The sequence below is a fragment of the Clytia hemisphaerica genome, unplaced genomic scaffold (assembly GCF_902728285.1).
Source record: "Clytia hemisphaerica strain Z4C2 unplaced genomic scaffold, Clytia hemisphaerica genome assembly, whole genome shotgun sequence".
NCBI classification, from domain to species: domain Eukaryota; kingdom Metazoa; phylum Cnidaria; class Hydrozoa; order Leptothecata; family Clytiidae; genus Clytia; species Clytia hemisphaerica.
Genome location: NW_027103962.1, coordinates 1,753,447 through 1,897,625, shown reverse-complemented (window position 1 = coordinate 1,897,625; position 144,179 = coordinate 1,753,447). Strand labels below are relative to the sequence as shown.

General features: G+C 35.6%; 5 protein-coding genes across 10 annotated transcripts in view; 4 read left to right on the top strand and 1 right to left on the bottom strand.

Annotated features, from left to right (window-relative positions):
* Positions 1–131, bottom strand: part of LOC136810263 (small ribosomal subunit protein eS24-like) — a 3,200-nt gene extending 3,069 nt beyond the window's left edge. For both annotated transcript variants that reach the window (XM_067066836.1, XM_067066835.1), the window contains exon 1: positions 55–131. In XM_067066836.1, coding sequence (XP_066922937.1) covers positions 55–57 — 3 coding nt within the window. In that variant the 5' untranslated portion in view covers positions 58–131. The remainder of the gene's footprint in view (positions 1–54) is intronic.
* A 1,195-nt stretch (positions 132–1,326) lies between these two features.
* LOC136810262 (26S proteasome non-ATPase regulatory subunit 2-like) lies at positions 1,327–29,294 on the top strand. The gene is made up of 21 exons (XM_067066834.1): positions 1,327–1,490; positions 4,356–4,412; positions 4,608–4,772; positions 5,073–5,194; positions 5,519–5,734; positions 6,221–6,379; positions 6,506–6,662; positions 7,504–7,561; positions 8,356–8,505; positions 9,050–9,156; positions 9,536–9,751; positions 10,946–11,108; positions 11,606–11,707; positions 12,250–12,489; positions 14,011–14,093; positions 25,351–25,519; positions 26,154–26,248; positions 26,974–27,100; positions 27,642–27,760; positions 28,086–28,200; positions 28,621–29,294. Exons 1-21 carry the CDS (start codon positions 1,380–1,382, stop codon positions 28,698–28,700), a joined length of 2,811 nt encoding a protein of 936 aa, XP_066922935.1. The 5' UTR covers positions 1,327–1,379; the 3' UTR covers positions 28,701–29,294.
* An 11,698-nt stretch (positions 29,295–40,992) lies between these two features.
* Positions 40,993–87,072, top strand: LOC136810285 (epidermal growth factor receptor kinase substrate 8-like). Of its 5 annotated transcripts, XM_067066853.1 has the most exons (30): positions 40,993–41,167; positions 41,502–41,548; positions 45,745–45,810; positions 55,648–55,699; positions 55,980–56,023; positions 56,535–56,603; positions 57,248–57,487; positions 63,060–63,104; positions 66,029–66,133; positions 66,488–66,631; positions 67,237–67,360; positions 68,562–68,647; positions 69,060–69,151; positions 69,676–69,804; positions 70,237–70,366; positions 73,446–73,732; positions 74,500–74,641; positions 74,740–74,848; positions 75,032–75,099; positions 75,634–75,805; positions 76,488–76,648; positions 79,248–79,482; positions 79,826–79,990; positions 80,531–80,612; positions 81,256–81,391; positions 81,634–81,666; positions 82,282–82,335; positions 84,060–84,125; positions 85,230–85,412; positions 86,253–86,833. In XM_067066853.1, the coding sequence occupies exons 1-29, from the start codon at positions 41,041–41,043 to the stop codon at positions 85,365–85,367; spliced, it is 3,348 nt and encodes a 1,115-aa protein (XP_066922954.1). In that variant the 5' UTR covers positions 40,993–41,040; the 3' UTR covers positions 85,368–85,412; positions 86,253–86,833. The 5 variants fall into 5 exon arrangements, 3 of the variants coding, with proteins under 3 accessions (XP_066922954.1, XP_066922956.1, XP_066922955.1); XR_010847086.1 differs by lacking the exons at positions 84,060–84,125; positions 86,253–86,833 and adding an exon at positions 83,146–83,288 and having other exon boundaries at positions 85,230–85,318; XR_010847087.1 differs by lacking the exons at positions 85,230–85,412; positions 86,253–86,833 and adding an exon at positions 83,146–83,288.
* A 10,782-nt stretch (positions 87,073–97,854) lies between these two features.
* On the top strand, positions 97,855–101,570 carry LOC136810288 (actin-related protein 5-like). Its single transcript, XM_067066857.1, has 2 exons — positions 97,855–99,842; positions 101,488–101,570. The coding sequence occupies exon 1, from the start codon at positions 97,912–97,914 to the stop codon at positions 99,826–99,828; it is 1,917 nt and encodes a 638-aa protein (XP_066922958.1). The 5' UTR covers positions 97,855–97,911; the 3' UTR covers positions 99,829–99,842; positions 101,488–101,570.
* Positions 101,571–101,817: 247 nt separating this feature from the next.
* LOC136810287 (mitochondrial potassium channel ATP-binding subunit-like) lies at positions 101,818–138,729 on the top strand. The gene is made up of 18 exons (XM_067066856.1): positions 101,818–102,008; positions 103,006–103,393; positions 104,082–104,293; positions 105,698–105,857; positions 106,751–106,893; positions 107,685–107,809; positions 108,290–108,368; positions 108,837–109,029; positions 109,643–109,715; positions 112,315–112,448; positions 113,773–113,844; positions 121,429–121,485; positions 122,030–122,088; positions 122,322–122,384; positions 123,042–123,100; positions 137,372–137,422; positions 138,130–138,167; positions 138,575–138,729. Exons 1-18 carry the CDS (start codon positions 101,869–101,871, stop codon positions 138,647–138,649), a joined length of 2,121 nt encoding a protein of 706 aa, XP_066922957.1. The 5' UTR covers positions 101,818–101,868; the 3' UTR covers positions 138,650–138,729.
* The last annotated feature ends 5,450 nt before the right edge of the window (positions 138,730–144,179 follow it).

Here is a 144,179-nt window from a genome sequence, read left to right as displayed (position 1 = left end):
TATAGTTCGATGGAAAAGTAGCGAAGTTATCAAGAATTTCAAATGTTCACCCACCATCTTGGCTAGTTCGTCGAAAGGAAACAATTTGCCGGCTCCGTAAATTTTGTAAACAAAACTAGGTTTCAAAGTATGGAAGTTAGTTTGTATTAGGATAAAAGAAAACAAAGTAGATTCCTTGTACCGCCCATACGCCCCAACGTGAGAATCTAAAATCCTAACCCCCGCCCGACCGCCATATCATCGAGTCTTGAATATGCCCCCGGGTGGGGGGGGGGAGGTACTTAGGTATCTGTAGGGTACTGATAGGCGAGGGTAGATACCACCTCTTATCTTTGAGTCCACCGTCGTGTAAGAGGTCAATTTTTCAGATAAATTTATCAAGCTTCGTGCGTCTTCTCAATGATTCACACACGACTGTAAAACACAAATCACCATCGTAGTATATCACCGGCACCGTAAGAGTACAAAAGCTCGAATATAAATATTGACAATATTTTCTCTGGTGAAAACTTGGCCTCGTGTACCCAGAGTAACCGTAGTGTCAGTGTTTTCCCGTAGAGAGTAAGTTGTTGTGACCCGCCGGTTTTCCAATGAAGTAATTGGTATTTATGTTTACATTTTTCTGGCGCTGCTACCCAGAGAAAGCTTGAGAAATAAATGAAAAACTGATAATTTATAATGAACAAAACATTCGAAGGTTGGCGGTTCTGCGGGAGTGACTCTTGAGTGTTTTCAAGTTTTTAAGAGCTGTGCGATGCGCAGCGCGAAACAGCCCACACAAACTTCTCTGCTGAGAGTATCATCAGAGGTCAAGTTTTCAAGGAGAGCATCTGGAACATATTTATTCTAGCTGTATGTATATCAAAGATTTTAACTACCCAAAGCACCGAAAGTGCTAGAAACAGTTTGGCGTGATCGATCTGCGATGTGTACTTCCAACCTCGTCCCCGTCTATCCCAGGCTTTATTTACGTTACTGATTGACGCCAGAGAATACCCTGGTGTTGGCTGATGCGAGTTCCCCCTCTCAGAGAGGGGGAACTTTTCAAAACAATACGTCATAAAATATTCTGACGTTACAAAGTTACACTGCAATGCAACAACTTCAAAAAAGAAGAACGAATGAAATCTGACGTTTTGTTTTTGAATTACGTAATCTTTCGCGTTCGAAAACCAGCCAATGCCAGGGTATTATCTAGCGCTATCAGTAAGAATCAAAAAGCTGATAATACGCAGGGATCGAGGTTGGATGTACTTCTTACTTTTCGACGCCCCCCAAACTGTTTCTAGCACTTTCGGTGCTTTAAATGGTTAAAATCTTTGATATAGCTTTTTTTGTCAGCAATTTTTGCAAGGTCATCATTTGAAAGAACAATCAACATGGCGCCGGTTGCAGAGACAAAATTACCCACTAAAAATGAAGAAAACAAAGAAAAAAAAGATGTAGATTCAAAGAAAGATGACAAAAAAGCAAAGGAAGAAGCTGAAATGGTAATTTTCTTGTTTATTCTCATAATTCTTCAGGTAAAACTGGTGAAGGAAGTGTGTTCTCCCAGGCAAAGTTTAACAACAGGATCCCCCCCCAATAATTTTTTGTCCATCAGCAAAAAGTTCAACAAACAAGCTTGATATTCAAGGAACAAGATTGGCTTGATGAATTGAACATTTTTCAAACTTATCAATCTATTAGTTTTTCAGGAAAGATAGATTAAGTTGAATTGATATGGTAGCAATATGTTTCGTTTTATGGCATACATAATATAAAACCCTAAAACATATTTAAGATAGGGTGGTCAGAGGAAATTTCAAACTTACTTGCAGAATACCAAACCAAGTTTAATGGAAAGCCATAACCATCAGAAGAAAAATGAGGGGTCATTTACCTTCCAATTCTTTAAAGTTCCAAAGATATTCCATTTTGAAGTTCAATTTTTCAAGCATTTTCGTGCACGCATCGCCAGCCATTTTGTACCTTCATTACGGCACCAAAAGCGAAAGTGTTTTATGAAAAATTCCGCGCGGGAGGTTTGGTGCGAGTTTTATTTTCCGTAGATGTAGCTGAAACGGGGGTAATTATACCATAATCTTTCCCTTAGCGCTAGCCACCGGAAACAGCTTGATTCTTACTTTTTTCATATTTGGAAAGAAGAAACATTGTTCTTTCTAAAAAATTCACGTTCGATAAAAAAATTTGATTTTTTCAATGAAAAAAACGCATTTTAAGTACATAATTTGACTTCCTGAAAAATATACGTTGCTCCAACCAACAAACGTGGTACGTCTCAAAAGCTAAACTATTGCGGGGAACGATGCAAAAAATTCCAGGTCGATAGCTGTTTCGGGTGGCTAGCGCTTTGGATTTTAGAACCCCCGGATAAAAAATTTTGCCGTGCCGCGAACAAGAAGTTTGAAAAAACTCACCCGCAAGTACTCATTTTCAAATTTTGAAGGAAAATGAAGACATGATGTGCTGATTTTTTCTGCAAAAGAAAGCTGAATAAATTCTCTACACTTTGGAAAAAATACTTATGTTAAAAGAGGTTTCCTTCCTTGAGGTATGTAAGCTTGAATATTTTTTTTCGAAAATCTATGTTTTGTTACTGCCGCACGCGTAAGGCCCGACCTCCCTATTTAAGAAGTAAAGTCCAAAACGATGTGTATGTTAGAAAGCCTTTCCATTAAAATCAAACCCATACAGTTTCCTTTGTCTGAAATACATATGCAAAAAGATATCATTATAATAAAACTTACATGAATAATTGGTATTATTACTAATAATATTAGGGTGGACAGGCCTAAATTTTCCCCTCAATTTTTTTAAGAAACCAAACTAATTTTATTTGAAAGTCCTTACCTTTGTGAGAAAAATGAGGGGTCATTTATTAAAATTGGTTAAGTATTCCCAAAGTTATTCCATTTTCAAAACACCAAAAAACACCTTTTCAAAGAATCGCCTCCTTACACCACGCCAGCAAGAAATAATTTTCGGAAGCACCAAAATCGCACCGAAAATGGCGGATGAAATCTAATCTTCCATGTGGCGGGGTGTGGAATCGCCTCCTTACACCATGCCAGCAAGAAATAATTTTCGGAAGCACCAAAATCGCGCTAAAAATGGCGGATGAAATCTAATCTTCCATGTGGCGGGGTGTGGGGAGTTTTGCCGGTGCGGTCTGAAAATCGGCCCAAAGACTGCTAAACTTTAGCTTATCGCTAATGAGCTGGAAAGAATAGCTAAAAACAAATTTCACAACTAGAAAGCTGAAATCCTCAGCTTTCAGATGGTGTATGGTGCTTAAATGAAAAAATCTGCAATCTTGTTAAAAAATCGCAATTTCTTCTTATTTTTCTAAATTCCAGACGACCTGTAGATTTTCAAATAAAGCACTTTGTGATAGATTGTAGCCCAATCTTACCCTGGGTTTACTAAAAAAACCGTGATTGAAAAGATGAACCAGCTCAATAGCGACAGCCATTTGTTTCAATGTGGGTCGAGAATTTTCTGGTGCCGTGGTCAGCGCTAAATTGCGTTTTCACCTTGACGTTGAAAAACATGAATATCTTTGGAAAGAAAATAGATACCTGGATGCAGTTTTTTTTACTTGTTTCCCTGATAATTCCTGATTGATTTAAAAAAAAGAATGAACAGATTTGGATGATTTAAAGGTGAGTACTAATGCATTGAAGTTCATTTTTGTAAATTCTTCCTCGTTCCGCGCAAAAAATCCCGGGGAGTGCGCACCCTAGTATTATATTAAAGTGTAATCTTGTAGAAGAAAGATTAAATTTGTCTCTTGAAAACTACCGAGTGTCCCAGAAAACAGTCCCAATCAGTCCCACTCTTTGAATCGAATTTTCTCGAGTTCTGTCATCTGTTAAATAATTGATCCTTTTGCATTGGAAAGAGGAAGGATAAACTTAAATTTTGAGGGGTTATTTGTCAAATTTGGTTAATTAGATCAAAAGTTATGGCCTAAATGCTAAAACATTACTTTTCAAAAAAGAAACAAAGGAAAAAGGCGAAAAATGAGGGTACCAAATCATCATTAAATAAGTACTTTTATCAATTTGTTGATGATCAAAGTTTTTCCATGTTGTTTTTCTAGTGTTTCATTTTTGTAGGTTTTGGTGCTATTTATGGCCCAATTACTGTTAGGTAGAATTTAGACAGTTGCAGATTAAAAGCTGTCATAAAAGATGTGGCATAAAGATGAGGCACATTGTGCACCTACTGTAAAATCTCTATAATAATAAAAAAAATAATAAAAAGGGTTGATAAGGTAGGTTTACTTTTAGAGATCTTAAGAAACAGAAATGAGGTAACTATATGGTAACTTTTTATAATTTTTTTTTTAGAGTGAAGAAGACAAGCAATTGTTAGATGAACTCAACATGCTTGTTCAAAGGCTCAAGGTAAAATTGATATTTTTGGTTCTAGGAATTTTTTATTTTCAAGATTTGATTTAAGATTTTGGCAGTGATGCTTTCGAGTATAATGTGACAAGTTACTATAGCCTTACTTTATCCAATTATATAGAAAGTATTTAGAAACCTTCCGCTATTGTATCATGACAATTGAAATTGTCGGTCTTTTCAATTTGTTTATAGGAATCGAATGTGTCTCTCCATAAACCAGCACTGGAAAGTCTTCGAACACAAATTAGATCCAGCACAAGCTCAATGACATCAGTACCAAAACCTTTGAAATTTTTACGTGAACATTTTGAAGGCTTAAAAGAATTACATAAAACATGGCAAGAAAGCGAAAATAAGGTAAACTATTCTGCAGTAGTCGTGTGAATTTGGCTGTCATCATTCTTGCAGTGCTAAACTTAAAATTCTTTGTTACCTATTTCAAAATATTCACAGGGATGATATCAAGTTCTTCTCTTTAAAAACTCTTTGTTCATGATTTTTAATGTCTAGTGTAAGTGTTTCTTTGTCTATTGCAGGTATGATAAGTTTTGTAATTTAGAAAACTGGTGGGCTTTTCTTTTTTTGTCATACAGATGGTGAGATGAAGTGGAAGAGGTCAGTAACCTGTATCTGATAATCAAAGTTTATTTCTTTCAGCATTTCTTGGCGGATATAGTGTCTGTACTTGGAATGACAAAACCAGAAGTCAGAGATTGTTTAAAATACAGATTCTTGGGTTCACATGAACCCTTGGAGTCATGGGGTCACGAATATGTCAGGTATGTTGTTCTATAGGTTTATGATTTTAAATGGTAAATATATCATGATAGAACCAGATAGAACTGGATAGAATATTACAAATCACAATGATAAAGTATTAAGATCAAAACAATTTTTTCAATTGACATTACATCATTAAAACATGCATTATCAGCAGTAGGTTCCTGCTATATTCTAACAGGCCATTTCATGCTGGAAATGAATTATGGGTAATCAGGATGTATTCTGCTTCAAAAAAAGCTCCAATAACGGCAAAAACTTCTTGTTCAAAATAAACTTGTAATTAGAGTGTGGCCAACGTCTAAACGGTACTTTTTTACTAGACATTTGGCTGAGGAAATCAGATGTGAGTATGCTGAACGTGAAGAAGGAAAAACTGAGGATCTGATCAAACTCTCCAGTGAAATCATCCCATATGACATGAAACACAATGCAGAAATTGATGCTTGCGATCTTGCCATGGAAATTGAACGATTAGATCTTCTGGAAAAATACGTTGATAAGTCTACCTTTCAAAGAGTTTGTTTATATCTTAGTAGGTAAGAAGGTCACAGTGTTTTTCATAGCTGTTCATAGTGCTTTTTCTCAGATCACATCAGAAACCAAGCCTACAAGTTTTTAAATGATTGTATCAAGGTGATATCATCCTGATAACCTCCAGTAATACTTCTTTATGAAATTCTGTTCAGAATAAATTACCATCACATTATTTAAATAAAAACACACTAGGCAAGCAGGTCTTTATGTCGTTACTTATTAAACGGCTTACTTTAAAAAAACCTTTTTCTGTGCGTACTAATTTTGATACATCTTTGTGCAGAGGCTGCAAAAAAGACCTAAATTCTGAGCTGAATTTAGTGCAATGTTGAGGTATGTTGAGGTGTGCGAAAAATTGATACTAAGTTTTTGAAAAATCCTCCTTGGAGAATCATGAAATGACACAAAGTCTTGAAAAGTTGAGTGTGAATTTAATGAAAACTAATACAAAAAACTAAAATCTAAAATTTATATCTGTTTACTTTAAGCTGTGTAAAATATGTTCCGGAACCAGAAGATGCAAAATTATTGAAATGTGCTTTACAAATCTTCTTGAAATACGAATGCTACCCTGAAGCTCTTAACCTTGCCATCCAACTCAATGATTTGGATATTATTAAAGATATTTTCAAAGCTTCAGCAGGAAAGTAAGTGCACTGTTTTCTTCAGTTTTGATTATTATAATATATTTTAACCTAATTGCATTCTTTTTGTGAATTAAATATACATTTTTGAAATTTACTTACCTTGTCAATTCTAAATTATATTTTTAGAGATGACCAAAAACTTGTACAAAAGCAGTTGGGGTATATCCTTGGAAGGCTACAAATCTTCTTGGAACTTGACGAAGAAGCAGAAGAGGTGGAGGACTTGGCTGAAATCGTCTCCAACTCTCATCTCAATAACAGTTTCCTTGCTCTAGCTAGAGAGGTAAAATTCATAAAAAATTCTAAAATTTTCCTTGCTCACTAATGAGTTGATCATATGGAGACAGACTAGCTCGATTAGGCAAGTTAAATTCTTTAATTTTATGTGATCAATTTTAATCATATTACTCGATTAGGCCAGGCAAATTGAATTCTTTAATTTCATGTCATCAATTTTATTCATATTAAATTCTTCAAAAACTTGCAATGCCTTGCAATGCAACAGCTTGGTTCATTGTTCCTTGCTAAGCTAAACCCATCTCCAAGCATCACCAAAATACAAAAAGAGAATGAGGATTTTGAAGCACAGCTTTGAATCAGTGCCAAAAATGTGCACAAACTTGTTTTTGGGAAAGGAGTTTTGACCACCACCCTTTTGTACCTTGGAAAAGAGTTGGAATATGCCTTTGATGTAGATAGACCACCCCAAAAGGACCTGGAAATACCCAGTAACATCCTGAAATTTTGACGGGAAAGCAAAGTTCCACCCAAAAAGTACATATTTTACATAGAATCCTTCTGAAAAAGGGTCAACGAGAGCGCAGTACCAAAAGTCTCATAGATTTTTACTTCCTTTGAAAAAAATTTCTAAGACAGAGTTAAATACTGAGGTATTACGAGCGACCTTTTTTCGCCTGACCCAAAAATTATTGGTCATGACTGCATTTTTAGGCCAAATTTGCACAAGGTACTAAATTGAAAATCAGCTTTTAAGTGAATTTACAGCTTATACCACCCCACTTAGTACGTGGTACTAAGTTGTTTTTGACTTGCCAATTTTGTACAGACTTAGTACAGACTCCCCTGTTTAAAACAGTTTTTAAAAATACTTCATTCTTTTACAGCTTGATATTATGGAACCAAAAGTACCCGAGGATATTTACAAATCACACTTAGATAATAGTAAGTTATATCTCCATTATAAAATCATGCTTTTTCATCCACCTCAGCTATTCTACTTGCTTTACAACTTACAGCTGATAACTTATTAGTGTCAATAAATTCGAACCAACCAGAAATAAATGTCATGTAACAAGCACATAAAAATTTCGAGTAAAAACAGGATTTGTCTTCAGATTTGAATTTTGTAACCTGTGCCAGGCTGCATCATCTGAAAATTTCAGGCGTGTGGTCAATCACACCCCTAAAATCTTAATTTTAGTAATTTAGGCGTGTGATAAGGAGTGCTATGCACAACTTTCAGTTGTGAAACTTACTTTATGGGGTGTGATTGATCGCACTCCTCAGACATTTTAGGTGTGGAGGTGTGCGCGTGCTATCGGACGCCTCAACTGATGCAGCCTGCAGTATGCATGGAAAGAACCAAAATCTTCCTTAAAAAGGCTAGGGGCTGGATTTTTTTTAATTTCAGGGGGTACCTATGATCTCTGGGGGTACCTAACTTTTATACAGTAAGGTCTGGGGGCTGGGGAACTATATTTTATATCTTGCTTTTATCTAACTATCATTATTCTTTTTAATTATAAAAATGTACAATTTTTTCATTTCTTGACATATACAGAAAAACAATTGTTCATTCATGAAGTTAGGGGGTACCAATCACAGGGGGTACCTACTAACGTTTGTTGTTTGGGGGTACCTAAAATTCAGGGGGTACCTATTTTCTTAGGGGGTACCTAAACCCCTGGTCCATGCCATGACTGCGTATTCCTCTATCAACCGTATTTTCCTTTCAGAACCATTTTCATCGCAATCAGTAAGCATGGATAGTGCCAGACAGAATCTTGCTTCTTCATTTGTTAATGGATTTGTCAACACAGCATTTGGCAAAGACAAACTCTTAACTGAAGATGGTAACAAGTGGCTTTACAAAAACAAAGAGCATGGTATGGTAGTCAGTTACAACTTTCTCATTTTGTATATAGGAATCAGTCCAATTAATGTTCACATCATCAGGATTTCTGTCCAAAATTGATATAATTATAGTTGTTCGCATTCTCCAGATTCCCTATATAATGGGCTCTTCCAGAAAAAAAATTTGAATATATTTGACTCCCTGGACAACAGATCTCACCCATCGGACAAGTTTGCCCCCAAAACAAGGCAAATTTTACAGATTTTTCACTACCCCCAGACAAAATATCCAATATATCCTCCACCCCCATGTACAACAATTTTCTGGAAGAGCCCAATGAACAACACTCTGGTTTTACTCTGCTTGTCCTCTTTTGATGTCTTTTTTGTTTAAACTGGAGCTTAAATAAAGCCAAGCAGTGTCAAGCGTCAAGCAAATGAAAGAAATCCCAAAAAGGATAAACGCTTATTCAAGATTTAGTGCATTATAGAGAGAAAATTTTTTTCTTTTGAAAACTCCTTTTGAAAGATTTGATGTATCAGATGGATGATTTTCACACCTTTTTTTTCTTTCAGGTATGTTAAGCACAGCTGCATCATTGGGAATGTTATTATTGTGGGATGTCGATGGTGGACTGACTCAAATTGACAAATATCTTTACTCCAACGAAGACTACATCAAGGTACGAGTGATTATGAAACTTTGTTTTTACAGTTATTACACCTGTGATTGATTTTTCCTTAATTTTATGAGTGATCATGATAAGCTTATTTCGGAGATTCTTCTGGGGATCTAATTACTTAGATCACTAAAAAAGTCTCCTTAATCCTTCGAGCATCTTGTTTGATTTTAACCAAATTCACATTCTGGTCTTTATAATTCATATTTACCACTGGCCAAAATTTCAAAGGCATAGCACTTGTCAATCTTGAGATTTTAAGGGGGCCTAAGTTTCCCCTAAATAAATAGGAAGATGCTCGAAGGGTTTAGAATACTTTAACAAACTAAACAGAAGATACATCACAAATATGTTTACTCTTTAATTTTGTTTAAACATTCAGGCTGGTGCTCTATTAGCTTGTGGTATCGTCAACTCTGGTGTGCGAAACGAATGTGACCCTGCTCTAGCTTTACTGAGCGATTACATTGAACACAGTAACAGTATCATGCAAGTCGGATCTATCCTTGGCTTAGGTTTGGCCTATGCTGGCTCAAACCGTGAGGATGTGTTGAGCTTAATCTTGCCTGTCATGTCAGATTCCAAATCAACGATGGAGGTAAGGCATAGTTCGGACCCCCTCTTTCTTAAGGGGGATGACACCTTCCAAAAAAGTGAAGAAGGGAGGATCAGAAATTTTCACTAAAAAGGGGGGGGGGGGGTAGCAAGGAGGGGGGGGTCGTTTAAGAAGGGGGGGGGCTTACATATATTGTAGATTATTTTCCAGCACTGTTATGAAATTTGGTCTGCATGAAAGGAAGTTCTTTATTTTCACTAAAAAGTGGTATTATTTTTGCCAGACTTAATTTTTCTTTACTGTTTCCCTTCCCTTTTTACCATAAAAAATTTAGCTCGAAACCTTTGGGGGATAGGCATTTTTAAAGGTTGGGGATGCCAAGAAGGGAGGGGATCATTTAAGAAGGGGGGGATCAGACCCCTTTCCGCACTATGTAAGGATTAGTTAAATTATAGTCTTGTCTAGTATTTTACACGGCGAAATCAGATTAGTAGAAATAAGCAAAGATCATGGAAGAGACAAATTTTTGTTTATACAAACTGGTATTATCCCGTAACAATCACCGTGAAAATCATTCAGCCACCATATTACTGTATGACACGGGTTAAAATAATGGAGAGACTAATTGTAGTCTTGTTTATACAAACTGATATTATCCCGTAACAATCACCGTGAAAATCATTCAGCCACCATATTACTGTATGACACGGATTAAAATAATGGAGAGACAAATTGTAGTCTTGTTCATACAAACTGGTATTATCCCGTAACAATCACCATGAAAATCATTCAGCCACCATATTACTGTATGACACGGATTATAAACGACTCCAGTCTAGTTTTAAAAATTGTTGTGATGGCAGTAATACGCTGTCACAAGATTCGATCTTGTTTAACGGAAACAGAATGCAACAAATTTCTTGACATTGCACAAATAAAGTCTATGTAGATCAATTACTTTCCGATGATCTACTTCAGAGGGGCTCTATCTTACAATTCCTGCATTACTAAAAATAGGCAAAAATAAAGTCATATTTCATAAAAAACGACAAAAAAGAACGACATATTTTGTCCACAACCCCGACCGAAAGTGACTGTACCACCCCTAGGAATTACAGGAATTGCAAGATGCAACCCACTGTCAGATGATTTACTAGAAGCCAAATTTCCAATTAGACACTACTATCTTTTTTTCTTAAATTCGAATTTTTAAACATTGTTTCATTGTCGTTTTAGGTTGTTGGTGTGAGCGCTTTAGCATGTGGTATGATTGCTATTGCGTCATCCAATGGAGAAGTGACGTCAGTTATCTTGCAAACTATCATGGAAAGAAGTGCTCTTGAACTGAAAGACCATTTCGCTAAATATCTCTCGCTTGGTCTGGGATTGACCTATCTAGGTACGTATTAATAAGATACTACAGCTTAGTACGTCATTATATAGAGAAAAAAAAGGTTTTTACATAACTTCAAGCTCGAAGAATGTGGAAAAGCGTCCTCAAAGGCAAATATTTTGTTGCGCCTGTTTCGTCCACGTGTATTTTTTCCGGGCCGCACAACAGTATCTTACTCACTGCTTTACATAATATGAGTACCACTAAACACTTCTTATACTTCACTTGTAAAAAACCCCGGACCATAGGAATAAGCAATAAGATGTAGCTGATTGGTTGATTGATTGATTGATTGATTGATTGATTGATTGATTGATTGATTGATTGATTGATTGATTGATTGATTGATTGATTGATTGATTGATTGATTGATTGATTGATTGATTGATTGATTGATTGATTGATTGATTGATTGATTGATTGATTGATTGATTGATTGATTGATTGATTGATTGATTGATTGATTGATTGATTGATTGATTGATTTTACCTATCCTTTACAGGCAAACAAGAAGAAGTGGACGCGACAATCGAGACATTGAAAGTTGTTCAAGGTCCTTTCTCACAATGGGCGCGTGTCATGGTCGACGTTTGTGCTTATGCCGGTGAGAAAAGACAATTCATTGTGGGGTGTTGGAAGCGTATTTGGGTGACCATAGTGCGGAAGGGATTCTAATTTCCCCATCCTAAATGACCGCCGTCTTTCTTGCCATCCCCCATTCTTCAGAAATGTTTAACCCCGAAGGTTTTTGGGCTGAATTTTAATGTTTAATGTATAGCGTGATCTGATGAGGGGGGATTCATGTGTTAAATTATCCAACTGCTTATATGGTTTAATTACAATATTTTCTATAAAACATTCGTTAAAAGAGCGTGAACTAACTGAATCAAAATTAATTTGAGAAAGTTTGGAGGAGAAATGATATCGTAGTTTCGAAAGACCTGACAAATCAATCAATGTCATCAGTGAGGTTATGTATTTTCACGCTTGAGAACGGTGGAGTGACTGAAGCGATTTGGAATAACCCGCAGTTTTGACCCACATAATCGAGGACGGTAAAAGTGCTTGTTCACCAGTGTTCACCGTCGTTCTCAGTCAGTTTCATAGAAAAACTACAGAAAATTATAAACTTTTTTTACTCGCCAGGTACTGGTAACGTATTAAAAGTTCAAAATCTCCTCCACATCTGTTCTGAACACTATGACAACGAGAAGGATGGAGACAAGAAAGAAGATGATAAAAAAGACGCGAAGAAGGAGAACAAAGATACCAAAAAAGATGATGGGAAGAAGACAGAAGGGGACTCCACCGCAAAGGATTCGAAGAAAGAGGAAGATAAGAAAGAAGAAAAAACAGAGGATGAAGACAGAGATGGATCACATCAAGGTTGGTGACCGAATTTTTTATTTCATTTGCTAACTCTTAGGTGCCAAATAAACAGGGGGGGTTGAAAATTTTCGAGATTTTAATAAACGGGGCCCTAATTGCCGGGGGGTTGGGAATTGTACTTCTGAAAACTCAAAAAAGGGTAAATATAGGCTAAAATCAGGCTATTTAGAGCAAAATAAGGGGCCTCCTCTTTGACAGCTGAAAATATTCTTAAAAATTAATAAACGGGGGGGTCCTAATTAGGTCCGAGGGATTGGAAAATTTTCGAAAAATTAACAAGCGGGGGCGGGGCGTTTATTTGGCACCTAAAAGTACATAGTTCATATTGTTGGTCTTGAAGTGGTCTGTTGTTCAGTGCTAAAAGTTCTTCCGTCAGTATATTGAAGAGTATAAAGAGGGCTTTACTGTCTCAAGCTCTGCATAATTCACCAACATTTCAAGAATGTGTACTAATTTGCTATGAAGAATCCATTAACCGTCTCAGACCAAAAACCTTGCTTTGATCACTGTATCCTGAGAAACTGCCATGTCCAGGGATTAATTTTAATGTCCAGGGGGGTCGATTTGATGCTTGTCCAGAGGTAAAACGCGTGTCCAGACTGGTCCAGAGGGTGAAAAATGGCCAGGGGTACGTAGATCATTGAAAAAATAATATCCTCCGACCTCCATCAACAATTTTTTTCTGGAAGAGTCCATTGTTAACTTTTTGAGTACAGTGTACAAGAAAAAACAAAAATTTAATAATAGTACTTCAAGTTTCATCTTTATCGAATCGTCAGCTATCAAATGAAAAATGACAAATGCTATGATTTTATGTTGAAAAGTTTGGATTGATCGTAAAAAAATGTATAATTGGAATGAATCCCTAGGGTCATAAATACAAATGATAATTCTCTATAGACGTTCTATATAACTTTTTGAGTAACCAATCTGTAACTTCGAACTGTCGAGGAAAGAAACAGACAACAAACCTTTTATGGAATGTTGGTACTCAACATCGACGGTCTATTCATGATATACTAGTATGCACCATTGTTATGTCTTCCATTCCATCCAATAGCTAATTGGTTGAAAGTGACGTATTGACTGATTTTACGTCACTTACAAACAATGAGCTATTGGTTCCGTGATGTATTGTCAGAAGACATTGCAGTGGTGCATATAATGTATAGCAACAATGTAATAAAACTTGGTTGGATAGAAAGGTTATGATTTTTAGTCTTACGTAGACTTCAATTCATGATATGCACCACTGCAATGACTTGACGAAATTATGTAACTTTTCTGTTGTTTTTTTCACCCAATACGTCACTTTTTCTATTGTTTAAGTGACGTATTGGGTGGAAAGTTTAAAAAGTTCTCAGAAGACTCTCCAGTGGTGCATATCATGAATTAGTGTTTTTAAGGTAAGGCCTAAATCGCTACGGTTTTTTTAAGTTTCTTTAATGTTGAGAATTGAAATGATTCTCGGCCATCAATGTTTGATATGCCTTTGAAAGGGTTTAATTCTATATTTAGGTGTTGCCGTACTTGGTATTGCAGCCATAGCAATGGGTGAGGATATTGGAAGTGAAATGGTTCTCAGGACATACAACCATTTGGTAAGTGAATCTTTTTTGAGAAATTAAATTGAGCGGCACCAATCTGATCAATATTCAAGATATGCACCACTGGACAGTCTTCCAAGAATTTTCAAAAATTTCCACCCAATACGTCACTTAAAGGGATAATCAGATGGTTGCTAAGATTGAGATATTTCACTACTGAACCTACAGGGAAAAACAGACTGCATTTTTCCTTACCCAAAACTTTAATAGTGTTTCTTAATCTCCAACTCAAATTCTTGGTTTTTAAAGATTTCAAAAAGCAGTTGCCATGTTTTTTTATGGATCTTGCATCGCGCTTTCCAGTTTGTTATTGTAAACCGAGTTGGCTTACTAACTCGCAAAATTCCGAGAGACATTTGCTTTCACTCTTGTTTATTTGTTTATGCGGACCGTTGAGGAGCAAATTTTTAGTATTATCGCCGTTTTAACGGTTCCGAAGAAAACTTTTCTGCCAGGGTGTTTGGAGTGTAAAGTCCTGCAAAGCATTTGTAAATTATTTCTTTTAATGGCAACACTTTTATACTTTATTTTACTCCCCTTTTATCATGTGAGCATAAAACCATAAAGATTCCTATTTTGAGTCAAGAATATCCAATATACATCGTTGATTATCTCTGGGAAAATTCTACAAGACCCCCTGAAATATAACTCACCTTCGACAAGTCAGACGGACTCCTCGGGAACTTAAAAAAACAGTGGGACCTCTCCGCGGACCTCTCACGTTGGAAAGAGCTCAGAATTCGAAATTTTAAATTTGAATATCCTGACACGGACTTGTCAGTTGACAAAACTACTTGGGGAATCACGTTTTCTCACGTATAAGAACAGTAGACGTCACCCGCGTTTTTTCCACGCAATTAACAAAGAAACGGGATGAAAAATCCCGGTTTTTAGTGAAGTGCTCGCTACGTATTTGGTTGAAAATTTAAAAAATTCTTAAGCTGGGAGCAAACCGTCAAACATTGTTCTTCAAACAATAATAAGTCAATAGCAAGACATAGTCGAACGAACTTGACAGGAGTAATGTTAATTTTTATTTTCAAACATGTTTCGATATATTAATATCATCATCAGTAATTATTTTATGTTCTAAAAATAAATAAAAATTAGGTTATTAAAAGTGCAAGTAAAATAATAAAATGAGACGAAGTATAAGGACAAAATCAAAATAATCAAACTATCAAATTAACTTTTCAACGTTTTCTGGATATTCAAGACACCTCTTAAACGTTCATTCCATAAGTACTCCCTTTCAGACAAAGAGTACTTTCCTCTAGAGTACACATTTTCAAGGTACTGAACTGAGAAATCAGTTTTCTCTTTACCAACACTACAAGTTTTCGAGTGTTCCAAAACTGCCGAGGTTCGTGATTTTTGGAAATGTTACTTAAACCTTTGACCAAATTTTGTGGTAGTTTTACCAACATAGAGTGATAAGCACGAGCACGAAATACAATAGATACCACAGTTTGAACATGATAAAGAACTGTCAACAGGATAACTACGACCATTGGTTGGTGATTCAATATGACTATTTTCGTTACGAATATCGTTGGAGCAAACAACACAACGCCGAGAACAAGCTTGTGGAAAGTTACTTTTGATATGGTTTTGAAACAAGAGACTACCGATTGAAGAACCGTTACATTTTACAATATCAAGTTTGATTTGATGATGACTGAGGGTTTTGTTGATACAACTAGCAAAGCGTTCAACTGTTTTTTCATACGATGTACCTGAGAGAATGACCCATCTAACAGCATTAACTTCGGTTTCTGAACGTCCAGTAGGGGTAAGGTTTCTCTGCAGGGTATGAGCTTGTTGTAAGATGTTATCCACCATTTGCGGACAATATCCAGAATTAATACATCTATCTCTCAATTTTTCAACGGCTTGAAGGAAATCACAGTCTCTAGAGCATAGGCGGCGGAGTCTGAGTAGCTGACTTTTTACGATACCTTTAAAGCAGTGGCTAGGGTGCGCTGATCCGAACTTAACAAAGGAGTTGGATGCTGTTTGTTTGCGAAATTCACGGGTATGGAACTGGCCTTTTACGATGAAAATTTCAATGTCGAGTAGGTGGATAGATTCTGAAGATATTTCATGGGTAAGAAAAAGATCAAATTTGTTGAATTGTCTATTCAAGAGTTCAAAGAATTCACGAAAATCTTCTTTCCCAAGAAAAACTCCTCCACAGTCATCAATGAATCTTTTCCACAATTTCAAATTTTGGTCAAACGTTGCTTTAAAGTCTGGGTTGGAATTCAGTAAGTCTCTAGTGATATAGCTCAGAAAGATATTTGCCAGTGGGACACAATGCTTACCACCGGTAGGGATACCTTTATTCAAAATGTAAAATTTATTGTCCCAAATGATTTGTTGATTTTCAAGGGTGTAAATGATCAAATCTAATAAGCTTGATTTAATTTCAAAAGACCAAGTCGTACATTTATCAAAACAGTCCATTAAGGCGATTCTCAGATATTCAAATTTTACTGAGGGGTACAATGCTTGGACGTCAATTCCAAACAAAATCAAATCTGTAAAATCCCATGACTCATTTCTAGCAACGTTGTTCAATTCATCAAAGTCAATCAAGATAGTGGTCGAGTCTTTTGTATATTCAAATTTACCATACACTTTCGATAGAGGTGTGAGAAATGCCTCTAGCCAGGATTGGGCACGAGACATCTGACATGATGACATACCTACGACAAGACGGGCAGGAATTCTGAGACTGACTTCATTCGGTTTGATGTTCCGCAATTCTTCGATATCTAACTTATGAGCTTTAAGTAGGGGGTAGATATATGGTGTAGGCTGTTGAACAAAACATTCATTGGAATCAATTGCACGAGTATCTTTTCTAGTCCCATCCTTGTTTTTCAAATTGCCCTTGGCACCCCCAGGAAGGATACCGGTTACTGCTGTTAATTCATTTCTCGTAATAAAATCAACTTTATAAAGTTCTGTCATTTTTTGGTCAACAAATCTTCTATTGTTCTTCAAACATCGTGACGTTTCATGTTTGAAATCGATGTTTGACCGTTTGCGGGGTCAAAAATCGTATCTTTTCAACAAAAAAATCCAAATACATGTTTGAAACAGTATATTTAAAGTTTGTAAACAGTATTTAAAGCCACTTTATACTTGCAACGACTACATCATCAACATCACCCAAGACTTTCCTGAAATGATACAGAATCAGCTACCTACCACCGTCGATGATGAATACGTTTCCTATGATGTCGGATCTTTATTTACTAATGTTCCTATCTATGACACGATAGACTACATCCTAGATGAAATATATGTAAACAAGAAGCTACCCACAATTTGCACCCGTCTTATCATGAAACGTTTTTTACTTAAATTATCAACCGAGAATACCTTTATTTTCCAATCCAATTACTACAAACACTGACTGACGGCTGTACCATGGGTGGACCTCTTTCAGTCACACTTACGAATATCTTCCTAACTAAAATGGAAACCGGTATCGTCAAAGTTGTTCAACCAACATTCTACAAGAGATATGTCGATGACGTCATTGTTCGGAGAAAAATCAATGAAACAGACCACTTCTTCTTTGCTTTAAACAACTATCACACTAACATTCATTTCACAATGGAGTTACAGCCTTCAAAATTTCTGGACACCAATATTGATGTAAACCTAAACAAGAAGCCCAAGGGCATGAAGGCCCAGCATTAAAAGTTTTGTTTCTAAATAAGAGTGATAAAGTTTGCTTAAAATCATCAATTTTAATTTACAAGCTTTTTTATATTGAATTGGCACGAATGTGGAGCAAGATTGGTCAGAAAGAGGAAGAGAAAAACATTTTTTTGCTTATATTAGCACAATATAACAAACTGATATGAAACATGAGTCTAACATGAAACAGGAACACTTATTTATGTAAAAATAAAACTTTTGAAAAATCTTTAACAAACATGATTGTGTTAAAGCTCTAACTAAAGGGAGCAAAAACAAATGATAAAAAGTAAAATTAAAAAGAAACTAGCCTCGAAAAATTTTTCCTGCAACCACAGCGGCTGCAACCTCAACAGCAGCACTCAAAAAATGCAAAATTTGTTTATAAAAATGTCCATAAAGACTGAACAATTTGGAGTTATTGGCTGAAATTTTGTAAAGTGACTCACTTTCAGATGCAGATCATAATTCAGTAAGTGTTTTTTCCAAAATGAGGCTATTTCAAGATGGTGTCTGACAGGGTGGCGCCGATAAGCCCTTTTGACCGTTTTGGACTGAAATGGCTCAATTTTCTTAGATAAATGTATCTAAAATGTCCTTATTGTTTATTTTTTTAATCATTATGATATGCTGAAATTGTGTACAAAATTTGAGCTTTTTAGTTCAACTTTCCAGGAAAAACAGGCATAAGAAACTTGCAAAATCAGACAAAACCGCAATACAAGCTGCAACATGGAGAATGCTCAAAATGCCTTGCGACAACTTTTTCAAAACAGTAGATTTGAGCCCGGCTTGAACCACCAAAGTTATTTGTCAGTGATTCTGAGCCCGGCATGTGCTACCAAGCCGCTGCAAAAATTTGAAATTACAAACTCCTACCCCTACCGTGAGATCGGGTAACTTGCATCAGTGAAGGCTAACATGCATAGCCCTCAAATGACTGACCAATCAAAGCAGCAAAATTTCAAAACAAATGAACTACGCAGCTTCGCTAGCAGCTCTACTCTACCATTTTTGTTTTGATTTCACTTTGCTATGCATGTTAGCCTCCGCTGATGCAAGTTACCCGACGGTATATATATTGTACAAAAAATTTACTGTGGGAAATTTGAATTTATCGCTGTCCTCACTTACTAAAATAAAAACCATATTTCTGAACTTGCGTTTTATCTTAAAGAGTGTGACCGTTGAAAGAATTTGTTTGGTTTTCATTTTTGTTGAACGGAATTTTTGTCGAATTTGTCAAACATTTCTTGTTCATGTCAAACTTTGTTGAACAGAGTTTTGGTCGAATTTGTCAAACATTTCCTGTTGTCGAATACTCACAATTTTAGTGCAGCAACCTTTGAAAATTTTGATTATTTGTCGTCTGGTATGTACTGATGTAAACTAAAAAAACTGAGCATGATCGAGACTCCTTTAAAAAAGCTCAACAAATATAAAATTTCACCGTAATTTTATGCAGAAAAAGTATCAAAATATTCAACAATAGAAATAGAGGCTATTCTAGTCAACCTGTTGCTGTTTGAATAATTTTTTTTGTCGAATATAAAAGTCTGAACCTGAACACACATTTCGCACACGTTAAGTTAATAATTATTCTAATAAAATGCCTGATTCCTCTTGATCATCAAGGAGATAGCAAGAGAGTAGTAAGCATTACATAAGAGAACATACCTGTAATAATCTGGTTGGTGTTTGAACCTTCATTTTGAACAATAATGAGAAAACATCGATGAAAACCCTCAAGCAAAAATCCGTGTAAAAAATGCAACTTTCAAAATAGTCTTTAAAAGCTTTTAGGTCAATAAGTATGAGCATCCACTTCTGTGGGTGCAAGTCAGAGCTACACTTAACTAATTGAAAAACATTTGAAACAGTAAACTTTCCTTTATAAGTCTCAAGGTCCATAAAGAAATCAAAACATTGACCGACAACCAAAATGTGATTCTCAGGCGCCATCTTGGATTCCGTTCGGAGCAAATAAACCCACGGCCGCAGTAGAATCGATATTGTTTACAGCACGCTCCCTAAGACGACCCGAGCAAATCAATTAAATTTTATGCGAATGTCCCCGATTGAATCGCACCAAAAAAGCAACCATGGCACGGACAGGAGTGAGAGGGGACAGAAAAACAGAACACGGCACGGACTGCGGACAGACAGGACAGGACAGGACAGACACACGGAAAGTTCCTCTTGAAAGGCCCCTTCGCTAGCGCTGGGCCAATGAGAAAGTCCGCACCTCAATTCACAGAAAACCGAATAAAATGGCAACTCACTGGTCTTCCCAAATTCCCAAACGCTATATAAACGAAATGCCATCAATGCTGATCTCAACAGATCGTATCGGATAGATATGAATTTTGAATTTGAGAAACAAGTAATTCGTACAAAGTTTGAAAATGCTGGCTTTCCCACACGCTTTACAGAGAGTTCTTGTTTGAAGAGCCAAAAAAAGTTTATTCTGATTGAAATTCCGTTCTGTGAGGAAAATGAATCTTTATCAAAACGCTTTTTAGAGAAGTTAAAGTCCTTCACCAAGAATAATATCGATTTTGCCGTTAAATGGTCCACAAAGAAAGTCAGGCAATTGCTTAACTTTAAAAATAAGAACCCACATCTGGCATGCAAAATATATGAAGGAATTTGTACTTGTGGAAATAATTATGTTGGAGAAACCGAAAGAAATGCAGAAACCAGATGGGGGAACATGAAAACATTGACAAAAACTCTGAACCAGCCAAACACCTGCGAAAATTCCCTAATCATCAATTCGATTGGAAGGTTATCTTTAATGCCCCTGAGAAAACTGGCTTACGAAATAATTTAGAGGCATCTATCATAGCCCTCAAGAGACCGTCTTTAAATGACCAACTTGATTCAAATCGATTAATTCTTTTTCGAAATGGAGTAACTTAGTCAATTATTTTAATTACCTTCTTACCTTAACATGCATCTTGCCTTTTGTATTTTTATGATGTTGCTTTTATCCAGTTTTTTACTACATTTTTTAATTGCTTTTAAACACATAAATTGTAACCTTTTTGATTTCCAATTTTTAACATCGCTTGTAGCACTGAAGATGATTTTTTAATGGAAAAGCTTTTGCTCAATTTTAAAATAAAACTTTGTTGTTTTTCTTTAAATTTATGCTTGAAACAATGTTTGAACAAGTTCATAATTTTTTCAAACATTCAACTCGGGGTTTCCCTAGAGGGAAGACATTGCATTGCTAATCGAACATTGAATGTGACTTCGAACGCGTGATTTAAAAAGTAAACAAAAGAAAGAATTGTAATGCAACAAAATAAATGTTTGAAACAATGTTGGAAAATGCCGCGCAAACCATTCAACAAGAAAGTTCAAAATGTTTGATGGTTTGCTCCCAGCTCTAAAAGACTCTCCAATGGTGTATATCATGAATATCAGCTATAAAATTGGAAAAATCTGTATATAAATATAATTCTTCGTATTTTCGATTTCGATGATTCTGAGCGACTGCCGATTTACTATAGAATCTTTGCACTAGATATTTGTGACAGAGCTTTCAACTTTCAAATTTCCTCATAGATGTAGTAAGAGTTCAAAATATAAATGATTTTACTATTGGCGACTTTATTTTAAAATGTGATGAAAATTTGATTTGCATGGAAAAGCTCTGAAAATTCACTTGTGTGATGGAAGAATCATCGCTCTAATCTATCGCCCAAAAAGTGCGTTGAATGAGAAAAATCTCACTGGTCTATGATTTTTAAATATAAATGATTTTCGCTAATGGCAACTTTTGTTTTACTGTAATGCGATAAAGCCTATTCACGTATTGAATCAGTTTTTCTTTCTCAAAGTCGAAGAATCTTTTCTGCGTTTTGATTTATTATATTTTTTAAATGTTTGCTATATTCAATTGTACAGCTGCTGAACTTATTATGTTTTCATATTTAGCGAAGCCTCGCTCGGAAAGGTTTTCACAAAAACTGTTTTTATTGTTAGCTCGAAAATCACTTTGAAGTTTGAACATGATTTGAAATTTTCTGGTGGAAAAGTCGACTTTAAAATGAGGATTTTTTGCCGTGTATACTGTCGGGAGATGAGTGTATACAGTCGGGGGGGGGGGGGCTGCAAACTTTTTTTCCGTTAGCGGACGTAGACCTGATTTAGCGGCCGAAGACCTGATTTAGCAAGTCACCGGCTAGTTTGAACCACTCGGCAAGGCATCAGTTGCCATGGTCCAGTGGTTAGTGCAGTTGTATCGAAGAGGAAAGATGGGTAATTCGAGACGAGTTATTGGCATTAATTTTCATTATTTTAAGTTGATTTGTTTTCAATACAATTTCCCATTGAAACATATAAAAATCTTGATTGAATTTATAAAAAAGATTTATAACAAATTTCCACAATTCATTTTCTCCAGGTCTTCGGCCGTTAAAAAAGGTATTCCACCGCTGCATCAAGTCTTCGATTTTTAATTCAGGTCTTTGGCCGCTAAATCAGGTCTGCGACCGCTAATTCAGGTCTGCGTCCGCTGACGGAAAAAAAATCTGCGGCGGGGCTATTTTTTAATCTCAAAATCACAATCAATTTTCATTTTTTTCAGAATCAGATTTCACTGTTACAAAGATCAACCTTTTGTCTTTCTTAATCTTTCTTTTCTTGTTACACTTTCATCTGGATAAGGTCTAAATTTGGAGATCAAAAGGCAAAAAAAACAAAAACAGAAGATGTTTAAATCTGATACGTGGAGGACAATCTTTATGGTTAATTTGGTCATCGCGTTTATTAGTTTGATCATGTTATTCGAATTCAGTATTAATTCGCCCACGGAAAATAAAATTCGAGATTTAAGCAAAAATAAAGAGAACAATAATCGAAAGATCCAACATGAAACCAAGCATATCAATTTGTTTTTGAAGCACTTATCACGTGCTGGACGTTACGAACGGGATCAAACTTTATGTGACGTCATTGGAAAAATGAGCACTCGCTTGAGCCGCCTAAATGGTGGTCACCCAAAACAGCGTGATTTTCGGAAGGAAGTGACTGTAATTTTTAACGCTGTCAATGAAGTCACTGATCTCAAAGTATTATTGGAAGACTTAAAGATGACACCGAATTGGACAAAATCTACCAAAATAGATCTCGGTTTAACTAAGTCTGCCGTGGGTAAGTATTCGAGGTTAATAAAAGAGATCCAGGCAAAGCTACCCAACCTCAAGACTGTTATTTTACCTCGTCAATCTCTAGTCAAGACATTAACAGTACTGGTCCAGAAAAGTTCGACCAAATATGTCCTTCTAACAAAAAAAATTCTCAAAATCGACCAAACCTTTGATATCGATTCGTTTTTGGGACCCTTAGCGGGAAATGACAGTGACATTGTTACCGGCTCGATTCACTATCCGGACGGACTCTGGTCTACCGGGTGTTACCAATCGAAGTTGATCTGGAGTCAATATATAACACAATATGGATTCGATGTTCATAATAATCAGAAAAGACTTCTCTGTGATTATATCGATGGACCTTTTGCTACCAGTCGGAAGGTTTTACTTGAGTATTTAACTGCTAGAGAGAGAACTAAATGTTCAGATGAATTGATCTACCCCGAACTGCTGTTGAGTAACCAAAACAAACTCATAGAATCTCAACCTACAAGTGTTTTTCATATGACAGCTTGGAGAGATTTTAAGAATTTAACTCGAAAACACTGGCTAGAGCTTGCTATACGGAACGAACTTTCTGAAGTTTATACACGACCTTCAATAAATGATAATAAAGAAAATCACTTAGAATTCAACTTTCGTGAAACCAAAGCAAAATGTCAACATACTACAACTATGCTTCGACCAAGAGCATGTATGAGAGATCTACATATTATGTTGGTTAAAACTTATAAATTATTTGATAAGCTTGGGTACCAGTATACGAGTGAAGATGGTTCAGGTCTAGCGGCCGTTAAACTTCACGACACCATCCCGTGGGATGTTGACCAAGACTTTGCATTCAGAGCTAATAACCTAACCCATATAACCAAACAAGAAGGAGAATGGAAGAAACTAAGAATGTATTTTGCACGAGACATTAATAAGCCATGCGTTCGAGACATAAAACATACGAGCGGCAAGGTTTTATCGTGTGGCTTTATTGCCATCAAAGATGAGAACTGGTTTATGGAATTATGGGGACAATACATTCTTTTAGGTGACTTTTATCAACCCTGGAAACTTCCAAAACAAAAGCTTGATAAGATTCACGAACCATTATTATCCAGTCAAATCACAGGTCACGATACTAAAGTTAGACTGGATGATCATTGGTCTCAAAATCGGCCGAATCCAGGCTATTATGTCCGTGCTAGATATGGTGTGGATATGTTAAGACATGCTAAACATTGGCGGCACGGTGGTGCGCCCTCGAGTATGGGTCTTTATAAGACTGGACCGAGGTTTAGAGAGTGTTCCAAAGAAGGATATCATGCATGCATGGACCAATATCTAGCTGACGGCAATATTCAGTTTCAACGACCCTGGGCATAGATCCTCAACCTGTTTTAAAATAACTTATCGGGGAAAAAATGTCGGGGTTTTAATAAGTCGGGAAAAAATTTCGTCACCTAGATGCATTTTCGTCACTTTTCCCCGACCAAATTTACAACTTAGTCAAATTCCACCCGACTAAATTGTCCAAATGAAATGGTTTTCTTCACTAGCTTGAAAATAGATCTTGTAATTCGAAATTTAAAGCACTAATTTCGGTTAATAAAGGCGTAAAAAGATTGGATTTGAATTTTGGTTAGGGGGGGGGTCGAGTAAAAGTTTTGGTCGGGGATAATAAAATCGGGTAAAAGTTTTGGTCGGGTGATAAAATGTCGGGAATAAATTTCGTCACCCCCTCAAAATTTTCGTCACTTTCCCCCGACATTTTTTCCCCGATAAGGTAGATGTTTTTATGCAATCTCTTTATAAGAACAACTACATTTTTGTAAAGGCTCGATTATTTAAATATTTTTTTAATACTTTGAGCCTCAATTTGTCGTCGTACTGTTGTTAATTAGGGGTAAAATTGAGGTATTTAAGTACTCGTATACTATTTCTACGTTTTCCTGAAAAGATTGTTCTAATATAAAAAAGTGTCTGAATTGTTCGACCCGTTAATGAAACAAATTAATCTGTCGTCGCTTTATTTTCTGCATTTGTTTCTAAGATTCCATATTCAAAACATAGCTTTCTTCTCTCAAAAAATAAACACCATTAAGGTACTAGTTTTCTAGAAAATACGATCAAAGATTTTGTTAAGTTTGATTCGCAGACCACTATATATCGATCTGACCAGCCAGGGTGCAGTACGCTGTGCTGATGAGTCCCAATAAGGACGAAATGCATATTCTGCTCTGCCACCCGAATCTCCTGAGTCAATATAGTTGGACAGAAATTCTTATTTTTCACATATATAATGCTTCACATCTTTTGGAAGATGAGCAAAAGCTTATTGGTGAAAGGTTGCTTTTATGATTTCGTCTTATTTTCTTTTTATCCAGTTACAATACGGAGAGCCAGCCATCAGACGAGCTGTTCCATTGGGATTAGCCTTGCTGTCTGCTTCCAACCCCAAACTTCAAGTGATCGATATCCTCAGCAAGTTTTCTCATGATCATGACAGCGAAGTTGCACATAATGCTATCTTTGCTATGGGTATCGTCGGTGCAGGTAAGGTGTTGCAATAATTTCTTAAAAAAACAAATTCACGATATTTCAAAGAGAAACACTCGAAGAAAACCGGGATTTGATCATTGTCTGTTACTCATTGTCTGTTACTCAAAATAGAAACGCGGCGGTCAAAATCTGGCTTTTTCCAGGTGCTCCCGTCAGAAAATAATGAAGAATTTACGATGCATGCCCCCTCTAAACCATTTCAAACTACGTATATCATTAATTCACGGTGAAAAGCTGAAATTCTTCAATGGATTATAGGCCTTTAAGCCACAGAAACTTAAGTCAATTCACCCTGACTTTTTGGCTTAAATTAAGTTGAAAAACTATATCACATTTCAATCGATTCACGTTGGAAAATTTTGCAGCTTTTCATGGTAACTCCAGTCGAAATGTCACAGTGCATTTCTGTTATTTAAGCAAACCCTTATTCTAAGACTGAAGAGGTCTTTAAAGCCCTTTCAAGTTATGCAAATGTTACGTTACATCATTTCAACCATGATGGTAGAGGGAATTTGTGTGGGGATTCGCCTCTTCAAAATCGAAAGTTTTTAAAAGAAGCATAACTTTGCCGAATTGAATTGTTTAACCATTTCTTAATAATCCCATTTCTGTGATTTCCAATTTCCAGGATCAAACAATGCACGTTTAGCAGGAATGCTTCGCCAATTAGCTTTATATTACCACAAAGATGCTAATAACCTCTTCATGGTCCGAATTGCTCAGGTAAAAATTAAACATACTTCCGTTTGGGATGTCTGTTATTATATCTTATGATATAGAAAGGATGCACGCCACTTATGCTGACAAAGCAGAAGAATTTCTCTAAATTTGTGCTCGTGCGGAAGGGGGGGGGTCGGAGAAGTTTGTTCCCTCTTTTGTTTAAAAATGCTGCGTAAGGAAATTGCAGGAGAGACGTTAAGAATGTCTAAACACTATACAGTTTAGCGTTTTTTACCTTCGTCCCTTCTTTTGTATTATCTTCTTAGGGTAAAGATAGTGTTAGCTTGGAAAGTCTAAATTAGTTTAGTTACTCACCTTATTCATTAATGAATTCTTCTCTCCTGCAAGGCCGGCCCAAACGCAATTTAATCACTTTTCGTAATTTTTGAAGTCAGTTTTGGATAGCTTTGGGTGTGGATAAAATACAGTTAACGCTCTCTAGTTCAACTTTCAAGGGGAATTAGATTTTCATCGAAATAAGGGAATAAGAGAGCGAATGGAATAGTAGAACGTCGTTCTTGAGAGTTCCTTGCTTTTGTGACTTCCAATATTCAAGTATTAGAACATCAAGTAAGAGCAGTCTACACAATTGACAGAGCAAGGCTTTTAGGCCTTAATCTCGAGTAGGAGTCTTACGCTCGAAACGAAGGAAGATATGACGTAACCTAGTAAGAGAGCGTCAACTGAATTTCAATTGTTTTATTGTAATTGCTATTACTTTTTTTTAGGGATTAATACATTTAGGTAAAGGAACATTGACGGTCAGTCCATACCAATACGATCGAACTTACATGTCACCCGTAGCTGTTGGTGGTCTATTGGCCACACTCACTGCGTTCTTTGATGTCAAACAAAGTGAGCTAACCTTTCTCCAAAGTTTTCTTTTGGTTGAGAATACAACCAGTGCTCTATAATTAAAGATTAATTCATAGAATGTGTTTTCAAGTTAATTGTCCTTAATTGTCTATCTTGAACTTTTGAGCTAGGAAAGGAAAGTAAAGTAGTTAATATGTCAAATGTCTGGAGGCTTGCATTGGTTTTCTCATACACACGGAGCTAGTAGGAATGCAAAGTAGTAATAGTTTATCAACCCATAAAGTGAGACTGGCTTGGCTGGGGAGTTAACAAAGCAAAGATTGGCATCAAATGCCTGAAGGCTTTGCAATGATTTTCTCATACAAACGGAGTTTTGACTTCAATCCTCTCTGAAAAACTCTAACCAAAATCTAACTAAAATCTCCTTGTGCTTTTAATGGTGGATATCTGTTTTCTGATAATGTCACTATCACTACCACGAGAGTCCCTTAGAAATTTACTTAAATGAAATCCCTTACTTCAAATCTGTGATAGCAATGACTTCTATGAATTTTCACATTTTATTCTTGTTCTTTATTAGCAATTCTTGGCAAATCACACTACTTGTTATACTCGCTGGTATCTGCAATGCAACCAAGGATGTTGGTTACGTTAGATACTGAGTTGAAACCGTTGCCTGTACATGTTCGCGTTGGACAGGTACACCTATCTTTCTTTACTAGTACCTTGAATCAGCAATTTCCATGGTTTTACATCTATGGTTTAAGCGTTCTTAACCTGTTCATTTCGACCTAACATTTTTTCTCTGCCGAAGAAATAAGAGCTGTAATTTTCTCTTAGTTTGAATGCTGGCTAAATCAACCTGGCCACCCAGGGTGCAGTGCTGAGGAGTCCGAATAAGGACGAAATACATACACCTACTCTGCCACCTAAATCTCCTGACTGAATCAGAGTGAATACAGTTTGATGCAAATTCTCATTTCTTCACATACTATATTTCCATGTATATTTTCTCCATTCATAGGCTGTTGACGTTGTTGGACAAGCTGGTAAACCGAAATCCATCACTGGTTTCCAAACACATACAACACCAGTGTTATTAGCTCATGGTGAACGAGCTGAACTCGCTACAGAAGAATGTATCCTTTTCAAACAAATATTTTGGTTTTCTGTTCTTTTTTTCACGCAGTAACTTCTTAATACATTTTACTAACTCTTCTATTTCCTGTGCAGTCAACTCGTCTCGAACTCCAAGACTAGATGAGTTAGAGTTGAGCTGTGGTGGAGTTTACAATTTGTATGAGCATTAAAAAAACCACACCATACAGATTTTTTACAAGTCTTTTGGATCATTTAATGTTAGATACAGCTTATTGAACTCTTATTATTCGAATTTTTCTACAATCTGAACTTGTTTCCAGTCCCCGTCAAGGGGGCTTTCTATAATTCGAACAAATAAGATTCGCCGTTTGATTTCGAATTTGCGAAAAGCAACTGTATACAGTTTCTATATACTTTCCTTCTATTTTTCCTTGACTTGATTTCAATTTTCAAAACAGTCATCGCAATGACACCAGTATTGGAAGGATTTGTGGTTTGCAAGAAAAATCCTGAATATGATCCAGACGAAATGCATTGATTCTGAATTATCATATATGGACCCTAAGGCGTGTATTTTCATTGCAATGTTGGGTGAACGAAAATTATCCCTCTCTATTATTAAAGATGTTCTCATGTTAAAAAGTGTAACGAAAGGAATATAAGATAACAGTCGGATCTACTTTTTGTACTTATTAATTGAGGCACAATTACTTCTTTGGTGAAATTTATACTGAGTTTTTTTTTGGCGTAAAGTAAAAAAATGAGCTATCTATGCTCTCATGTGTAAATACATAATTATAGTTCTCGTTCTTCAACGATATGAAAACGTTTACTCGTAACATGTGTGTTCCGTTTCAAAATGAAAATGAAGCGATTCTTTTGGCTTACTTTTAAGACTAAGTCATAGCTAACTAATTTAATGACTGTTGTTTTTCTTATCCTCGCTATCTAAATATGAGACATCTAAATAGAGAGTTACATTAACAATAAATTGTTCTATGCCGACATTACAAGAAATTTTTAACACCTATTTAAATGGAATGAACCTTCGATTTCTCTTTTGTCAGTCTTGTTTAGAATGTTACAATTTTTTTAGAAATACATGTTTAAATGGATTTTCCAAGACGATGAATTTTGACTCGAGTTTTTTATCTTTACCTCCCTATGCGGCCTTTGAAACTCACATCCTCTTGAAATACAGCGTGAATTAGCGAAAAATGTTCCCCTCTCAGCCCTTTTGATTATATTATGTTATATTACTTTTAAACATGGGAACATACTGATGTGTCGAGTACTAAAATGCATACATGTTTTTTTTTTATAAGCATAACGCTTATAAGCATATGAAGGCTCAGATTTGCAGAATTTCTAAGCATAACATGAGCATATATGTCAGCCTAAAATATTTTTTAAGTGGTCATTTTTATCTGTTTTTGTTTCATTTTTATCTGGTTTGGTAGAGGTCAAGTAAAAAATAAGACATTCCACGGCTAGCTACATTCCACTGCTCCCAAAATCTGAACAAATTTTTTACAAAAATTTCTGAAATTTCATTAAAAAACTTGGCTCGGGGTGAATCATAAGCATAATTCTTAAGCATGTAATAAGCATAAACTATGCCTGGATGCTTTGAGAACTTAAGCATACACGAGCCTGACCAAGGGGCATACACTTGCTTATAAAAAAAAAAACATGTACCACAAAAACAAACTTGCGCAGTAGCGTTCTCAGGGGTGTCGGAAAATTTGTGTAGGAGAGTGCAATTTTGTTACAAAGTTATTATCTTTTAATGTTATGAATAGATAGTTACTTTGTCATAAAAATCTGCTCTCCTACACAAATTTTCCGACACCCCTGAGAACGCTACTGCTTGCGTGTCAAAATAAAGCATTTTTATAAGGAAATAAACGACCCTCCCTGTTTCACCTTCACACTATCACTGAATAAGAAGTAGCCGGAGGGGGTACTAGGTTTGTGAGTGTAACGGGTATGTCTGAGCCAAAAATCAAAAAAGCTTTACTAAGACAAAAATTATTCTCGATTTCATTGATTTTGGGACCAATTTAAAAGACTAACCTATATGAATTTACACTCCTTTGAGGGACGTTTTATGAAAATGGCTAGAAGCAAAATTTATGACTGAATCATAGACCTCTACAAACTGGAGGACGAATCCGTTAAGTGGGTGCCATCCATTGAGTTTCAAGCCCGAAGGGCTAGAGGCAAAACTTTAACCCTTCTCGGGCAAGAGAAATTGAAGCTACTTATTTCCCATCCAAAACGCGCCGTAATCATGACGACGGATTGTATCTAGCGGTTCCTTTGTTTTGGAAGACTATATTTTTTGAAATCTAGTGATAGATTTTATTTTCAATCCGGCGTTTGTGTAAAACCTACGCGCGCGGGCGTTCTGGATGGGAAATAAGTGGTTTCATTTCCCATCCAGGAGTCCCGTCTCTAGCCTTTCGGGCTTGAAACTCAATGGTGCCAGCAGCCTATTTCCAGGGTCTTTCCGCTATTACCGCGGGCCCTACCCGCAACCGGATGATGGATAGCTGTTCGTTACTTTGTCTACCATTTTTTTTGTTTACATGTGAAATTCCATGTGGGTACAGTCGGGTCTTGCCTAAAAGGGTATAAACCCTATTGTCGACATTCATTCGCTACAGCGGAAGCCGACTAGGCGAAAGAGAAATCAGAAAAATATTAAAAGCGAACAACTGAAAAAAAATCTTTACCTTTCATTACCTCGTCATCAAACAATTTGACTCTTGATGTGGAATTCTTTGTGTTCTTCTCAAGACAATTCTAAACAAAACTTTCGATCAGGTAAATTAGTTTTTTTATTGATGGAAAGGCAGGACTTGTTACTTTTATGACATGGCAAGTTGTGGTGGGGGCGGGGGGGGGGGGAGTTTTCAGAAGAGTCTGACCGCAAAAAAATCTGACAATACATTTGACGGTTGCGCCAGTTTTCTAAAACAAAGCTTGTCCAATAACAAGTGGTAGAAAAAATAAGTGTTTCAGCAAAAAAAACATCCTTTACAGAGGCTTATTAAAACGGCTTTTAATTTTATCTGAAATAAATTTGTTCTTTAGTGTCGCAATTAGAAAACACATTTGCTTTGGGCGGGAGGGAGAGATTTCACTGATTAGTGACAAATTAGAGGAATGAGTGATATTTAAAAAGACAATAATTTGGGCAATATAAGACGTCTTAATTTTACTTTAGGGTCAATAGACAGATAGAAGAGGCTCGTAAATGTTAAAAGATTGTGCAACTATTTTCGGACAAAAAACAGTGTCGAAGCAGTAAAAATACTGGGTTGACTCAATTTCGTCTGGATTCAGATTGTTTCCTTGTCGTAATAGAATGCAGTCAGGACCTCTTTGGTCTTTTTTAACATTAGTTCGGATAGAATAAAAACATACCTGATCAACACAACCAAACCTTCTGTCTTGCGTTTACTCTTTCCTTCCCAACAACTTTCGTTTTTGCTTATGTAGGTTTTAAAATCCACAAGTAATGAACCTCTTATAGCTTTATCTGAATAAATCTATTTGAAAACCTTTTGTCAGGTTTCATTCCGTACGTTTTTTATCCACGTGGTGAACCGGTTTCCCCGATTTCCCGATAATTAAAAATTGGAACTTTCCCGTGGGCGGGATTGGGCGTACCGCCATCGCGAAATATTTTTCGTGAAAATTTACCGTATTCTAACGCTAATATAATCTAGATAGGAAACAAATATCAAATTTGATCTTTTTTTTCTCGTATTTCTAAATTTCAAGATAAAAAGAACTATCTACGAATTATTATTTTTAATGGGCGTTGAATCGACATTGACATATTTAATGATGTCATAATCAATGCCGTGAATATTTTGGATAAATGCCACTAAAATATACAAGATAAGTAAACATAAATTTATCGCCCGCGAGCACGGCTTAGCTAAGCGCACCTCTCTTATTCATTATCTAAGAATTGAAGCGGGCAAAGATTACCGTGCGGCTGATAGCAGACGAAGGTTTTTTTGAAAATATTTTCAGTTATAATCCAAGGTAGAACAAACTAAACATAGAAAGGGGGTATTTTTTAGTGCTCTATACGATGATCGGTATTTTTTTTGAATTCTATGTTTAGATTTTTCTACCCAGCCCCGTTGCTATGTACGCGCGCCCGGTTGCTAAGACCTTTGCTTGAAATCGAAAGCGAAACCAAGATTATTTAGCGCACACTGCCGTTTGCGTAATATCGATAAAGTGAAATGAGGTCCTGACTGATAGAATGTGTCAGACTAGTGAGATTTATCCGTTGTGATGATTAAATAGAGCATATCAAAAATGTTTCTTTTTGAGTCGGAAAAATCTATGACCAGTTCGGAACAAAATCCATAATAACAGCACTCATACCGTGAAAAAGGGTAACTTGCATCAGTGGAGGCTAACATGCATATACACAGACCAACTATAGAGCAGTATTACTTTCTTCAAAGTGTTGACATGGAAACATTAGGCCGATGAAATTTACATATGAGTTTACCGTCGTGAACTTACCCAAAAATAGATGCGGCATGATTTCATTATTCATTATTCATTATTTTCCCAACAGCACCTTATCCACCATTTCTGCCAATCATGCTCTCTCAAAATAAAAAATTTTGCTTCGCTGCAACCCTTCGCATCTTTTGCGAACGAAAAATAAAGATCGATTGCTACAGTGGCGCTAGATTTTGCAAAAAACTAAAATGGCGGTCAGGGCGGTTTGGCAGATATATGGGCGGGACGCCCACTGCAGTTGTAGGATTGAGGGCGGCAGCATTTTCTGTAATAAATCTTCTTTGTTTACCCGTGTAAACATGCGTAGAGACGATTTTAACAAAGATAGAGGTTGTAGTTGTAAAGAAATATGGAAATAATGAAAAATTTATGAATTTTGAAAAGAATGAAATTTTCATGCGGGTGCTTTTTAGAGATGCGGGCGGCCGACGGTAAACTCATATATAAATTTCATCGGCCTTATGACATTATGACAAAATTACTTGACAATAGAAAAACGTACCTTTGATCAGAATCACATGTCACAAGTTTCGAAGAGCGTGATTGTAAATGTCTTTGTCAAGTAATTTTGTCATAATGTTTCCATGTCAACACTTTGAAGAGAAGTAATACTGCTCTAGTTGGTCTGTGAATTGGGGTATATGCATGTTAGCCTCCACTGATTCAAGTTACCCAATCTCACGGTAGTAAGTAGTTTAAGCAGACTGTGCCTTTAATTTGCATTAAAATATTTTGCAATAGTAGAACTTTCTCTAACTTTCAACAATGATAGAACAAACCTATTTAAACAAAATTAACCAGCACATTTTTTATCTTTCTACTTCTTCCTCTTCAATGAAGCGCTCGAAGTCTACTGAAGATAAGAATATAATAGCCAAGGCAAGGTTCTAAGCTAATATTATAATTTTGACTTTAAAAAATATGTTTACTATTAGCTTAGTTGCAAACAAACCCTGTAAAAACATGCTTGCCTTTGCCGAAGACTTTTCGTATTCCCAAGGCAATAAAAATATTTTGTCATCAAAGGCGAAAATAACAACATCTACATTATTCCCAAGAGCAATTGAAATGTCTCTTTGCCAAACTCAAAATGAAGTTGGTGGGTTTCATGAGCTTTCCTATAGTACCGTGAAATCGGGTAACTTGCATCAGTGGAGGGAAACTTGCATAGCCATCAAATGCCTGACCAAAGCAGCAAAATTTCAAAACAAATGTAATGTTGCAAGAACTATGTAGCTCTACTCTACCATTTTAGAATCTCATATTTGTGTGCAAGTGTTTTTGGCGAGTGTTTGTTATTGTACTTGCTGACAGAATCGTGGGTAAATAAAACAGTATGATTGGATAATAAAAAATCATGCTGGATCATAAATTTTAAGATGGTGGGAAATGTTTCTCAATGGCTGCTGGATGTGTACTGTAATCTCAAATTTAATTCTCAAACATAATTATGCATGACATCACTTATGATTAAGAGATATACATTTTACAACCTGCAAATTTTGTAAATCAAAATGTAACTTTGTAGTTTAATGGCCCGCCATGTCATTCAATTGAGGGTAATGCGTGTTAGCCATGCAGTTTATCTGATCTCATGGTATATAATATGAAGACAAACTAGAAAATTCACCCCTTTAGATTGTTTTATTTCATTCAAGCGCAAGATATTGTGAAAGCGCCAAATATTTTGTTATCCAATCACCACAATATCAATTATTTTGTTTTGTCCAATCAAAAAATTGTCATGTGATTGTTTGAAAAGAAGTATCCAATCAAATGAAGGTAAAGCGCTTTCATCCAATCAGAAAGCTTTCTTTGAAAAAATAATACTCACATCAAATTCCTGCTTTCGTTTGAGGATTAATGAAAAGAAAAAAATCAACTCTTAGAATCAAGGATTCATTGTGACGCTGCAAATTTCTTTTTCTTCATTTTTGAGGAAGGCAAGTTGGGGGAAAGTTGAAAATGATACCAAGATTTAGCTTGTGAAAGCTGCTATTCATATTTATAATCTCTGAAAGCCCCATACCTTGTTATCAATTACAATTGAAGGTAAAGGTAAATTTCTTTGATCTTTGACCTGCTTTGACTATTTTCTTTCATTCCATACAACATATATCAAAAACAAAAGACACAGTTTTTGCCAAGCTGTTCACTGAAACACTGTTTGTTGTGCACTGCGGTGGAGTGCACAATGTAATTTGGGCGGCAACTAACTCGCTTTCTGTTGAATAATCATTTTTGGCGTTTTGACGCTACCAACCTCAAAGTAAAGTGCGCCTTTGTCTTTCCGCAACTCTTCCACCATTTTAGATGGCCTTAACAATAGATCCAAAGTTAATCATCATCAGGGAAGATATTTGTTTTGGTCTCCGGCTTTGGGAAGTACCGGGTGACCCACGAAAAAGTTCGGACCTTTCTCGGCGTCTTGAGGCCGAACAAATGTCCCAAAGTGCTCGGAGTTTTGGTATTTAAAAAGTAGATATCCTAACTTAAAATTTGAGTTATCACTTTTTAAATTTGACCAACTAGTTCTCTACTTATGAGCTTTTAAACTCAAAATTCACTTTTCGGAAAGTGTAAAAAACACGTAAAAAAGAGGTATTGAATTAATGCAATCAATTAGAAAATCTCTTATAAATTGACTTATTTAACGAGTTTTATGACATTAATAATTATTAAAAACACCTTTGAAAGTAGTTTTTGTTTAAAACAAGACTAGTTTTTATCAAAATTGGCACTTTCAAGGAATTTACTCAAAAACTGTATATCAAAAACGTCTAAAAATACCTAATTTGATACCCCTTTTTTACCTGTTTTTTACACTTTCCGAAAAGTGAATTTTGAGTTTAAAAGCTCATAACTAGGGAACTTGTGCGTCAAATTTAAAAATTAATGGCTCGGATTTTAAGTTAGGATATCTACTTTCTAAATAATAAAACTCCAAGCACTTTGGGACATTTGTTCGGCCTCAAGACGCCGAGAAACGTCCGAACTTTTTCGTGGGTCACCCGGTAGTAATGTAACAAATTTAAACGATTGTTTGCTGCAACTTCATTTTTTGTGTGGAGGTCCCTAAGATATTGCAGTTTAATCAGTACATACTCATTTTTCTTCTTTTTATTTCAACTTTTCAATAAAGGTCTGTCTTTACATTTTTTTCAGAAAATCTCTTTTGACGTAAAGTTTTTTCAACCACCCTTACAAAAATGTTTATTTTTAAAGTTTCACAGGTCGCTTTGATACAATATTTCACGGATGATAGAATAAAGGTTAAAGCAAAAGGATTTTTCTTTAAATTTTGTATTTTTATTTTTCTCCTTTCTCCGCCAACTAACCCCATTCGCCAACTGGTCCACCTACTCCAAACAAAATGTCCAATTGACATTTTTTGTGGCAATTTTAAGATTGGATGGCTTCCCTAATCCAAATCATGCATTATGAAGAACCTTCCTTCACCAAATTCAGAGTACAGGAAAATTTAAAAAAATCAAAGTGAGCCTATATTCTGAAAACTAAAGAAATCATTTCTCAATCAGCTATTGCAGCTGAATAAGTAAAAGAAATGATTTAAAAGAAAAAGTAAACAAATCTTGCATCTTTCATGGACCTAATTGAATTAAAGTATTTAACTTAAGTGACAGTTACATTTCAGAATAAAAACATTATTAAACCAAACGAAAGTTATTGTCTGCCAGCTAGATATTTCCCTGTGGGTTCACCTTCAAACTAGATTCTAAATCTAGTGCATGAACTTAAAGGTTTTATTTTTACATAAGTGTTTTCGTTTCGTATCAGACATATGTTTCATATCAGGACAGTATTTATCTATTATTATATTGTGCTGATATAAGCACAAAAACATTTTTCTTTTCCTCTTTCTGACCAATCTTGCTCCACTCCATATATGCGTCAATTCAATGTGAAAAAGGTTGTAAAGTAAGATTGATGAGTAAGCAAACGATATCACTTTTATTTAAAAACAAAACCTGAAATTGCCGTCTGGAAAAGGGTTTTTCACTTTAGAATTTTTCTTTTATGTAAATTTCCAAATTTAATCTTTTGCAAAACCAATTAAGCACAAAACGAAGAATCTTTGTTTTTGCTGACTTCATCAAAATTTCGAGAAAATTCAACTTTGGCTAAAGTTTAAGGGAGATTGGATGAACCATTTTTCAGAAATTCAGAAATTTGCGGTTTTTGCGAAAATCACCAGAGATCAAAGTAGCATGTTTTGCTTGAGATATCCCTGGACTTTAACGGGTCTAATCCATTGCAAGAGGTCAAAGTATCATGTTTTGCTTGAGATATCGCTGGACTTCAATGGGTCTAATCCAATGCAAAGGAGTGTCCCACGAGATTTAGGACCATTGGGAACCAGCTCAGCCTGCTTAAGATATCCTATCTTATTTACACTGGGTATGGAAAACAACCTGCTGTAAAAGCACACCCCAATGCAACTGCAAGGGTCACCTTTTCTTAGTCCATTACTGTAACCTTTAGTTTAGTTTAGCATTTATAGTATATGTTGATTAATCAATCGATCAATTTTCAATTTATGTGAGTAAAAATTTTTTTTTACTATCACACATTAGATGGCTTCTTCTAGCACACTCAGTCGATTTTACATAGGTTTTTTTGCCTAGCTACAATTTTTTAGCTTTATCTTACTACTATACTTTCAATACATAGTACTTTTTCATCATAATATACGTATTGCCATAGAACCTTCAATTAGATATAGTCTAAGTAAGATTTGAGGTTTTTTAGCTCGGATATTTCTTAAATTATGGGAGTTTAAAGAAAAAGTATGGTTTTCATAAATAAACAACCCTTTCTTTTCTGACGTCAAAAGATATCTGAATTGCTTCTTTGATCATAGGGTACGTTTTGAAAGCATTTCCTAAGCTACCTTAGTTTATAAAATTTGGCTTATGGTGTTTTAGTAAGATATTTGACGATGTCATCAAACGGAATAAAACATGCTCTTCAAGCAGTATCAAAAGATTTCTTCCATGAATTAGGGGGTGCTTGGATCCTAAAGCTTAGTAATTTTTGAGATATGTCAGCTTAAAAGTGATAATTTCAAAAGCCGTTTTGCGATGCAAGTGCCCCTTAATTTATAGAAGAAATCATTTTGACACTGCCTGAAGAGTAAATAAGTTTTTCATGTTTAAATTAATTTCTTCAAAAAAATTGTCATCAAAATATGTTTGACCTTTTCATAGTAGTGATAAACTTTGGTTTCAAATTACTTGTTTATTGTCCTTCCATTGGATCGAATTTCTGCGTTGTCTTGCTAATCTTTTCTATAATTATATTTTCTAACAAATTTTGATTAATCATTTATTTACATTTTTTACTTTCTTTTTTGATCGATTGTTATGAAACTTTCAAATTATTTGATTCACTGTGTTGATACTATGTTGTGTCTATACTATATACTTTGGTGTTTTGTATCTAAAAATCTTTAAATTTCAATTATTGAATTTCAGAGTTTTCAAACATTAGGGTTTCATGTCCATCCTATATGGTCTAAATGTTTCTTAAACTTTATTAAAGTTTATTGAAAATTGACCACTATTACTTGAAAGAAGGCAATAATAGTGAAGTTGCTAAAGAAGCATAAAACATTAAAATAGAAACTTTTTTGTTTCCAAACAGATAATACCATAAAAAAGGCCTTAAAGCAACAATAAACATCAATAAACGAAAAACGACTAAACAATTCATTGATTAAACGAAGCACTGAAAATATTGATTTTTTTGTACAAAAAGGACTTGTTTGCATTTTCGAACAATTTTCTTTTGTATTTTTTATCGTTTCCTATACTATTTGAATAAAGCTTTTTTGTTGACTTTTGACAAAACTGGTCAAATAAAGGGTTTTTAGTAAAAAAATCTACCTTTTTTTGTTCAACATTTTCTTACTCTAAATGCTAGTATGAAAGATTGATATTTTGACGAATTCATTTGACATTTTATGACCTAATTATTTGGTTAAAAGCTGACTAAAATATCTTGCTGGAAAACGATTATTTGTTGATGAGAGAAGAATTTGCAACTTATAATGATATTTATTTCAAACTCAGCAAAGTAAATGATAAGGAAGATTCTATTTTTCTAACTGTTCCATTTTATTCTGGGCACACTGTCATAAAATCTTAGACCACGTTCACACGCTACGTTCCGTTTCGCTCCAAAATAAAATGAAGCCATTATTTAAGCTTTGCGTCACTTCTAACCAATAGAATGGCTTCATTTAGTATCGGAGCGAAACGGAACCGTTACGTGCGAACGTGGTCTTAGATCTAGATGATGATCTCCCTTATTTCGAGTTGTTGAAAAACCGCTTGATTCGATATCTTTCTAATGTAAAAAGTGTTTTATCACTTTTTTGACAATTTTGATTTTCATTCAAAGACTTTTGGCGACTTTGTGTTTAGTTAACTTGATTTATCAACAAGTTTGATAAAAAATGAAATTGAAAATATATATTATTTTTCATTATCCTCGATATTTTTTATGGCAAAAACTTTTTTTAAGAAGAATGGCTTTGCATATATGATTACTAAACGTTAAATTATAACGGAAGAATTGTTATTGATTAATGCAAATACTGCCATGTTTGAAAAGATACCTGTGAATGTATTAAACTATTGTCCTTTTTAGATGAAACTATTCATGTTTATCTTAGAATCTTTGTAAATTTTGTATAGCCATGTTCTTATAATATTCAAAAGTCTTCGTATATTGAGGGTATCTAAATATTCTCTAACCGTGATGAGAATATAGAGATGATAAAGGTTTATGATGAAAATGATCACTAATCCTACAATCTTAACTTTTTTCATGTTATCCCTTTTACATTAACAAGATTTTTATCTTGTTGCGTTTCATTTGTAAAAGGGACCTGGTCGTTTTGACCAGGCCAATAAGTAAAAAATATGTCTTGTTATAAAATGTTATATTATTACACAAAAGTGAACCGAAGAATTCTCTTTGGTTTACTCCTGTGTAATAATATAATATTTCATCTTTACTGGACTACAATCAAAGTCCATTCGCTATAAAAAGGCCACCATAAGTTGTAGATTTTTGAAAATGAAGATGAAAAATAGAAAAGAAAAACTAAACTTTTTTTATCCTTTGGAGCTAGAAACTTCATTTTGGTACAAAGGTAATTTGAAGCCTTCAGCTATTGTTATTTTTCTCTTCAAGTTCTTGCATCGAAGGTTATTGCCTCTAGGAGGTAGTTCGTCGAAGTACCCCCCCCCCCTCGAAGTAGAAAAACCCCGTTTTTAAATTTCTATGCAATAATTGTATGTGAACTTGCATATCTGAAATCAAGAGGCTTCAAAGTGTTTTGAACAATTTTTCACCTTATTTTGCTTCATCCTTTTTGTCTTAACAGAAAAGTGATGAAAAACAGTATTCCTTATCCGGCTATATCATTTAATCTTTTCTTTATACTTTGAAATGATTTATTTGGTTTAGCAAACTTACTACGTGATTTTTTATGCTTCTAGATTTCACAATAATATGCAAGAAAATTCGACGAGACTAAAAAATAATAAATTGACTCCGTTTTATCCTAGATTCTCTACAACGTCATAATAAAGGGTTCGAATTTCAATTTTGTTATGTTTCTCCTTTCATTTTATTACTGTTCGTATTTTTCTTAATTTTACTTTAGGGGAAATAAACTTTCGCGGAAAGAAATTTTTACGAGTTACATAATTCCAAGAACAATTCGTTAACAAAAAGTTAATACACGAAAGTTCATTCCTATCAAAAAAGGATGATTATGAAATTGTTGCTTTGATAATCATCTAAACAATTTTAAAGTAAGAAAGAAGTAGACTTTAAGCTCACTTTTTAACCCAAAATTAAATCTTGGAAAAATGCGAAGAAAATTTCGTGATTTGTAGAAGTTTCTTCCACTGATGTAATTTTATCTGCCATTTTGATGCGTTTTTTTGCTATTTTTTTCAAATTTCAATGATGTCAATGGTCTTTTGGAGAGTATGTGTCTTTTGAAACTTTCAAAAATTGTTTTCTGTCATATCAGGGGATTTGTTAAGTGACGAACTCTTGATTCTTATCCGACGAATTTTTAGCAAATCACTATGTATTTGTCCGTGGACTAGCAAATAAAAAACATACTAAAAATTCTATTTTACCGTTAGCATGAGCAAAAAAGAAAAGTAGCTGCGTACATTAAGGATTCAAAAATCCTTTCAAATATTTAACTCTCTTTCTACAGGGAAAATTAAAGGAAAATATAAATTGAACAGAAAGAGATAATTTTGTTAGAAATGGCACATCAACAAGTTGGTGTCCGATCATCTGGCTCGTTATCGTCGGACGGTCGAAGTAGCCGTACTTCTGGTGCCAGTAGCAATTATTCAGAATCAAACTATATGAACGTGACGACTGATGGTTGTAAGTTTTTAATTTCAATTTCTTCTTCTTTGGGAAAGTTCGGATAGCAGATAATGTGTAAAACTAAAAACTCTGACTTATATTTTTTTGAAAATATTTCATTCTTCGAAAGGGGGGATAGAAAAATCGTAATGCCCGTCTATCAGCGGTTCGGGCGTACAGACTCAATGTCTTGGCTAGTATTCATTCTTGAATCATTTTCCGGAATAAAAGAGTATTATTAAATGATCATACTTACAAGGACCCTTGTATGGATCGAGGAATCGCAAAATGACAAGGGCTCAGATTGGATCTCTATTTTAACTGTTTTCATTTTTTTTCATTTTTTTTACAGTATTCGCAGAGAATTTTCAAGATCACAATATGAACCACATCGTTGAGGTATGTCTTGTTTTTGGCCTCAAATTTTAAACCTGTCTTTTAACCATGACAAACGAAATTTGGGCACTGTCTTTTATGTATTTTTTTTTGCCAAAACCCGCCTTGCAAGCAAAATGAGTCAACCCTGTCAGATATAATTTTTGGGATTCATTTTGATTTTCGACCCTGAAAAAGGGACCATGACCAGCATCTCACCTACGTATCCCGTTTTACCTTAGGGCTAGACTGAAAGTTTAACCTTATAGGTTCTCCTCCTAGTAAAACCTTATTTTGGCCATGGTGGATTTAACAAAAGAATGTACGAAGCTGTAACTATGTCTTAATTATCAGTCTATAGTATTTTGTTTACCACTGCTTTTGAACTTATACTTATCAAGATATGACATATCAGTCAGCAATCCTATTCATTCCACATTTCTTTTTAAATGCTAGCAGAGGAGAACTCTCACTAAACGCTTTTTCTTTAGCATTTCATTAGCGTTTGCAATCAAATTAATGTTTTAAGCAAAGTCTGAAATGCGAAAACTTTTTACAAAGTTTGGTTGAATCAAGGTTATGAGATGCAAGGAGCTTTACTTTCTTAAAGATTGGCCTCGTCGAAAAATAAAAAGAATCATTCTATCCTAGCAGAAAGAGTGTATCATCCAGAATGTAATCCAGCCTTAATAGTTAAATGTTCAACACTCTGTTTCCACTATAAGATATCAAATCAGCTAAGACATATTTCTAACGAAATCCGGAGCTTTTCTTAAGCCGTATAGAGACATTATAAATACCGTATTATAAACGATAATAAGCATACTTAATTATCTTAGCTTTCTTATTACACTACGGGGGAAAAGTATTTTTAAAAGCGTGGTTTCTTTCTATAGACAAATTACTCTGATTACTAAGCTTAAATATTTCTGAGATTACATCGAATCATGATGATTTCAATTTGAATTCGAAGTAGACAGCCGAGGAAAAAAGTTTCGTTTTTGCTGAATTTCTTTTTGATTATTTTGATATAATCTTGTTAAAAACTAGAGACAGATATTTGCACTGAACAGTTTTCTTTATATTTTGGAAATGAAGCGCTACTATCCCACCGAAATTACAATTTATTTAAGCAAGGTAAGAACATGGGAAGTAGAGCAGTTTAAAAAAAATAGTATATATTATTATATCCATGATAGGAATTATGATATTTTTTGTTCCATATTTGACAAGTTAGATTTATGAAGATATTTATGAGCTAGAAAACATATAAGAAAAAGAGATTTGAACCGGACACCCTGGTTAGTGACTCCACTGGCCATACTTTTGGCCATCCCAAAATTTGTTCATCTGGGATTAAATAAAATAGTCCAACCTTCCTTCTTTTGAAGGCGTGTTATGTTTATCTTTTTCTAAATAAAAACTAAATAAAATTTAAGGAAAATATGATTAGTCATTTAACAACTTGACCGTTGGAAATAAAAATAATTGCTTGTTTGAGATTTGCTCTACGAGCATGTTCAAACGTTACGGTTTCCCAATGCTCCGGATTGGTGTTCGTTACGTAAGTTGATGCTCATATCGGTTTCGGAACTTTTTGTGTATTAATACGGAACACGCTACGGTTCTCTTACGCTCCGAAGTGAAATGAAGCCCTACTTTTGGTTAGATTTAATTTTTACGTCACTTCTGACCAATAAAATGGCTTCATTTCGTTTCGGAGCGAAACGGAACCGTTACGTGCGAACATGGTCTTAATACGAGACACGAAAAGAGTGGATCGAAACCGTTTCGATCGGTTTTACTACTTTAAAGGAAGAAATTTTGGCGGGAATTTAATTTGGCGGATGGCCAAAAAAGTTTTTTAGAGGGAATTTAATTTGGCAGATGGACGAAAAAACTAAATTTCGCGGGAATTTAATTTGGTGTTAGCTGAAAAGTTTATCTTTAAAATGGCGTAAAAACAGCAAAAAAAAAAATGTAAAACCACCTTAAACGAGATCATATTTTCAAAAAGTTTAATTTGGCGGGAATTTAATTTTGCGGATTCTGGCCAAATCCGCCAAATCCGCCAAATTTTCTTTCTGTCAAAATTTCTTCCTTTAAGGTAGTTCTTCTTTTTGGTCGTTTTATTATACGCGATGTTTTAGCCTTATAGGCGAACCGTTTAATAAATCAAGAAATTGCTTGGTAGAAAGATACTGGCTGTTTCGGAACCGTTTCGTTTCTGAGAAATGTAGAACCGTAGCGTCTGAACACGATCTGAGTCAAAGGATAGCCTGAGTCTTTTATTTACGTGGCAACTTTTCACTCATAAAGTTTTCAGCCAGTATAGTAAGCAATGTAAGGATTACAAAATTAACCAAAATTATCAATATATTTTAACGGAGGTCGCAAAAATATTATTCATCCACTAATAAAAAACATAACCGGCGAGGAAGTTCGTATATTTAGATGAATTCAAGATTCTTATTCAGTTATGAAAATCTAAGCCCAGGAAGGGTAGCTTTGAACGGCTTCTTTGATCCAACCAGGTAGCCAGGAAATGTATTCGAATTTATTGAAAAGGAAGAAAGAGTTTTCCAAAAAAGTTCAATACCACATAATTCAAGAGTCCTGTAGATATGTTGAACGGTGAAAGAAATGCGGGTTATTATTATTTGATTTTTCATGTCCTGTAAATAAATATAGAATGTTAAGGCCGGTCTCCACTTGCGCGCGCTGCGATCGCACCTTTTGGCTTCAGTCCTTTTTGCTTGGAAAAAAGATTACGTCATAAAAATGTAGCGCGCGAGAAAAAAAAGTTGCACACATTTCAACTTTTTTCAACTGTTACGTCAGATCGCGCCAATGAAATTGCTTCATTTTTCTTTTGACCAATAGCGTGGAAGCTTTACTCGAGAAAGTGCGATCGTAGCGCGCGCAAGTGGAGACCGGCCTTTAATGAGGTCATACCATACCCTTTCTATTTAATGGGAAAAATGGTCCTTGACGATAGAAAAGGCTGACTGGCGTCTTAGAATATCTTCACACATTCTTTTAATAATCATATCATAGGAGTGTTTTGCCATAAGTATAGAGAGATGGGTAGATTTTTGACTTTGCCTTTTTCACTCCAGTTTTCCGTTTGTCAATATAATTTTCGTCATTTGTCACTCGCTACCCCCTGAGTTTTTAATATCTATTTTCTTTTCAAACAATTTTCCAAAAAAGATTCAGTGGGTTCTCTATAATGTTTTTTCTTATCCAAGCCCTTCCTTTTAGTTAATTATTTATAATCCAAATTATTTGCGTGACAATAATTCTTCTAAAGATTTTTAACTTTCTTTTATTGGCATATTTTTCAATTAATTTTGAATTTATCAATATCCTAATCATTCGATTCTTTGCTTATCAAGAGCTTAGATGCATCTTGCGATCAGTGAAAATTTCCTGGCTAGATTTGATTGGTGAATTATACAAGAAAAAGACTTCATTATGAAAGTCAAGAAGTTGACGCGTTCGCTCAGTATCACTAACGCGTTCGCTCATGCACGCATAGCTTTGAAGTCAGTCAAAGAGACTACGGTAGATACTTTTTGTTTAACCAGACCACCGTTATGGATAAAATTTATACTATAATCAATAGCTTATCAATAACACAATTCCTTTTGATCGCTTGATTACCTCTTGGTGAATACTGGTTGATAATTGAACATTAATCGAAGCTGCTCGATTGTAAATCGGCATTCGATATTAATCGATATTAACACTATTTTGGATGTTGATCATTTATCGGGTGTGATATCATCTATCAATTTATAATCGTTTAGCTATCGATTTATTAATGTTTATCGATTGTAGTCGATTTAATCGCTTTTGTCGATGAAAATCTGATGAAAAGGTCGAAAGCCTTTTCAGTGGTAGATACCTTTATATCTAGTCGATTTAGGTTTTGAATATTTCCCCATCGGAGCGACTCGTTGAAATGATTTTCTTAGAAATTTCTCACAGTTAATATTATTAGCAAAGATATCGAGTAAACTTGAGTATAAAGCAATTGTGATCTTCGACAGATGATTGATTCAGGTTTGAAAATAAGTAAACTTGGATATTTTTCAACCAAAAGAAGCACTCAGAATCATTTTCCCTTTGAAAATACGCAAACTAGTATATTTTATGTATTTGTAGTAATTTATCTAATACTTTTTACGGATACTGTCGTTTGTTTCTTCTTGTAGAGTACAGATGATATTGATGTTGGCAAACAATCAAAACAACAATTCTCAAGTCTTCTCTATGCAGGGGTAAGTGTGTGTATTTAACATCGATTTTTTTGCTTGAATTTTTCCTGCACTTGCTTGTGTAAGTGTGTTTAAAAATCAAAATTTGGCTGAAAGCTTCCTTCTCTTTTTCACATTTAGGTTCATTATCATTAACTTTTTTATAAAGCTCTAGAATAAGTTATCTACCATATTTGATGCTGGTCATTTAATCCAGACTTTTGATATTAAAGCTTGTCTTCAGAGTAAAACAATGGGTTTTGTTATCATTGGAAAGCTATTTTCATACTCTTTCTCTCAAGGCTTTCGGTTTATTCGCTGTGTCAGCAGCTATGGCCAATAGTCAATATTCACCATTGAGTTTAAAGCCCAAAGGGCTAGAGAGGAATCTTCAACCTTTCTCAAGCAAGAAAAAGTGAAGCCTAGGTAAAGATTTACACCGCTTTTAGAGGAACAAGTTAAATCTAGTGCTGTCTTTCTTTTTAATGCGGTATATCTTCCGTCTGTCTGCCTGGTTATGGATTTCACTTTCCATTTGGCGTTTTTCTGAAAAAGTTATGCGTTTTAGATTGGGAATAGGTAGCTTTATTTCTCATCTAAAGATTTATTTTCTAGCCCCTTCGGGACTTTAGACTCAATGATTTGAATTAATATATGCGTCTTTCGGAGTTAAAAGGATAAAACTTCTCTTTGTAAGAGGTCAACCTCGCTGGAATTTTCTATAGTGTAGGCTACTAGGTCAGAACACAAGTTTTCTACTAGTCTTCATCAAAACAGAGAAATACTTTGTATAGATCCTCTTCAATTGGCATTGATATGTGAAAATAATTTGTCTTGTTTTCTGTCAAATACCATTATCGTTAAGGTTTTTCGTGCAAAAGATTGTGTTAGGGTGCTAAATCAAAATCTAAAGAGACTTCCTAAAATCCAAATACTTATCATTGTTTATTTATTTTGCTCTACCGCCGAACTCAGAAACTTAGCAGCTAGACTGTTTTTTTTTGCATGTTTTGGTCACTAGCCCCATGTTAGACTATGCTATAGTCTAAGACGAGTTTTAATCTAAGAGTAACAAACGTGAAGACAGGATTTTTACAGACTCTATCCGCCGCGCAACATATTACGTTTTATAATATACAAACTATGTTATATCATAACAATATATTATACGGACGATAGCATCGTCTAGCCCCATGCGTGCCTTGTTTTATCAATAGTTATACTTTCAACATTCGACATTTCACTAATAAAGATTTGGCTTCCGCAAGGCCAGTATCCTGGATAGCGCCTTTTATCTACCAGTCTTCTGGTATTGGAAATGATAACGATTATTCTACTATTCGAGATGGCCGCTGATTTCGAAATTTGGCATTTTGAAAATTACTGGTTCCTGGTATCCAGTTATATTTTTACCGGTAAAGACGGTAATTCTCGGTCTTTATTGGTGCCGGTACTCCGGTATTCCGGTATCTTTCACGCTCAAAAACCCTCAATAGCGAGTTTATGTATTTTTGCTTTTGAGGACGGTAAAGTGACTGAAGTGATTTGGAAAAACCCGCACTTCTGACCCGCAAAATCGAGGACGGTAAAAGTGCTGATTTACCGTCGTCCTCAGTTGGTCATGATCTAATCAAATTAGACCCTTACCGTCTCCGTCGCTGAAAAAACACACATACATAAACTCAGTGATATAGCAAAGCTGACTGTAATTCATAATATGCACCATTGCAATGTCTTTCACGGACCCAACAGCTGATTGGTTGAAAGTGACGTATTGACTGATTTTACGTCACTTGCAATCAATCAGCTATCGGGTCCGTGATGGAATGTTAGAAGACATTGTAATGGTGCATACATTGAGTTTCAAGCCCGAAGGGCTAGAGGCGAAACTTTAACCCTTCTCAAGCAAGAGAAATTGCAGCCACTTATTTCCCATCCAAAACGCGCATAGAACGTGCCGTAATCATGACGACGGATTGAGTATAGCGGTTCTTTTGTTTTGGAGGACTACATTTTTTTAAATCTAGCGATAGATTATTGTTTCAATCCGGCATCTGTGTAAAAACTACGCGTGGGCGTTCTGGATGGGAAATAAGTGGTTTCATCTCGCATCCAGGAGTCTCGCCTCCAGCCCTTCGGACTTGAAACTCAATGGGTGCATACCATGAATAAGCGAGGTAAGCTAAGTATGCAAGCTGCAAAAAGTGAACTTTTTATTTGTTTAAAGCTGAACATGCATTGGAGTTTTGAAGCGTTATCTAGAAAATAATACATTCCTCAGATTCACCTTGATAAAAACACTCATTAGTACCTGAGGAGGAGTGCTCAATCTCCCTTTTACGGAAGCAGATAGAGTGAACATAACTGCTCCATCTTAGATGATATATGCGTACAAAACTTTTAATTTTAGACGTTTTTCTTTCTTTTAAGATAACGGTGAATAGTAAAACCACTCGTTAATTTGAAATTTGATTGCTTGCCCCTCTAAAATTTATGTTTTCTATGAGAATATCTATAATTTTCTTATTTACCCAGGTAGTTTTTTCATCTCAAACCTTTCAACGTTGTTTTTTAGTGTGAGTGTTGAAAAAACAGAATCCAGAAAATGTACACGAGTTCGGGGGGGGGGGGGGTTCACCGAGATCGTAAATATCCCCTAATTATGCTAGATTCGCGGTAGTTTAGATTTACATTTCCCTTCTAAACTTTATACTATTGTTAGTAATATGAAGTATATATATATAGTAACAAATATACATAAGCTTGGTATGAAATATTTATCTGGCATTGCGTTGAGTAGCTAGAGGTAAGTTTTGGGCGTATTTTCATTTATCGATTTATTGGTGGAATAACCCGCCAGAAACTAACTGCTGAGGAGAATTTTGACCGGAATTGTTGCATGTTACACTTCTTGAAACAGTGCCTAAAAAGGGGCTGAAAATTTAAGATTTTGAGTGAAAAAAAATCCAAAAAAGAGTAAAACGAAAGGTTTTACTTTCAAGTTGTGCGCTGATTTTTTTTCGGGCTTTCTTTATATGAACAATTTTATAAGAAAACGAGGCTGAAAATTGGCCAAAGCCTTAGGTTGGCTGGCATCCACGAACGGATTCGTGCTCCTTATACTACCTGGGGTTTTGTAGACGTCTGCGATTCAGACTACCAAAACCTAAGAACAAATTGAGAACAATCTTAAACCTCAGATTTCAGATTCTTACTCAGAAAGTACTGATTTTAACAAATTTAAACCCATTTTAAGTTTTTAAGTGAAGAAACTGAGCGTATTAAGAAATCATAAGAACTTTTAAGCTTGAAAATTTCAAAGATTAAGAACAGGCCAGCCCGAGCCGAAATTCTACAGGTTCTCTATAAAAAATATCGTGTATTCTTTTCTAATGTTATGCGGTGCATGAAATTACAGATTTTCTTCCTGTTTGTCTTTTATTTGTGTTATCTTTAGTAAACAACGACACAGTTTGTTTGTTTGTCAGATTACTTGCATCATCCCAATGTGCCTGTCTGTTCTTGGTATAAACAAGAGTCATATTGTCAATCGCAATCATCTTTTTATGGATCTACAGCAGATTTTTTACTTTTAAGTTTTGTTGTTCAGCTATTTATGGGAGAAGATTGCAGTGAGTATGTATTTATGACTTTACAACTCCTTTGCCCATTTATTTTTATCAGAATCGCTGAAACATAGCAAAAAGTTTTTATTTACTTGGAAAACAAGGAAATTTGCCTTCTTCTTTTTGAAATATAAATTTGATGGCTTTTCTATTGGAATTCAAAGTTTCCCAACAACTCAATAGGAAAGAAATGATGTTTGTTTTTTAATTTCTTTATATTTAACTGCATGGCTTGGTGTTTGGGTCAAATTCCTCTGATAACGGGCTTTTCCCACAGTTAACCATTAAGATCACATTTCATTTCATTATGAACCTAACAAGTTTCTTTCAATGACTTTTCTTTAAGCGCTTTCTAGATAATGTCTTTTATGCCAAGGCTTCGTTAGTTCAATGCTTTTGCAACCTTTCTCTTCCGTTCTAGTATTTTCATCATTAGTACGGAAACTAGGCCTAGCGCTTCTCTATGGTATTGAATTTTCTGTAGATATTACTTTGTACACAGTACAGAAATTGTAATTGATGTCTGGTTTACCTCGGTTGCCCCTGCGTGGTGTTAAAGAGAATGATCAAGGGTAAGTTGAGCAATCCAGGAAAGATAGTGCTGCCCTCCCCTACCTCCGGGTAGTAATAATAATAACGAATGTTTTAAGTGGCTGGCTCCGAAAGATTCTAGAGCTTTTAGACAGCTCAAAAATTGTTTCCACGAAGGGCCACTACGAACAGAACAAGAACAGTAACAAAAAGGAACAGGAAAATTGGATTTTAAATAATTGGAGAATTAGGTGAAGAAATGTTTTCTTGCTCTACTCTTGAAAAACACAATCGATTCAGCATCACGGCATTCCCTGGGTAGGTTATTCCAGATATGAATTGTAGAGCTTGCGAAGGTTTTTGCTTCAAATCTGTTTCTGTTTTGCCGTACTGCTAAATTATTCTGAGCAGCTAATCTAGTGTAGTGGTCGTGAATGTTTCTAGCGAGATTTACACGCTCACAAATATATTCGGGAGCAAGATTGTTAATAGCTTTAAAAAGTCATCATGCAGAAGAATAGTCACAAAGCTGACGAAAATCTTTATTCATTGTGTGGACTTGATTTATCTGCCGAGAAAGAGAATCAAACTTTCGTAATACTGCAGCAGACACCTTGCTCCATGAATTAAGGCAGTAGTTGAGATGCGGATGGCGAAATACAAGAGCGTTTATTAGTAGATTTTTAGTACTGTCATCAACCAGATGTGATATTCTTCTAACCTTGTTTAGACTAAGATAAACTTTGCTACGAACATTGCTAGCTTGTTTTTCCCAGGACATATTCTCATCGAATATGACACCAAGGTACTTCACGTCACTTTTACATTCAATTTCAGCGTCTTGAAAAACAACTGGTGGAAGAGTCTTGCATTCGTTAACCTTTTTGTTTCTTCCGAAAAAGATTACTTCAGTTTTATCAGTATTGACTGAAAGCTTGTTGTTATAAAACCAGGCACTGAGATCCTGAAGCTGTTGTTCCAGTCCTGTTTTTAAAGAAATAGGGCTACGAGCACTTTGAACAATGATTGTGTCATCAGCATATAAGTGGCAAAACGTTTTGGGTTGGTCAATACAGTCAAAGATATCGTTGATGTATAAAAGGAAGAGTAAGGGCCCCAGGACAGAACCCTGTGGTACCCCATAAGCTTCTTCATTTGCCATTGAGGATTGAGTTCCATCTATTACAGAGCATTGTTTTCTGTTAGTCAAATATGACTGGAACCAATCGAAAGGTGTATCTCTGATACCATAACAGAATACCTTTTTCAAGAGAATTTGGTGGTCGACAGTATCGAATGCCTTTTTAAGGTCGACAAGAACAGCCCCTACATACTTTCCATTTGCTAACTCATCAAGAATGAAATCGGAAACGCAGATAACTGCAGTGTCCGTTGAGTGTCCGTATCGAAATCCTGATTGTGATGGATTCAGGATCTTATTGTTGTCAAGGAAAGTCGAAACTTGTTCATGAACTACTTTCTCAAAAACCTTCATTGTGATTGGGAGGATGGAGATTGGTCTGTAGTTATTGACACTGTCCACTTCACCTTTTTTGAACACAGGGGTTACCCTTTTTTGTTTCCAAGTTTCTGGGACAGCCCCTGTTCTAAGAGACAGATTGAAGATGTGAGAAAGGTAGAACGAGAGGATAGGAGAACCAAGCTTCAGTGATTTGACACAAATACCATCTAGTCCTGTAGATTTATCATTATCTAGCTCCTTAATCAATTTTTGTACAGTCGCCAGAGAGACATTACTGAAGATGAAGGAGTTAGGGCAGACAGACGGACAGATGTGATCAGTACGAGAGAAGTTAAATGCAGCTGCTAACTTTGAGCCAACTGAGACAAAGAAGGAATTGAATTTTTCAGCAATTTCTTTACTGTCAGAAAATTCGACCCCTTTATCATCTGTGATGAATTGGAGTAGAGAGTAGCCTCATGGTCGCCTCCGGTCGCAGACTTAATTACTTACAGACAAAGTTTAGATTGAAAACTCAAAGACCCTTTTTAACAAAAAACAGGCATTTTACTTATGTAGGTATCAATTTTCCTTAGTAACCTGTATCCAAGTCATTCTGGGTGTTTCATTGAAAAATAAACAGTGTTCTTAAAATTGTTTATTATTCCTTTCCTTCGTTTAAAACTTTCCATCCAACTTTTTTGACAGTTTGAAGTTATTGCTTTGACTTGAGTGGACTATATTTTCTTTTAAGAACATTACCTTATTACGTTATTTTTTATGACATGAGGCTAAAGGTATGAAAAATCCCGGCTTTTTGTAAGGTGCTCGTTATTGGCCCGGTAGCCGGTATCCCCCTTTTTGCCGGAAAAGAACCGGCTGGAAAATCATACTTGGTGAAAGAATGCCTTTTTCACTGGCAAGAAACGTACTGAGATTTTCTACTAGAATAGCCGTTCTCGACTGCATAATGACAAAATACAGTACTGCCCGTGGTTGTCAATGTTCTTATAGCTAACACAATGTAACTAAAGAAACTTTTGTTTCTTTTTCTTTGTATAAAACTTGTGGTCTTGTTGACCCTTATGCTATGTCACCATGATAGTATTTTCAAGTAGTATGCATTTCATTTCAGTGTTTTGGTCTTTACGTTTGTATGCCTTGTATGTGTTTGATTAGAGATGTTGGTATATTGAAGTAATAAAATAGGGTTATTTTTATTCGGTTAGTGAAAACATTACCTTAATTCCTTTATAAAGTAATCAACGCGCGACAATTTATTAACTCCGAAGGAAAGGCAAAGTTATGCTTGGCAGGCCCGGCGGAAGCGGGGAGACTTCAGCATCCCCACTTTTAAGCAAATTAATTTTGTTTCTCAAATTCCTAGCAATTTTATTTCATTTTGAGCCTTCAGTCTCCCTACTTTTACGGTTGCTCCGCCGAGCCTGATTGAATGATAAGGTCGAGTTTTTTTTATCTTCTGTAAGTCTCTCTAAAGGTTTCTTTGGTGAAAGTCCGGTTAAGATATATCCGACGTTCTCCAAACCTTCCCGTGTCAACATTCATATTCTTGACAAGTGCTCTATGCAGTAGAGTCTCTTTATCTCGCATGTCTACAACTCGAATGTCTCCTTAACTCGAACAATTTGTCTTGTCCCTTCAGTTACCAATGCCTTATGAGTTCGAGTTATGGAGACCCCAATGTATCACTGTCATTTTACGGAAATTCATTAAAGTTCTTTGCTTAATTGTTTTAAATTTTTGATAGGAACCGACCTTGACCGGTAATACTTATTTTTGATACTGCCCAGATGTTAAATTTCTTTACTCACGATAAAGTGTGGTGGTTTTTTGCAAATCCAGTTCAATGTCTAATCGTTCTACCAAATAGAGGAGGATTTTGATATAAATCAGTATTACCAGCGGCGATGTAAATATATTTTCAAATTCAGTTTAAGTTTTTAAAGCTTTTAAACCTCTTAAAGATCTTGCATAATTTGGTATCAAGAAGTCTATCAGTTTGTCTGACCTCGTTCGAAAAATCATAAATTTTTGATAGAAGTATTTTCAATCCAACATGTATGCGAGATATTTATACACACGTGCTTTTTTTTATTTTTGCTGACTACTACGAAAAAAGTGCATTTGGAAAAAGTATATGTGGATAGGTTAACGGACTTGAGGAATAAAAGATGGCCAGGGTTAGTATAATTTCATTTGAAAGTGATATGTGATTGAGTGGTCATTATCTGAAGGGACGAGAAAACTTGATCGAGTTAAAGAGACTTTCGAGTTATAGAGGTTCGAGTTATGAAGACTCAACTGTACTGTGGTTTTTGAAAAGTTTTCATCCAATGGAAAAGAAGCTGGTACGGGAAATATTTTATAAAACATGCAAAATTTTTGAAGCCTTCGGATGTTCTTAACTTTTCGAGTTTCAAGCCTAAAAATGTCCTTAACATGTTCTTATTTTCCCCATTTTTTATGTATTTTTGTCAATTTTCCTAAGAAATTGGCTGTTTTCGAGTCTGCGAAGCCTTAAAATTTTCTTAACTTTTTGGCCATCAAAGCTTTATGTTCTTATATGGCTTGTTCTCATGAAAAAACTTGTATCAGTTCGAATAGTTCAACTTGTTGAACCTTTGTAGTCGGTTCCTAAGTCAAAATTTTGCTACGATTGGCCAATCCAGAGGTCAATTCTTTGGATAGCTCAAATAAAAACAATAGTAAAGAATCGAAGATATGTTTTTTGTTTATATGAGGCTCAGCTTCTTATTTTTAGATCGAGGTGATTGAGGTATCTTAGGCATTTTTAGTACTTTGGCGCCTCATGCCTCAAACTTTTACTTTTAACACCTTTAGGAACATTTTAACTCCTGAAGATCAAAAGAATATTGACGTTGTTATAAAAAAATGTATAAATGTTGCAAAGATGTTATAATACGCATACCATTTTTAAACATAGTTATTTTTATTAATTTGATTTCTCTCCTTAAAAAGGAAATAGACTTTAATCTGTAAAATAGTAAATGCACTTTGAAGGCTTTTTGATACGTTTGAGAGAAAATATATAGAGAGAGAGCTATGCAAAAGATATTTTGTGTCAGTAAGATTAAAATAGCGCATGAGTGTCCTGTTTGTCGAAGAGAATGTAACTTTTTTGTTATAAGAATATTTTACTCTCTCTTGCCAAACTAGCTTCCTTTGTTTTTTGGATTCTGAGTATCCCGCAGGTTATCCTATCAGACTTGAAGCATTACTAACATTGTATTAATCAAAGCCATATCAAAAGTTTGTTTTGGGTTTTTATATATTACACCAGCTTTTTCAAAAGCATTGTCATATTCTTGCAGTACTGTATGTGACAAAGACATTCTTATCAATTTGCCTCTAGAATTTTTAGACTTGTATTTATCTCTTAGCCGAAACCCACAAGCCTTTTTTTCTCTTTGCAAAAAAATCTGGAAGTATTTGACAAATGAAGTATTTTGCACAAGATTGTATTTTTATATCAGAAAACTAGGTTCTTGTTGAATTCTTGGTCTTGGAATTTCCTTATTCGTCCTTTAAAAATGCTTTGGTTCCAAGATGTAAGTTACATGCACTATTTTACCACGTGTTAAAGCTTTTAATTTTGCACTACTTGCCAGACTTATGTCAACATCTGTCGGCATATACCGATAACGGTTTTCAGAGCGATTTTAACTTCATTTCACGAATAATATCTGAAATATCAGCCAATTCGATTCGAAGGATTGTAGAATAGTGATTATTCAGTGTCAAAATGTTTTTGCTACTAATTTTTGCATTTCAAATATTTCATTAAAAAATCTTGGAAAAGAGGTAAATTTCAGGGAAGGCAATCGAAAATGCTCTTGTCGACAAATGCCGACATCGGCACGGAAAGGGTTTAGAAGCTAGAATACACGATATGGATTGGGACCGAGTTTACCGGGGTTAAGTTTTGTCTAATGAATGACGTGTTTTCTTGGACACTTTCACAGCGGATACAATATAGACATTTGAAGTCATTCAACCTCTAATAAATTTGAACCCAACCTTCTTGTGAATTGAAGGTTTACGGGTAATTTTAATAATTATTATATAATTGTGTGCTCTTGATATTTTGTTCAGATTGATTTTGCGGTCCATTAGCTGTTCTGTGTTTCTACGATTGAGAAGTTAGAAGTCCTAAAAAGTGTAAAAATTATGGGGTTTTTATTACTGTCTCTCTTTTTCTAGAATACACAATCACTACCACCTGGTATTCAGCCTGGATCAATTGCTAAATTTAGTAAGTAATATACATACTCCTCCAGTCTAGTAGGCTGCCTCACTCTCAGAGGCTTTTTTTTAGAAAAAAACACAATTTTGTCTCGCCTTACAGATCTCTTTTAACGTTAACGAAGCTTAATAATGCTCATTCGATTTTCCAATCTTAGATTGTCTTGGCGTTTCCCATAGAAGGCATTAGTTTACATTTTCTGGATTGGGAATAAGATAAGGAGCATAATAAAATAAAATGAAGATTCAAATGATCATTCGCAATCGTCCCTTTTTTTGTTCGTTTTCAGATATGTTGAATCAATCAACAAGCTCTGAAAGCTTCATTGTTGAGGTAAGTGTAACACAATAATAGGGGTGTTATATGATAATACCATAGTTGTTATGGGATAATATTATTCTGTGTAAACTATGATAAATGTGCTTCAGTTTTCCTTACCATACCGTACTTTTGTTAAATTTAGTCTAAAGTGGAAAGTTTGTTTACAGTTGAAAAGTTGAACACTGAATAATCCAATGATTGGCCACTAAATTATAGAATAATGAAAACTATAGACTATATAAATTGAATCCCCATGATATAACGATACTCTTATATCCATAAGCGGTTGCTTGAACTCGACTTCTTCCGGGCTTTAATCGTTTTTTTGTCAAAATTCACCAAAATTTAGCAAAATAAAAGAATTTTGGCTCAATGTCAGTTTTCTGTGTCAGACCTAAAACTTTACTTTGATTACTGCAGCTGACTTTTCTTTAACTTACGGGATTGATTGTGACATTTTCTGAAAGATGCCATGGAATCTAAGTTTTATTTCTGCAATTCTCTATTATTCCCCTCTTTACAGCATTTAGCCTCCTTTCCACAAGATGGAGAACAAGATATAACACCGGCTTATGCTCTCGTCAAACTGAAGGTAAGTTCTTATGCTGTCTGATGTCGTGATACCTATAAAGGTTTTTCATGTCTTATACTAGTTATGTAACTACCGTCACTATTGAAGCAAACGATCGATTTACGGAAGGGATCGCCTCTTCATATGCGAATGTCTGCTTCCATAATGGTGGAAATTACGTAACTTAACAAGCATGAAAAATCTCTATCCCCAGAACAAAAATACCATCATAAACTAGATTTTCCATAACATGATTAAATGCACGAGAGCAGAAGTTTTTTTTATAACAGTTTGTTAGCTGAAGGGACCCGAAAACTTGTTCAGGTTAAGGAGACATCTGAGTTTCGAGCAGCAAAGAAGGAGGACTTTTGAACCGACAACAAAAATTAATGATAAGACATCTTTAGTCAAAAGTAAAGTTCGACTCAATTTTTACGACTTAGAAATTAAAATTGTCGTCAAAAAAGATGGTGTGAAAAAGTTACAGGCGGAATGGTGTTGGAAAAAAGTGGTGTCCAGTCTGGTACATGATAAGTTGACGTAACGTTCTTAAATAGAAATCACCAAGGTTGGTTCGAATCTCAAACACTTAAAGGCCGAGGGAGAAGCACGGTTAAAGACTCTCAACCTTCAATGATATATCATCTCGTTCTTTTATATCATAGGAAATCAGTTCACACGGAGGTTTATGGGCACAAAAGATGAGCATGAATATTTCCAGTGAATCTCTCTCCATGGCCAATGCTGAAAGTCAAGAACTGATCGAAGAATACCCGATTCAACAGATAAGTCTTTGTGTGACTGTTGATAACGATGACGTCTTAGAGAATCTACTTATTTTCACTACAAAATTGTCTCAAGATAAAGTGGGAGCTATTCATCTCTTCCAATGCAAAGCAGGCGAGGTATGTGCTTTCTTATTCAATGAAATTTCCTATATTTTTCTTAGTTTACCAATATTACCTTATCAACCCTTTTAACTTTGGCTGGTATTGCCGTTACATTTTTGCCAAGGAATTATGGGCCAGGTTTATATAAGCCTGATCTTTTAATAACCGTAAAACAAAGGTAGATGATTCGTTTACGGTACAAAAGATTGTTGGTTCAACCCCTAATTGAGTCATACCAAAGACTCGGAATCGAAATTTAATTCATGACCGAATTTAACTTTTTGACTTTTTAAAATACGGTTATTCCCAACTGAAAAGCTTAAAGATTGGCTCTTTGCATATCGCACTCTTTTTTATAAGAACAGGTAATTTTCAGAGACTTGACTGTTCTTATTATTTTTTTAGCATTTTTAACCTGTTCCTACATAGCTACATAATTGACCTTTAATTTACTTACAAATGCAGCCATTTCAGGATCAGCCTCGTTTTTGAATGTTTTTGAATTTTTGTATGTTTTTTTGGCATATTTGAGCCTCATTGTACTTTTTAAAATTGTTCTTATAAATCAGAGTGCGATTTTAGGAAGCTAAAATTTTTTAAAGATTACAGATATGGGTTTACATTATGATGTAAGGTTCTTAATATAAATCCATCATGCCATAACATAATACCTTCATAAAATATAGCTTGTAATACTTGTAATCCAAGAGCTTCAAAAAATCAACAAAAACCGTTACTCATTGGCCAAAGCACCTCATTTCCCTTTTACAAAATAAAACTACTATTTTCGTGAGAAAATCTTTCAACTGAGACTCCTCTCTCTACTTTGTTACTCTCATTTGCAGAGCTTAAGACAAGCAGAATTCTTGTTTTTGTTTGCAAATTTGGTTGTATTTCTAGGTGGCTTTTTGTCCTTGTGTACACGCCGAACTGTTAACTTCCAATTGCTACTCTATAGGATTTGTGTGTTCTTCAAAGTCACTGCCGTAGAAGTTGAGATACAGTATAAGTTTTTCAAAGACCATAGATTTATAAAGCCCGAAAGGCTAGATGTCATGCCTTGGTTGTTGCCTGTGATGGCTTAAAGCACGACATCTAGCCCTTCGGGCTTTATAAATCTGTGACAAAGACAACATCAATGGAAAAGAGTTCTTGTATTCCTAAGTCAATTGAATGTTTACAAAAAAAGTTTTTCTTGAAGGGAAATTTGCACACAGTTTGTGCATTTTCACCCTGTAAATTCAATAGAAAATGTATGTAACAAACGTACGAATCGTACGAAATCTTCAAATATTTTTACTGGTTTCCCGGATGGTACCTTCCGGGTATGGTAGCTAGCTTTGTAATTCAGAAATTACAAAGTTCGAGTTCTTTGATAATGAGCTAGACAAGAGATTTTGTAATTTCACAAACATACTTCAACAATTAGTCAAATATTTCCTTACACGTTTGGCAGGAAAGAATTTGCGGTTGACGAGCTCGTTATGTTTTAATTGTATGGTGATTTTCTGGTAACATTAGTATAGTGTCTTTGTCATACTAACAACACTGTTTGTTTCATTCTAAGATGATATTGTTTATGTTTTGATGGCTCGTTTCTGATTTGTTTTGAATATAGTAAATGCAGTATACGTCCGTTATACCACCTTTTTTATTAGTTCTTCTTAGTTTTCGGTAAGCCTGGATGTGCTTATTTTGTGGACAACTTTGAGACTAGATTGTTCTAATTGGCGTTTATGGAACTCTCTTGGAGCCGAGGGAATCTCGCTTGTTTGTGAAGGGTGTTCATTAGAATGAAGGATGTTCATTAGAATGAGGGGCGATATGGTCTACAGTGAATCCGAAAAAAAGACAGAATTTATAGAAGTAAGAAAAATCCTCAAAATATTCATAGTTTTTATGACATAATTTCTCAATTTCTTTTTTAAAGAGAGTTAACCGGGTTTGATTGTTTATTTAGTGAACAAAGCTCTGCTTTTTGCCAGATACATTGTATTGTCTGTATTATGGGTATTTATGAAAGTAGTGTTGTGTCAAAAATCTACACTATCTGTTATTGTCATTAGTGAATTTTTCCAGACGAAATTTTTCTCAGTGAGCAATTTCAATCCTACATTGGATTCTCTGAACACTGGATTGAGAGATGTTTATACTTCTATATCTAGACTGGCTTTTCTTTCCCAATATTCTTCATTTGTTCGTGCACGAATTCGATATATTAGCACAAAAGTGTTTCATTGTTTTTGGCTGTTCTTTTTCTCTGATGTGTGAATTTTATCGACTTCAAGTGAAAAAAAATATTAAGTTTCTCTGATATTATTTTTTCACTAGTTCTAAAACATCTCAAAATATATTTTGCACAAGTTTTTTGTGTGTAAGAATTTCTCAAGATATTTTATTTTATAATTGGTTTTAAATTATTAATGGGATTTCGAAATTAGCTATCATCAACAAATAGGTTTTCGTTTAGACAAAAGTTAAAATTTCAAACTAAAATAGCCTACGTTATTAAATGAATAGAGGCAGCAATTCTTTAAAATTTAGAAATTCTTCACACATTTAGACTAAAAATCAAATTCATTTCGTTATTCAACTACATACTTATATTACAGTCAATACTATATACATCAAGTATAGATCAAATTATTTCACTTGAAATGTTTAGAAGTTTAGATAAGACCTTTTTATACCCATTTTGGTCATTACATGGACGAACTATGAATGTTGATTTTTTTACGATTACTCAAGTAAGATTGGACGACTTATACATCTATCAACCTTAACGCATTAGGAGACTGGGTATTAGTTTACCAAGAAAGATTGATCTTTTTTATAAGAAAGGTGTTTTTCATTTCATCATGGATATTCTTATTTTTTGGGAAAACGAAAGAGAAAGGAAACGCCAGTACAACCAGAAAGTGATGAACATTGAAATAATTGAACATGTTACTTTCACCCACTTACACGCTTTTTATAAGAATGGTGTTTTTCATTTCCTCACGGATATTCTTTTTTTGGGGGGGAAATCAGCCTAAAATATTCTTACGGTATTCTTAGGTTAAGATCGAAATTTAACCTAGATTTAACATGTAATACCCACCTGGAGAATATTGAGCGTTGGGGTATTATTGGCACTTTACATGTGAAAACGCTTTAAAAATGGCATTTTTAGTTTCAGTTGTTTAATTCCATGATGGTGATATTCTTACCATGTTCTTAATTTTTTGGCTATTTCATCATGGACATTCTTATAAAGTGTATTATTATATAAAAAAGCGTGTATCTGTCGTTACCATGAGTTTCTGATGGACAAAGATTTTGATGCCATTCTTTTCTGGTTTGTCCCAGTTTCCTCAAGCTTTTAGGGTAGATAGGTGTTTAATCGATGAGTTTTTTTAAAAGAAGACTTATTCCGAAAAATATCCTCCCAAAAATGTTACCACCCAAAAAGAAGCCACCACGTTCATTCAAAGTCCATCAATTTTCTGAAGAACATATAGAGCGTTCTGCAAAGTTGCGTTCACTTTCGTTTTCTGGTAGTAATGGTGTAGTTGATTTTTATGGCGATGGTGAAAGGTCTTCAATCGATTATGTTGATAAGGTGAGTTTAGGTACCGTGAGTATCACAGCTCGAACTAATTATCCATTCATATTTTCTCTTTGAAAACTTGGCCTCTGACACTCAGGGTAGAGTTTAGGAGGGTTGCGAATCGAATTATACATAAGTACAGTGGAATCTCGCCAATTCGAACTTCTATAATTCGAATTAACTCTCCGTTTTTGATGGGAATAAAAACCCACCTAAAACACCTTCTATTATTCGACTTATTAGACTTCTCGATTGAGTTCGGATTAGCGAGGTTTAACTGTATTCAAGTCTGGTTAAGTGAGTCTGTATTTACAATATTAACGATTGAATATCTCTCTGGTCTAGAAGAAGAGTTGTTTTCAATTTCAAGGTTGATATTTATTTTGCCCATCGTTTTTGATCACATGATCATAATCTGCGTCAAATAGTGGTCAATGAAATCGGGGAACAGGACAATGTGACGTCACCCAGCTAAACAAATTTCCCACCATTAAAGATAACGTGACCAAAATAAATTGAAATTCAACCATTTTGCTTACGTTTCCAGACCTGGTAGATATTCAATTGACATTCTTTTTACAAGGCTAGAACCCCTCCTTTTGGTTTAATATAGCGTTAACGATTAGCGATATTTTTTTGAATTTACGAATTTTGATACACCTTGTTTTCCTAGAACATATTCACAGTGAGAAATTTGAAAACAATAGAAAAACTGAACATTAACGTTGTTACGTTTTTAAAGTGTAACTTGAATCTTCGTGCAAATCTCCATATAGTATAAAGTATCAAAAAATTGTTTTCAAACAAAACCTTCAGATACCTTCAGACGGAGTCACGAGAGCACTTACACTCTACTACTTCAACTTCCAAAATATAATCTGAGAAGCTTTAAGTTGTGCTTTGAAACTCAAATCCTCATTGAGTTTTGCTTTTTTGTTGCTAGGATACGGTGATGCAGGTTAATGCCTGTAATGATTACTAAGTTATACACAAAGTCGCAGTCAACTAACTCTTATTTAGAAGAGTACCTGCATTTTATTTTCACGTCTCTCCATGGTGGAACGTCGTTTTATCAACAGACTAGTTCATCGAATAACTATCGGCGGTTTCCGTCTTTGGATCGAGCAACGTCTTTCAAAAATCGCCCGTCCAAATGTTTTTGTTTTTTTAGTTTATAATTTTTCTCCAAATAAACGTCGACTTCGTCATGCAAGCATTTGCTAACTTATGCCGATATATTCTTTTATGTATATTATGATTCTGCAATGCCCGACACAATTTTGTCTCTAGCCTTATCACAGGAGCTATATATGATTTAGCATTACGTAGATCGTAACCTAGTAGACGCCCATACGTTTATACGAAGCAAAGACCTTTTTAGTCACACTATACGGAAGAATTGCTCTTTCCCGAAAATACAGTTGAAGCTCTCTAATTAAATTTCAAGAGGAATGGGATTTTTATCGAGTAAGCGAGTGTATTGAATGATAAAGCGTCGTTTTTGACGATAACTTTCAATATTATCGAATAATAGTAGAATATCGAATTAGAGAGAGTCAGCTGTAGTCCCGTAAAAAAAAGGCAGAACGAAAGCTTTCCTGTTGATCTAATTTAATGTGAACTACTTTTGTTTTGATGTATACGTTTTGTTTATAAGAACATCCTAAATTTTTTGAAGCCTTCGTATGTTCTTAACCTTTTGAGTTTTAAGCCTAAATATGTGTATAAAATCTTAATTCCACCATTTTGTGAGTTTTTTGTGCATCGATTATGTGTTCTAAAATCCATAAAGCCTTTAATAAAATGTTCTTACCTTGTTCATAATATTCTGGTCTTATGTTCTTATATAGTTTGTTCTTATGGTAAAACGTGTACAATAAATTTACCATCCGGTCGTTGACATGATTGAACTTGATTTGAATGGGTTTTGGTATCAAATTTCACTACTGTTAAACCTTCTCCTCTAAACTAAATGTTTTCTCTGTTCCAATTATATAGGCTGGTGTGATCAAAGAAGTTGTAAACAAGCAACGAGAACGAAAGGTTTGTTGAATATCATCGGCTCGGTTGCTCTTATTTTTTGACACTTTGAGCCTCAAATTGTTCTTATCCTGTTCTTGTTTATAGGGTGAAATTGAAGTATTCTAGGGCTTATACCCAATTTTTACTAATTTAACCCCTAAATTGCTTGAAATCGAGTAAATCCAGACTCAGCATTGTTCTTGAATTGTTCTAATTTTTTTTTTTGCGCTTTTGAGCCTCATTGTTCTTATAAAATTGTTCTTCTAAAAGAAAAAGAGTGTAAAGCTGAAGTTTATAAGGGAATCTCCTATAAAGGATATGAGACCCCATATTTCCTAGGCTTCTGGCTTCCTTTAACGGATACGTGTTTCTTATACAGTGTGTCCCAAAAAAGTGGACAAGTTTTTATATAAAGTAAAATCCTAAATTTATATTATCTAAACTGGGGTTAGAATGATTGAAATATGATTATAATTCTCCGTTCAATCAATAGATATCCAATTCCCAAGATGATTTTACTTTATATAAAAATTTATCCGCTTTTTTTGAGACACGCTGTAGAGATTTCCTTGCAGATTTCGTAGAGGTCTGCGATTCAGACTACATTATTTCCTACATAAGTTATGCGACCAGCGTAGTTACAAAAATACTAGAAGCACTTAGATTCAAAGTCATTTTGTAAAAGGCGTTATTATACATTCAATACTGAATTTCTAAAACTCTCTTTTAAAACTAAAAACCCTGGATATGCTCAATCCCCGAGCTACTGTCACTTGCGAAGGCTTTCAAGAATAAATTCATAATAATAAAGGAAGGAGACGTTTAATAAAGAACCAGCAAAGGTGCCGTAATATCCTCTACTTTCTATTCTCCTTTCTCCTCTGATGTGGTTAAAATTTATGCATCCTGTTTTCCAGGTACACTTAGACTATCCATGCAAAAAATTGTCATAATTATTCACAAAAATTTAAGCTATTAAGCATATGAACATGGAATTCTCTCCTTGAGTGCATGCTGGGATCTATTTTCGAATCCCTATAATAACTTTGATTACGAACCGAACAGGAACGTAATAGCCATAATAAAAGATATATAAAACTAAGTATCATTTTTCATAATATAAATTGCTAATCTGTGAAGTATTTATTTCCTTTTAAAAACTTTTTTCATGTTGTTATCGAAGCGCTTATGTAGGATTTTGGAATTGAATTTCATTGAATGTTAACTTTGACGTCCGATACCAATTTTTGGTAAATCCTTTCATTTCCTGGCTTTCTTCTTGTGGATATGCTTATTTTAACAAAGTCAAAGAGTTATTATTATTATTATACAGTATACAAGTTCACAGGCCCGAGGTAGGCCTCTACGAACCGGTTTGATTACAATTCTAATTTGTTAAATATCTAAGTTTGTGTCTTTTCCACGCTTCATTAAGGTTTTGTTTAAACAAGTGAATGGAGGTCGACTCGACGACAAATCGTGGCAATGCATTCCATGTAGGGATTGTTCTATAGTAGAATGACTTTGTTTGCGCTCCTCGAAGACCATCAGCAGCAAAGTTTGGAACGAATTCGTGATCGTGAAATCTGGCTGGACGAGTTCTTTTAACTAGCTTGTCCCGAGTTGTTTTTGGATCATAAAAATGGATATGCTTATACATTTGGACCATATCGCAGAAAAGTCTTCTAAACTCAAGAGATGGAAGCTTGAGTCTTTGTAAACGCTCCTCATAGTGGAGATTACGATACTGCGGAATCAGTCTTGTTGCCCGTCTTTGGACCCCTTCAATCAGATTAACGCTGCGGCGTAATTTCGGCTGCCATACTGATTGTGCATATTCTAGATGCGGTCTGACAAAGGTCGTATACAATGTGCAAAATGCCGAAGGACTCAGGTCACTGAAGCTTCTTTGGATGACTCCTAAGATAGAATTCGCTTTATTGACTTGTCTAGAGATATGTTCCTCAAAAGATAATTCAGAGTCAATCAAGATGCCTAGGTCTTTTTCTTCAAAAACATGTTCAAGTTCGTTACCTCCAAGTTGGTATCTGTGTGCATGCTTAATATTAGCAAATTTACCTATAGTCAAGACATGGCATTTGTCAGGATGAAACTTTAGTAACCAATCTCGGGACCACTTTTCCAATTCACAGATATCTTTTTGAACAATTAGAGAGTCTCTAATAGAATTGATTATTTTCACTATCTTCGTTATGATCTGACGGGAGCTTTTTATACCCAGGTTTTATCTTTCGGATATGCTTATTAACACTACCAAGGAGTTAAGATCTGACGGGTTAAGTAAGGGTTCGTTAAATACCAGCTCGCTTCACTTAGGATAAAAAATCGTGCGGTGGGCTGATATTTGTCTGTAAACAAACTTGATATCGGCAGAGATTTCAAATTTCATTACTGTACTACACTACCGTTTATATGAGATGAAACCCAGTACAGAACAGGCTAGTATGGAGTCGTTTATAGACCGTGTAATACAGTAATATGGTCGCTGAATGATATTACGACAATTGTTACGGGATAATATCAGTTTGTCTAAACTACAATTTGTCTCTCCATTATTATAATCCGTGTCATACAGTAATATGGTGGCTGAATGATTTTCATGGTGATTGTTACGGGATAATGTCAATTTGTATAAACGAAATTTTGTTATTTTTTGCCTTTTGCTAAATTAGTCTGACATGTTAGAGTTGCATAGACAAGAGGGACACAAAATTTGTGTAGGAGAGTAGATTAGTAGCACTATCATTATCCATTCATAATATAAAAACATGATTACTGTGTTATAAAAATATGCTCTTCACCACAATTTTGCGCCACTCTTGTCTACGCAACTGTTAGACTAAGAATATGCTAATTTGGACGATGTACGGGCAGCAATTTGATATCTTAGCCAATCAGAAACCCTCCCTCTTTTTATTTTGCAGGCATTACAACAGCAACAAGTGAACAGTACAAATTATATGAACGGTTCGTCTTCTCCTTCACCACCAACTATCACCGAAACTAACGGAATGGCGGAAACTAGAACTGTAAGAATCATCTCTTATTATTTGACTGTATCTGTCTTCCCATAACAACGCAAGCCGAGAGTCTAATTTAAAGAGTGAGTTGTGACCACAATATCTTTGACCATTTTTTCTAAGAAAAAGGGTGTTTTTGAGTCAAAAAAGTCTTAAAATGTTCTTAACAATTCGGCCAGCGAAGCATTATGTTCTCATATAGTTCGTTCTTATAAAAAAGTAGTAGAAGTTCAGATATGTGAGATTCAAATGTTTTAACTAACTTGAGTTAACTAGTCCACCATGCCGTTTTCATTTTCGTTGACAAACAAATTAAATTGCATGTATAGTCAATTACCATTGAGATTAACACCTTTTCTATAGGAATGGAACCTACACCAACGGCATGCGGTCGCGCGGGCCGTCGAAGCGTTCCAATCACCACAAGAGGAGAAGCCACCCACGCAACACAATATGACAGTCAATGGTACAAACCCTATGCAGGATGCGAAGATCGCTCGCGATGTGGTAAGCTATTGTACTCTTTCATTTTTTATTATTCTTTAGATCTACCAGAATTACTGACTTGGTTATGTCAACATAATATAACAATAGGTAGACACTGTCCTGAAATGAAACGGGAACACTTATGTACTAGACTATATCCCTATTCTTTGTCTTTCTCTCTGCTTTCGGCAGTTTCAGTCCAGTGGCCCTCCTCATTTGAACTGTCCATCTTATACTCATAGGGAGTCTTTCTGCGTTAAATTCCCCTTTAAGTTTTGAAAGATGCGTTATTCATTGGTCGCCTGTCTAGAGTAAAGTATCTTTAATTTTAGAGAAAAATCAATATTTCAGCTTTTTTACAAGATTTACGAACATAAATTTTATAGGGAAAAAGCCATAAATACTTTCCTAAAAGAACTAAAAAAACTGTAAGACTCGTTACAATTGTTACAATTGGCTGGCCTATTGAAAATATCTGATCAATCATGAGTGAAACCTTATTGCAACGATTCTCTAGTTTTGGCTAGGTCTTCAAAACCTTTAAAGAATTTGTGTTTGTTGACAGAATCGGCTTTTATATATTACCCTAGAAACATTCCAGCAAATATAGAACCTTTATTTTTAAGGAAATTTTGAACAAATGTATTGAAGAGATAGAGAATTTTGTGGTGATGTTGAAACGAATCAATGAAGCACGAAAACAATTACAATTGAAGAAAAGCAGAGGAAGCAAAAAGAAAAAGATCGAAAGTAAGATTCCTTTTTTGACTAAAGACTGCGTCAAATTGTGAGAAGAGATTTGTTATTCTATTCTATCTTTTATCTGGTTTAATCAGCAATCAATTGGAACATTGTTAACAGCTATTTTTAAGTTATTTCGATCTAAAAATTTCAATAGAATTTCAGTTTTGAAAGCAAGGGATGAGCTGGAGTCTTTATAAGATACTTCACTAATTGGTCATTTGAAGTGATAGAGATTACGCGTTCTTTAGAAATCTTGACGACCGACAAAATCACATAAGAGCTTGTAAAAACTCCAGCTTGTCCCGAAAGCAATGATATTTAAAGCGCGGAATATGGTACGGTCACGCTTTTTGAAACTAGGGTGATAGAAAGTCACTACCTTAAAGGGACATTACAGTAGTAAAATGTAAACATTGCGCGAACCACGTGTCATTAAAGAGAACAATTAAAATCACGTGTCCAAAACAAACTTGTAAAACAATTGAACAATCAAAATTAGCCATATTTGGTTTGATTTTTTATTTTGACATGTGACATTTGTTTTGATTTTGTATCCGCTGCATACAGTTTGTTTACAAATTCGGCAAGTACTGTTATGTCCCTTCAATACAATAATGACCGGTTAGGGTTGGTGAGGGTTGTACTGAAAAATATCGCCTGAGGTCAAGTGACGACCTTCAATTGCATTGCGCAAAAAGCCATGTAGCCCGCTTCGAAAAAGTAACCGGTTAACAATAATACAATAATGACCGGTTAGTGAGGGCTGTACTGAGAAATATTGCCCGACGTCAAGTAACGACCGAGCTTGCGAGGTTGTTGCGTTGACTGAGGGCAATATTTTCAGTACAGCCCTCACTAACCGGTCATTATTGTATTTGTTAACCGTTTCCTTCAACTTTGATTGATTTTTAGCGCTTTATACAGGAAAAATAGGGAAAAAAAGCAGAAAAAACAAGCGAAAAGAGATAAAAAATTGCTATAATTTCTGACGTCAGAAATAAAAAATGAGAGAAATGATGTCAACGCATTGTTCATTTTCCTTTGAAAAAGTGACGTCACAATGAATTTTCCTAACGACGGGCAACTCTGGACAATGTAGGCCCGTCGTCATGCGAAAAGAACCAATTGCATTGCGCAAAAAGCCATGTAGCCCACTTCGAAAAAGTAACCGGTTAACAATAAATAATAATGGACTTTAATTTTTCAGACATATTGATTTTGCAATCACAACCGCCCCCTGATCACCGTATCTTCGATATTTATCAGAAATTCAAACATTCTTTGAACCTTTTGGTAAGTTCGATATACTCCTGGTCAATTTTTTTCTAAATTCTAAACATGCTAGAATCTAGTATTCGCTGGAGTTAATTTTAATTAGCTAATTAATTATAGGCTGGCCTATCAAAAATAAAACGAAGCTCTTGAGTAACTACAGTTGATGCTCTCTAATTCGACGTTCTACTATTCGATAATGTTTAATGTTCCATTATTCGATAATATAGAGGGTCACAGTCAACAAGAAACTGTCCTAACCGACGCTGTACTATTCGATACGCTCCCTTATTCGATGAATATAAAATCTCCCTTGAAAATTGAATTAGAGAGCGTCAACTGTATGATTTATCAAGCTCTTTTCCTTTGAGCTCTCGACGATTTTCGAGTAGTTTTGAGTTTTCATTTCACTAAGATATCTTTCGTTGCACAGGGCAAACTACATCCACATATTTCTGAACCAAATGCACCGGAACTGATACATTACCTTTTCATCCCGCTTGGTATTATCGTCAAAGTTACCGGGTAAGTGGACATCGATCGGTTTTACGAAATTCGATTTTCCTTTATTATCCTTTACAAAGTTTCCATTGCCTCTAAGGTAGAAAAAAACATATACCCCCTGTTGAGGAGGTCCATCATTTTGTGGCTTGAAATGCTGCAACCCCCTGGAATTCCAGGCAATTCCAGGCTTAAACCCCTCTGGAATTCTGAATTTAGGAGGATTTAAAAGGCTACCCCCATGGAATTCCAGTTATTTTTGACAGACTTTTGTATCTCGCTATGGAATTCCGCCACATATCAAACCTTACCCCCATGGAACGGAAATGGACCTCCTCAACAGAGGGTATACGGTTTTTTTTTCTGGAAAAGCCCATTACTGAGATTCCTTTGTCAGGAAAAAGACCGACCGGCCTTTTTTTTATGATGTAAAAAGGAGAATTTGTGCTGGCGCTGCACCGGTAGGGAAAAAGTAGTTCTCTAAATGATGTGTAAGCAAACGATGCTCTTTAAAAGATTTTCATTTTCACTATTATCTTTTCTTCTAGGATTGAGAGAGCACGTTCAGTTGTCGAACCTCTTCTCACACTGACTGCTGTTGAGTTGCTTGGTAATTGTCTTGATTCAAGAGAGTATCATTTCTGGCAAAGTTTGGGACCTAACTGGACGCTAACTAAGTAAGCTGTTACCGCTTATTTATTAAGACAAATAAATTATTAGCAGTTATTGTATATGTGATTTTGAATTTTTCAAGGCTTAATTGCGCTCATAATACAATAATGACCAGTTAGTGAGGGCTGCACTGAGAAATATTACCCGAGGTCAAGTAACGACCAAGCTTGCGAGTTGCCCGTGTGTTTTCAATATACCGCCAAAGGGCAAATAAATTCTACCAGTTATTGCACTTATGATTTTGAAACTTTCAAGGCTTAATTGTTTGGTAATCGTAATATTTTCATACTATAGTATTATGATTTTCGCTAGTTCGATTTCTTCGAATTATAGAGAGATTGAAATTACAGGTAAATGCATGAAGGTCCTCCAGAGAGTTAGTTTCAATGAGCAAAAAAAGCTCATTTATCTTCTATTTTAACTCTTCATTTATTTAGGAATGCGGAGCCTTTCAAAGACCGATATTTCCAACCATACAGTCCGGTCTTCATTGACGGGTGGGTACCACCTGAGATTGTGACTCCTCAACAAGAGGCAGCTGCTACATCTATTGCAAGAATGCAGCAGGTATGTGCACTTTTAAATCATTGGACAATGAAGAAAAAGTCTTTATATATAGCGAGTTGTTTTCTTATTTAAAGATTTAGTTGTGACTTCTAATAGTGTTACTTAAAGGAATAATCAGATGGTTTGAGATATCTGGTTTGCAGAAAGTTTATGTGGGCTAGAGTAAAACCTCCCAGTATATTATGGAGATATCACAATTTGAAATTTCTGAAAAAGGGTTCTCGCACGGTTTTTACGTTGAAATTCTTACTAAAAGTCAAAAAAATATCTCGACTTTGAAAAATATTTAGGTAAAAATATTTTGAGGTTTTGCCCAGGACAAGAAAGATAACGCATGCCAAATATCTCAAACCATCTGATTATCCCTTTAAGATTTTTTTGTGATTTTAACTTTTTGGGTTAAATTCTTTTCCGTACACGTACTTAGAACCTTTTTTTATTATTTGCACATGTTCGTTTAAATTTATGCTGCACAACTGACCAATTGAAAACGACTAACAAATTTTCACGAAAATAAAAACAGTGACACAATGACAAATTAACGACAAACAGCAAGTTTACATTAGTACAGATTACTTACGCTATGACGATTCTTATAATGTCAAAAATCGCAAATTCTTTTCTCCCAATAACTGCATACAAGTGCAAAGAGCAATTTACGCTGCACAACTGACCATTTGAAAACGACTAACAAAACACGAAAATAAAAACAGTGAAACAACGATGTCGTGTCCACAAATTAACGACAAACAGCAAATTTTCATCAGTACAGATAACTTACTATGATGCTTAAACGCGAGGACTCTTATAATGTTACAAATCACAAATCATTTACTGTAGCTTGCGCCATAGCTTTGTCTTCGGTTTTCCATTGGAGAAATGAAACAGGTTAGCAAATATGGTTTTGTTACATTGTAGCTGGTACATTGTGTGAATTAGAATGCCAGACAGTTACGGAGGAGAATAAGTTGTCTACATTTGGTCAATCAACTTTTAGGTGATTTGGCTTGTGGGTTGTTGTTTGAAGGCTTGGAATTGATGAAAAAATGTGTATCTTTGTTACTTTATGTACTTGAAACTAACTGAAAAACTGTTAGATCGAATTAACGAAAAGACACTTATTTATCACATTGATTCAGTAATCTTTAACTCGAAGGGCATTGAAATTTGTTAAAGCCGTCCTGAGTTTTCAGGTAGTGGTTGAAATGGAAGAAGTAGTTTGGTAAGGAGTGGGTCGAGTTGTAGAGGTTTGAGTTGTTGAGGTTCGAGTTGTAGAGGTTCGAGTTGTAGATGGTCGAAATGTTGAGAATTCCTTTCTCGGTTGAATTGATGGTCAAAAGAACATATTCAGCATACTAGCCTAACAGAGAAAATGACAATCGACTAACATCGCACACGTCGCACGATTTACAGTTTTTCTCAGTTTTTCTCATTGGTCTTCAATCTAATCTCTCTAATAAAGGGACAACAATACTTTAAAGAGTCGGCCCAATCAAGTACAGTCATACAGGCGGCAATGAAATTCAAGAAATTTTTGAAACCCAAATATCCAGAAGAGGACGTCATGTTGAAACGATCAAGCAACAGTGATGGTGCTATTAAGTATGATATTTCTTTTGAATATGATTTTCAACAATAGTGTCCGATTTAGCCCTTGTTCACACGTAACAGTTCTGTTTCGCTCCGAAACAAAATGAAGCCATTCTATTAGTTAGAAGTGACGTAAAACTTGAATTTAACCAATAGAATGGCTTTATTTCGTTTTGGAGCGTAACGAAACTGTTACGTGTGCATGTGGTCTTAGACCTTGCTCAAGCGTTACGGTTCCGTATCGCTCCGGCGTGGTATTTGTTACGGATAGGAAGTGTTCATACTCATTTCGGGACGTTTTGAAGCAACGAAACGGAGCAGTTCCGTTCTGATGAAAATAGTGGAGCAAAACCGTTTCGATCTGTTTTGCTATGTAACGTCTTCTTTTTTTACGTTTCGAATTTCGACTTTCGGAACCGTTTCGTTTCTGAGCGAAACGGAACGTAGGTCTTAAAAAACGTAAGCGGTAGGATTAACGACAGTCTCCCTGCTTAAACGCAACGCCTTGAATCAGTTCTGGTGCGATTCGCAAATTATGTCATTGCTCTATAATAAGGCCTATAATTTACCATAAGGCCGCTGATCAGTGGATATATGATTATTTGTATCACAGAATTTTTCAATACAAGCCGTCGTTTGGAAATTTAACGACCTTTATTTTTATGACAACTAGTTTTCTGTTATAACTATTCCAATACAAAGGAAAACAATATAAACAGTCATCAGTCAACAGGATCTTTGTAAGCAGCACGGTCTCCAAAAATGATTTTACTAAAGATTCTTACTTAAGATACGAACCATATTGAGAATGTTTTGGGATATATCGTTATGATATTTTGTTCCGGAGGATGTACAATATGGCACTGTCAACTCCGGGATTTAAACCAAGGTTTAGAGAGAACTTTTTCAATGACTCAAATAAAATCCATTTTTTTGGAGTGGTGTAGAACCAAGTGATATCACGTGAGTAATACGATAACAGCAGTGTTCAAACCTCTTCCATCTCAGACGGATTTCTGTCTCACAGAAGTTTAAAAAAAACGAATTTCGTCTCAAGTAATGTAAAAACCAGCCAAATTTGAAGAATCTGGTCAAGGTGTTGGAGTGTTATTAAACCCCATTCCCGTCTGACAGGAGAATCTCTTCTTTGACCACTGATAATATATAAAGCTAGTCCATTTTGAAGATGATATGTTACAGAGCTGTGTCTCTTTGCTCTTTCTGGAGCACTCTATGGCGAAGACTTGCTTTACACGATACATTGGTATTCGGAGTAATCAATGAAAAGCAATTTGCCGTTCCCAAAAGAATAAAAAAGCTTAGTCGGTAGAACGTGCACTGGCGATTAGGAATTTCTTTTTAATAAACAATACGTTTTCAACAAGTTGTGCGGTAAAGAAATAAAAAACAATGTGCAAATAAAAAAAACCTAAACGGAGGAGGGAAAACTCCTCCTTAATTTCTCAAAACAAAATCTCAAATCGAACAGGATCACGTAACAGTGGTGCGAACAAAGAGCAATGCAAGCAGCCAACACAGCAAAGCACCGACCACGCGTACAAGCTCGAACGCTTCATCAACAATACTACCAACGACGAGATCAAACTCTAACGCATCTTCATCCAAAACTCCGGCCGCGCGTTCAAATTCGAACGCTTCATCAACGATGAGCAATGGAATTGTGCATGTCAATCGACAACCTGTGCTTATTAATGACGAAAAGAAACCCGAACCGGTTCCAGTAACCCGAATTGAGAAACGATCAATGAAATCGGGGTAATGAAGGGGTTCAAATAAGGGTGATACTGGTAAATTCTAAAGCATGGGAAATCGTAGTATTTTTAGGTTAATAGAGGTTTTCATGTTTTTCATGTTATGTGGCTTCCATCATAATGGAAGCAAACGTTCGAATTGTGTAAGGGATCATCTCTACAGATTCGAGTGTTTGCTTCCATAATGGCCAGTAACTTAACAAAACATGAAAAAACCTGTATAATTAGGTTGAAATCGGGATTATGATGGGTAATAATGGGAAATTCGAGGCTTGGGCAAATTTAAAATCAACGAATCGGGTAATATTAGAATAATATTGGGTTAAAAAGTGAAACTTGGATAGTAAGGTTCGAAATAGAAATGATATATAAAGCAGGAATGTGATAAAAATAGGTGCAATTGGGACTAGTGGGGAGTTAAACATTTGCTTAAAAAGGGTAAAACCGAAGTGGTATTGGAGTATTAAGGGTATTGAAATTTTCAATAAGATAACAGGTGGGGGGTCAACAGTAAGATATGTAAAAATTAAAGTGATAAAATATTTAGGATGAAAGACTTTTGCTAAAAACAAAACTTTTGCCTAAATGATTTTACTTTGATAAGTAGGAAATAGTTTTCCTTATTTTGTACTGCAATCTTTTATGGGGAAGTAGCCGGAAAAGCTAATTTTCGAATCTAAATGATAAACCTGGTAAATAACACCGTTCTTGAGCTTCGAGTAGAAGCCTCTGTTGACAGTTTGTAACTCTTGTTTTCAAAAATCGTTTTAGAACAAACCAAGTGGACGGGAACCCCGCCTTACGGAACAACAGTTTCAATAACAAACTGAAAGTCAGATACGGAATAGTTGTGTATGATTATTTGGCTCACAATAACAAAGAACTGACCATCCATGCTGGTGAAAAAGTCGAAGTAAGTTTTTTTCGTTTTCGAAAATTCATTGTAAAGTTATTTCCGGATTTAGGCCTATCAGCAGGAATCTATATCTTTTCCAATTTTCTCTTCTTCAGGTAATCGATAACAGTCGAAGATGGTGGTTAGTGAAGAACACTCATGGTGATCAAGGATATGTTCCTTCTACCGTCCTCGAAATACCGGCTGCCGGTAAGATTGCTATTGGTAAGGGGAAATATTTGAAACCTAGGGCAAGTGCCAAGGGCAGTGTGTACCTAACCTTGATTTTGTGCCGATAGCATTTTACTAAACGACCAAATTCAAAAAGAGAATGGGGATTGTGTACGATCAACTGAAGCAAATATTCGACAAGAAAATCATATTTTCATATAGATTCTTTTTTCGTAGATGCAGAAGAGCCGACATCACCGAAGCCAGAAATACCAGCATACTCGCCACGCTCGCCGAATGGTCATGTGAGTCTAATAAGAAAAAATCTCTATGACTTTTTTGGACCTACCTCTGAGGTCCTTTAAATTAATCTGTGTCCTTCTGTCCGTCCGTCTGATTCAAACTTTTCTTTGGATTGGCTCATTCGATTTTTTGCACAATGATGCAGAATATTATTACCTAAAATATTACGGAGCCTGATTTTCGAAAAAAGATTTTCCGATTCATGATATTCGTGAAACTGAACTTTTGAGAGAAAGAGAAACAAACTGACTTTGTTGACTTTGCCACTACTGGCAAAACCCTGGGTGGTTCCGTAGAAAACATTACATCACCCACGTATTTAATGAATATTTTGATAAAGGTTCAGCCTTTCAACGCGAATACACCCAATAAAGCCATGGTATTTATATTTTTTTATTATGAAAATCCAAGGGTGTGTCTCCTCTACATAGGTCAAAACTCAAGATTATCTCTCTTAAATTTTGGTAAAAAAATCAAGGGATCAACATTGTACTTGACTCAATCAAATAATTTTTGAATGTTTTAATATATTTCAGGAGCATTTCAGTGGTATGGATAGTAATCAGAACTACGTCAATCACCTCCCACCGCAACCACGCACAACACCACCCACCACCGCGGTACAACACATACAACAAAAACCGAGTCCTATCCCACAACCTGTGAAAACGACAACCCCTGTTGTTATTTCTGTACAATTACCTGAAGGTGTGGCTTTTAATGAGTTTTCAATAGGGTAAAAAGTCAACACTACAGTGTAGACCAAGGTTATATATTATTTCCAAAATACCAACCCTCCCATCTCTTACAACAACCATTACAATAAAACATGATATATTAAGGCGTGATTCCTGCCGAGTTTTCAGAATCTAAACATAAAACCCAATCTTCTACTCTGAAAGCATCTTAAAATAACCATCTTTTCTCGTCAAATTTCAAGCGGACTCAGCGTAAACAGCTCACTTATTTTTATGGTGAACGACCGAAACAACTTTCTTAATTTCTTAAAATCTTAAATTTTCATTTCTACCACCATAGTGTGGTAGGCCAAAACCCTAAATTGCATCGGATATTGTTCGTCTGGATATTGTGTAGTCTAAGTACTCTTAGGTTCTACAAATAAACGGCCGCCCTGCTTGTTAATTTTTAGAAAATTTTCCAACCCCCCGGACCTTATAAGGACCCCCCGTTTATTAATTTTTAAGAATGTTTTCAGCTGTCAAAGAGAAGGCCCCTTATTTTTCTCTAAATAGCCTGATTTTAGCCTATATTTACCTTATTTTTGGGTTTTCAGAAGTACAATTTCCAACCCCCCTCCCCGTTTATTTGGAACCTAAGAGTAACCCCTAATTTTGGTTCATTTTTATCATATATTCTTATCAAACTTTAGGTCGTGTCAGTGTGAACAACTCACCTATCACTATAGAACCAGTTGAAATAGAAACCAGGCCATCACCACCTGTTGTCCAAGAAATGAACCAGGAAAGATCTTCCAGCTCACCTGTGTATGCTGCTGTGGCCAAGAAAAAAACAATCACCACAACTGCACCGGTAGGTTAACTGTTTTACCGACATGTAGAACTGATAAATTTACGTTTCAACGGTTTATTTACTTTAACCTCGTTATAATAAGAGGTCTCGTAATAATATCTTTTTTCGAATAGTAAGAAATGGAATTTAATCAATGGTCGCATTGAGCAGACCAAAAAGAATGTCTTTCATCTATATATGTTCAAAATTTCGGAAGATATTTCCTTCAATAGAAATCTGGTGCATTGTTCTGTCATTAGAGGAAACGAGCATTCCAAAAGCACAATTGGGTGGTATGGTGCCCCAATTGATGAAATCTTTCTGATCATCCTCCTAGAAGAAATAAAAATCTTCCGACCTAAGTTTCGTTCTTTCAGTTGTTGGTAATTAATAACATTTAATCCCAGTTGTTTGTATAACGGTGTTGAAATGATAGCATTCCTTTTGATCGTTATTTTATTGGCGTCGGATAAGGTTACGCTGTGGTATTCGACATTCTCTGAGACAACAACATACAGTCTAATGTTTATTTTCTGTAATTTATTTTTCAAGAAAACCATCAGTTGTAAGATTTCGTCAGTGTCTTCTGTGATAAGTTCGGGGTCTTCAGTTTCGTAAGCTTGAATGTCGATATTTGGGAAGAAATAGATATTAGTATATCGGTATATACCACTGTGGACACCGCGGATGGGAAAGATATTGTTCAAATTGAGAAGTAGCGTCTCCCGATTATATTCAAATCGATTGAAGTGAGGATTCTTTATGAGGTCATAAACACTTTTAAAACAGACTAAATAATCGCCATCTTCTTCAGCACCACTAATTAAAACTAATCGGTGAACCGGTAGCCAAGACAACTCGCGGAATCGAGGCAAACTGATTTCATTTTTACGAACATCTATACTCGAGACACTATGTTCGAGAAAATACAACACAATAACAAAGGCGTTTTTATTGTTCGATAATTCTTGGAGTTCCATCGATGCTTGTTGTTTTCCTTTGTTGTCGTCATGTTTCAGGTACAAAACAATGTCTCGTCTTTGGAATGTTGTTACGACGTATTTGAATTTTTCAAGAAATGTCTTAATTTCGTCAGGGTCGATAATTTTCAGGTACACATTTTGTAATTGCGAATTTATCTCCTCTGTACCGTTAAGCTCGATAAATTTACGATCCAACTGGTTATATAATTTCGCTTCGTAACATGGGTCACATAAAATTTTGTTTAAAACGGTTATAAAGCTTGTAGCGTACTTTAGATAAAGTTGAAATTGTGCTTCTTTAAAATCAAGGAAAATCGTCAATTTCGCCTTTCGGAGACAATATTCCTGGACATTGCCAGTTGCAGAAGAATCGATCAAGATAATTTCCCACAACATCAAGATGATCAGCAAAATGAATAAAGTCTTCATAGTGTTGTCTCGTCGTTTTCTCTCATTGAAATTATTCATTTTTGCTACTAAGATGAGATATATATTTTAATGAGATCAAAAGTATTTAATCAATCAATCAATAATTTCTAATGTGATCATATTTACATAAATCTTTTTCCAAAATTCTTCATATAAGAAATGGAGGTCCAATTTTGATCCAAATCTATTCAAGGGACGTAAAATTCGAGCATGGCTACTAATTAGAGAATGACTACTAAACAGGAGAATGCTTGCGTTTGGCCCTTTCTAAAACTTTTCAAAGTAAGTACGTGAAAATATGCATAACATCTTCACGTTTAAAAAATGAATAACCAGCCGAAAGTTGGCCAAAAAAATTTACTCGTTCTTATAAAATAGCCTGTATTCAACTAAACATACGTTTCTTTAGGTTTCCTTTGATTGAATTTATTGAGAAAAAAAGATTTCACCATACGCTTCCCAAAAAAGGAAACCATTTTTAGAAGTTATTTTCATTATTGTAATTTTATAGGCGACGTTTAGTTCTCTCTAGAACTTAGTGATAACAGCATTCAATTTATCCAAATTTTGAGAGAAAACTCACAGAAACATCTTTAAGCTAATGTTTCCAAGGAGAATCGTAAAAATGAAAAATGAAAGAGGTTCAAGAACATATACGCAGATACATACAGCAAACAGCGTTCTTCTACTTTTATTCTTTCAAATTCAAAATTTCACCTGTGGTAGCTAGTAGTCTAATAGGGTTTAGACAATATACGTTTTTTTATAAGAACAAACTATATAAGAACATAAAGCTCCAATGGCCAAATATTAGGAAAAGTTTAAGAACACTTTAAAAGGCTTTGTGGACAAAGGAAAATGGACAAAAATACTCACAAAATGGTGAAAATAAGAACATGTCAAGGCTACAAAAAATCTTGAATGTTCTTATAAAAAACGTTTAGTTTAAGTACCATCATTGGAGAGCTATTTTTAGAATTTTCTTTGAACATTCCGTGCCCCATTATATGCCCCGGAGAGAGAGATTCTCGATTTGAAAACTACCGTATGTGCGGACAAATTGCTAATAAATTGCTATTGTTCTATAACAATAGATCTATTGTTTTCAGACCTGACTATGTTTATAAATAATGCTAGTATGCTTTTCAACGTCCATCAACGCTATATTGACGTTCTGGATGTTTGAATATTTTTTTCTTTCCCACTAGCGACCACCATCCAATGAGAGCGCAAGTGCAGTCATCACTACTGACTACCAGAAAAACGGATACCATAAATCAACAGCTGTTATTCGAACCCAAGCTTCACCACCTACCGTACAACCAGAACTGAACACCGCCCCTCCTCCACCGCCGCCACCAGCAGTTCCGCCACCACCGCCTGTAGTTGAACAACAGAAATTGGTGCTCACTAAGAAAACTTCAAGTAGTAGTACCAGTAGTGGTAAGATTTTATCCGGTTGTATATTCTATTCAATTAAGCGCCGCCCTCTTTTTAGTACCACCCCTTTTTAGCACTGCCCCTTTTTAGCACCGCCCCCTTTAAACCGGAACAATTTTTATACACGGTGGAAAGGAATTTATCTTATTCCAATCAAATAAGTTGGACAATTTTTACTACAAAATAAGTTACCCCGCGAAAGAGTTCATATTGTGGTATTCAGTCTCTTAAGTAAGGAAAAAATTTTAACAATGGTGAAAGAATCTGTCAGATAACCTTGGTTGATACTTGTTTATGTACTGCATACAAATATTTCTATAAATTCTTCTTTCTCGTCTCTTTAAAGGTTCAACGGGCGGCATGAAACGCGACGATTCCGCAAATGACTTACAATATGAACTTAAAAACAGACTTTCGATGCACGGTCAACCGGATGTCCCGGCGCAAAAACCACTTAACCGGGTTGATAGTGTACCCGGTAGTCAACCAGCAATGCCAGATGTCGATGCAGGTGCTTATTTTTATGATTTTTTGAATATTTTGATTTTTGGGACTGAGGACGAGTTTTTCGCCGAAACGAGGCTAAAACTTTGGGACAGCCTAGAGACCTATAAAATGGTCGGATTTGGCTGAAATTTTGCACACTTGTTCCTTGGGTGAATATCTGGGGGTCTGGGCACTAATATTTTGTTGTTCTTTTTTTTGCTACTATTGAGTCTATGAATATATCGAAGCATTTGAAGTTGAGCCCAGTGGGTTGCGCTTGTTCGACTATTTTCACCAAAACGGCAGATTGAAAGTAGAACCAATCGCCACATTTCAAAAAGATGTGTTGCTTAAAAACAAATAAAGGGCTAGATTCAATCCATCAATACACTCCAAATCAATTTTCTGGTTCCCAATTAATCAGATGCTTATCCAATAATAAGTTGGGTTTGTTTAAATTCTTGCTAGCGAATTCAAGATTTAAAAAAATCTCCTGATTGTAGCTGAGTTACCCCAATTTATGAAAGCAATTTTTTGTCATCGTTTTTTGTCATCTTTGTTTCAGTCGATGTGTTTATTCCGTTATACAAAAGTTCAACAGCTGACGATGTTTCAAGATGGCTTGGAAAACTCGGGTTCTCGCAACAGTACGTTATAACGATTTAATACATTTATTATCTCGTCCTTTCTTCAGATTCTCCAAATAAATTGATTTTCAAAGCTTTGATTGTTAGGAAATATATTTTGTCTGCGCATCCATGCAATGGCTTCGCAAAATTGGTCACAATAGTAATTTTTTGTAACACATTGATTTTCAAAACCATTGCAAAAGGCCGGTCTCTACTTTACGCGTGAAATGAGCGAAAACCTTTTAATGTTTTTGGAAGGTCATTGGTCGGTTGAAAAATTAGTTCCAAAAAAGTAGTTCCATTGGTCAAAATTGAACTTTCTTCAACTTTTTTTTGTTCGCGCGAAACTTTTTATGACGTAATCTTTTCTTCAGGCAAAAAAGGTTGAAAAAAAAACTCGCCCATTTCGTGCGAAAGTGGAGACCGGCCTTAAGTCCTAATTTTGAAAATGAGTTTCTTCCGAAGATAATATCTTCCGATGTTCTGTTAAATTCTTCAATAGCTTGGGTACCGTGAAAACAAACACGTGACACAAAATCCTAGATTTCTGGGTTAATAAAGTCAGAAAATATCGGCTCTATCTAAGTTACTTTTTTCTGACTGAAAAAAAAAAACACACTGAATGTCAAAGATTGAATGTCATGCCTTCTTAACACTTTAGGACAATCAACTCACTGAAAGGAAAGACGGCTTTGGAGCTTTTCAATACCAATAAAGATGATATGATCGATCTGATTGGTCAAAGTGAAGGACTCCAATTGTATGAAGAACTACAAGTTCAAAATGGTGCAAAGACAGTGAGTATTGTTATCAAACTTTTCAAGACTTTATAGGAGATTCGATCTTTTTTTAAATAAAGTTGGGCTCTAATGAAAATAGGTGGAATAATGAAATTTGACGCTATTAAACTCCCCTTTTTGCCTTGGAATCTTGACCCTTTTTTTTCATCAAACAGTCTCTAAGCCGCCACTGTGATTAGCGCGGGTTCATAATGGAAAATGTAGTACATTAACCGATAACCATATTTTCTTTCTTTCAGCGCAATAAAACTGGCACTATGACAGAACTACAAGTAAGCTTAGAACAAGCGTCAATTGTGTTTTGAGCTTTCTCTATCAGGGTCGAATGTCAGTTTCTGTGAGTATGACATTGTAATGAAATTTGGCGCTATTCGTCCTCGGTAAATTAGAGCTCTAAAATGACTATCCATGCCTCCTTTGCAAAATGCATTGGCCCAATGATGTTGGGTTGGATGTCATCGGAGTTTTAAAATCGCTCATTTTTTGATACATGGATATTTAAGATTATTTTTTTGTAGCCACATCTAAATATATTGGGGATAACAACAGGCCTTTTCATAAATTATTTTAATCGCAACGGCTACCTTGTTTTAAAACCATTACTGAGTCTTCAAGTGTTACCTTCTATAAATAGAGAAAGCTTCTTATGAACTCCTCTCAGAATCAATTACCATAACAACATTTTGAAAAAGAGGTGTGAGTGTTGCTCGTGATTTAATAATTTATGAATTTGATATTATTTTAATGTTTTTATGACAGTTGGATTTGATTAGAAACTTACTTTTGTAATTTTCTAGATACCACCCAACTTAAAATAAAGAATAAATAAAATAAAAGAAATAATAGTTTTAGTATTTTGATATCAACTTTGTTCTTATTTTTCACAGAAAGCGCTTGTAAAACGAGTGAAGAAGCGCGAGGATCAACATGAATTGGCTAAGGTATGAAAGATCTGAATTATTTGTTATTGAATTTTCACTTTTATCAAAGCACGACACACGACACACTTATCAGCGACAGATCTGAGAACCTTCATTTTCTTATAAACACCCCTGTCTCACAGCCCCGGTGGAACTTTTTTCTCAGTGGGGATAAAAATTCCTATTGAAATCCCAATGGGGATAGAAATTCCTTTGTTCCAATGTTAAAAATTCAGTGGAAATGGTTTTGAAGTGCAATTTTTAAACATTTTTTTTTTGAAACGGTACCCGTAAAGAAGCCATTGCAGTGTTAAAAATTAACGTCTAACGGCGCTACATCCATTTTGAGGGAAAGTAGATCTAGCGCTGTCGATGATTCTGCTTGGCCGGAATTGAGAAACTTGGTCCAGGGTTTATAAAGGTCAGTGATAATGTCTAATCATTACATACCAGTTGCGCGATATAATTACTATAGTGACAAATCGAGTTTTCATTTAATAACTATGCACACACTGAATGATAATGATCAGTTTGCTATGCTTCGTTTTTGTATTACTTTAAGCTTTTCGTGACCCGCTTCTGTTCCTATCAAAATCATCATTATTTAGATTAGTGAAAGTAGTCAAGAAGACAGTCTCCATACCAACCATATACAAACACCAGTCACAACACCTCTACCATCTTCATTCAAAACCAACAACAAAAATAATACCACTTCATCATTCAAACAAACTAACGAGACTGACAAACATGACAAAAACATTACTAACAAAACCGACACTAACAACAGACTTACCCCGACAACAACAGAGACGTCGTCACAACAACCAACGACATCATCCTACAACAAACAAAACACTCTCATGACATTCTCAACAACTTCAAAACCCATCACCTCGTCATCAACCAATACTAATACTAATAAAACTAATTCTTCAAAATCTTCCATCATACCTTCTACTAACAACTCAAAGGTAATGTTCACTCCTCTTAAAACAAGCTTCCTTTCCAATTTTCATATCAGGGTTGGAATAAGCCGTTAACAATTTTGTTTAATGCTTGGGTAAAAAGATAACTCCCCAATATGAAAATTCAAAGCTTTTTGAATGATGTCGAAATATGATAATGGGCTTTTCCAGAAAAAAATTGAATATGGGGGGGGTGGAGGATATAACATTTTTTAGAAATTTACAGACAGCAGGTCTGACCCCCCGGATAAGCATCAGTTGACCCCACGGACATTCAAAATAACCTTCAACCCGAGCAAAATTACCCCAAACAGACCAAATTTTGTAGATTTCTCACTACCCCCGGACACTATATTTTATTTATTTATATATTTATACTACTATTCATTTACTAACAACTAAATACTAACAAGTCAGTAACTATAAAACTTACCTTGATAACTAACCTTTCTGACTAACTAATATTTCTCATCCACTATCAATGTCTTTGTTTTTAAATAAGAGTGATATCGTTTGCTTACTCGTCAATTCTAATTCACAAACTTTTTCACGTTGGATTGACACGGATGTGGAGCAAGATTGGTCAGAAAGAGGAAAAGAAAAACATTTTTTTGCTTGTATAAGCATAATATAACAATAGGCAGACACTGTCCTGATATGAAATATGTGTCTGATATGAAACGGAAACACTAATGTAAAAATAAAACCTTTAAAAAATGACATTTGTGAATCAGATTTAAAAAGCCAGGTGTCCGAAATTTGTTCTCTTCATTGCAGCGACATCATCAATCGCCAGTCGGACAAGAAATGAAAACTCCGCCACCTGTTCAAAGTAAACCCCAGGTATTTGGACTATTTCAGAAAATTTCCGCTCATGGTTAACATTAATATGTACAAAATGATGAAAATATATACATGTTAAGAATATTTTTTGGTTTTTAGAGTTTCCAACGCTTCAGAAATTTCTTTTAAAAGCTTTCTATGTTGAGGAGGTGCAGTAACAAGAAAGTTTTAAGATGGATAAATTCATCGGGGTCAGTTTTGTAAAAACTATTTGACTAACTGATTGTTCTCTTGAATAGGTCATTCTATTCTATTAAATTAAAATAAAAAAAACGTGTACATTAACTAGTTGTATAAAATACTTTAACTCTTGTAAGCCCCTAAATCTTTAAACTCAAAAAACAAGCTATAAATGTTAATATTTGATAAGTTTAGTCATGGAATGAATATTTTCCAAATAAATTGATGTTAATGTCTTTTACATTTGCATGTAGATGCTAGAGAAAAATTATTGCTTTAGATTGAGGGGCGATTGGGCACAGGGGCCTGGGGGCCCTCGATTCAAAAACGACTGTACGTGCTGCCCTAAATTAGGCCTTTGAAATCGGACCGTTACAGTGCAGAGAAAATTTAGCCAAATTTGAGTAAATTTGGGTGAAAAATCGATCCTTACGGTGCATTTTTCCAATTTTACACCATTAGGGTGCAATTTTTCTCATCTTTGCACATTTCGACCCTTACTGTGAATTTTGGGAAGCTTGAAGAAAGGGACCCTAAAGGGCAGCACGTACGGTCGGTCGTTTACCTTGATCCCACAGGATACCCCCCGTATGAACGGTATTCAAAGATCCTTCAGGATCAGAAGATGGCATTGGCTTAGCACAATTTTAGGAAGTGATTATACCTTCTAAACATGCGTCATAAATCTTTTTTTGCCATTTTCTTTACTATAATTGTTTAAACCTCTAAAAGGACGTTTTTGGATGGATCTTTGATCTTTCAATGCGTGAGCGTTTTCTAACAGTCTGTTGGTACTAAGTAATAAAGGATTTGCGGGGTGAAAAACTTAAATTTTTGCCTCATTAGACTTCAATGTGCTTTTAGGTGACCCATATCCATCCATGTGGCCAATCTTTAACTATATTTTCCTTTCACTTTCAATAGAACGGTGACATCAGTAGTCAAGCATCAATGATTCGAAAACAGAAAGAAGAGCTTGAAAGACTGAAAAAAGAAAACCCTGTCAATAGAAATCCTGGTTCTGCTACTTTCACATCCTTCTCTTCGCCTGCTCAATCGTAGCGCGCGTTTTCACTGTTTGGAAAGTAGGCGTAGATGTGTAAGAAGGTAAGTTTTTTTCTTTAAGCAAGTTATGATACTGTAGGGTAAACCATTATTATAAAGGGTTCAAAGGTTTCAATTCATATTTGTACTGGTTCCTGTAGGAATTGGAGAATGAATTAGCTATGGAATGTTTTTGCAGAATAAGCAAACAAACTCATGAATAGATATGGCTTTAATCTCCGAGTAGATTCTGATTACTCCGCGCTAAATTAAATTAATAAATTCAACTTTATGCTAAAACCAATATCCTGGTTCTTATAGGTCTAAAGTCATTTAAAACTAGACGTTTAAAGCGCTATGGGCATTAGATTAACATTATACTAATCTCCGAGTAGATTCTGATTACTTCGCGCTAGCACGTATTCACTCTAAACTCTATGGCTCCGTAAGACTATCTATCCAGGTTGACGGACCTCTTTGATGTTTTTCATCAAGATTTCACTGGTCCAAATTTCATAAAGTTTTGAGTATTAGTTCTTGAGATATTCAACTTTTTAAAATTATGACGTCATAAATAATGACGTCTTAATCACGTTTTCTTAAAAAAAACTCAAATTCTGTTGAGAAAGAATTTAAGTTACACCGAATACGGTATTCTACATCCAAATACGCTTTAAAAAATGTATAGTTTGTTATGGTTTAGGGACTGGAACTGGGGCGGAAAAAATAATGCATTTTTGGGACATGCATTAAGTTACCCGAGCAGCTTTGAATGCTCTGGCTGAAAGACCAGGTCACATCCCTTTAGAGCAGAGCGTGATATACGCAGAATGATCTGTACTTAATGGCTTTACTTACTATGTATCTTAATTTATTTCCTTACTTCCTTACTTTGTTTTTTAGAATGCAAATTCCTTTCAGAGGTGAAGGTGGTGGTGATGGTCCAGCCCCAAGGACTATAATAATGGATAAGCTTCAAACACCAAGCAAAGGAGACCGTAAACATTCTACTGCTCTAGATAATAACTTGGTGACCTTGCATGAACAGCTTGTTGTATACATTGTTATTGGATGATTCGTGATATTCATGATGTAATGTTTATACGGAAGTATTCAAGAAAAGCTGGGTGTTTGCCACTAATTAAAAATCCTATCGCTCCCTCGACAATCAAAAGTGCCGAAATCGCGAAAAGTGCCTATACCGCAGCAATTTGTGGTTTTTGGCGATTTTGATTGTTAAGGGAGCTTTTGGATTGTTAAGGGTAAGTACAGTAAACAGTAAAACTAGCGGCAAATGCCCGAGCTATTTCGGGTGCTTCCGTATAAAACATTACGTCATGAATATCATAGAAAACATTGTGTTGTCTTTTTCGGGCTGAAATATAATACGTGCGTTGGCTTCATGGACCATATTTTTCGTAACACCCCTGTGTGAAAGAAAAGATTTTTAAGATAAACTATTTAAAGAAAAAAGGAACTGTCATGTCAGATGAAAATATTTACCATAAAATGTTATGAGATATAAATTATAGTTCAAAGATATATTTTTATACAATTATTTTTGTTTTTGTTTAAAATCTGCTGATTAATTTTTAGTTTTGTAGCTTTTGTTATATGTTAATTTTTTTGTAAATTATTTTTTCCAGTGGCTTTTCTTTTTTAGGTCTGTCACACGATCTAAGAATTCATTTTATTAGTTAAAGTTCAAAATATTTATATCACCTTAAATAGTGATAATTCTGATGGTCTAATTTCAAAATGCTATCAACCAAAGATTTTTGCTATCTGATCACTCTATCGATTATTAGGCCAGATATTTAGGAATGAAATTCACATTCAGCAATCGAAGAGGGTCTTTGTCTAATAATCAGAGCGTTACAGAAAAATAAATTTTATAGATTAGGCGAAAATGAAGAAATGTAGTGTTTATGGAAACCGGCCGGGTGAGAAGAACAAATTTTCTGACCCGGCTGTAGACTTCGTTAGTAGTTGATACATTAGTATTCAGGGCTTACTTCATACTGTTTGTACATAAAAGTTATCTTTAAAGTTCTACTTCAATGATCTTAAGTTATCAAAAATAGTAAGAAAAGATTTTTTTCCAGAAACACTACATTTTTTTTAATTTTCGCCTCATTATCATTAATATGATGCGAAAATTTTGTAAATATTTATCAAATCATTTGATTATGACAATTGTTATTGCTATTAATGAGAAGAATGAACCTTGAAGAAATCAAACTTTTCAGTCTATGCTTTCTACTATTGATTTTAAAGCACCCTCTTGGATGGGAAATGAAGCAACTTATTTTCCGTCCAAAACGCGTGACTCTCGTGGTATGCACACAAACGCTGGATTGAAATTAAAACCCATCGCCAGATTTCGAAATATATACCGCTTTAAAACTAAAAAAAGGGCTAGGCTCAATCAGCCGTTCCAAGACCATGTTCACACGTTGCTGTTCCGTTTCGCGCCGGCATGATTTTTGTTACGGATCAAGTGTGTGTTCATATTGGTTTCGGAACGTTTCGGAGCAATATATTGTCCAGGGAGTTCAAGAGGGGTTTTGTCCAGGGGGTGTAGCTCTAAAAATAATATATCCTCCACCCCCATGTATGGACATTTTTGGAATATCCAATTGAACATTTCTTGCCCATCACACAAGAGTCTGAAAAACCTATATGATTTTTTATAAGAATATTTATGATGAAATTTTCCAAAAAATTAAGACTATGCTAAGAATAACACCATCATAGAATTTGGCAACTGAACCTAAGCTAAGAATGCCAATTTTTATAGCATTTTACCTGTAAATTGCCAATTAGTCCCCAGCAACGCTCAAAGCTTAATTTGAGGTATGTATTATAAGTTAGATTTTGGCTGGGTTAAATTCTAACCCAAAGAATATACCATAAGAGTATTTTAGGATGATTTTCGCCAAAAAAAGTTTAAAATATTCGTGATGACACGGAAAAACACCATTCTTAAAAAAAGCGTGTAATTGGGTGAAAGTAACATGTTCAATTGTTTTAATGCTCGTCGCTTTCTGGTTGTACTGGCGTTTTCTTTCTCTTTCGTTCTCCCAAAAAAATAAGAATATCCGTGAGGAAATGAAAAACACCATAAAAAGCGTGTAAGTGGGTGAAAGTAACATGTTCAATTATTTTAATGCTCGTCGCTTTCTGGTTGTACTGGCGTTTTCTTTCTCTTTCGTTCTCCCAAAAAAATAAGAATATCCGTGAGGAAATGAAAAACACCATTCTTAAAAAAAGCGTGTAATTGGGTGAAAGTAACATGTTCAATTATTTTAATGCTCGTCGCTTTCTGGTTGTACTGGCGTTTTCTTTCTCTTTCGTTCTCCTCCAATGTTTTTTCGTGTGGATATGAAAACCTGCGATTGACTGTGTTTTCTTGTCACTAATCGCATCATAGTCATAGTCTGTCTTTCTATTGTGGTTGTAGTTAAGATTGATCTCAGCGTCTCGATGAATTTCCGAATGTAGACTAGCCTCAAGATCCCTTATTTTTTGTGCCAAATAACAAATCTCCTCTTTGCAGTTGAGAACGATTAAGATCACATGGAAAGTCGAGGGTAGTCCTTTAAGTTCTTTATTGTATCTATGTTCTATTTCATCTCTGAATTCCCCATTGCTTAGAGCAAAACGATAGCATAGTTCTTTAAAGAGGCCCCCAGCGGACCCTCAATTCACACAATCACGCAATTTTTCAGGAAATCGGAAAATTTTCGGGAAAAATCGGGGAAACATTGAAAAATCGAGAAAACTGCACATGATCGGTTGAAAAAAGGGAAAATTCACGTATTCACGCACAAAATAGCCCAGATTCACGCATTCACGCAATCAAATTCAAAAAGTGAATTTTCACGTTCAAGCAAGTTTTTTCAATTCACGCATTCACGCATTTTTCCCCCAATTTCCACGCATTCACGCAAAGTTGAGGGGGGCTTTAAAGGTAGTTCTGCTAGCCACAAGACATGCTCCTGGTAATAAAATATCGATCATCTTTTATACAGCTTTTCTCATGGATATTAGTAGGGACTGATTTAATCTATAATTTATTCTTCAGTAATTGTTTAATTTCTTTTAATGTTTATTTGTTTGATAGATTGACACTCTAAAGTTCTGAAGGTCGGGAAAATTTTCAACGGAAATTGGCCCGCTCCCTTTAGAGCTTTAGCGTGGGCGGCCGCCAATCCACCATCGGAATATCAGATAATCAGATAACGAGCGAGGCGTTTTTTATAAGATGAGCGCAATTTATAACTAACAGGCTCTGCAAGAAGGTAAGTCATGTGCATGCAAGAGGTAAAAGAAAAGGTGGGAAGGGTGAAAAGGTTTGATTTTGTTTTGTAAATTGTATTTGTCTCCACTTTTATATAACTTTAACCCATTTTTAAAAGAGAGTCCTATTCGTATATATTCCTCCATATATATATCTAAAGATATATAATGTGACAAGGGAGGAGAGGGAGGAGAGAAAAGCGGAGAGGAGAGGAGAGGAGAGAAAAGCGATTGCTAGCTTGAGAAATGACAATTCTATTATTATAAAAGGGGCTGACAAAGGTTCGGGGATAGTGATCTGGGATAGGGAAGATTATCTTAAAGAGGCTGAGTCTCAGCTTAGTGACGAAAACGTCTATGAGAGACTCGAGGATGATGCTGTCGGTCCTCTGTTCAGACAATAAAATCCTGTCTAAACAAGATCAATGATAGAGGTGACATTTCTCATGAGACACTGGACTATTTTCTTGTCAACAATCCCAAGTTAGGTCGCTTTTATTTATTACCTAAAATTCACAAGCGGCTCTATAACGTTCCAGGTCGACCAGTGATTTCTAATTCTTCGTTTTACACGGAGAACATTTCGGCTTTTTTAGATTTTCATCTTCAACCACTGTCTAGATAGTGTGAATGGATATAAAACGGCACCAATCAGAAGCTTGTGAGGTCCCTAAGAGAGTGGTTTTAGAAGGATGAAACTAATTAATTATTCAATTGTCATTTTAATGACTTAATGACAATTTTTGACAAAAATATTGACAGAATTACAAAATATCATGTCTTACAAGAGAAAAACACCAAAAATATTCAGCATGCCGAATGTGATGATAACAATATGGCTGGATATAAAATTACACCAATCAGAAGCTCGTGAGTTCTCTGAGAAGGTAGTTTTAGAGCGATTTGTTTTATTATATGTAACCATCATATAACATTACAAACATTACAATATGTAATATACCTGTTATACGTATAATATGGTTTCAAATATTTTCTGGTCTGCGTTATACACGGCGCAAACCACGAAAGATCGATAAAAGCACATGGTTAAATTTTGATGTTTGAAATGGTTTTATATGGATGAAATTGCTTGAGAATTATGTTTTTGATAATTCTTTGTGTTTTCCAAACATTTTCCTCTGCAATGACATTGATTAGAGTTAACCTGTCATCACTGACCTGTGACCTGTGACCTGTGACCTGCGTTTTACACTAACCGTCTTAAGCCTTTAGTCTGGTGGAGATACATCGACGATGTCTTTTTGCTTTGGGAACACGGGGAAGAGTCTTTAAACGAATTTCTGACATATTTGAATGCCGAGCATCCTTCTATCAAATTTACGGCAGACTTTTCCGACTTAGAAATCAATTTCTTGGATGTTAAGGTCAGTCGTAAAGGGGATAAGTTAGAGACCGACCTCTATGTAAAACCAACTGACACGCACCAATATCTTGATGCAACATGCCATCCGGATCATTGTAAGACGTCTATACCATATAGTCAAACATTAAGGCTAAACCGTATCTGTTCGAAGCCCGAGTTGTTTGACAAAAGATGCGATGATTTGGAAAAGTGGCTACTCAAGCGAGGATATTGCCAGAGATTGGTGCGCAAGAAGGTGATACAGGGTCGGAAGTTCGATAGAAAGGATCTGTTACAGCAGGAAAAGAGTGTAAAGAAATATAAGCTCACTCTTATGATAACTTACCATCCTGCGTTCCGGAACCTTTATAGGATTGTAAGGAAAGCACACTCTATTTTATCTTTTGATAAAGTACACCAAAAGGTTTTCCAAGACGTGCCGTTAGTGGGCTTTCGCAAGGGGAAAAGTCTTAAAGATATGTTGGTTCGCGCGAAAGTCCCTACCTTGGGGGATGATAACAAAGGCCAGAGTGAACCATGTCTTGGAAAACGCTGTGGTGTTTGTCCTTCAGTTAAGAATACATCAGAGTTTGCTTCTAGGAATGGAAAGATATACAACATTCGTGGGTTATCTATGAACTGTAGCTCTTCCAATGTTGTATACCTTCTTAGATGCAAAACCTGCGGTATTTCAGTATGTCGGTGGGTAGTTGCACGACTCCTTTTAGAACTAGGTTCAGTAATTATAAATCGTGTAACAAATATCACAAGGACAAAACTGTGCCACAACAAGAACTTCACGAACATTTTTGACCTACCTGGTCATTTCCGGTTTTGCAGATTTTGAATACACTCTTATTGACCAGGGAAATAGCCTTGAAGATGTCAGGAAGAGAGAACGTTTTTGGCAATATAAACTTAATACGTTCCTTCCTCACGGGTTGAACGATCGTGAAGTTGTTGTTCCGGATTAGGCCATTTTTTGAACTCCTCAGTTTTCTGGGGATAACTGATGCTAGTATTGAGCTTATACTGCGGTCATTTGGTTATGACCGGTCGTTTTTGGGAGAACGCCCTTCTTTGGACTGCTTGGTATGACCTACGGGCATGCCTACAGCACAGTTGTGTGCTCTACTAGTATCAGGTGTTCCCATGTTTTGTTCCGTAATTTCTTTTTGTTTTGCTTTTTGTCCTGAATAAACCAGAAGGGGACACGAGCATTTAATTTTCCGTTTTAATTTCCACTGCGTTTACTGTGCTAATTCGAAACCTTTTTTGTTTAATTTTTAGTTTTATTGTTTTCGACGATTATTCCCCACGGGGTTGTTTTCATCAATTTTATTGTACTGTTTTAACGTTGTAAATATTATCGCTATGCACCTATTTTTATTAAATCTTTTTAACATTTTCTTTGTTTTATTCCCTATAGAATTTTTTCCTTTGTTCATTAGAATTTTTTATTTCTCGCCTTTTTTACGCATCACTGATTTTTGTAGCATTTAAAAATGTGTTAACGCTTGTGCAGTATTATACCTGATGAAGTTCTGAAAATGGAACGAAATATCGTAAAAAACAAACTGTGTTGATTTTACTTTTTTGTTCACTTATATCTAAAGATATATGGAGGAATATATACGAAAGTATCCTTTCGCTACACCGCATACAGGGAATTTTGGACACCGGACATTTATGAAACAAAAAATTAAGAAACACCAGACTGGTCATGTCCAGTGTTTTGATTGTCCAGTGGGAAAAAAATATCCTTCTCCGACAACGGAGATCCGACTTCCTTAAGTCCGGTGTAGAAATTGTCCGGTGGTAAAAAAAATTCTCATTTTACACCGGACTTTTGATGTCCAGTCTGAGAAATCCTTCTAATTTCACGCTTAACTTCCGCAGGCGTAAACTTGTAAATGCGCGCTTATCATAGTCTGCCCGAGTCCACCCATGCAGTGTAGACCTAACTCTTCATACAAAAATTACGGGAAACGCATATTTGGATTTTATACCCTGTGCTGCACTCAAGCACTTGGGCCAAAATCCCGCAAAGGCGGGACAAAAATCAGTTTTTTGAAGTTTACAAAAAAACGCCACATAGAAGATCTTTCAAATTCAGTATGTGAATAGAGCAGTAAAAAATACAACTTTTCTATTTTTCTTTTTTTTTTTGCAAAAGTTCTAGTAATGAAAATAAAGGGATAATGATAATTGAATACTATCTATTGATGATCCGCGGCACTATCGTAAAGCTAGAATCGCTTCGCGTACTCTTCGCTTGAGAAAATGATTGACAGATTGAAGTTTTTCATCCCCGCGGTGCGCGCCGCGTGGGAGCTCGGGCGCTCTGCGAGAGTTCTCGGCTCAATCCTCGGACCGCGCTAAAATGGTAGACTGAGCTGTGATAGATCATTTCGATGGAAGTTGTTGGAATGTTTTACAAGGCTCTTGACATAATATTGTTTGTTTTATTGTCAATGATGACAGTGCCGTTATATATTTTGTTATATCTAACAAATTGATATTTGTAAGTGCACTTTATAGTTTTGATTCCCATTGAAGAATCATATTCTGGTTTTCATGTTATTAGATGCTGTTTTAGAGCTTTAGAGCTACACTGCCATGTGCAATTGTACGCTTAATTTTCCGCCCTGCTTGAAGAAGCTTGAGCAATATAGTGGGGCTTACTTTTTTTTTAAACGGATGGAACCATGGTCAAACGGACAAAAACTAATTTTTGAATTGGAATCTTCGTAAAATTTTGCGTAAAATTGACCAAGCATTCCAGATTTTTTTCCAAGAAAACTCAAGGAAAATCGTCTATTTTGAACTCGCACAAACGAAAAGTGTTTTCATTTCTTTTCGAATAACTTGTAAATGATGTATCTCAATGTAAGCAATGATTATAATACTGATTTAGATTATTTGGAACATGAAATTGATAGGTAAAAACACTTTTAAAAACCTTACAATTTGATAGCTGTGCAATTACTCGTTTAAATCTCGGAATTTTAAGCGTGCAATTAGAAAGATTTCTCAGACTGATGTCCGGTGTTCGTTAAGTCCGGTGCGTCAGCAGGGTCCTCCTGAGCTGAGCTAGGGGGGGGCTTAACCATTTTCATTTTTTTGCTCGATTTGGGGAGATTGGGGGCTGTATTTTTCAAAAAATACTGGGGGCTAGCTTGCTAGGGGGGGGGCTGAGTGTTTATGTCAATTTTCTCAGGATCTAGAAGGAATTTTGAATAGAAATTTTAGTATGTTATCTAATGTATATAATAACTATATAGGATTCTTATATACTAAAATTTCATGAAATTCTGATGAAGAAATTTTGAATAATAAAATCAAAACTGCCTTTTTCCAGCGAGCGCTTCGTGTTTTCTTCCTCTGAAAAACCGTAACTATTTTCATAGTGTCAGCCCCCCCAGAAATCTGAAGGGCACCTAGCCTAGCCCTAGGCCAGGTTAGTAGAGGGGGGCTAATGCCTTGCAATTCTTTGGGGTTACCTATCCATTAAGGGTACCTAGCTGTCTTGATGGAGGCTCTGGGGGTTGGTTACAGTAAGTTGGTCTAATCTTGACATACGTCTTCCAATCTCGACACCGGATCTGCAAAATAATCAAAACAAACCTTGAATGAAATTCTTGGTATGGTATCATTCTTATCGAACAAGTTCATCCATCAAAATAGAAGTTCAGTAAACATTGCAATCCTTTCAATTAAAAAAACAGCCAAATTATAAGCAGTTTTACACAACACACGAAACGCATGCAAACTTCCTCGTAGCTTTCTCGTGTCCATCATTAAAATTTTACAACTTTATTACGCTTCAAGTCACGTGATAAAAATAATTTGCACGCTTAGTCGACCTGGTTTCCATTTCCTTATTATTTATTGCAAGCACACGCTCTAGGTGCTAGGAGGCCGCGTTAAACTTCTAGGCGCCGCACCTAGCACACCCGGTCCCTTTTCAAATTCATAAGGAAACCGGGTTCTTTTAATTATTTTCGGTTCACGGTAAAAAGGTCTACTAAAGAATTCCTTGCGTGTAAAATGTTGTTGTGATTTGGGCATCTTCGTTGAAAGCATGCTAATTAGTTTTTTAGTGATTACTACATCGTTAAAGTGTTCTTTTCAAATATAAGTAATAACAGTTCACATTTCTTATATTATATTAACAATCTGTGACGTGATAGAGAGAGAGTACAATTTAGTGATTGATTGATAACTTTGGTATGTATTTGTTTATGTTTGATTTTTTATTTCGAAGACCAGCCTACAGCTATGTCGAGATTAGAAGACGTAAGTCGATATTAGACGATCCTACGGTATGATAGCATCACTTAATAAGAACTTTTTTAAGTTTTTTTTTCTTCAATCTTTTTTTTGCCACAAGCAATTATTCAAGGCTGATTTATAGAAGAATGGGTATAGGCGTTTGCGCCTGCGTTTGCGCCTGCGTTTGCTGACTGACAGTTTCAGTTTAAAGTTTCACTTTCACTTTCAGCCAGCGAGTGAGCGAGCAATTCTTTGTAAGAGAATCGTCAAATAACTTCTTTCAGAATCATTGAACTTCTCGTTTTATACTTTGAGGCAAATACTTTTTTATTTATTGGTTTACAGATCCGCCGACGTTATTTTTGCCAAAATTTAAAAAAAATAAAATAGAGATTTCAAAAACTTTTATTTACTTTTTCTCCTCCGACCTTAAAAAAGAAGAAATAAATAAAAAACCTATACTTAAACAGGAAAACAAAAGAAAAGAAGAGAAAGAGAGAGGGGGTTAAATGATCTAACACAGCTGTGCCATATTCTGCCAATGTAAAGATACTTTGATCCTTCCCTTAATGTCAGGGAACTTCCCCATGGAATTTCCCTATCCACAAAAAAACAAACTAAATTATATAACTCTTTGTGTACACAATGGGTTTTCTTAAGTTTTTTCTTTCTTTTGTAATCGCTTTTATTTAAAGTCCTTTATGTGATTGTTAGAATTCAAGAGAATAAGATATAGATTATATATAATTAGATTTAAAAATAGGCATACCAGAAAAGTGGGATGGGGGAACCTAAGTGGGAACCCTAAAGTGGGAACCCTAAGGAGGAACCCTATTAAAATAGAAACCTTCGTCAGTCTAACATATACACATATCATTCTTTATGTGTACATTTTTTGGTTCAGTTTATTTTTAGTGTTTTTTATCCATAGACTCTATCTATAACAACATCTAGCACTTTATTCTTTTGTCTTTAAATCTAAAAAATCTATACTTAACCCTATTCAACCTAGGCTTTTAGGGGCGGTTCAGAACTAGGGGGGGCTTTTCCTGTACCACCCATTAACTTTTGATCTAGTGGGTCTTTTTGGATGAAATTTGGCACACAAGATCCTTGTGACGTAAGGTAACTTTTGACAAAAAATTTTTTTGATGACGTCACTCATCATGCCCAAAGTGAGCAAAAACTGAAAATTTCCTTTGTTCTTATAAATAGCTATTGTATTTTAACAAAGGCTTTAGAAAAAAGTTGCCTGAGTTTAAAATGCTCATTTTATCCTAAATATTCAATAAATTACGGTTTAAACGATATATTTGACAATGAAAATAAATTTGTATTGGAAAAGTGTCAATTTTTGTGACACCTGACTGTCAGAAATGTCATCTTGCTCAAGGTGTGAAAATATTTAGGTGTCAAATTTTTTTTATTTTGAAGCTAAATAAAAGTTAGGAATTTACAGAAAATTTCACGGCAAAAGCTCTATTATTTCAGGAGCTGTTAGCAATAGTTTGACCTCCGAACAGAAAGAGCCCCCCCCCCCTAGGCCGAATAGGGTTAAAGAAATTTTATAAAATTTTATTTTATTATTTCCTCCGATTTCAGATTTTTAAAAGGGAAATAAAAAAAATTTAAAACATCAATTTTATTTTTATTTTTTTTCCATCCTCCTGTCCAAAACTTTTCCTCATAATGTCCGTAAACCAGAAAATAAAAAAGTAATTGCCTAAAGGCAGAATAATAATTGATTTAGGGGTCAAATGTTTGGCACTTGATCCAATTGTTTGCTTATCTTTCTTGCGTGGTCGTTATTTGAATTTCAGTATTCAATGCTTATAAAATACGGTTGTTATAAGAGTATTAAACTCCTCACTAGGAGGGAACAGATCATAGATTCGAATTGAACGCGTAATTACTAATAGCAATTAACATTACATAGCGCGTCGATATCTCTTCACTCTTAATTAAAATGTGATACAAAATTAAAGTGATGAGAGAATCACAAAAAAAATCAAGAATTGAAAAAATTGGAATCGAACTCGGAGCCCCATGCATATGAGACAGACGATTTAACCGCTTGAGCTAACCACGCTTTGAAAGTAGTGAGAGAAAGCGTGAACTGATAAGAAAGAAAAAGGAAAGAAAGAATTGAGAGGAAAATTAATTCCCGCTTTGATGTTATTATCGAAACAAAAGGATCAGTCATGCCGAAATTCCTTTCCACACGTCAGCAATCTACTTTTTATAAATAGAAAAACTAAGGAAGATTCTAAAAAAAAATAGCTGTTTTCTTAGACGACTACGTTACTTTTATAGAGAAAATTTTATGTTTGGCGTGCTTCCATCATTTATCTCAGAAAATGCCTTTTAAAGCTCTTGTTTTTATCTTCTAAAATTGCTCTAGCAGATTTAAGTAAGTATTAAAGAAAATTGTTGATTTTAAAAATGGCTACACGTAAGATTATGTTTACACTATATGTATTAAATTATAAAATATTGAAAGTTTTTCTACATAGATTATTAATTCAGATAATCAAAAGTGTTGTTATAAAACTGTTTTTGTGTTTTAGATCTATCAAATATAATTCTACTTGATGATACAGTTTCAAAAATTTTGAAATAAACATGCCACAAAAATTCTTCTTCAAAGATGCCGAATTTTCTGCAGATGTATGTCACCAATACCCAAACAAAGAACAGACAGCACCAATCATTGTTATTGATAATGGAAGCCACTCATGTCGCGTAGGATGGTCTAACGAGGCTGAACCAAGGCTTGTATTTCGTAACCTGATTGCGAAACTGAGAGGTAAAAAGGAAAGTGAAGCCGGTAGTCAATTCTTTGGCAATGATATTACAGATTTAGAGGACTTGAAATGGAATGTGCGTACTCAATTTGATATAGATACCGTATCTCATATGGACACACAGGAATCTGCTTTTGATTACATGTTCTCCCACCTTGGTATTAATACTGAATCCATCAACCATCCTGTTAGCTTAACCGAAGCTGTTTGTATTCCTAATGCATTTCGTGACCACATGTCCGAATTATTATTTGAATGTTATACCGTACCAAACATAATCTACAGTGTTGATAGTTTACTAAGCTGGTACCATAACAAATCAATTGATATTAAGGATGGGTTAATATTACGTTGTGGTTACCAGACTTCCCATGTTCTTCCTATTGTTGATGGACAGTTTAAACCGGCTGATAGTCGTAGGCTTAATGTTGGAGGATTAAACATGATGATTTTCTTAAGACGATTACTACAACTTAGACATCCTACACAAATGGGAAATTTTAATTTATCACGTGCTCAAGAGCTTCTTATTGGACATTCTTACATTGCTTCCGATTATTTTGAAGAGTTGAAAAAATGGCAAACACCAGCTTTTACTAATGAGAAGGCTCTCACCATTCAACTTCCTATTATTAACACTACAACTGAGAAAGATTTGGAATTACGAAAAACGCAAGCAAGACGTTTAAAAGACATCAATCAGAAAAAGCGTGAAGAAAAAATCAAAAATGAAAAAGAGCAATTGAAGAAATTCCAAGAAATTGAAGAACTTGAGTATACCAATATGACTTTGTTTAAACAGCGATTGAAACAAGAGGGTCTTAAAAAAGACACTGATCTTCATACTATCATCAAAGAATTGGAAGATAAAATTTTGGAACGACAAGAGAAAAGTCGTAAATATTTGATGGGTTTAAACCATTGTGAAAGTGAAGAAGAAGCTGTATCCTTAGATGATATTTTGAAGTTGATTGCTAACCTGGAAGATGAAAAACTTCAACTTACAGATAAAAGGCGATCAAGAAATTCTCGTAAACAAGCATTAAGCAAGAGAAAAAGTTATGCATCTAAAGAGCGCATGCGAATTTTGAGTCAGTTAGCTAAAGGGGATAATCCAAATCCGAAAGCGCAAAAGGAGGATACATTTGGTATGAAGGATGAGGACTGGGACGTTTATAAATATATAAACAAAGATGGCAGTGAATCTGAGGATGAAGCAGATCAAGAACGACTTAATGAAATTGAGCAGCATTTGAGTCAACACCAACTTACCCTGAACCGCCTTATGGTTGGGCGTGGTCAGGTTTACCAACACTTACCTTATGATACTGAACAGGTTCGTGTACCTGAGATATTATACCAGCCTTCAGTTGTGGGTGTTGAGCAGGAAGGTATCTCAGGCATGATTGAATATGTTCTGAAGAACTATTCACCACAGAAACAAGCACAAATGGTTCAAAATGTCTTATGTACTGGTGGACCAACTTTGTTACCAGGTTTTCAAAGCAGATTGGAATCTGAACTAATGGCATTGTTACCATTTCAGTCTAAATTCAATGTAACTATGTCTAAAAATGCATTGTTAGATTCTTGGTATGGAGCAAGAGACTTTGTTAATAATAATGATTTGTCGACAATTTCAATCTCCAGAGAGGAGTATGAGGAACAAGGAGCAGGTTATTTTAAAGAACATTTTTGTTCTAATGTTTTTGTAAAGTTAGACGATGATGAATAATTGATTTTTTGGACCTACCCCGGTGGGCTGTAGGTCCTATAAATTAACCTCTGTTCGTTCGTTCGTCCGTTCGTCCGTTCGTCCGTTCGTCCGTTCGTTACTAGCTTTTCTCGGGATTGGCTCATTAGTTTTTCCTAATTTTTGGCACAAAGATGCAAAATGGTAATGCCCAAAATGTGACGGAGCCCGATTTTCGAAAAAAATTCATTTCCGGCCGAAAATGCCGGAAATATGCCGGAAAAACCGGTTTTTTGGCATTTTCTCGAGATTTCACCATTAGTTTTTTCTGATTTTTTTGCACAAAGAGATGCGTATTAGCAATGCCTAAAACATGGATTAGTCCGATTTTTGAGAAAAATTCTATTCCGGCTGAAAATGCCGGAAATATCCCGGAAATCGCCGTTTTTTGCAGATTTTCATTGGACTTTTTCCTTATATTTCGTTGTTTTTTCACACAAAAACATTATTTGTAGCAATGCCCACCATCAAGCATGGTTTAATTGTCAATAAAAGTGATTTTTGAAGCCGGAACTTTCTAAAAATTGCCGGAACAGCCTATTTTCGTCGGAAAAACGGTATTTCTTGAATTTCTCGAGCTGTACTTTGTATTTTTTCATGAAATTTTGCACACTGATGCAAAATGGCAATACCTAAAATATGACAGAGCCTGATTTTCAATTAACGTACTTTTCCGGCCGAAAATGCCGGAAATATGCCGGAAAAAAACCGGTTTTTTGGCATTTTCTCGAGATTTCATCATTAGTTTTTTCTGATTTTTTGCACAAAGATGCGTATTAACAATGTCTAAAACATGGCCTAGTCCGATTTTTGAGAAAAATTCTATTCCGGCTGAAAATGCCGGAAATATCCCGGAAATCGCCGTTTTTTTTGCAGATTTTCATCGGACTTTTTCCTTATATTTCGTTGTTTTTTCACACAAAAACATTATTGATAGCAATGCCCACCATCAAGCATGGTTTAATTGTCAATAAAAGTGATTTTTGAAGCCGGAACTTTCTAAAAATCGCCGGAACACAGCCTATTTTCGCCGGAAAAACGGTATTTTCTTGAATTTCTCGAGCTTGTTGTTACTTTATATTTTTTCATGAAATTTTGCACACTGATGCAAAATGACAATACCTAAAATGTGACGGAGCCCGATTTTCGAAAAATATTTTTTCCCGGCCGAAAATGCCAGAAATATGCCGGAAAACCGTTTTTTTACATTTTCTCGAATTTTCATCTTTAGCTTTTTCTGATTTTTTGCAGAAAGATGCGTATTTGCAATGCTCAAAACATGGCCGAGTTCGATTTTTGAGAAAAAATTTTCTCCGGTTGAAAATGCCGGAAATCGCCGTCTTTGCAGATTTTCATTATATGTTTTCCTTGTATTTCTATGTTCTTCACACAAAAACATTATTGATAACAATGCTCACCATCAAGCATGATTCAATTGTCAATAAAACTGATTTTTGCGACCAGAACTTTCTATTAATTTTTCCCTACAACCCTTCCCTCTCCCCCCATCAACAATCAATGATGAATTTATTGCGTTATGCATTTTCGCTAAACGATATATTTTCTGACTGATTTTTTTCTCCTCGCATTGCTATCTAACTTTCATCATCAGGTAGGTCCATTCAGCATCTAGCTTGTTGCTTATAGTATGAAGATTTATAAAAAACTTTGTAAACTGCTCACACATTTGCCCCATTAGATTTACTTGACACATTTTATCCACATTTACTTCAGCGTCATCTTTCTCGATATGCTCAAATAATAGCTTAGAAATGAAATTTGAAAGAAATGAAATTTTAGAAATAAGCTAAACATTTATTTCCTACGGGCAGTGTAAAAAGACTCTGCACTGTTTCCGGATGCCTTCCAAGGTATCAGTTACTTCGATTATAGCATTCAAGACTCTCTTTTAAATGAAATCTCCAAACTTTGAGTTGTAACTGTTCTATTTACTTTGGTTTATTTTTTCTCAGGCAGCATTCATACTAAAGAAAAAAACATAAAAAGATAGATGACTTACAAATGTATCTTCATCTGCTGAACAAGGCTTTCATTCATGCTTCTTGTCTTCGTAATGCTTTATCAAAGGTTCCTGGTGGACTGTCATTAAGTCGCAATACACTTATTCAACATGAATCTTCTTATATCAGGACTCAAAGCAGGTGAGCGTCATTGCCATTTTTTTTCAGATGGTTGGAGATATTTGGCATGTTGATTCCTTCTAAATTGTCCTGAGGAAAAGCGCAAAATATTTTTGCCCAACTATTTTCTAAAGTTGAGATATTCAAACTAGTCTTCGGCATTTAATGATCAAAATTAAATAAAATTTCACCGTAAGAACCTTGTAAAGAACTTTTTTGCAGAAATTTGAAATTGTGCTATCTTGACATTGGAAAAAGTTAAACGAAAATGAGAGATTATGCAGATAGTTTTCTGCAGTTAATAGATATCTCAAACCATCGGATCATTTTAGATTTTGCATGAACCTTGATAAAGGGGATGAATTGTGGACCAAAATAAAAACAACACCACAAGGCTTGAGGAACATTCACTGATATATACATAAAGCCCTCCTGGCTATCAACATAAATTGTTTCTCAGCTTGTAAACTCTTCCAATACTGCCAAGCTGAATTTCCTTTAATTTATAAACAATTCTTTCGGCTGCCGGTCATTTAGAAAGGAGCTTTCCAACGAATCCAATTATGACCTATTCTAAGTTAGCCAAATCGGAGAAGAAAGCGGTGGCCAAGTGGTCAAAGGCGTCAGCGTCTCAAACCAGGGATTCGCGGTTCGAATCCCCGCTCCTTCCAATGTTCCGTTCAGTTCATAGATAGCCGAGCCGGCTGGCCGTGGACCCCGTGAAAACAATCGAAAGACTGTCTAAAAGTCCTAGATTACTGGGCTATCCACGTAAAATATCGACCCTATCTATCTAAGAAATGCATTTGCACTGTGATTTTGAAAAAAAATCCTTAAATTTCAGTTTCCCACAGTACTGAAGGAACTAAGACAATGATTAAACATAGGCATAAGATGTATTTTTCTGTTGATTTGCCTTGTGTGTTGTCTAGGTAGCATGAGGTAGGCGATTGATACAATATTATCATTCAATCCTATAAATGCATTCTCGTCAAACGATATGTTATTTTTCTTTTAGGACCTTCCTGCAAAAGGCATTCAAAGCTTCACAAACAACTGCAAAATCTTCTACTCTAAATTGTGGCAACATTCTCAAAAACATTTGCTATTCCTCTGGATTTCTCATTTTCCCTTTCTCCAAAAACTTATTCTTTCAAACGGCACAATGCGAGCGGTTCAAGCTTTCACACAAGACTCGAATTTCATCCCTCCACAATCAAAAACAGAATAAGAAGGATGCCAAATTCAACTGGGCAATGTTATGGGAACTTATGAAACCAGATATAATGTGGTTCGTATTTGCAGCAGTATGTGCTTTTGCAGTAGCTCTGGTTAATGTTAAGATACCTTTGCTGCTTGGTGGCTTGGTGAATTCGATAACAACACTACTACGTCATGAATCAGAGGTTAGTGCTGCATGTCTACATCTATCAACTAGATGCTCTTTAAAAAGACATTATTTTACGTCTTTGCTACCATTTTATTACAGCATTTTTCACACAAAAGAAAGAACAATTTTCTCCACCTTCTGCTCCGCGCAAGCACCAAATTTGAAAAAAAAATTCTGTTAATTATTATTGCTTTGTCAGCATAAAAGGTGTCTGTATTTCCTTGTAATCCAAACTAGTCGTCTTCTTCTGTCCGTGTTATATATAATTGGTTTATAAACCGCTCACTCCAGTATCAAAGGTTTACACCAATCCACTCTCCTTACATAATAACCCCCCCCCCTTCAGTGGACCTTCAATTCACGCGATCATTTTTTTTCCAAATTCACGCATTAACGGAATTCTTTTCTTCGAAATTTACGCAATTTATGTTCAAGATTCAAAGATTCATATATGTTGCTCCCTTAGGATCCTTGCCATTTTTCGTGGGACACAATTGCATGTGCTTGGTTCTAAAGTGAATATGATTTTGAGACTTTTTTGAGACGGGGCCCGCAAATCAGGCCTGGCAAAAGTTTTTATAGCCGACTAACTAACTACCATTGGAAAGAGCATGAAATTCGGAGCAAAAAAATACAGCTAGTCTTGTGTTTTAAGATTTTAATAGTTGCATTTTCAAGTATTCCCAAATGAATTTTTCTACTAGATTGGTGATGTATTTGAGGAATTGTACGGACCTTGCAAGAAACTGGTGATCAGTTACATCATCCAATCATCGTTGACTTTCCTTTACATTACGTCATTGTCGTGTTTCGGTGAACGCCTTGCAGCAAGGTTAAGAATCAAATTATTCCAGAACCTGATGGAACAAGATGTCGCGTTCTTTGACGAGCATAAAACTGGTGAAGTCATTAATAGGTATTAGGCTACGTCATATCTTCCTTTGTTTCGAGCGTAAAACTCCTACTATTCGGGATATGCGCTCTGCTCGTGTTTTGAATATTGAAATTCTCCGGATACATCGCAATGCCTATAGACCAAGAGTAAGGCTTAAAAGCCTGGAGCTGTCTATTGTTTAGACTAAATATATGTTTTGATATGTTTCTTAATTTTATACATGATTTAAAATAGTCTTGATTAGTTCTTGACTTGACGCCTGTCATCTACATAGTGTGCAGAGGGGTATTGGATCCCCCTATAAAGGTCAAACCCCCATTTTGATCAGAAAAAATTCTCTCCGCCCTGTAAAACCCTTCACAAAAATGGATCCCCCAGGATTAGGGAGAATGGGGGGCACATGATTGTCCAACCAAACTCAAAAACTGGTCAACACAAACTTTTACTTCAACTGTTAAATCTAAAATGCGTTCATAAAAATCACAGTTTTGTACCAAAGCCTTGTCGATTTGAAGCTGACCTGTTAGTTTGCTTAAGGCCGGCGCAAATGAATCCAACATTCAATCCAACATTCGAAATTTTCAATGTTGGATCAAATGTTGGCTTCATTTGCGCCGGCCTTTAGTTTGTCAAGAAAAGTCTATTTTGCACTCATGAATTATGAGTTTTCTCAATGCAAATTCCGTCGAGTGAATACAGTCGCTTTGGCGTTGTCTTCTAGCCAGCCACCAAAATTGTTAGAAAACCAACAGATACCGTTATACACGAACTCATAATCATGCCATTAGTGGGCATTAGCTCTACGGGTCCATGTGAACTAGCGGGCACCTCACTAAAAACCGGGATTTTTCATCTCGTTTCTTAGTGAGTTCCACTTTGACGATTTTTGAGAAATAGAAGCCTTTCAAGTGTTTTGACGCAAATTCGATTTTTCCCTACTGCAAGGGCTTCAAAAGTTTAAACTGACGTCAAAAAAATCGAATGTTTGGAGCTCAAAAACCTGGGCTCAAATCATTCGAAAAAGTTGCAAAGTGGAATGGACGTTAATTGCGTATAAAAAACGCGGGTGACGTCTAGCATAGGTTAAATGCTGATTAAATTTTTAATCAGCATTTTACCAATTTTGTAACATATTTTTTCACACAGCTTTTTAATTTTTTAGTTACATCTGATGATTGCTTGGAGCATGAAACTCCGAGTTATGGATTTTTAAATTTTTTGGTTTTGAAATATATTTTTGATTAAAGAAGCTCTATTCCTGGTTGGTTTTATCGAGCACTCTTTGAATATGATTTCACCTCATTTGATTAAAGTCTTAAGTATAAACTGTGTTTAGATATTTATCTATGGTAAACTAACTTGAAATCAATGAGATAAATTAATAAATATAAAACATAATTGCTCGAATTCTACATTGCTCTGCAGGTTAACAACAGACATTCAAGATTTCAAGAGTTCTTTCAAACAAGTTGTGTCACAGGGTTTACGAAGTGTCACTCAAGCTATTGGTGGTGGAATGACGTTGTATGCTTTGTCACCGAAGCTGACTTATCTGATGTTGTTGGTCCTCCCTGGCATCATTATGGTATGTGTCAAATAGGGGGGGGGAAGTGTTCAAACAGAAAGTACAATCTCCTTAAAATCTTCTTCTAATTTAATTTCCCAACAATAATCAAACACACTGTCAGCCTTGAAAATTTGTCTGTCTGTCTGTCTGTCTGTCTGTCTGTCTGTCTGTCTGTCTGTCTGTCTGTCTGTCTGTCTGTCTGTCTGTCTGTCTGTCTGTCTGTCTGTCTGTCTGTCTGTCTGTCTGTCTGTCTGTCTGTCTGTCTGTCTGTCTGTCTGTCTGTCTGTCTGTCTGTCTATCTGTCTTATGACCCCGGTAAACTCGAACCCAATTTCCGGTAGCCTTTGTTTACAGGTTACAGGCATCTAAAACGAAATTTTGATAAATTTATGATAATAAGAAAAAAAATGACATTTAGCGGGAATGTCTGACTTGATCTTGAATAAGCCTATAAAAAAGTGCCGTGGCGTGAATGAAGGCTGCAAGAAATTCTACAGTCGTCGCGAAAAAGCGATCGATGCTCAACCTCTCTAAAACTAGGCTACGTCATATCTTCCTTCGTTTCGAGCGTAAAACTCCTACTCTTCGGGATATAAGCACTACTCTAGTTTTGAATATTGAAATTCTCCGGGTAAATTGCATGCGCAGTGAAACAATATAGAGTTTCAAAACCTAAGCCAATTAGCTGTGTTCTAAACATTCTTTTATTTGAAATTAATATTGATAAACATCTTTTGTGAAAGTTGTCTATTATGTTTAAACATATTAATAAGCAATTCCCGGTGGGGGTCACTAATGGCCGCCTATATCAGTGCCTATAGACCAAGAGAAGGCCTAAAAGCCTGGAGCTGTCTATTGTGTAAACTACTCGAAACCTATATCGTTTTGTTTGCGTTATCTTTTTTATATAGGTTGGTACAGGTCTTGGTTCATTACTTCGGAAACTATCAAAAGATGCTCAAGAACAAATTTCACTTGCGATGGCTATTGCTGACGAGGCTGTCGGGAACATCAGAACTGTCAGAGCTTTTGCCATGGAAAATAAAGAAATTGGGTAGATACATTTATATACTTATCAAGTCGCCTGGCAAAAAAATCACCATAGTCGCGTCATCAATCATTAAAACAGACTACAGTTGACGCTCTCTAATTCGATGTTCTATTGTTCGAAATGCTCAATTATTTGATAATATTGAAATCCACCGTCCGTCAACAAGAAACACTCATAAATGACGAACTACTATTCGATATGCTCTTTTATTCGAAGAAAATCCAATTCCGCTTGAAGTCGAATTAGAAAGCGTCACTTGTACTATGATAACTACTGAATGTAATTTATTTGTATAACCACTTTGAAATGTAGGACTTTAGGGAACGCCTTTCCCGTGACCGGGTAGCTCGGTCGGTTGAACCATTCGCCTTGCAATCCAAAGGTTTAGGTTCGATGTCTGGTCAACGCGAACTTATCAAAATGAGTTGCTTAGACTGGTTAACCTGATCTGGGCGGTAAATAACTAGGAGTTGATAGTAGGTGTGACACTCCACTTCAGCATTCGATCTACCTGGTCTAGTGCAAATACTTATTTACTTTACTTACTTTCCCGAGGGAAATTTTGACCCTGATTTCCCTGTAACCAAAACTAGAAAAAGGTGGCCATTAATAGACGATATCGGCTTAACGTGAAAACTCAGATTTGACCTCCGGAAATTGCCCACAATGTTTTGCGCGGAAAAAAGTTCACGGTGAAATTTTTTTCCGCACAAAGCATTGTGGGGAATTCTCGGGGTCAAAACTGAGTTTTCATGTGAAGCCGATATCGTCTATTATCGTATGTTTCTTTTTAGATGGTATGCTAAAGAAATCCAAGAATCACGTTTCCAATATGAGATCTTGGGAGCAGGTATCGGTGCATTCCAAGCATTGTCCAACTTCGCAATCAACGGAATCATACTGCTCGTTTTATATACTGGTATGTTTTGCTTGAGTGTCCATAACTCGAACGCGCACGAGAATTTGTTCGAGTTAAGGAAAATTTCTAGTTATGGAGTAACGTTTATAATACATTGTTAACTGAAGGGACAAAAAAACTTGTTTTATTTAAGGCATTGTTAACTGAAAGGACAAAAAAAACTTAATCGAGTTAAGGAGACATTCCTCGAGTTATAGAGGTTCGAGTTATGCAGATTCAGCTGTATTCTTATTATCTCTGGCCAATTTCAACATTTTGTGAAAATCTTTTGAAAGTAAACAATTTTTATTCGCAGGAAATGTAATGTTTTTCACATCTGTTTGTTGAAAAATAATGTCTGTTGTTTTTAATTCAAAATCATTTAGTGTTCCGTAAATTTTACTATGTAAATGTTGAATTGTACGCGGCCTGTTAGTGTAATCTTTATAACTATAATCTTCATAACTGACTAATGTTAGTTGAATGTTTTGGTTTCCATAGGAACTGTATTGATTGACCGAAAAGAAATGGCGGCAGGTGATCTGATGAGCTATCTGGTTGCCACTCAATCCATTCAGAAGTAAGCTTTACAATCAGTCAGGATAATAGTGGCAGTATACCCTTTATAATAACCCCTCCCCCTTCCCCTGTGAACAATATTACTCAGATCGTTCTTCACCTCTGTCTACGCTTTTGATCGTATTAAAATCCCAACTTTGAACTGAGAATGAAGCCGCTACAAACCGTTCATTTTTGTTCTTGATATGAAAATACACGTTTTTTATAAGAACAAACTATATGAGAACATAAGGCTTTAGTGGCCAAAATCTTAAGAACAAGTTAAGGCTTTGCGGACTCTAAAACACCCACATTCTTAGGAAATGACATTAAAATTTCACAACATGGTGAAAAGAAGAACATTTTATGAACATTTGCCGGCTTAAAACTCAAAAAGTTAAGAACGTTCGAAGGCTTCAAAAATGTTGGATATTCTATTAAAAAAAAAACGTTTATCCCATTTAACAATCATTTCAACAATTTTTTTTAGATCGCTTAGCACCATCTCAATATTGTTCGGCCAAATGGTGCGCGGAATGAGTTCTGGCGCACGTGTTTTTGAATACATGGAGAGTCGTCCGTCAATGAGGTTGTCCGGCGGTTTACGGATCGATAAATCTGCACTGAAAGGACACATTGAGTTCAAGAATGTCTTATTTGCATACCCTACACGAGCTGATCAGGTAGAATACTCATTGAGTTTAAAGTCCCGAAGGGTCGAGAGAGGATCAATCTTACTCCAGTAAGAAAAAATGAAACCTTAAGATTTGCGCCGCATTTAAAATGACGAATTGAATTTCGCCCTTTCTTTATTTTTATGCGGTATGTTTTTTGAAATCTGGTGATGGGTTTTACTTTCAATGTAGAGATCTGAAACAAGGCTATTTTACGACAACTAATGTGCTTTCTATCGCATAAAATTCACCAAACTTTTAAGAAAATGTGCTAATTTGCTTTGTAAAATCCATTTCTAGAACTAGCTTTGGCCACTGTTTCTATAGATACGGTATATTTGCTAGGTACTGTCAGAGCTCCTAAAACCGTTTTACACAAAACTCGCACTTTTCACTTAACCTTAAGTTGGTCTAATGTCGACATCCCTCTTCTTATTCCGACACCCTTCTTTGGAGATAGGAAAAGAAGGTCGGAAACACTGATGGACTAAATATTTTTCCTCCCTGACCGCAAAGCAAAGACATTTAATTTCCATCAGCGCTTCTTCTTATTTTCTTATTTTCCAATCTCTAAAAGGGGTGTCGAAATTAGATGAAGGTTGTCGAACAATTCACTTTACAGGTAGTGATTGAAGATTTGAGTTTGAACATCGAACCAGGGAAAACTGTTGCTTTGTGTGGCTCCAGTGGTTCAGGTGAATGGATTTCTATTATTTTGTATTTTTTAACATCTTTTGCAATTCCTGTTGATATTACCGACAGCTTTTAAGTAACAAATTACTACACCCCGGGAGGGGGGGGGTCACTCGACTTCTAAACGACGGCATGTGCCGCCAATGGCTTTCAAAATCGGACCCTTACAGTGCAGCCCTTGAGCAATGAAAAGGTACCCTTACAGTGCATTTTGCATTTTTATATTTTGCTGAGATGTCGACACAATGTGCAAAACAATTCGAAATGTGTGCGGGTCAAAACTATAAAGATACATCAGATTTCTACTGTCAGACTTGCTATTCAAACACACCCTTACAGTGTATAGAGCTAAAAGAAGACCCTTGTAGGGCACACCCTTAAGCTTGGTTCCCGCTGGACGATAAGAAGAAATTTTTTTTCAACTTTTGGTGGAAACATTCCATCGCTTTCTAGCGCTTTTTATCGCTTTCTATCGCTTTTTTTAATTTTTTAATAGAATTCTGCTTTCTTACAAGAATATCATTCTCTTATTAGTGTAAAGTATACCTTAACCGCTCTCAAGTGACGTTCAAGCAAGTAATTTTTTACTAAAAAATGGGTATCTTCCTAATCTTAATCACGATCTTTTCAGACTCTACCTGGAGGCATTCTTAGGGTTTTCCTACGATTTAAACAATTTCCCCATATATAGGGTATTCTTATAAAGAAATGTGCTTTGAGTGTCTAAAATTTCTCTTTTTGCTTCACTTCTTTATTTTGTCGAAATGGTATGATGATTTGAAGCTACTACAGTATGTAATATTGATTGACTTTATCAAATCCCTGGGACTGAACGGATTAAACGTCCATCGAACATGCATTCTGAAGATGACTCCATAGTTTTTGCTGTTCTCCTCTGGCGACCTACACTCTCAGCTTAGCCAAAAACTAGAAAACTTCAAATAAAAATAACGACATTGAAATAAGGGTAAAACTCAAGGAACTAAAAAATAGTTTCTAAAACCGTCATATGAGTGCCCCCCCCCATGGCTGGAACCCCCCCTGGCCTGAGGGGGGGGCTAAAAGGTCAAGCAGCAATTGGTACCTGATTTTTTACTGTGGCTAGGGGGGACTAACCATGTTAGGGGTCACCTAATTTTCTCAGATGGACCTGGGGGCTAGATTCTATATTTGGTGATTGAATTATAAGCAGCCTACCAGACCATAGGTTGGCACTTTCTCATCTTACATTTTAATCTAAGCAATGCTCAAAAACTGACAATTTGATATCTAATATATTATCTGCAGTGCCGTAGCAACTGGGGGGGGGGGGGCTATGCCCCCAATAATTTTTTAAAAAATGGCTATTTTGCAAAATGCAAAGTTTTTCTATTTTAATTTGTCATAATTGTCTTATAAGTGCATGTTTTGAGTGCATTTTCAAGCAATCTAGAGCTCAAATTTTCAAAATTTCCCCCTCTCGGGCCAAACTATGGTTGGCCCTCGCGGTGTCACTAAACTTCAGCCCCCTAATATGAAAATGCTTCTGCTGATCTGTAAAAATTCTTTAATCCTGTTGCATTTACTTAGATAAAAAATCTGTGTGGCTAGGGATCTTCGCCCTGACTTACAAAACCTTGATAATCTAACATGAACCTTCAGTAGTTAGCTTATCTCTTATTTCTTAGGGCATTTATTCTATTTAGCCTAATAATATATACTACTAATATAGTCTAAACTAGAGCTAACTGTTGTATTGTTTGATTGTTTGAAAAGGATTGTCGAAAAAATTTGCCATGTCATTGGCTTAGGGGTCACCTAAAATATTTGGCAACCTGGGGTTACCTAAATCTTAGGGGTCACCTGAATTCTTAGGGGGCACCTAAAACCTGCTGCCAAGCCATGCCCCCACGGGACTACAGCATACATTACTTATCCTCAGTCAGTACAAACGGGATGAATTATTTGTTTTTTAGGCAACAACTTTCTTGTAAATAACAAATCAAGTAGATGACGTTATCATTAAAAAATTTGTGTTGTAGTCATTAGTTATTCAATAGACGTCGTTATCTTTTAAACGACTTTTTATAAAAACAAACTATATAAGAACTTAAGGCTTCGATGGCCAAAATATCAAGAACAAGTTAAGAACATTTTCAGGCTTCGCGGACCCTAAAACACCAATTCTCTTAAGGAAAAAGATAAAAATACTCACAAAATAGTGAAAATGAGAACACGATGAGAACATTCCAAAATTTTGGATTTTCTTATAAACAACGTGTAAACAACTTTTCTATTGAGATTACAAACTCACAGCTTTCCATGGGAATATTGATAATCTTAATCCCGGGATTCCTGTGGCGTGGAGATTAATTTGAATTTTCCCTCCCGGAACGTCTTACTAAAAGCATTTATCCCTTTTAGAACTATTTTTAGATTCCTTACACTGGAAACTATTTGTCTAAGTAGACAAAATAAATGACTCACGTCCAACTTTTTAAGAGGGTCTAATTTTACTCAAATCCCCTGAAAAATATTACCATTAAAATTTTTTCCGGAAAATACCCCATGAAAATATTGTTTATGGATGTAAAATGGTCCTGTACGTGTTTTGAATCCTAGGTAAATCAACGATTGCAGCATTGATCGAACGTTTTTATGACGTTCAAGGAGGGGAGGTGATTATAGATGGCTTGAACATCAAAGAATTGGATCCATCTTGGGTTCGTGGTGAACTAATCGGCTATATCAACCAGGTATTTACTCTCAGCTGCCTACTGAACGGGATGGGGCAGTTTGTTTATTTTTCAATTCTGGTCCAAAGTTGATAAGACAGAATCTAGAAATTAGGGCGAATACCTCTAACAACAATTCAATTTGATTTCATATAATTTTGTAAAATCCAAATGTTTCAATACAATGCGGCAAAAAAAACTCAAGGTCTGCTTAAAAATACTACAATCATGGTCGAAATATATTGAGATTTATTGAGATGTCTACGGTCGCTTTATTTCAAAAAGTTGAAGAAGAATTTCGTGTAGTACAGTGTTATAACATACACATCATTCAATTTTTTTTCCAGAAAAAAATATATTTTAGTCTCAAAAAATTAAAAACTTCAAAACATTCGCAATGATTCTTTGTTATCCTTAAAACACAAATTTACTTTTAAATTTTTCAACAATTCTCTAAAACTTCTACTAGATAATACACTACACAACTTATCGAGAAAATTAACGTTTTTCAGAATTTAAAGTTCGGGCGAGAATGACGATTTCAGTACAACCATTTTATTTCATAAAGTTGAAGTACACGTTTTTTTTTATAAGAACGTCAAAAATTTTCGAAGCCTTCGGATGTTCTTAGTTTTTTGGATTTGAAGCTTAAAATGTTCTTAAAATGTTCTTATTTTCAGCATTTTTTGAGCATTTTGATGTAATTTCTTAAGAAAATGCATGTTTTTAAGTCTCCAAAGCCTTAGAATGTTCTTAGAATGTTCTTAATTTTTTGGGCCTCGAAGCCTTATGTTCTTATATAGTTTGTTCTTATAAAAAAAAAACGTGTAGTACAATTTTATAATAACATTTTTTTTTTCTTAAAACAATTTTAGTCTCAGAAATTAAAAACTTCAAAATATTTACAATGATTCTTTGTTATCCTTAAACACAAAATTTTCATTTAAATTTTTCAATATTCAATTCTCGAAAACGTCTACTAGAGTATATTTTTTTGCATACAAGTAGCTATACCGATGAACATATAAAATTAAGAACTAATGCTCCAACCTTTTTGCAAAAAAAAAACTGCTAGGCGACATCGCCAGGAGGAAGGAGCCATGAAGTAAAATAAACGACGTGAAAAATTAAATACTGTAATATAATGGAAAAAAAATTAGCCTAGTCGATAAAGAAAAAAATGTTCAAATTACACTTCACAGTAAATTATTTGAAAGAAAGACAGCAATCCAATATTGATGAAAATGATGTTTATTTTTTATCGTAGTGGCTACTCAGACTTAAGCTTTTACACCTTGTAAAATTTATAATAATAGTAGCAACTACAGTAGAATACTTCTTTCAGGAACCAACTTTATTCGCTACAACGGTGATGGAAAATATTCGTTATGGGTCACCCATGGCAACAGACCAAGAGGTATGTCTTTCCAGTTTTCTGTTTTAAAACTTTTAAAAGCTTCATACACTACACAACTACACTCAGACTATATATTAGCGTGTGGTGTAAAATGCTCAGCATATATTGAAAAGTTGTTCATAATTTACTGCTAGATTCAATTTGTAATATTCCAACAATAGAGGGATGTTGCTACGGACATTAAGGTCTGCAAAATATATTGTCGAATATTGTTTGCAAAAATTCATACATTAAAAATAAAGGTGATTTTAAGTCCTATCGTTTGCTCAAAGTTGGCGAATATTTTAATTCAGGTTTCGGACACGTCAGTTCAAGCTCCCAGACCTTACATTAATGCAAAGTGCAGATCAATCTAATTTGGCCAGAAAAAAAACACAACAAAAAACGAGGAAAGTACCAAAAAAGAACTCCAAAATTCGAAAGCACTTATAAAACTGATAATATTTGAAAAATTGACCAAATATACAAGTTTTCATCATTTACTGTGTTACTTTGAATAAGACCCCCCTTCTTTTAAACGACACCTCCATTAGTGAAAAATCTTTTATGAACGCTCCTCTAAAATGAATGCCCCCTTCGAACAAACGTACCCCCTCTAGTAATACGGTAAGTTACCATTTTCATTGTTCAGCATGAAAGGTAAATCAGTAGTATATCCCTTATCAATATCATATTAAAAAATGCTAATTTTTATGGATAACTTCGTCAAAGAACTACTGGTTAGTTCAACATTTTATTGAACATATTGCTTAATTGTTCGTTCGATTCTTGCTTGATGTCACCGATATTTATCGGTCTACTTCTGAATTCTTCATATTTTTCACATGCAACCACGAGTTTATTCAGATGAGTTTTCAACTTTTTTATCTTTCTTTCTTCAAAACTACCTTGTTTGAATTTTTGGATAGTTTTTTCGCAAAAACCCATTTCATAATTGATGTTTCTCAGCTCTTTTATGGTGGTTTTGATATTTTATTCTACCCCCTTGCATATTTCTTCCATTTTGTCGACATGCTGCATAAGGATTTCGAGGATTTCTTTACTACTTTCCAATTGTAATCTGATGCTTGAAATCACTGTTCTATGACCCACGAAGTAATAAAACGAACCGCCATAAATAATACCAATTACAGCGGCAACTAAATTACTGGCGGCCAACTCAGCGGCAGTTGCTCCAGCGGCGACTGCTCCAGTGGCGGCTGCTCCAGCGGCGACTGCTCCAGTGGCGGCTGCTCCAGCGGCAGTTGCTCCAGTGGCGGCTGCTCCAGCGGCAGTTGCTCCAGTGGCGGCAGTTGCTCCAGCGGCAGTTGCTCGAATGGCGGCTGCTCCAGCGGCAGTGGCGGCTGCTCCACGGCAGTTGCTCCAGTGGCGGCTGCTCCAGCGGCAGTTGCTCCCAGTGGCGGCTGCTCCAGCGGCAGTTGCTCAGTGGCGGCTGCTCCAGCGGCAGTGCGGCTGCTCCAGCGCAGTTGCTCCAGTGGCGGCTGCTCCAGCGGCAGTTGCTCCAGTGGCGGCTGCTCCAGCGGCAGTTGCTCCAGTGGCGGCTGCTCCAGCGGCAGTTGCTCCAGTGGCGGCTGGCGGCTCCAGCGGCAGTTGCTCCAGTGGCGGCTGCTCCAGCGGCAGTTGCTCCAGTGGCGGCTGCTCCAGCGGCAGTTGCTCCAGTGGCGGCTGCTCCAGCGGCAGTTGCTCCAGTGGCGGCTGCTCCAGCGGCAGTTGCTCCAGTGGCGGCTGCTCCAGCGGCGGCTGCTCCAGCGGCGACTGCTCCAGCGGCGACTCCTCCAGCGGCGACTGCTCCAGCGGCGACTCCTCCAATTGCTAAAATAAAGAAAGTACTAGATATAATGAGATAGAAAAAATTGCTCTTTTCCATGGAGGTTTAATGGTCTTTAATATTAGGAAAGATGGTGTATTATTTTCTTCACCTCCTGTGGCTTAGGAAAGATCTCTGTCTATCTAGCTTGATCAAGCTATCTATATACGATTAACATATTTGACAAAAAAAATAGGAACACTGAAAGACTGAAACATTTTTCGCGCTTTGGACCTAGTACAAAAAAATATAAGATTTGGAAAAGTGGAAACATAGTGTGCAGAGGGGTCCAGCCCCCAACATTTTTCAGGGGGGGGGGGGCTAAGGAAAATAGCCCCCGGCTAAATTCGAGAAATATAGCCCCACCTTCACAAAGGAAAATATCAAAGAAATTTTGCATGCGAATTCTCGATAAATTTATTGCGCCGTAGACAAAAATAATTTTCAAGAAGGATAAAACCTTCCCCACAGCATAGATTTTTAACATAATTTAAAATATCTTCAACCTATCAGCTCTGTCCCCAGTTCTATTGTAAGCTCAGGGGAGGGGGTGCATTCTATGGGGAAAAAATGGATACTCACTACCACGGGTAGTGACGACAACTAGAATTACCAAAGGAAACAACCAGGGAGAACTTACCTACTGCGCAAACACCGAAAAATATTTTTGTTTTCGTTATTTCCAATTCACCTTTGCCGTTCAAATCAATCTTTTTTTCATCGATCCATTGTGCAAGCTTATCTAGAGATATTTCGATCTCCAAATAATTAATTGAAATTTTATCGAATTGTTGTATTAAACTTTCTAGCGTTTGAAGTTGTACTGCAAATTCCTTCTTTAACCCTTCGATGACCTCAGTAATTATCTTTAATTTCTCTTCTTCGTTAATTTCATCTCCCAAGCAATCTAATACATCCTCTTGAGAAGTCTCCGCCATTAATTTCACTTTCTGTACAAATTCATCGCTCTTGTTGAAAGCTCTACGGATTTTTTTTCGGAATTCCTTTAACTTTTCAAAATGTTCTTTTTCAGAGTTAGATAATTGGTTGACTATTCTGGAAGTTACGATTATGGCTTGATCAACGCGCAGAATGAAAATACTCCATTTAGTAATGTTTTGCTGCGCGAAAACCATAACCTTTTGTAACGCATCCAAGGCATTGGGAATGCTTTCCGTTGGTTCCATGTTTTAGCCTAAAATTGAATCACAGAATGATGGGTTTTCAAAATCTATCTCGAAATTAATTTAGTATCAGTTGTAGGCAATCAAAGAAATGGAGCGAAGTTTAAAACCTTGGGTGGAGATCGGCAATTTTCAAGGTTAAGGAGAAGAAGTAATACGATATCCTTCAAAGTACATGGTACCAAAAATGATTTCACTTGTTCTCAAGATATTTAGGTTTGAATATTACATCAAAAAACTTCCATCCCCAAAAAGCTTCACAACATATTTTTTCTGACTCAACAATACCTATCGCATGAAAATAAACTTCGTGCCCCTCAAAATTTTAGGTTGGAAATCTTCAGCCTCAATGTGTCATACGCTTGCATTTTTAACTTATTTTAGAGTAACTGAATTCATTATTATTTTAACTATTTCATTGAGGCTTAAACTTCCTATTGAAAGTAGTACATTTAGGGTTAGAAATCAGTTGGTAGCATTTTTTAAACTAGTTTCCTCTCCTTTAACTTGGTATGCACCATTTTGCGTAACGGAAAGGACAAACCCTAGTCATGACATCAAAATCTTTATACAGTATTATCATCATGCAGAACTTTTGTTTTTATCTTATTGGGAGAGCTGGTTTAGGCAGTGTTTTTATTATATAGCTGCTTGTATTTGTCAAATTGCATGAGGCATTTTTTCAAAAGCGTAACAAAAAGAGCATAAAAATATTCGATTTTCGGAAACTTGAAATTGAAATTATCAGAATCACTATTTTCAAAGATAAGTAAATGTTTTTGCTACAATTTGGGTAAATTAATCTACCTGAGCCTTCTTTGAGAGATTAGTATGAAAGTTTCCAGCTTTTTCTTTGAAATATTTGATCAAAATTTCGAGTTTTTGTTCAAAATTTATTTTAAATTTTGGGTGGTTGAAAGGCTAAAATGATCAACACATTGACTTGATTGGTTTAAAGTGCAGTATTTGAGTACACTGGATATTGTTTTTATATGAGCATTGAATAGCTTTAACTTAGATAAGATATACCGATCCAATTCATTGATCTTGTACAACTGGCATGTGAATAATACTATTCAAAATCTTTTCCCCACCATCACTTTAGACTACAATTTGATAAGTTATGCAATTTTAAAAGTCGCAAATTTAAAAGTGTAACAAGAGGAATGAACATGGAAAGGATCTACATTGCTGTTTACCTTTTTTCTAAGATAGATTTTCAAATTTTTCTCCAATTTGTCAACTTCTCCTCGTGGAAACTTGTCCCTTCCGTTACGGAAATTCATTTTTGTGTATATGAATACATGAAAACCCCAGAAGTCAAACAAATGTTCTGGGAGACCAAAAATATCAAACAGAATTGAAACAAAATATAAGTCCCTTTTATTTCAGCAAAAAGTTGGTCATACTGGGTCATACCAAAAAAGTGTAACGGAAGGGACATAAGTAACGGAGGGGACATCTAGATACACATGGCTGTAATTCCATCAAGACAAATGCTATACTAAATTCATTTGGTAAAAATCAGTATGAACATGACTACTATAACTTCACAAAAGAAAATTTTCCTAGATTAATTTGTCATGAAACTGTCAATAAAAGTATAGGCATAACGGAAGGGACAAAATCGGTGACCATCCCCAATTAAAAGGCCTAATTTAAAAAAATATATCCCACAAGTAAGATGATTGCATTAAAAATGGCCTAAAGTGCTTCTTTATGATGGTATAGCATATTACAGCAATGGAAGTTTAGATATGGGGATGGTTTCCATGAAAATTAAATAGCATAACGGAAGAGACAAAATCAAGGGACCCTCAAATGAAAAAACTTGATAGCTTCAGAGAGGAAAGCTAAATCTATATTGGAAAAGTTTTCTTACCTGATATTATTTTTGACAGAATTCAAGTTTTAGGCATAAAATGTCATCAATCCTTGGAATTTCACTTTTAGCAACATGATTTTTGAAGATTTTTACTGAAAATTTGGGAAATTCAGGTTCCAAATGGCCCCTCGAGTACCAAAAATGGTCATGGAGGTGCCATTTTCTGAATTTAAAAGGGGCACCACACCATGAAACTCAAATCAAAAAGAATATTTAACCAACTTTACCTTGCCTTTTAAAATATACACAGAGAAAGTTTAAAAAAAGTAACGGAAGGGACAGTGTACCAAAAATGTGGCCTTTCACCCACATACATTATCACAACAATTAGAACTTTCAAAGTATCGTTTTGACAAAAATGTGTTCTGTTTAAAAAAAGATGCGTCTCTGAACACTCCTTCTTAGAAGTTTTGTGGTGTCAAATGTAATGTACACTCTCTATGATCAGAGAGATGCTATGATCAAATTCCTTGAATTGTTATGTTATGTAAGTGAAAGAAAGGGAAAAAGTGATGCTATTTTCATTTAAAAATTGTTTAGCACAACTAGTATACTACTATAGTGCTAAATGTTAGTTTCCACGAACATGCCTGCATGTCTAGCGTTTTTTATAAGAACATCCAAAATTTTGAAGCCTTTTTCCATTATAAACCTCTCTTTTCTCTGTGCGATAAGAAGCCTTGTGTGTACGTTAGTTGTAGATTTTTCAAAGCGTCCGCTGCCATAAGTGTTGTAGCATGGGGGTATAAAGAAAAACAGGAGTTGAATGTGTGGGTAATGAGTCTGCTAAATTGTGTGGGTTGCGTGGGTGCGTGGGTCGATATTTTTGCGTGGGTCATTTTTTTGCGTGGGTCATTTTTTTGCGTGGGTCATTATTTTTTTGCGTGGGTCAAAATTTTTGCGTTATCCGTTCGATTTTGTTTTGAAAAGATATTTTCTCAAGTCAAGCCAGAAAATGAAAAGTTCTTTATAAGTACACACAATTTCAGACTCAATTTGTAGACGTAAAGTCGCTGGAGAATTTTGGAGGAAAATATTAAGCAATACACGTTTTTTTTTTATAAGGAACCTTAACTTTGCTCTGAGCCTGGAGTTCCTTATTTTTAGAGAGAATTTCAGTCTCAAAGTTCCTTATCGAGTTCCTTACTACATAGGAAATTTTGAACTTTTTGCCCCTTGAAAGATCAAAATTTGGTCAAATTAGTCCCAATAAGGTACATTATTTTCAGATCCACTTATTCTCAGCCTGAGCAGTTCCTTAACAATTCCTTATTATTTGAACCATTTTCAGCCTCGAGTTCCTTATAAACGTGTTCCTTATAAAAAAAAAAAAATGTGTAGAGTTCACCTTAAAGAAAACATTGAAAAAAAATCTTATTATTTGACGAGGGATTGCCAAGTTTCAAGGTCTTTTTTAGTCCAAATATTTTCTTACACTGATGTCAGAAACAATGGATCTCGTCTCATATATTTTTTTAAGCTTCAATGAGCCAATAAGATTTCACCAATGGATAAAAGAGCTCGTTAAAAATGCACGATATATGAGATTATGAGGGTATTATATATGGTATTACTACAATAGTATACTTCTCCTGTTTCTTTATACCTCTATGGTTTTAATGGGTAGAGAGAGGGTAGACGAAAAGAGAAGTTTTACTATTTAAAGTCATACTTCATCGCAGAGATTGTTTATCAAACAAACAATGTGCACAGAGTGTACTACGAAACGATAAACATGAGATACAAATAAAAAATTTTAAGAATCTGTCATTAGTTTATTGACAAATTTGAACCACCAATTCCCCTTACTTTTGATGATTAGATTCGGAAACTAAACTTAATTTTCTGAGAAATCTTTACAGGTTTTTTATAACGATAGTGTCTATTATTAAATAACATGAGGTTACATTTTTAATCAACTGTTGCTCACGGTTTACAAAAACATCATTTCTGCCTTCTCTTTACTTGTAAGAACGTCCAACATTATTGAAGCCTTCGGATGTTCTTATTTCCTGAGTTTCTCAGACCCTCCATAAACGTGGCGAAGAATGAGCTAAGTTTCATATTTGCTTATAAAAGCTGAATTACTATTACTTTTCACTGATGAAGATCTGTACTTAATTACCTTATCGACCCTTCTTACGCCGGCCCTTATTGGCATTATTTTGGGCTCGTGGCGTAATAAGGGCCGGTGTTAAAACGGCCGGTGTTAAAACGGCCGGCGTAAAAAGGGACAAAATTTTGCAATTTTTACCTAAATGCGGCGTTAATTTTTGACCATTTTTTCTCAATTTAAAGGATTTTAGGCATGATTAAAGGATGAGAACTATCCATTTTTTACTCTATATCCAAAACTTCACGAAAATCAATGATTTTCAATGGAATTTTAAACAGTTTAATACTGAAAGATGACATTTTAATGTAAATTTTAATCTATACTTACTGTTTTGAAGCCTGAGTAGTAATTTTTACAAGTTTTGGCGTTATTTACGGCCCTAATTGGCGCAAGCCCAAAATTAGGCTGTGGCGGAATAAGGGCCGGCGTAAAAAGGGCCGATAAGGTAATTAAAGTCCTCGAATGTAAGGTAAAGAGGAGAAGGATCAAGGGTAAGTGGAGAAATTCAGGGAAAGGAGTTACTTCCTCCCCTACCTCTCTTTTTCGGACGCTCTTCAATTCGATTTTAATGTTGATTTATTTTTCACTACAGGTATACGAGGCTGCTAAATGTGCAAACGCCGACGAATTCATCAAAGGTTTTCCGCAGGTATTTGATTAATAATTTGCTTGTCCAATTTACCAGAAAGGACTTTAAACGACTTCACACACAGGGGGTACCGGGATTGGAGAATATTGGGTGTTTTGCGAAAAAGATACCCTTAAAGATACAAAATCGGCGAAAAAGTGACCTCAAGAGAGCACATTTTCGAAAAAAACATCCTAAATTTCGAGAGATTTTTTGAAAGAACCAAAAAAATTCCGACCCCAGCACCTATGTTTGCCTGAATACCCGCGGTCGTCATTCCTACATGGTAAACTTCAACCCAGTCTCGTCACGCTTGATTGGTTGGTGTATTAGATCAAAAATTTATCATTGTTCTCTTTCCTATTCATGATATGCACCACTGGAGAGTCTTCCCAGAATTTTTAAAATTGACTTATTGAGTGGATAATTTTAAAAATTCTGGGAAGACTCGCCAGTGGTGCGTATCATGAATGTGATGACATCTTTCTGATAAATATAATCATTTTACTATATCTTAATAATTTTATTTTGGGCTGTTCAAACTGTTGTCATTTATTAATTTCAGGGTTATAATACTGTGGTAGGGGAACGCGGAGCAACTGTATCCGGAGGTCAAAAACAACGGTTAGTCTCCCCTATTTCTTGATTTTACATTAGCTAAGATTACATCATTTTTTTAAAACTGACCTTATCGTACTTTGGCCCATGGTGTTCTAAATTACGCCACCGCCACTTGTCAGGCAACTCTTCAGTGAAAATTCAATATGAGATATCGAAGTACGTCCAAACGATCTTCAATCAAAACAGTATCTTATTAGAGAGAAATCATTTAATATAACCACAATTCCATACCATAGGATTGCCATTGCAAGAGCATTACTTAAGAACCCGAAGATTCTCATCCTCGACGAAGCAACAAGGCGAGTTATCTTTCTTGGAATGGAAGCCTCTAAGGATAAGGCCTCTTAGGAGATTGCTTCAGCCTAACCTGTACATGACGAACATGGCTATTTTTCTCGACACTGTTCCGTCTGTAACTTTTCACAAATGTTTCCCCAAGATACTTTTTCTAAGAATTGACGTCACTTGAATGTAAAGCCAAACACGTACGATCAATACCGAGTTTATGTAGACTGTGTTTGTGTGTTTTTCTGCGACGGAGACGATAAGGTTCTAATTTGTCTACATCCTGACTGACTGAGGACGACGGTAAATCAGCACTTCAGTGCAGAAAGTGGCCCGGCTAAACTAGAGCTGAGGAACAAGCAATGATAGTTACACGTTTTTTTTATAAGAACAAATTATTTAAGAACATAAGGCTTCGCTGGCCAAAATTTTAAGAACAAGTTAAGAACATTTTAAGGCATTGTGGACTCTAAAACACCCTATTTCTTAGAAAAATGGTCAAAAATATTCACAAAATGGTCAAAATAAGAACATGTTAAGAACATTTTTAGGCTTAAAACTAAAAAAGCTAAGAACATCCAAAGGCTTCAAAAATTGTGGATGCTCTTATAAAAAAACTTGTATTTTATTTATATACGATTTCAATGTTTTTTCATTTCTTTAATTTTCAGTGCGTTAGACGCGGAATCAGAAAGAATCGTTCAAAGTGCACTGGACAATTTGATCAAAGGTAACCACCTTTTCTTTCATTTAAAGGTGATTTTTGTTAGGTACTTTGGAGTCTACAAAAATACTCTCCTTATGCAAAAAGCTGTTTAATACAGCAGTGTAATACATGGCACTACCCCAATATTTGTTTACGTGTAAACAAACGGTCATTCTTCACATAAATTTATTTTAAACAAAATTTCATCAGGTTTACAAACGTTCAGTTGAGATCATTGTTTTGACGTCAGACCTCTTAACCTGGTGTGCGAGAGCATTGGATTTCAGAACCTAGATGTAACATACTGACCATCGTCTAGATTTAGATCATGTTCAGACGTTACGAAACGTTTTCGAAACAAGTGTGAACGTCAAAATTCGAAACGTCAAAAAAGAAGACGTTACAAAGCCAAACAGATTGAAACGGTTTCGCTCTACTCCACTATTTTCATCAGAACGGAAATGCTCCGTTTTCTTGCTCCAAAACGTTCCAAAACCAACATATAAACACTCTCGATCTGTAACGGAAACCACACCGGAGCGATACGAAACCGTAACGTCTGAACATAGTCTTAGAACATGTTCACTATGTGGCACTGTTGCGTATTTTTTATCGGTCAAGCAGTGCAAATAAGTGGAAATCATGGGTTGCGACGTGTTACGACCGCTGAGATAACTTTTTTTCATTCATGAAACGTCAAAATAAAAGACTCGTTCATCTGTGAAGTTTGTTTACTCACCTGTGTTGGGTTTTGACTCCTAAAAAATCCCCCTTCCATTTAAGGGCTCTGACCATAGTGACATTTTAATATTTGCCACGTACAAAATAAAGATTTCTATTTGATTTAGCACACGTAAAAGTAAGTAAGTCTGCGACCACAGTCGGAGGCGACCCGAAGGCTCCTCTTTCGATAGCTACTTACCTGAAGGTAGGGGAGGGAGCCACTCTTTCTCCGTGGATTACTCCACTTACCCTTGATCCTTCTCTTAATTGCTGAGCATCAAGCAGAGAGGCATCAAGTTCCATTTTGGAAATCTTTGGTATGACCCGGCTGGGATGTGCACCCACAACCTTGCGCACTGTAGCCGGATGCTCTACCACTACACTACGGTCGTACACAAATCTGTGGCATGTTATACATTTTCTGTTAGGCCAATTATCCTGAGTCTGAAAATTTAAAAATCGAAATGAAAAAGATTGACGAAGAAGAAAAGAAATTCAAACTCAAAGAAGGTTTTTGAAATATTGATAGTGTCGAAACAGTCTAATATAAAGGGTGGTTCAATGGGCGGTTTAATGAGATTACCGAGCCCTCCATCTGAACTTACTAAATTTCATGATCAGATAGAGTAAATAAAACAAAGGGGAGACGAGTGCAGAATGAACTTTGACAAAGTTAGTTCAAAAAAATAATCTTTAACATAACCAGCTCCTAGAATTACAAGAAAAAAAGTTACACTTACATTGTGAGAATAAATTGATGGTTGCAATAGCTTCACTTGTCTACTTGTCTACTTACAAAGAAAATTCGACCTTCATATATACTAGGTTCCTACTCCTGAAATAAATTTTAATTGCCTGATTACATAATATGATTTGGGGTTAATGGCGTTAGCCTTAACATTACAAAATAACAAAGTCATAAAATAAAACATAAGGAAGGCTTAACAGAAAGGTAATTAAATCGGGGGCTTGAAAGTAGAGGTACTGGTAAATAGCCTTCTGGGGAGCAAATATAATTTGATATTGACTTCAATCATTTGAAAATGGGGGAAATGGGGAAGGTGATAAATGGCTTCCTGAGATTATGTAACCTCGGGTGTCTGCACGAATCCAAGGGGAAATTTGGTGGTGTGTTCAGAATTTCAATGAAACACGACGATTGCGACGACTGACGGAAAAAAATAAGCGACGCCGTCTCGTGGAACTGGATCTCCAATGTTTCTTGCACCTTTCTATCAAATTTATTCTCCTCTATTTTACCCCAATATACTTAGCTTGAAAAATTATATTGTCACTAGACATACTGTATTACAATTTCTTTAAATAAAACACTAAATTGGAGCGTTTCCTTTTAAATTAAAAAAAAAAGTATATCCATAACGTTCAATAAACCGCATTAAAATAGGGTGGAAATTCTTTCAAAAACTTTTGAACGTTTTATTTCCGAATCGAACGTTATTGCATCCGAATGCTCTTTTATTGCCGTATGACGAATAAGTGCCGACTACCCCAGGGGTACTTAATTTAAAACTACCAAAAGGGCGGAACTTGACCGTTACGAGGTGAAAAATCAGCCAAATTTCAGTGAAAAATCAACCCATATAGTTATCTTTTTCGAAACTTGGCCAAAAATAGCGTTTTGTCTCATTTTTAATGTGCACCTTCTCTTCTATCGAACCTTAAGGCCGGTCTCCACTTGAGCGCGCTGCAATCGCACCTTTTGGCTTCAATTCTTTTTGCTTGGAAAAAAGATTACGTCATAAAAAATGTAGCGGGCCCTCGAAAAAAAAGTTTAACACATTTTAACTTTTTTCAACCGTTACGTCAGATCGCGCAAATGGAGTTGCTTCATTTTTCTTTTGACCAATAGCGTGGAAGCTTTGCTCGAAAAAGTGCGATCGAAGCGCGCGCAAGTGGAGACCGGCCTTTACTTTGTGGCGTCTAGAAAACTTAATCTTCAGGGCTGTACCTACAGACAGTTATATCCTAAGATTGAGTGACCTCCCCCTCTGGGTTAATAATATAAAAAGTCAAAGCCAGTCAAGTCAATTCAAATACGGATCAACTATTGTATACAACTAATTGCAATGTGACGTGAAGTTTATACTACATAAATTCAATACCAAGATACTTCAAAAGCGTTTTAGGGAGTTTTTCATTCAAATAATCTTCATCATAACTCTTTAAACAAGCGATTCGCGCTTGATGTTTCAAAGAGATATCAAACAAACCAACGTCCACTACCTCAAGTAAATGCGTAGGTGACTCTACAGGATTTAAAACCATTATCATTTCTCTCATACCCCAATTAAATCCTAATAATCTAAATACACATTCTCTTTGGTATGAGTATACTTGTCTCCCGCTTGAAATATCATAAACTTTAATCAAAGATTCGTAGTTCCTTTTTTCACCGCCGAAAATCATTGGAGGCGCACCGTTATTAAGGTTGTTATACACGCAAAGGTAAAAATCATTGAAGAACCGATGCATTGTGTATTCTTGAATTCTATAATCAAGCCCCACTTGTTGATGGCCCAATGAAAATTTCTTCAAATTAGTTGATTTATCTTGCTGTACGGAGTACAGCTCTACTTGCTGGTCTTGCCAAATGACCATAAAAACTGATTTCGATAGGTGCGCCAAGAAAGATTCGTTTAAGGTCAAATCTTGACCCACCCTCAATTGGTCTTCAAACACAGCATCAAGATCTTTTTTAACAAAGCCGTTTCCCCTGGCAACCCAATATACAAATAATTCATATCCTTTGAAATCATATCCATAAAGAAAAGTCTTTGGTCCTGTCCTTGCGTCTGACACTTGTATATAAAACATTCCAGTTTCAAAATCCACGCTAAATTCCTTGATCCACCAACTAGGAGATTCCAGATGATAACGCAATTTGGTTTGATGTACTACAATTCGTTTATAATTTGTTAATTTGTTATGGGAGTCGATTTTGATCAAATCAACAATGAAACTCTGTTGCCCAGTAAAAACTACCAAGACCAAAAAGCTTCCCAGTGTGTTTCTCACGATGTCTGTATATAGTATCTTGAATAGGTAAGGATAAGTCAAGGAAAGGGCTTTCTCTGTCTGCTCCTCTTTAGCTGTGATACACGATTCGTTGTGAGTGGAATCGAGCAATGGGGTTAAGTCTGTGGAGTAGATCTCTAATGTTTTCTTTTCGCCACCGGTCCAAAGAAACTCTGTATTGCTAGATGACATGCGCATTATTTGTCCAACTCGATATCCATTGAATGTGATATATTCAATAGGACGACTCCAATTGTTTAGCATATATAATGCCCCAAGTTGTTGATTTTCATTGTTTATGGCTTGCCCGAATCGTGGATTTCCATTTTTTATGACTTGCCTGAAAAGTTGATTTTCATTGTTTATGGCTTGCCCGAATCGTGGATTTCCATTTTTTATGACTTGCCTGAAAAGTGGATTTCCATTGTTTATGGGTTGCCCAAAAGGTGGATTTCCATTGTTTATGGGTTGCCCAAATCGTGGATTTCCATTGTTTATGGGTTGCCCGAATCGTGGGTTTCCATTGTTTATGGGTTGCCCGAATCGTGGGTTTCCATTGTTTATGAGTTGCCCGAATCGTGGATTTCCATTGTTTATGGATTGCCCGAATCCTGGATTTCCATTGTTTATGGGTTGCCCGAATCGTGGGTTTCCATTGTTTATGGGTTGCCCGAATCGTGGGTTTTCATTGTTTATGACTTGCCCAAATCGTGGGTCTTCATTGTTTATGGGTTGCCCAAATTGTAAATCACCACTGTTCAAAAGTGGATTTACATTGTTCCTGACTTGCCCAAATTGTGGATTTTCAGCATTTCCCTGGTGGTCTTCATCTAACGGAGACAGCGTCTGAATGACATCGAACAGGCGACATGAAGTTGGCTCGTACAAAGTTCGTACTCTTATTGGGGATTCTTTGTTAGGAGGTAGTACTTTCATTATGCTTTCATGTATTCCGTTGGTGTCCATATTGTATTGATAAACGGCAATCTCGTTGGTTCGTGGTGGAGTAATATCCCTGCAATCCCAATGGTCTCTGTCGTAGTCGCGTATAAAAGGGTTTCGGTAGATGCTATAGTGCTTGCCGGTGGAGTCAAAACCGTCCATGGTTCGCATTCTTCTGTTACCATAATCGAACAGATTTTGAGTGAATGGTTTTTGAGTTATTTTCGTATTGGAGGGTAGGAAAGATTGTCGAATGTTAACAACACTTCCTTCAATCTTTGACTGTGATAAACTCATTATTTATGTGATGTGTCAAGGTTATAAACTTGTTGTAAACCTAAATAAAAATAAAGGTAGAGTTTGAATTATAGTTGACTCTCATTAATTCGAGCTCGAACGGGAAATCTTATTCATTCGAATTACAGAGAGATTCGCATTCTAGAAAGTATTTTAGAGATGGTTTCTCCTTGACGAGGACTGTGAATTTATTTGAATTACAAAGAGATTCGAATTCTAGAAAGTATTTTAAAGAGGGTTTCCCCTTGATGAGGACTGTGAATTAGTTTGAACTACAGAGAGATTCGAATTACAGAAAGTATTTTAAGAGGGTTTCTCCTTGACGAGGACTGTGAATTAGTTCGAACTACAGAGAGATTCGAATTATAGAAAGTGTCTTAAAGAGGATTTCTCCTTGATGAGGACTGTGAATTAGTTCGAATTACAGAGAGATTCGAATTATAGAAAGTATTTTAAAGAGGGTTTCTCCTTGACAAGGACTGTGAATTAGTTCGAACTACAGAGAGATTCGAATAATAGGAGTTCGAGTAAGTGAGGGTCGACTGTATATACCTCATCAAATGTTTACTTTAAAAAATTTCACTATAAAAACGATTGGGATGTTGGTGATGTTGAATTTTCAAACAACTTACATCTGTTATTATGACTATTGATAAATTACGTCATGTAACCAATGCTTTCCTCAACTAGGTGTTCCATTGAAAGAAAATCTGTTACCTTAGCATTCGCTTCTAAAAGAGGCAAGGATCATTTGCGAAGTCACTTATGAAAATGTCTATTGTCTTATATTCATCAGATTAAAGCTAATTTTGATAATAACTCTCAATTACCTCAACCCATGGCGTTCTGAATTTAGGACGTCATGCCTCTCAGCCCTTACACTTTCCATGAAAAATTCAAATTTCGAAAGAAAGAAATCTATTATAGGCTAATCTCGAGCCTGTATTTTCTAATTTACTACGGTGTAGTCTCTTATACAACTTGAATGTCTCCTATACTCGAACAAATTTGTGTTCCTCCCCGTGCGATTTCGAGTTATGGAGACTCCACTGTACAAAAAATCATCAGTTTAGTATCACAAAATGCACACAATCAAAATCAAGTCCCTTTCCTCAAAACAAACTATCTTTTTCATAGAAATGCAATAAGCTATCAATCTAAAAGCATGATGTATGGTCGTTAAATTCATAATTAATTCAAGATTGTGGAAACACGTCATAAACCAATTAAGTGTCATTGGTTGCAGTTGAAGTTATTTTTGGATTTTAGTGTGGTCCTGAAATCGTCTCAATGGTTCTTAATCAATAGGGCGCACCGCCCTGGCTGGCCCGCTGGTTTGGAAGTTAAAAGTAATCTCAAAGGAATCCATTAGTATACATATACAGGTGTGAGATTTTAGTACCGACCTACACCCCTGCCCGAGGGCAGATACCGAAATTTACAAATTTACCAATATCAGTATTGAGGATGTAGAGAAAATAGTTACGGTATGTGATCCGTAATTATAAGGTCATTGAAATATTTTACGTGTTGTCTCAATGACTTTCTTTAGAGGACTGTGATAAACAAAATTAACAAAAGCACTAAATAGGCCTCGATTAGTCTCGATGACCCAAAACAATATATTACAATAAAAATATCACACTCCCACGCACGAGGGGATGTCACGTTCGTCGATGAATTTGATTTTCACTTCTTGATTGTTCTTGACTCGTGAGTGATGATACTCAAACGGAAATAGTTTATTGATAGGTCTTCGGAGAATTCCGTTACCGTATTTGTTTACAACGACGAGTTCGGCTCCGCGAACTTTACCATCTCTTCCTCGTAACAATTTACTCACTCTACCCTTCCTCCAATCATTACGTTTAACATTTTCCTCGTTGATTAAAACGATATCATTCTCGTTGATAACTTCGCTTGAGTTCTTTCGTGCAAGTTTCTTGTGTGTTTCTCTCAACTCGAGTAAGTATTCTGTTTTCCAACGTTTCCAAAAGTGTTCAATTGCTTGCTTCGTGTTTTCTGACAACTCAAAACTGTCACTGTTGTCATTTGTTGTATTTGTGTTACGTCCGAGACGTTTACCGTATAATAAATGATTCGGGGTGAGAGGTTCTTCTGTCAATTCGTCATAGATGAAGGTTAAAGGACGGTTGTTGATTGTTCGTTCAATTTCAATCAATAACGAAAGGAATTCATCGTACTTCAGCGTTTTGTTGTTCAAAGCTTTATTCAAACACGTTTTCACGGATTTCACAAGTCTCTCTGTAAACCCATTAAACCAAGGTGCTTTCTCGAGGCTAAACTTCCATCGAATTTGACAATTTGTAACAAAGTTCTGTACGTTTTCTGCAGTGAACGTTGAACCTTTGTCTGAAAAGATTTCTTCTGGGATTCCTCTGCGATTCATAAATCTCCTTAATACTTCAATGCACGACTCTCCACTGTAGTCTGTAGCAATGTCTAAGTATACAGCCCGACTGGCTTGACATGTGATCAATGAAATCCATACCTTGAACTTTTCTTTCGTTTTGTCGAATACATTATACACCAAATATGGACCGCAATAATCGATTCCAATGTTCTGGAAAGCGGCACCAACTTGTAGTCTAGACTTTGGTAAATCGTAAGATTCTGGATAACGATAAGCTTTACCACCATGTTTCTTGCAAATCGTACATTTGTAGATAAAATGACGGACGCGTTGACGCAATCTTGGAATTTGAAATTGGGATCGTAGTTCGTTCAAAGTTTCACGTTGGCCATTATGCATTACCTTGTCGTGGGCTTGCTTGATCAACAAATCAACAAGTGGACTGTTTGTAGGTAACCATATTGGATGCTTTGCGTCAAAGGGAATTGGAGCATTGTTCAATCTTCCCTTCCATCTGTACACTTCCCCTCCAAGGAAAAGATTTTTCTTCATTTCGTCTGGAATACCTCTTTGGGCATCCAATAACCATTTCTTCTTGGCTGATAGCAAATCATCAGCATTCAAAATATTCTGTTTGTTATTTGTTTCTTATTTATTTGTTTGTTGTTTTTATTTTTCCAACAACGTATGTTCTCCACAAATTTGAAGACATACCCAGTAACACGTAACAATTGTTCAAAAGACCGAAATCTTTGAACGTCAATAATTTCACCAAGGTTGGACTGAGCTTCAGGTATAGTTATCCACTCAGTCCCATCACTAATATTGAATGAAAGGGTATCCTTCTCCTCAGGTATATTTAGAAGATTAGGACCCTTGTTGACACCATCACTAAAAGGTTTGAGGTTTGTTCCCGTCTTCTCAGGTATAGTTAGAGGATCAGGGACCTCAGAAAATTTGTCACCGACTTTCAAACGAGGCCACTGAGATTCAGGCATAATTAGAAACTCAGGACCATAAAACCATAATTTACAACCAGCTAGACGTGCTGGCTTAGACCCCCGGGACGCAATGTCCGAAGGATTTTGCTTTGTAGCAACTAATTTCAGTTCAATCGAGAGAGATTCAAAATTTCGTCTAATCTCATCAGAAATATTCTTAATATATCTATCTTGTTTTCTCGAAGTTTCAATGTTCTTGACCCAACAGTAAGCAACACTACTGTCAGTCCATACAGTAAATTTTTCAAATTCAAAGTTCATTTCTAAGTGTCTCTTAACAACATTCATGAGACGTGATACAATAAGTATAGCTACCAACTCCATTCTGGGGTGTCGTCAACTTCTGGTCATCAGGTTTGGTTTTTGATTTCGTCTTGATTGGATTCACGTGTGACTTTGATGTGACGAGGCTTGTCTTGATATCACCATCCTTTGATACGATTCGTGTGTAGATACAGCAACCATGTGCGTCGTCAGAAGCATCTGAGAAGCCATGTAACTGAATTTCCTTGACATTTTGTTTAACACTCGAATAAGCTCTTTCGACTCTGATCTCTTGTGTATACTCAAAGTCTTTCACCAAATTTTGCCATTCACAAAGCAAATCACCGTCGATGGGCGTGTCCCAATCAATTTTACTTAGACACAATTTCTGAAAATACAATTTCAACGTTAACACGATAGGGTTTATCAGTCCTAACGGATCATAAATGGACGCCAATGCTCTCAACACATTGCGTTTCGTCGGTTTCAAACTCGCTAAGCTTTTGAGTTGGAAACAAAGTTCGTCAGATTCTTTGTCCCATGTAACACCAAGGACTTTCGTCTTACCCATCACAGTAGGGTTTTCGGTTTCTCCGTATTTCGATTGGAGTTTGGATTCAAGTTCCTTCGAGTTGGATTGGAATTTTCTCAGGTTAAACGATGCTTTCGATAAATGCTCTTTCGTTTTTCTCGACAAACTCTTCAGCTTCAGCAACAGTTCGTTTGCTTGTTGTCAAATCATCCACATGTAGCGATTTGATAAGGTTGTTTCTCGAACTCTGCGTCGTTTGCTGTTCTGATATGATGTTGTAGGGTGGCATTCAAAACGAAGGGCGATGCGTTTATCCCAAACAAAACTCTGCACATCCGGTACTCAACAATTTCGTTTGCTTCAAAGTTTTTAAAATCAATTTTGTCTGAATTTTTGAACCATAAAAATCTAGTAAGGTCTCTCTGTTCGTTGTTTAGTTTTATGTGTAGAAAAGCCTTTTCAATATCACCGACAATGGCGACTTTGTCTGTTCGAAAACGTAACAAAATTTCAAAGAGATCTGTATTCAATGGAGGACCCGCCTCTAAACATTCATTCAAAGAAAATAACTCATTGTTATTTGCCTTTGCACTCGCGTCATAAACAATGCGTACCTTTGTTGTTGATTTTTCTGGTTTGATAACAGCGTGGTGCGGAATGTAATGTGTTTTTCCAACCTCTTGATCATTTGGCGCTTTTTCGATAACACCTTTTGTTAACTGTTCATTGAAAATCTTTTGATAATCTTTCAATAATTGTTGATTGTTTTCGAAGCTTTTTGATAAACATTGAAGTCTTTTTCTACACAGTTCATAATTGTCTCCTAGCGACCAATTCTCCTCTTTGACTGGATATGTTGCTTCATACATTTTCTCTTTCTCGTTAAATTTTAATGAGTTCTCAAACTCCTTCACAAATTCACGTTTTTCGGTATCAAAGTTTTCACATTTTATTCCAAGACTTCTCCAAGTCCCAGAACTTATCAACGGTTTCAGATAATCGATCATTTTCACTAATGACAGCTTTCAAAAAACATGTGAGAAAAAAATTTCCGGACGAAATCTTTTCTTTTAAATCAGCAGGACCACTCAAAACGTATCCCAACGACGAACTCAAAGCAATGGGCTGGCCAGACTTGCCAGTAACAGCACCTTCAGTGTGTATAAAATCCCAATAAAAGTTTGAGCCAATCAAAATATCAATATCGATGGCTTTTTCATGATTTGGATCTGCCAGTTTTAAACCTTTCAAATGTTCAAAACGTTTTTGACATTCGACTGTGTTCTGTCTCGAAACGGGTTGACTGATTTCGGATACGTAGGCTTGCACAGGAACCTGTCCTTTCGAAGTTTTCACGTTAAATTCGACCAAGGGTAAGGTTTTGACGGTTTTGTTGTTTCCGAACGATTGGATACAAAGTTCCTTTTTTCCAATTTGCTTTAGATTCAGCTTTCGACTCAATGTGGGTGTAACATAACTCAACTGACTACCAGGGTCAAAGAAAATTCTACTTTCGGACGAACGATTTTTCTCGACATTTTCGATTTTGGCTTTGGCTGTTTGTAGCAAAAACGGTACACGAACTGCTTGCTAAATTCGACTGAGTATCTTCTGGCGTATCTTCCTCTTTCTTGAAGGTTTTACAAATACTGCTATGATGATTTTTTCGACAATGATAAAAATGCGCATCGATCTACAACTTTTACTATCATGTCCTATTTTCAAGCACTTGAAACATCGTTTCTGTTTGATGAGAAAATCCTTTCGACTTTCTGGTTTCGATATCTTGGAACATTGATAGGCTTTGTGTGAAGCGTTTCCACAGTAAACGCATGGAAAGGTACGGAACGGTTGTCTTCTTTTGCTGTCTGTAGGACGACCGGTACTCATTAGGTTTTCGTAATTTTCGACACCTTCATTCTCTGTAAGAAGGACCTTTTTCTCGAGCTTCGACTTCTTGTTGTAAGGCTTCGAGTAACTTATCGATTGCCCATACATCCTTTCCGAACTTTCTAGTCAACAACAATTTTATTTCTTGTGGTAATTTCGACATAATAACTGGTGCGAGCATAGGGCCGTAACGTTTCTCCTCCAGTCCGATTCCACGAAGATTTCTAATTTGAATTTCGATGTTGTTGTAAAGCATTCTCAGTTCTTTGATATCGATAAAGTTTGATGTTGTTTCTAAGTTTAACAATTTATTCATATGCGCACTAATAATTATCTGTTCGTCACCGAACCTTTCTTTTAACATTTTGAGCGCAATATCGTAATTTTCGTTAGATAATGTTATACCTTGGATGCAAGATTCCGCTTCTCCTTCAAGTAAACTGGTGAGGTATGTCATTTTTTCGACGTTGGTCATATCATCTCTCTGATGAACGGCACAATCAAATGTATCGAAAAATGTTTTCCATTTCAACGGATCTCCATCGTAGGGTTTCAAACTCAATTTGGGTAGACGAATATCAGCTTTCCGCTGTTTCTCTCGGGTACTCGTGACACTACTATCACTAACAGCAATTTTTGGGTTCTCCTTTGACAATTCACTTTTGACGGCTAAAATTAACGACTCAACTCGACGCTCAACTTTGGAACACTTCTCATATTGTATTCCCATTTGCTCTTCATCGTCTAATTCATCCACGATGTTATCCGTAATCTCAATGATAATTTGTAACTTTTTATTTAAAACTTTACAAGTGGTTTCAAGAGCGTTTTTTGTTACTTTTAGCATCCTTGTTCCATTCTTCGCACTCCAAAACCAACTTGTTAACATATGATGTGAGAGCGTTGCGCTTCTTGCCAAGTTTCTCAACATCAACCATTTTTCAACTTTTATTATTTATTTTCTTGTTTCGACTTTTTAATTTTTATGTTTCTCTTCTTTCTTACAATTTTTTCTCAACACTCACACACTTTAACTTTTTTCTTCTCTTTTTAATATGCGGCACGTGTGGACCATGAAATATTTTACGTGTTGTCTCAATGACTTTCTTTAGAGGACTGTGATAAACAAAATTAACAAAAGCACTAAATAGGCCTCGATTAGTCTCGATGACCCAAAACAATATATTACAATAAAAATATCACAGTCATTACCTGCGTTTCTTAATTATAAAATTGGCACTTAAGCCAGAAGATAAAATCAAATTAAGATTTTGATAATAACTTTTGCGAGACAAATTCAACTTGTTGCTCTACGGACAAATCGTTAAAAATCAAAAAGTATTCGTCGGGCGGTTGGTATAATAAAAATGAATTTCTAAAAATCTAGAGTGGGTAAGGTCAAAGTATTAAAATTGTGTTGAAACATAAAACCTTCTATTTTTCACCAATTTGAATTTTCAATACCGTATTGGAAACTCAATATTATCGATTTCTAGTTTTTGAAAAATCAGGGTCGTTCGGGCCCCGCCCGTAGAACAATAAATTAATTTGGTCTCGCCTTACATGTTTTTTTTATAAGCAAGTGTTTGCCCCTACATCAGGCTCGCATTATGCTTAGCATTCTATTGTTCTCAAACAATAGAGCCATTGTTTAGGTACCAAAAACTGAGCCTGCATATGCTTATAAACGTTATGCTTATAAAAGAAAAAACATGTATACCTAATTCTGATCGAACTGGAGTATAAACTTGGATGATGAGGATATGCACTGAAAGGCTGTTAACGGTATTGATTGATCATGGTATAGTGGATCCTCTATAACTCGAATACACACGCACGAGGAACACCAATTTGTTCGAGTCATGGAAGTTTCGAGATGTGGAGTAGGGTTTGCATGGCAATTGTTAACTGAAGGGATGAGAAAACTTGTTAGAGTTATAGAGACTCAACTGTATTCAGGGTCGAGACTCGTAGCGTACCAACCTCTAGATATTCTGTACCAGAGTGTATCTCACTTTTATCGCTTCGCAGTACACTCTGTGCGCGTTTTCTGTTTGATGAAAAAATTCCCGTAGGGAGACCTCTGCGATGAAGTATGATTTATAAATTGCAACACTTCTCTCATCATCTCCCCTCTCTCACCAACACTCCATCACAGTGGTCGGTTTGAAAAATGTCAAATGAGAAAAGACGATGACAACAGACCCTCTATGGCAATGAATTTTGAAATTAGCCGTAAATACTGAGTCTGTGTACAGACAAACCTCTAGACGGGCGTATTCAAATTGAATATTTATACTCTACCATCAGACAAAAGAAAAATCTTTTTTCTTCAATCATCACCATCATCATCTTTATAATTTTTCCAATAAGAAATCACATACTGAATATTCCTAAATAGAGCCAGTAATAATACTAGTACTCTTAACATGACTAGAATGAAATAATCAACCTTACTCAAACAGCCTATAGAAAAGGGGGTCTGTATAAGTTGTCCTTTATTGTTGATCTCAAAACAAGACCGACTGACTTTACCAGTCACATATTGATGACATGCTGCCCCAGCTCTTGCAGATAGCAGCATTACCATGAAAAGGACATTTAAACTTATGTTTGAACCGCCATTTATAACCAAATAATTTGTAGATAAGATTTCAATCACCATATAAAACGTCATTAAGACAAGCATGATATCTTTGACAAGTAGATACCATGGAGGTCGTGTTGTGATGTATTTTTCCACATAGAAATACTGTAGAACCAGTTCAGGGCCATCCTGTAGGTAAAATGTCGACAAAACCATGTAGTATTTCCATTCGTAAAGTGCGTTGTCTTCATGACGAGTGAAATAGTCTTTATTATTGTTTCCACGCTTCAATCCATATTTTTGAGAGTAACACTAGAGAAAGATTTTCACTATTCCCAAAGCCATAAATACAAGGATAGCTCTAATGACATGCGCATTATGGGTAATATTTTTATCCAGAATCCTTCCTGTTTCAAGCATCTATTGTGATGTCAATAGCATCCAAGATCATTTTGACCAGGATTAAAACAGTATTTCTTTTTTTTTGAATTTGGAAATTTTTTTACCACCGCTGCGACCATCTAAATAGGTCAGTGAATAATAAGTTAAAAACCATTGGAATTTTGAGTGTCTAAATGTACTAAAACAGTATCTATTTTGTTATGATTTGCACGAGAATAATGAATTTTCTTTGCTTTTCCATCATCAGGACGGACTGTGATTGTTATTGCGCATCGTTTGAGTACCATACAAAATGCTGGTGAGTTATATCAAATGACCTTTATTAACCCTGGACCAAGCTATTTCCGCCATCTTTGATCGGAGTTTTTTTGGAATTGGTACCCGAGAAGAAGCAATGTTAAAGATTAATGTCTAACAACATCATCAAAGGTATTCGAGGAAAAGTAGATCTAGCGCTCTCGATGCATTTTCACCGCTATTGAGTAGTGCTACCATTAGGGTACCACTTTCAAAAAAACTTCGATCAAAGATTTTGCTTGGCCAGGTTTGAGAAACTTTGTCCAGGGTATTTAAAGGTCAGTGGTTTATATCCGTACATTATTTCACTTTTTCTGAACTCACTGTCAAGCACTCTGAAAGTAATACAGTGGAGTTACTTTAACTCAACCTCTATAATTCGAATGTCTGGAGCAAGTTTTATGGTCCCTTCTTAGGGTTTTAGGATGATTTTCCTCAAAACGTTATAAGACTATTCATGATGAAAAAACACCATTCTTTTAAAAAAAGTGTGTAGACGACTAAATTCAGAGAGAGTAGAAAATAATGGAAGGGACAAATGGTAGCTTAGCTGGTAGATATTATATTACTGTACATGGATTTTTAACGACTCCAATTTACGCTAAGAATAAAATCTTCGTTGATAGTGAAAAAAAAATTGATAAAAACTGAGATTATCCGCTGTTTTCAATCGACCCCTTTTTTATTTTATACAAAATTTATTTTTAGATTTGATTGCTGCAATTTCTAAAGGAAAAATTGTTGAGGTAAGAATGAATGCTAGTTTGGTGCTCGCTTTTCTAATGGACGACTAAAATTCGGGCAAACTGGGGGAGGGGCAATTTTAGAAGATTTTGATTTTGGCACCCCTTATGAAAAGTAAATATTTATTCAAAGATAACGCGAGGAAAGCGAGCACGAAAACTTTTGGGTATTTTCTCTCTTTTTTGGGTATTTTCTCTCTTTTTGGCCAAAAGCTGCCATATCTAAGGTGTAAAAGAGCAAAGGGACGCCGAAATTAGTAATTAGAGGCGTCTTTTTGCATCCTTTGTATTTCGACGCCCCTATGAAAAACCTCCGCCCCTCTCTGCCACCACGGTACTGGATACTGCACTTCTACTGTCTACCGGTGTGTGTTCTGGAAGAGCTCAATATCATCCTACTTTTGTTTTAGATGGGATCACATTCCCAACTGTTGGAGAAGAATGGTTTATATGCTGATCTCATACGAAGGCAAACTCAAGGATGAGAAAGTACACTCATTATGATTGAGAAGGAGTGAACAAATTGATGGATGGATGGATGGATGGATGGATGGATGGATGGATGGATGGATGGATGGATGGATGGATGGATGGATGGATGGATGGATGGATGGATGGATGGATGGATGATGGATGGATGGATGGATGGATGGATGGATGGATGGATGGATGGATGGATGGATGGATGGATGGATGGATGGATGGATGGATGGATGGATGGATGGATGGATGAATGGATGGATGGGTAGATGAGGAAAGTACAAGAGAATACGGAAATAAAGAAATGGAAGGATAGACCGATGAGTGAATGAATGGATAAAGCGGAATGAAGTGAAGTGAAGAATTTGTAATCGTCTAAAGATACATTTCTCCAAAGATTACCATCAATTATGGTTTATATTTTCGTGAGTGAGGGGAAAACTAACGATTTTCTAAACAACTTACTTTTCTGACTTTCATGCACACCAGAAAAGTTTGCAGTTTGGATATTGTTGTTAATTTTTCCTTGACCATAGTGAAAGTAACCTCATAGTTGTAAGCCTGACCATAGCTTACTTCGTTTCAATAATTGATGGTATAACGGACAAGTTATTTCGATATTTGTTACGCCATTTTTCTGTACGGCAACGCCCACTTGTCTGGAATTACGGTCGGTAATTATGTCTCTTGAGACGTTAAATGATTTTTATGAATAGTAGTTTTAATAAAATCCGTTGGGAGTTAATCACAATAGCAATAATTTCAAAACGAGGCAAGTGATGTTCGTAACGTAATTTATGAAAATGTCTATGATATAGGTTCAAAGTAAATGCCAACAAAATAAGAACAACCAATTTAGCGGTTCTAGAAAGTATTTTTAAATCGAATAGCCTCAATGTATCAATTCAATAAACTGTGCAATGCTACAAAATGCATTTATGCCAACCATACAATTTGAATAACAATTGCGTATACTACAATTTGAATATATTTTCTTTTCTTTTTTTAAATAATATTTCAACTTTCTATTATATTATATGTAGATAGATATTTTTCCCTAAATCGTCAATTAATATTATATCAGACATGATAGTGTATAGGATAGTGCAAAACAGTGCTACAGCTACAGTTTTTTACTAATAGAATGAGTAATCGAATAAGTTTGAACCTTGAGCTGTTCTTCTTCACACAGTCAACGTACTGTACATTTCAAAGTCTACATATTTTACCTTGTGTCACTTGATAAAATTTAAATTTTGACTTGGGCTTCTCCTGAAAAAATTTGACTATTTATAACATTCCATTATTTTCGGAGTCTCCATCTAGTAAATTCGTCCAAAAAGTCTTTTCTCTACCCCATTCTTTAAAATTAAAAATCGTTTACCAACATTTTTCACTCAGAAAATATTTTACCACATTCTTCACATTGAATATGTTTTACCACACTCCTTACACTGAATATGTTTTATCCCATTCCTCACATTGAAAATGTTTTACCACATTCTTCACATTAGAAATGTTTTACCACACTCTTCATATTGAATATGTTTTACCACATTCTGCATATTGAAAATGTTTTACCACACTTCTCACACTGAATATGTTTTACCACATTCTTCACTTTGAAAATGTTTTACCACATTCTTCACTTTGAAAATATTTTGCCACATTCTTCACTCTGAAAATATTTTGCCACGCTCCTCTCTTTGAAAATGTTTTACCACATTTTCTTTACTTTGAAAATGTTTTACGACACTCCTCTCTTTGAAAATGTTTTACCACATTCTTCACATTGGAAATGTTTTACCACACTCTTCATATTGAATGTGTTTTACCACATTCTGCATATTGAAAATGTTTTACCACGCTCCTTACACTGAATATGTTTTATCCCATTCCTCACATTGAAAATGTTTTACCACATTCTTCAGCTTTAATATGTTTTACCACACTCTTCACTTCGAAAATGTTTTACCACATTCTTTACTTTGAAAATGTTTTACCACATTCTTTACTTTGAAAATGTTTTACCACATTCTTCACATTGAATATGTTTTATCACATTCTGCATATTGAAAATGTTTTACCACACCCCTCTCTTTGAAAATGTTTTACCACATTCTTCACTTTGAAAATGTTTTACCATATTCTTCACTTTGAAAATGTTTTACCACATTCTTCACGTTGAAAATGTTTTACCACATTCTTTACTTTGAAAATGTTTTACCACACTCCTCGCACTGAAATTTCTTTACCACACTCTTCACTTTGAATATGTTTTATCACATTCTGCATATTGAAAATGTTTTACCACACTCCTTACACTGAGTATGTTTTATCCTATTCCTCACATTGAAAATGTTTTACCACATTCTTCAGCTTTAATATGTTTTACCACACTCTTCACATTGAATATGTTTTACCACATTCTGCATATTGAAAATGTTTTACAACGCTCCTCTCTTTGAAAATATTTTGCCACGCTCCTCTCTTTGAAAATGTTTTACCACATTCTTCACTTTGAAAATATTTTACCACACTCCTTTCTTCGAACACATTGGAAATGTTTTACCACACTCTTCATATTGATAATGTTTTACCACATTCTTCACTTTGGAAATGTTTAACCACATTCATTACATTGAAAATATTTTGCCACATTCTTCACATTGAAAATATTTTGCCACATTCTTCACATTGAAAATATTTTGCCACGCTCCTCTCTTTGAAAATGTTTTACCACATTCTTCACTTTGAAAATATTTTAATACATTCTTCACATTGAAAATGTTTTGCCACATTCTTCACTTTGAAAATATCTTACCACATTCTTTACTGTGAAAATGTTTTACCACATTCATCATATTGAAAATGTTCTACTACACTCTTCACATTAAATATGTTTTACCACATTCTTCGCATTGAAAATGTTTTGCTACATTCTTCACTTTGAAAACGTTTTACCACATTCTTCACTTTGAAAATGTTTTACCACACTCTTTACTTTGAAAATGTTTTACCACATTCTTCATATTGAAAATGTTCTACTACACTCTTCGCATTGAAAATGTTTTGCTACATTCTTCATTTTGAAAATGTTTTGCCACATTCTCCACATTGAAAATATTCTAATACATTCTTCACTTTGAAATGCTTTCTTCTGCACTAAAAATGTTTATCACGCGCTTAGTTACTTTGAATTTGATTTACGTCCTTTGATATTTTGTTTAACTTGAATATTGAAGAATATTATTTTTTCAACGAGAAATTTATAACAAGCTTCGTTTTTTCTTTTTTATTTTCAGTGAAAAAATCTAAAAGAATATTATCCACGAGAATGCAGGCTGTTGTTCAACGAAGACCATTTCTCAAATCAGCTGAAAAGAGTTGTACGAGCTGGGGAAATATTTTCAGCGATAACTGGAAATTAATAAAGATCTTGCAAGGTGATTGGCACGGATTTGATGAATCTGGAAAATTTCATACGATCCTGGTCGAATCTAAATTTCATGGTGATGTTAAGGCACTCGTTGGAGTTCATTACTGCGACAAAGATGACGAATTCCAGGAACTTGATTGCAATCTTATTAAATTGAGTTGTGTAAGAGGCCAATCAAAGCTCCTGTACGACCCAAAGCTTACTCGCTGGTTTAATATCACAAGCACACAAAATGAAAATCATTTTCTCGTACGAATTACCAGTGGATCATTAACGAATATTCTAACAAGACAAGAGAATGGTGATGATTCGTTTGTATCAATGGATCAGATTAATGATCAAAACTGTATACTCTTAACTCATACCCGAAATTCGTCAATCAAGTTTGCAGGTTTAAGAGATTTGGATAGCTATGGTCGTTTCTTGATAGTTCTTACTGATAATGAAAACTCATTTACCTTGGATATTATTGAATATACCGCTGAGAGAATCAATCATTGTAAACGTATCTTGGTCTCAGAAAACACTGTCAGATTTAATAGAGAAGGCTTGCAGACTGATGTGTTTGTTGATTTTGACCATGATGTCTTTTACTTGAAAGAGTTTCATGATCACCGAAAGTCTCTGCATGGTTTTGATTTTTCTGGAAATCGCTTGTTTACCAAGGATCTTTCCCGGCTAGATGCCAATGTTTGGCTTGTCGAGCAAATTGGTTCTTCCATGATTGCTGTTGTCTGGATCCATAAGAAGAATTTATCTTTTGATTTGGAGACCTTCAATATGACAGAATTTGGACCAGTGACTTGGACAAAATTTACTCCCTATTTTTATCCTGATACCGCTTTCATACGCCCTCGATTTAAAACAAATTCTGGGCGTCCTTTTCTTTGCGTTATCACTGGATCAATGGAGCAGAAAGGTGAAAGTGTATTTATTTATGATATTTTGAGTGGTGTGGAGGTGTTCCAGCATCGTTTTGAATACAGATATGACACCTATGATTTTAACTGGAATGGGTTCGAAGAGTTAGCCATTCTATCTCTTGAAGATCACCATTTGTATCATGATGAATACGAGCATTGGTTTAACGGAAATGAAGAACCAGAAAAAATATTTTGTATTCAAGTTCAAAATGTTAGTTTTAAAGAAAACAGTTTGAAAAATCAAGCACGGTTGGCTTGTTTAAAATCTGTTGACAAAACTGATATCAAAGGTAAGCTACCTGGATGTTTGAAGAATTATCTGGGCATTAACTGACGCAACTGACTAAGAATCTATGAATGTGTCATATCCTTTGGATATTCTTTGGAAGAGGCTGTCGTCTTTAAAAGATCTTGACGACTTCGCCTTGACTTTAGTTTTTGTAGTTAAATTGACGTTCCGATTCAAAACAGTAGACAAGCCAATTATGTTGAAATTTTTAGTTTTGTTTCATAATTTTTTGTTTTTAGCACATTTTAAACTGTTTTTGAACTGTTTTTGACCCTCTACGGGAATGAATTTTGAAATTAGCCGTAGAATCGAGTTTGTGTACAGACAATCTAAAAAGTGGCTCAAGTTGTTTTTTTCGCAAATTATTTTTGACCGTAAAGATCGGATTTTCTTATTTAGGGAAATTCCCTTTTGTCACTTTTAGGGAAAATGAGCATTTCTCTCTCGATTGACTTGGTACTTTTTTCTGATTTTTTGCACACTGATGTAATATGGTATTGTTTAAAATCGATAGAGTAGAGCCCGATTTTCGAAAAATAAAATTGGCAAATTTGGGCCAAAAGTGCGTAAAAATGGGGTTTTTTAGACTTGTATGAAATTCTTTCTTTCTTTTTTCCTGATTTTTTACACAATGATGTGAAATTGGGCTATTCTATTAAAAAACCATACAGAGGAAGGACGAACCTTTTCAAGTCAAAAAAAATTCTTCACTGGAAAAAAGCAAAATTTGCAAAAATTCCCTTGGAAAAATGCTTTTTATCCCTTAAAGTGAGGGTGGACCCCGGGGGGGGGGGGGGTACTAGGTTTGCGAGGTGACGGGTATGTCCGAGCCGAAAATGGAAAATCGACCCTTTGAGAGACAAAATTTTGGTGATTTTGGGACC

Bases quoted from the DNA above. Each gene is read 5' to 3' on its own strand.
- LOC136810285 (XM_067066853.1), top strand. From the start codon at position 41,041: ATGGCACATCAACAAGTTGGTGTCCGATCATCTGGCTCGTTATCGTCG. The intron at 73,733-74,499 runs GTAATGAAGGGG...AAATCGTTTTAG, and splicing joins AAACGATCAATGAAATCGGG to AACAAACCAAGTGGACGGGA. The intron at 76,649-79,247 runs GTAGGTTAACTG...CTTTCCCACTAG, and splicing joins CAATCACCACAACTGCACCG to CGACCACCATCCAATGAGAG.
- LOC136810262 (XM_067066834.1), top strand. From the start codon at position 1,380: ATGGCGCCGGTTGCAGAGACAAAATTACCCACTAAAAATGAAGAAAAC. The intron at 6,380-6,505 runs GTAAGTGCACTG...TTATATTTTTAG, and splicing joins TTCAAAGCTTCAGCAGGAAA to AGATGACCAAAAACTTGTAC. The intron at 9,157-9,535 runs GTACGAGTGATT...TTAAACATTCAG, and splicing joins CCAACGAAGACTACATCAAG to GCTGGTGCTCTATTAGCTTG.
- LOC136810287 (XM_067066856.1), top strand. From the start codon at position 101,869: ATGTATCTTCATCTGCTGAACAAGGCTTTCATTCATGCTTCTTGTCTT. The intron at 106,894-107,684 runs GTAGATACATTT...GTTTCTTTTTAG, and splicing joins ATGGAAAATAAAGAAATTGG to ATGGTATGCTAAAGAAATCC. The intron at 122,089-122,321 runs GTTAGTCTCCCC...TCCATACCATAG, and splicing joins TCCGGAGGTCAAAAACAACG to GATTGCCATTGCAAGAGCAT.
- LOC136810288 (XM_067066857.1), top strand. From the start codon at position 97,912: ATGCCACAAAAATTCTTCTTCAAAGATGCCGAATTTTCTGCAGATGTA.